This window comes from Denticeps clupeoides, chromosome 1 (genome assembly GCF_900700375.1).
Source record: "Denticeps clupeoides chromosome 1, fDenClu1.1, whole genome shotgun sequence".
NCBI classification, from domain to species: Eukaryota; Metazoa; Chordata; class Actinopteri; order Clupeiformes; family Denticipitidae; genus Denticeps; species Denticeps clupeoides.
Genome location: NC_041707.1, coordinates 37,834,332 through 37,956,360, shown reverse-complemented (window position 1 = coordinate 37,956,360; position 122,029 = coordinate 37,834,332). Strand labels below are relative to the sequence as shown.

The window sequence follows — 122,029 nt, the reverse complement described above, 5'->3', positions numbered from 1 at the left end:
TATGTACAGCGATTACTTTTATTTTATATACATATTAATATTTTCTGTCTGTCTGAAAAGCTGCAATAAATGACTTATTCAGTTAAAAAAACTTTATATAATATGTTTGTGTGGTTTATATACATTAATACAGTTGTGAAAACAATTCAAGATCAATTTGAGCTTTATTGTCATTTCATCTACATACATATTAGAACAGGGGTCAGCGACCTTTAACAGTGAAAGAGCCATTTGGACCCGGTTTCCACCAAAGAGAAAGCACCAGGATAACACAGCATATATTATTAAAAAAAAACTAAGCTAGAGAAATTTTATTCATGAAAATAAAATATTTTGCATAGATTGCACGTGTGCAGATGGTTGGGGGGGTGAACGCTTCCAAAACAGCGTTTTCTTGTAGGTCAGTGTTTTACCCACTAGGTTATTGGCTATTGCATCTGTGTAAATAAGTGCACAATTGTTAGTTCAAGGTTACTTATTTTTAATTAACAAGATAATGGTTTGATAGCTTGAGATTATTAAAGAGCATTTGCAAGCAGAAATTGATCAACATTTGATCAGATTCGCAATCACACCTTTACACACAAATATTTCTGTTGGGTCAGATTTCATATTCGTATGCATTAGCAGTAAGGGCCTGAGTTGCAGCCTCTGTCGGTCACACTTTAAGAATATTGGTGACCAGACCAACACGGAATGGACTGATGATCTGGGACAAATCAATTGTTTGAAATATTGGGGAATGCCCACTGAAAGATTTATTTATGCTAATTAACAGAAGTGGGACAAAGTCATTGCTTTTCAAGTCACAAGTAAGTCTCAAGTCTTTGCCCTCAAGTCCCAAGTCAAGTGCCAAGTCAAGACAGGCAAGTGTCGAGTCAAGTCCAAAGTCAAGACTGATAAGTCTCAAGTCAAGTCCTAAGTCCTGCAGTTTGAGTTTCAAGTCCTTTCAAGTCTTTTCAACCGCACAATAATAATATATTTTCACCGATCGTGTATGCTTTTAAAATCTATTGTTTTATTAAAACAAGTGCAATTGAAACTGCAGAAATAAATAGTGCTAACATTGCACTATTAACTTCATTTTTAACATTTAACTCATATTTTTTAAGAATATTCTTCATTTTAAACCACTGCTTTACAGAATAAACGCATCTGAAAAAACAAGTGCAACTGTAATTATTTGAACAAAAAGTGCTAACATTGTATTTCCATGACATATTGCATTTCAATTAGTTCCACAGCAGTTTGTCCTGTCCTGTAACAAATACATGAACATATCAGACTTAACCGCGGGAAGTGGAAAATAAGATGTACTTGTGTTTACCAACTGTTTATTCAGTTAAATAGCTGCATCCATGTTACCACGTCACGTTTGATGTGGTAATTTCACAGTTCGAAGGCTCGTTCTCACCCCCTACAGTGCAATTCGGCTAGGTCTACATCCGCGCTAAAATATCAAGGTGAAAGTCATCATAGTGTAGCGGTTCTTCTTCTGTGTTGTGTAACTTTTTGATTTAGTTTCTTGAACCACAAATGATGAGCTGACACCCAAGAGATTTTCTGTGCAAAGTGTATTCTGTACAAAAAGCAAGATCGCGTCAGAACATCGCGTCTTTCTGCACCTCTCTACAATATACAGTATTAAAAGAACATAAAAAAAAATATTCACAAAATAACACACATGCAAAATATTCCTAATATGTACATAAATTAAAATGAAAGAAATAACTTTTTGCACACAAACCCCACGCACCTCTCACACCTCTTAGGGGCAGTGGTGGCCTAGTGGTTAAGGAAGCGGCCCCGTAATCAGAAGGTTGCTGGTTCGAATCCCGATCTGCCAAGGTACCACTGAGGTGCCACTGAGCAAAGCTCCCCGGGCGCCTGTCATGGCTGCCCACTGCTCACTCAGGGTGATGGGTTAAATGCAGAGGACAAATTTCACTGTGTTCACCGTGTGCTGTGCTGCTGTGTATCACGTGTGACAATCACTTCACTTTCACAACTCCCGCCATGTGTCCAAGAGACCTGAACCAGGTCTCAAAAACAAAATAAGTCTTTAGAAAATAAGAACATAAAAGACACAAGAAAGAAGAAATATACTTATAAATCTAACCATTTAACTCCGGCACAATAGCTTGCGTAGTATAGACCCAGCTCCCAACCCAACTTTGTGAATAGATTAACGGCGATATTTTTTTATCGCCCGATAAGAGTCTCACGTTAACGCAGCACGTTTTTATCGCCCGATAAGAGTCTCACACAGCACGTTAACGCCGATAACGGCCCACCACTAATATGTATGTATTGTATGTCTTTGTTGGTGGCTAAAATACACGTTGCTGCTGACCGCCGTCTACTGTGTGCGATACTGTACATTGGCTAATGTTATGTATAAGTACCTCATCCTACCAGGTTTTAAAAAATCACTTTAATAAGTGTATGAATTAAGGGAGTGAACTCGCAGTGGACAGATTACCAGTTTGCGACGTTAACAGCGAGTTTACAGCCTCACTGATTTAACTACACAGCAAAGAAAAGTTAGCAAATAAGTGTTAGCATTCACTCAGAACTTAGCGTTCTTTGTGCAACTTCAAATGTCGAACAAAGTTGGAAGTTGTTACATCTCCGTCTGTAATCTTCGACCCGCATGTTTTGCATACTGCTATTTGTTTTTTGTTGACCACCTCGTAGTTTTTATATCCGAACGAATCTATCTTTGGTATCATTTTGTCTAACTGGCGCATTATTTGAGAGTTCCACTGCATTGGTTGTCCTGTAATTTGATTGGATGGATGCTGTTGGCTCAAAACAACGTGGATCTAATTTGATTGGATGTCTTGCCGACAGCAAATACGCGCACAGACGCACATATACACAGACATTGAAAGATACAGAGCGTTCGGTAATAACATACGTTTTAATATTTGGGTTTTCTGGGAAACAGCAAGTCTTGTCAAGTCAAAAGGCTCAAGTCCAAGTGAAGTCACGAGTCAATGATGTTAAAGTCCAAGTAGAGTTGCAAGTCTCTTTACATTTTGTCAAGTCGAGTCTAAAGTCATCAAATTAATGACTCAAGTCTGACTCGAGTCCAAGTCATGTGACTCGAGTCCACACCTCTGCTAATTAATATTGTTTTTAAGGGCCATGTTGAGGTTGAGCAATGTGCGCTGCACTCACGGGATCACGATGGCTAAATTCAATATTAAAGAAGCTTGCTGCTCTTCTTGATGGTTATTTTCAGACTTTGTCTTTTTTCTGGAGAAGATTTACACTTTTTAAACGATTTTAAGCAAGATTGAAAAAAATTAGACATTCACAATTATTAGCTCCCTGGCCATTAGTAGTCAATAGTGAACCCTTTCTGAGCCACAACTGACATCTGTTAGACTAGTTCTTTACTAGGTTGGCCCATTCTTTCATTGCAAATTGTTCTAGCTGATCCAAATTGCTTGGTTTCCTGCATGGACATTCACTTTGAAATGTCACAGACTCTCAATAGGATTAAGGTCTGGGCTCTGTATGGACCACTCCAGGGTCTTGGTTTTGGTGTCCTTCATCAACCGTTGGACTAATTTCTGTAAAACACCCCCACAGCATATTGCTTCCACCACCACGTTTAACTGTGGGAACTGTGTTCCTCCCTTTCTTTGCCAAACATAAGCAACATCCATGTGCCCAAACAGTTCCAGTTTCAAATGGTCACAGGCAAACCTCAGTCGGGCCCTAATATACCGCTCTTTGAGTAAAGGAGTTCTTCTGGTCAGGTCAGCAACAATCTTCTTGGCAGATGTCCGGTGCTCCTGGTTTTTGTGGTGTTTCTGTTCTGTGTGTGTTGTGTTTGCAGGATGCCTGGTGGCTGCAAATTGAGCCGACCTGTTCCTGCTGTGGGCAGCCAGAATAAAAGGGGCCTCAGTTTCCTTTTTCGGGGCTGTGCTTGCTGTGCCATCCACCCCGCCCGGTTTCCCCTGCGCTTCCACTAGGAGGCGACGCAACTTGTTGTGTTGACCTGCTTCGGTGTTTGAAGATCCGGTGTTTCCGGTGTTGGTTTGTGTTTGGGGATTTTATTTGGGGCGTGTTTTGAAGAGTAAACCCGGGGGGAGCTTTGCGGTTTGTCTTCTGACTGACCGGGAACCTTTAATTGGTAACACTCTTTGAAGAAGAGAAGGTTTATTTAGGGAGGTCGTGTTAGGCAGGTTTAGGGATCAGTTCCCACACGTTGTTGCGGTGGTGGAAAAAGTGCACGTTTCGCTCCGTTCGCAGTCTTATCTTTTTTGCAAATTGCCGAAAACGACGCAATTGAGTTAACGAGCAAAGATAAAAAGTTGAAGGACTCTCTGTTTAAAGCCGTAGAACGGGGTTTACTGGGAATTAATGTCATTGCAGTGCAGACCAAGGGTCAAATGTCTTCGGAATCTGCAGCCGGTAGCGTCTCTGAAATGGAATTAAAGATGCGCAAGTTTTTTTTTCGGGAATGTCAGATGCAATATGAAGCAGCCAAGTGGAGATCTGAGTTTCAAGTTCGTAAACTAGAAATCAAATTCGAGGTAAAACGGCTGGAGTGTGAGGAAAGCGAGAGGGAGCGGAACCGGGAATATGAAAGTCAGCGTGAAAGGGAAGAGCGGGACTTTGTTTTAAAGAAGTTACAATTAGAATTGTCAGCTAGAAAAGACGCCGTGGTTTCGGCGGTTGTAGGTGTTTCCCCCGTCTCTGTTTCACCTGTGTCTCCTCCTCACGTCCCTCCTGTTGACCCGACTTCTTCTGATCCAGGGCATCATGATTTTCGTTGTGATACGGTGCACACAGTGAAATTTGTCCTCTGTATTTAATCATCACCCTGAGTGAGCAGTGGGCAGCCATGACAGGCGTCCGGGGAGCAGTGTGTGGGGACGGTGCTTTGCTCAGTGGCACCTCGATGGCACCTTGGAGGATTGGGATTTGAACCGGCACCCTAAACTTGGCGAAGTGTGAGTTTGCTAAAGCAACTGTGAGTTACTTAGGTAAACAAGTTGGTCAGGGACAAGTTCGTCCCCTTGCAGCAAAAGTAGTAGCCATCTCTGACTTTCCCGTACCAACCACTCAGCGAGAGCTGCGTAGGTTCCTTGGTATGATTGGGTATTACCGTAGTTTCTGTAAAAACTTCTCTGATGTTGTGTTGCCACTGACTAATCTGCTCCACAAAAACTCTGCCTTTGTTTGGTCCGCAGATCGCCAGAAGGCATTTGAACATTCCAAAGCATTGCTTTGTAGTTCTCTAGTTCTTGCTGCTCCAAACTTTCACCTTCCATTCATTTTGGAGGTAGATGCAGGTGCTACTGGAGCGGGTGCTGTACTCTTACAGGAAGATGCAAATGGATTTGATCACCCTGTTTGTTATTTTTCTAAGATGTTCTTGAAGCATCAACTCAGTTACAGTACAGTTGAGAAGGAAGCCTTGGCGTTGTTGCTGTCATTGCAACATTTTTAAGTTTATGTTGGGTCAACTTCCATTCCTGTTGTAGTATTTGCAGATCATTGTCTTCCTCACCAGAATGAAAAACACTAATCACCGTCTTATGCGCTGGTCCTTATATCTACAAGGGTTTAATCTGGAGATCAGGTACAAAAGGGGCTCTGAGCCTTGTCACGCTCCTACCAATAAATGTTTTTTTTGTGATCAACAGTAAATGTTGGTTTTTAGTGGTGGGGGTGTTACGTCCTGGTTTTTGTGGTGTGTTTCTGTCGTGTGTGTGTTGTGTTTGCATGATGCCTGGTGGTTGCAAATTGAGCCGTCCTGTTCCTGCTATGAACAGCCAGAATAAAAGGGGCCTCAGTTTCCTTTTTCGGGGCTGCGCTTGCCGTGACATCCACCCCGCCCGCCTTCCTAGCATTTCCCGATTGCATCACTTCCGGTTTCCCCTGCACTTCCACTAGGAGGCGACGCAACTTGTTGTGTTGACCTGCTTTTCTTTTTTCCCATTTTGTTTGTGTTTATTCATTGTAATTCGTTTTGTATGTATTTCTTTTTTATTTATATATTTATTTGTTAACATTTAAATTTATCATTTTTATCAATTTATTTGTCTTTGTCTTTTCTTTTGTTATGGGCCAGACCCCTAGACCGGCTCCTCTCCAAAGGTCTCTTTCTCTTACTGCAATGGCCAGAATTTGCCTCCTTGTACTTGCCGACTATGCAACGTACAGCAGTTTTATACACTGTGAATGGCTTGGAGATGGCGGTGTAGCCTTCAGCCTTAGCATGAACCTCTACTGTCTTATTTCTGAGCTCCAGACTGATTTCCTTTGTCTTTGGCATGTTGAGTAACAGTCGTCCCTCTCGTGTGTTCACGTGTCCTGTTCCTTGGGAGTCTTTTTATGCTGAAAGTTGTTAGTAAGCCAGTCGACTGGTCTGGTTTCAAAGCTGATTGCTTCATTGCTGTAAGTGTCTTTTGACAGCAAAAATTCACATGATGCTAATATTTCAACCACCCCGTTTTTTACTGAAAAAGTTCCATAATTCCTGGGGGTTAATCATTTTTTTACTCTAATTACATAGTTTTCCTTGCTGACGTGACTAATTGATACACTTGACTAATTGAAGTGCTCTGCTCTCCGTGTATCTGTATCCCTCCATCGAAAAGGTTTTGCAAGTGACATGTTTCCATGACTACACGAGAAAACCAGAATCCAGACCTAATCACTCTAAATATGATTCAAAAAGGCTGATAAAACTGTACAAAACACCTGAACATCTTCATCAATTTCCTTTATTCTAAAAAAAAAAAAAAAACATTTCAACAAAACAAGAAAGAAAGAAAAAATACAAGCAGTTCCAGTCTGACATGTAAACAAGTCCCACATGGAACCAGATCGCCGGGGACCAGCAGGGCGGCGCCGTCAGCTTCTCTGTTGCTCTGTGCGAGCATGAGAGGTCAAGTATTTGGGGTGGTTTAGTGCTCAGTCAGTAAGAACTACAGTAAATCTACTTACTCTCACTAGGCCTACACCTATCTTACTAACATACTAAAGAGGAGTCCGGTGAGGTCCGACGCCGACAGAACACGTATATCATCCACTCGGACCCAGAAAGGTGTTTCCACGTGCGCTGTTCGGTTTCCATGGTAATAAGTGATGGTGCAGCAGCTCCAGCTACGGTATTCCTACGGTCCAGTGTGTGCTTTGAGGGTTTTGGTTGCCTTGAGGAAATTTTGGTTACAGTTTGGTCTCTTCAGTCCTTCGCCTTGGCGCAGCAGGTAGTGCTGTGATGTTTACCTGATTCCCGGTTGCTCGAGAAACAGCTCGCTAGAACGGGGACGTGTGGGGACGGTGTTTTGGGCCTGGACTCCAGAATCACAACCATTCTCAGCAATAAAATATTCATTTACTCAAAATGAGGGACCAGTACATACTAGAAAAGCAAGATTAACATGAGACTCTGCTTCTACTTATGCATCGATTAGTCTTTCCAGATGATGTCACTTGGTGCTTAAATCTCAGAATCACTACTTTTTCATGATCCTGCTTTTAATTTATGAGCAATCGCTTCTAAAATGACTGTATAATGACTAGTTCAGGGAACCACCACTGTACATCTATACATATAATTAGTGATTTGTAAAGGTATTTATTTGTATTTCCTTATTCTGGTGGTCGGTGGATGATGTTTGTGATGTAAGCAGGTTTATACACTTTTTGTGATTTGAACGGAACATTTTATCTTTTGTCCAGACCTACGTCTGCATGAAAAATCCTCCCTGTTCCTTTAAAACGAGGAGCGGTGACATGAATCTGGCCTGAGGTTATTTTTTCACTTTCTTTTTACTAGAAACCAAACTTCAGCTCTACACACGGAAGCGCTTGCTCTCGTCTCAGTGAATTATTCCAACTTTCCATCTTTCTCTTTTCCAGCAGGATAAACTGTAATTTGAAGCATCTGACGTGACATTCAGAGCTCAGGTGAGTTGAGCAGGACGTGTTGTTCTTGCTGTGGGGAGGAAACGGCTTCGAAAAGCGCGCTGATACTTGAATCGTGTCAAGACTTTTCAGACTTTGTAAAGATTCGCGTCTTGCCATAAAGAACAACAGCAAGTGTAAAAGTTCCATATTTACATAAATACGGTGTTGAGTGGATTTTTAATTTTTAATTTAAATGTGATTTTTAGGGACTGCCAGTAAAGTGCATGTCATTTTCGTATCTGTCAGCAGGACACAACAAATAAATAAGTAGAATCTCCTGTAACAATAACTGCCCTCTCTTTACAGATGTAAGTAAAATCATCTATTAATTCTCACATAGACACAGACACAATATAATTGGGTCTGTCAGAAAGACAGACCATTTATTATTGTGCTGAGAATGGCAAAAAAGAACATGTCTTACGTTAAAGACCGCCACGCGAAGACCGTCAAACGTAAAGAAACAACGGAGTTGTCAGTCCGAAGGCAGTACCACATTAAAGAATTCCCATTTTACAAATTCCATGCCCGCAGCTGTGACCAATGCCCGGACAGACCCATCAAAATTTCCCCTGGAATTTTGGCTTCTAGTTCAGTTTAATGTTACATTGATTTAATTTGTGTTGATTTATTCTTTAATCTGATCTAAAACAGATTTGAAAGAATTTCTTCTGTAGACCTGCAGACATGGCTTCCTCCAGCAGTTTCCTGTCTGAAGAGCAGCTCCAGTGCTCCATCTGTCTTGACGTGTTCACTGATCCAGTCTCTACATCATGTGGACACAACTTCTGCATGGGCTGTATAAAGGAGTACTGGGACAACTGTAGTCAAACCCAGTGTCCTGTGTGTAAACAGCTGTTCCCTAAAAGACCAGAACTTTGCATCAACACTTTTATATCTGAATTGGCACGTGAATTCAAAAAGAAATACTCCAGTATCTCAAAACGTCCAGATTTTGCTCTTGGGTCATGTGACGCCTGCACCGATCGGGCCGTCAAATCATGTCTGGACTGTGGACTTTCCTTCTGTAAAACTCACCTGGAGCCTCACATGGTGACACCAAAGCTGAAGAAACACAAACTGATGGACCCTGTGGAGAACCTGGAGGACTATATATGTAAGAAACACGAGAGACCCCTGCAGTTCTTCTGTAGAGACGACCAGACGTGTGTGTGTCAGTTCTGTACTGAATCAAACCACAAAGATCACAACACTGTTCCTGTAGAGGAGGAGTGTGGAAAGAAGAAGGTGAGATCTTTTAAAAAATGATTCATTTTTTAAACTTGTTTATCTGAAACCCATCATTTGTTCTACCTCAACACTGATGTCGACAACTTTATTCACAGTCCCATCTGATGAAGACGCAGATGAAAATGCAGCAGAAGATCCAGGACAGACTGAGGAAGATTCAGGAGATTAAAGATCAAGTAGCGGTCAGGAAGGTGAGGATAGTCGGTCATGATGATGTTTCACCATGTATCAGTTCTGGTTTATATCAGGGTCTACAGCAGGGTTCTTCACCTCACGATTTCCCAGCCTTCTTCTACGTGTGAGTGAGGTGTGAAGCTTCTGTGTCCAATCAGAGTCAGTAACTACCTGGAAGAAGTGTAAACAAGGCCTACATTTGGATTCGAGGTCCAGACTTGAAGAACCCTGGTCTGCAGGATGGAGATGTCAGTACAATAATGTAAACATTAACGACTTCCTGTGTCTGGAGTTTTGTGTTGTTTTCAGACAGAAGAGTTTTACAAAATTCTGTGGTTTTGATGCTCCTCTGGATCAGTGAGAGACGCGAGCCGCTGTTCCTGTTCCTTTCATGTCTTTGTGTTCATCTTGTAGCTCAGGTTCTACTCTTAGACCATCAGTAGCGTATTGTTCTAATCTCTCTACCAGCTTGAAACCAAATTAAACGGTCAAATCATTTCAAATCAGTAGTAAAACACGTTTATTAGAACATCATGTCCCCACCACAATGTGGAGATATAATTACATTTTCAAACGTTCTTCATGGTCCAGTTTATGATGTCATGTCCTGGTGCCTGTTCCACCAGGTGGCGCCACATTGTCTACCTGTCTGAGTGCTAATTCCGGTGTCTCCATTGTGTCCAGTCCATGTTGCTCATCTGTCTTGGTTTGTGTCTTAGAGAAGTTTGACCCTCAAGCCTGTTTATATTTTTACTGCTGAATAAGTTTCTAAAATGAAAATACTTCATCTGAGCTGTGAAGAACACAACAAACTTCTTGTCTTATAGAAAAGCACAGAGGAGGAGATCTCAGCCAGTGTGGAGATCTTCACTGCTCTGCTGCGCTCCATTGAGAGAAGCCAGGCTGAGCTGCTAGAGGTGATGGAGGAGGAGCAGAGAGCTGCAGAGAGGCAGGCTGAAGGGCTGGTTAAAGATCTGCAGCAGGAGATCACAGAGCTCCAGAGGAGGAACAGTGAGCTGGAGAAGATCTCACACACTGAGGATCACCTCCACCTCCTACAGGTCAGTATCTCTCTCTCTGCTACATCACAGGACAACACTCCCCATGCTGAGGGGTTTCTCCTCTCTCCTGCTCTACTGTAGATCTACCCAACACTGTGCAGACCTCCACACACCAAGAACTGGGCTGATGTCAGCATCCATCCTCCTCTGAGTGTGGAGACAATGATCCGATCTGTATCTGAACTGGAGACGTCATTCAGGAAGCAGATGGAGAAGTTCACAGCGTTACGTGAGTAATGATCAGACTGAATTTATGGTCCTCAGGTGTGGCACGTCACTCCCCAGCCGACCGAACTACATGTGAAGCGTCTGTAGAGAGTTTTTGAGGAACAGCTCAGACGTGTTGTGTGTTGGTAGATGATTGACGTGACTGTTTCTCTTCTTCTGTAGATGTTTAGATAGAAATGCTCTGAGACCCACGGAATTATGTAAATGTAAAGTAAAGTGTAGTGATTGTCACTTGTGATACACAGCAGCACAGCACACGATGCACACAGTGAAATTTGTCCTCTGCATTTAACCCATCACCCTGAGTGAGCAGTGGGCAGCCATGACAGGCGCCCGGGGAGCAGTGTGTGGGGACGGTGCTTTACTCAGTGACACCTCAGTGGCACCTTGGCGGATCGGGATTCGAACCGGCTACCTTCTGATTATGGGGCCGAATTCCTTAACCGCTAGGCCACCACTGCTCCTATGCAGGACAACAAGCCGCGATTGAGGGTTCCGGCCTAAGCAACAATCATAAAGTAATTACATACAGTCACAGTGTCTCAGATTTATTAATAAAATATGTAATTACTTAGTTTTATATGGAATAGAATGCAGAAGTCATGAGAGAAGCAGCGCAGGCTGCAGACTTTACGGTGGTCCGCAGCTCGTACTGGCGGCTTAGCGGGTGAGAATCTGGTTCACCGTAACAAGGCGACCGGGGAGCAGTGTGTGTGGACTGTATTTCGAACCGGCAACCTTCCGGTTAGGGGTCTGTTTCCTTATTCGCTATTCCAATCACTGCCCTCTATACCGTATTCAAATCGTAATCAAACAGCCACATTCGCTCATAAGTTTTGGTCGTGTCCCTCGCTTCATAGTTTCTGGAAGGCAATAATTTCAGTTCTTACTGAGGTTTTACAAACTCCTTTAGATGCCTCTGGTGTAACTGAAATTTTTGGGGTCAGGATCTTTCCCTCAATCTTAGCTCGAGGAATACCGTAGCATTCGCCACTCGTATAGCAAGAAGACTGGTGCTACTAAAAATGGAAGAATTGCCCCCCTCCAACCGTTCCACAGTGGATTTGGTATGATGTGCAATTTCACAATAGATAAAACTGGGTACAGTATAAGAGGATGCTCTTCAAAGTTTTATAGCACCCGGCAGCCATTTTTTAACTTTGTTAAAAGGAGGGAACCTGAAAATTAGTTTTGTAAAAGTTATTCAGAATCCATCTTATGAGCCGTTATTGTGTTGCTATTGTGGTTTTTGTTCTGTACTAAAGCCTGGGAGGGAAGGGGGGGTATTTCTCTGTTCTAAATTACTGATTCGAATTATAAAAAAAAAACATGAGTGGCATCTGGTTTTGAAGGAATGAAGTGGGACCTGAAAAGTCCAACATACTGGAACCAGTTAAAAGAGACACCAGTGAGGGAAATTTAAACCAGTCTGTCCCACTGGGATTCGAGTAAAATGATGAACATCATTAGTGTTTCACAGTTCAACTTTCTGTTCTTAATCTGGGATAAACTGATATTAAATATGATTTTTGTTTCCACAGAACTGAACAAAGTCAGACGTCATGCAGGTATTTATTTTATGTCTTTTCAATCATCAACTTCAACAAGGTTTTTCAGAAAATCTGCTTTGTTTCTTTTAAACTATCAGCACTCGTCCATATTTATAATCTACAGCCAGTAAATGTCAATTCCCACTTTAATCTTAATTCTCTTCATTCACTACAGTGGACGTGACTCTGGATCCTGATTCAGCTCATCCCAACCTCATCCTGTCTGCTGATGGGAAACAAGTGAGACATGGAGACAAACGACAGAATCTCCCTGATAATCCAGAGAGGTTTAGTTATTTTGTCTGTGCCCTGGGAAAGGAGGGTTTCTCCTCAGGGAGATTTTACTATGAGGTGGGGGTCGGGGGGAAGCCTCAGTGGGATTTAGGAGTCGCCAGAGAGTCGATTAACAGGAAAGAATTTACATTGAGTCCAGAGGATGGAAACTGGACTGTGATTCTCAGGAATGGAAATGAGTATAAAGCTTATGCTGGTCCTCCAGTCCTCCTCTCTCTGAGTAAGAAGCCCCAGAAGGTGGGGGTGTTTGTGGATTATGAGGAGGGTCTGGTCTCCTTTTATGATGTGGAGAACAGCTCTCATATTTACTCTTTTATTTGTCAGACCTTCTATGAGAAACTCTATCCGTACTTCTGCCCTTGTCTTAATGATGGAGGTGAAAACTCAGCACCACTCATCATCTCTCCTGCTGAGCATCATGTGCTGCAGGAATAAAATATATTTTTTTGTTTATGGGGAATATTTCCTTTCTTTAGATTAAGTGTCTGACATGTTGCAGGTTGGCATTTAATGTGAATGATATAAATTATGAATATACTATGCTGATATGTATTTCTTTTCTGAAGACCTGTATTTTATTGTATTTGGTCTATTTTCTGTATTTTTATGGTTTAAAACTGTATGGTGAACTCTGAACCCTGACTGGGGAGAAGGAGAGAGAGTGAGTGGTGGCGGGCAGATGGTTAGTTTAAACTCGCTAATAAGGGAGAGAAACGTACACGTTTTATCTACATTTAGGCTTTAGAAGTGGAGTCCAACTGATATAAATTTAGCGGACTGGTAACTACATTATTAGTGTCGTGTATGTTGAAGCGACTGACCAGGTTCTGGTCTCACTGCTCCCAACCATCAGAATCAGGCCTGCAGCGTGGTTTTGGGAGTTTTATTTCATCACATGCCGTGTTAGGGGTTAAACCATTGCTGCAAAAATTAAGGGATCGTGCACAGAGTGTTCAGCAGTAGTGGCGATATTCCCTCACCTCATCGTTCAAGGCTGAGGTCAGAAAACGTGAACATGCTTTTCACCTTCTTGCACTTTCACTTGAACTGATTTGTGAACGCTCCCAAAACAGCATTTTTGTTGTAGGTCAGTGTTTTACCCACTAGGCTATTGGCTATTGCAGCTGTGTAAAGGTTCAAGGTTACTTCTTTTCTATTTAACAAGATAATGGTTTGATAGCTTGAGATTATTAAACAGCATTTGCAAGCAGAAATTAAATGATGTCATCAGATTCACAATCACACGTACACACAAATATTTCTGTTGGGTCAGATTTCATATTTGTATGCATTAGCAGTAAGGGCCTGAGTGGCAGCCTCCGTCAGTCACACTTTAAGAATATTGGTGGCCAGACCAATAAGGAATGGACTGATGATCTGGGACAAATCAATTGTTTGAAATACTGGGGAATGCCCCCTGAAAGATTTATCTGTGCTAATTAATATTGTTTTTTAGAGTCATGTTGAGGTTGAGCAATGTGTGCTGCACCCACGGGACCACGACTGCTGAATTCAATATTAAAGAAGCTTGCTGTTCTTCTTGATGGTTATTTTCAGACTTTGTCTTTTTTCTGGAGAATATTTAGACTTAGGCCCACACCCCCTTTAGAAAGGTGTTTCTGCCTGGTTTCGAACCAAGAACCTTTTGTGTTACACAAAAGCTTTTAAGCAATAATTTAAAAAATGAGACATTCACAGTTATTAGCTCCCTGGCCATTAGTAGTTAATAGTGAACCCTTTCTGAGCCACAACTGACATCTCTTAGACTAGTTCTTTACTAGGTTGGCCCATTCTTTCATTGCAAATTGTTCTAGCTGATCCAAATTGCTTGGTTTCCTGCATGGACATTCACTTTGAAAACCCACCACAGATTCTCAATAGGATTAAGTTCTGGGCTCAGTATGGACCACTCCAGGGTCTTGGTTTTGCTATCCTTGAGGAACTGTTGGACTAATTTCTCTAAAACAGCCCTAATGTACCGCTCTTTAAGTAAAGGAGTTCTTCTGGGACGATGGCGCTGAAGCCCACCATGCTGAAGATCCCTCACAACTGTGTTCATTGAAACATTCTCTCTAGATGAGGCCAGGTCAGTGTAACCCGTTGTCCCTGGACCTGTCTCTTCCAAGTACAGGGTGGTAGTAGCCTGGTGGGTAAAACACTCGCCTATGAACCAGAAGACCCAGGTTCAAATCCCACTTACTACCATTGTGTCCCTGAGCAAGACACTTAACCCTGAGTGTCTCCAGGGGGGGACTGTCCCTGTAACTACTGATTGTAAGTCGCTCTGGATAAGGTAAATGCCGTAAAGGTGGGAAAGGGTCTGACCGGAACACGTATACGCACTCACCCAGAACCAAAAAGCAGGAGATATAAAAAAAAAGGATATTATAGAAGCAAATAAAATGCACACAAAAGAAAAAAAAATCACAAAATACCAGAGGTTGCATGTTTTGGTGAAATGCAACTGACATACCCGGTTACATCAGCAACAATCTTCATGGCAGATGTCCGGTGCTCCTTGCTGACATCTCTGACTATTTTCCTCTCCAAAGGTCTCAAAATCGCCAGAATTTGCCTCCTTGTACTTGGCGACTATGCAACGTACAGCAGTTTTATACACTGTGAATGGCTTGGAGATGGCGATGTAGCCTTCACCCTTAGCATGAACCTCTACTATCTTATTTCTGAGCTCCAGACTGATTTCCTTTGTCTTTGGCATGTTGAGTAACAGTCGTCCCTCTCGTGTGTTCACGTGTCCTGTTCCTTTTATGCTGAAAGTTGTTAGTAAGCCAGTCGACTGGTCTGGTTTTATAGTTGATTGCTTCATTGCTGTAAGTGTGTTTTGACAGCAAAAAAAATAAAAAATCACATAATGCTAATATTTTGTCCAGCCCATTTACTGTATTTGATATAAAGTTAGGTAAAATTTATTTTTAATTACAAAATGTACCAAAAGCTACTAAATAGCACTGGTGAATGTTTGATTATATCAAGTTTCATCAATGCTGCAAACATTTAGAACAAGTTTAGGAAAAAGTTCCATAATTCCTGGGGGGTTAATAATTTTTTACCTCAACTCTAATTACATATTGTTCCTTGCTGACGTGACTAATTGATACACTTGACCAATTGAAGTGCTCTGCTCTCCGGGTATCTGTATCCCTCCAACGAAAAGGATTTGCAAGTGACATGTTTCCATGACTACGCGTCCAGACCTAATCTGTCTAAATATGATTCAAAAAAGCTGATAAAACTGTAAAAAGTACAAAACACCAGAACATCTTGATCAATTTCCTTTATTCTAAAAATAAAAAAAACATTTCAACAAAACAAGAAAGAAACCATACAAGCAGTTCCAGTCTGACATGTAAACAAGTCCCACATGGAACCAGATCGCCGGGGACCAGCAGGGCGGCGCCGTCAGCTTCTCTGTTGCTCTGTGCGAGCATGAGAGGTCAAGTATTTGGGGTGGTTTAGTGCTCAGTCAGTAAGAACTACAGTAAATCTACTTACTCTCACTAGGCCTACACCTATCTTACTAACATACTAAAGAGGAGTCCAGTGACGTCCAACGCCAACAGAGCACGGATCCCGTCCACTCGGACCCAGAAATGCGTTTCCACGTGCGCTGTTCGGTTTCCATGGTAATAAGTGATGGTGCAGCAGCTCCAGCTACGGTATTCCTACGGTCCAGTGTGTGCTTTGAGGGTTTTGGTTGCCTTGAGGAAATTTTGGTTACAGTTTGGTCTCTTCAGTCCTTCGCCTTGGCGCAGCAGGTAGTGCTGTGATGTTTACCGGATTCCCGGTTGCCCTAGAAACAGCTCGCTATGTGTGTTTTTGGCAGACAGGTTCTCCTAGACGTGAGGACACAGTATCAGACTAGTGTTGTGCAGGCTTTTGGTGCACTGGGGACCAGTCCTTGAGGAAGATGAGGGTGACACGATGTGAGCAGAAGGAGAAAGAGAGGGATGGGAGAGGATGATTCAGAAAGAAATTCATCCATAACCTACTGCCTGAGAGAGAGAGAGAATGTGTGTTTCAGACTCTTATCCTAACCCCTCTTTTCTTCCTAAATTTCTCCTCTCCACCCTTCCCTGCCTGTCAGTGGGAGTGGGGGGGCTCCACTTTCAAACCCACCAGGGAGGGGGGCAGCTGGCCGGCCGAGGCTCCTGAGCCCAGTGAGCTCCTGAGGGCCCCCTGGTGTAGGGTGGAGGCCACGGCGGGTCGGATGAGCGGGGGCGGGGGGTGGTTGTGCGGAGTGCGGCTCTGCAGGGGCCGCGTCTGCAGCGGAGGGGGCTGCCGCAGGAGGCTGGGCGGTGCGGAGGGCGGAGTCGGGCGCAGTAGAGGCGGAGGCTGGGCGAGGGGGAGTGGGCGTCTGGGTGGAGCTGGAGTTACTTGAGGTGCTGGAGCTGGAGGACGGTGGGGGGCTGTCCGTCTGAGAGGGAGGGGAGACGCCATCCACCTTCATCTGCAGAAGAAGTCAGAGCGAGATCAGGAGCCGAATCAATCTGGGTCTCACAATACATGTGACCAACAGATCATTAATTATCTTTTGTTCATTATTTTACTTTGTATAAATCTGCCCAGTTGTAGCTGAAATATGAAGTTGTATAATGCGATAGATCCGGTGATCGACCTTGCCATTACTGAGAACCGATTTAGTCCAGAACATCCAGGGCCTATACACAACGTGTACGCACCTCCTCTTCGTCTATTACGGGTTTTCCGTTCAGCTCCTTCACCCCATCGGGGACCCCACCCTGGCCCTGAAGAACTTCCTGTTCAGCCTGCCACTCGCGCAGCACCTCCTCCAGGTTGAAGCGCCGCCGGTAACTGATGAAGAAGGAGCTCACCTGAGCCACGGTCTTGTTGCCTATCACCTCTGCTATGGCCGCCAGGTCTTTACCGTAACGCCGGATGGCTGGAAAAAGTGAACAAGCGGTCAGGAATCATTTAAAACAGAAGTCTGTCACTTGCAGATGCCCAAAAAAAAACAAAAAAAACCGAATAATTTAAATTACAATTTAGTTACTTATAAGATACCTGAAGGTTCTTGAAAAGTTCCTCTTTATTCTGAAACAACTAGGTTTTTATTTTCAGTGATTCTCGCTATACTGAACTAACTGATTCAGTCGCGGAAAACGGTCTTTCAGGATCCTTTCTGTTCTTTATATGTTTGCTGTTACACATCTTTCCACAAGGGGTCAGAATACTAAAAACACAAGAGTTGACCACTTTTCCACCACTTCAAATGTTGGTAATCAAACTAAATCACAGCAATGTCACCGTAGCAAGTACTGCAAAATGTCACTTTAATTGTGCAATAATCCATCCTTTCATTCTCCAAATGCGAGACAAACACATTAGCAATTTAGACCATGGGTTAAGAAAGGACATGCTGACCCCTAGAGGGCAAAAGGGGTACTCCAAGAAAAAAAAAAATATTCATAATGATCTTGCCATCTCATACTAACCACGTCACACACAATCTACAGATATAGTAGTATTCATTTGAATCCAAACTGATCCCGAGCCAAGATAATCTGACCCACCTTGCACAGCCAGAAGCTGCTCTTCTGTGGACCAGCGGGAGTTCATTTTAGGCGTGGGCTAGCAAGCAAAGAAATATGGATATAAGGACATGGATATAAGGCCAGTCTCCTAAAAACGAATGAATGAAGTGGGGGGAGAGAAAAAAAAAAACACACCTCATTGGGTCGCATGGCATCAACGCCTTCATCCAGGCCGTGTTTCAGACTCCCATTGATCTGCTTGAGACTTTGGACCTAAAGGAGAGGAGATATGTGGAAGTTCACGTCAGAGACTTGGCAAATACCTGTGCTGAGTGTGTTTGAGGTTGGGATTTTTTATTTATCTGGAATATCTCACACACACTACGGCTTTTCACTGCATCAATGATCAGATCATTTCAGTCATCAATTTAATCCAGAAACAGGGCCATTTGAGTGAGCTGGAGAGTACACACATCAGTGTCTAATTCAAATGTCAGCTATTTTCAACAGAATTGTACTATAAAAAAAATTATATTTTACTATAAGCAAACCAGACGAGTTGTTTTACTAAAGACATTTTAAAACCAAATGGAAAGTAAATTATAAATCTGTGCACTTTAAATTATCTTTGGCACAATTAAACATTTGGGTCAAGAAGTGAATACAGGGATGTAAAGCCACTGAATGTTTAAACAACGGACGATGCGTTTTCGCCCCATCAGCACAGCACGAGCTAAAATCCCACTTGCTACCATTGTGTCCCTGAGCAAGACACTTAACCCTGAGTGTCCATGGGGACTCTCCCTGTAACTACTGATTGTGAGTCGCTTTGGATAAGGACGTCTAGTAAATGCCGTAAATGTACATGAGGTACCTGTCTCTTGAGCGAAATGAGGTGCGTGTCCAGCTGTCGGTTGGACACCGCCCCCGAGTCGGCGGAGACTGAAACGGCAGTGATGTCGTCCTGGTCCAGGTACATGCCCTTCGGCGGACGCCGGCGCGCCCGCAGCGGGTGGTGTCGGTACTGAGCGCCCTGGTTCTCTTTCCGCATCGGACCAGAACGGACGGAACTCCTGTCCACGGTCCCTCCGGAGTTCGGCTTTGCCGACTGGATGGGAGCAGCAGAACATGCTTTCACTCAAACAGGCTCAAACACACACACACACACACACACACACACACACACACGTCTCCAGCAATAATGTACGGAGGTTTCAGAAGGCACACGACCAAAACGTGTTCAAACATGTTCGAAATGTCATCCCAGCAGCGTAGAACGAGTTACGCTGCAGACTTCAGACGCGAATATAAATACTCAACTTGCTGACGAGAGGGCACCTTACTCTGCATTCAGATCAATCTCACCTCTTTCTTGGTTTCGATCTCGAAATCGCTGTCGCTTCCAGGATCTCCCTCCTCGACTTCATCGTTACTGATTGGAGTGAAGATGAAAAGTGAAGTGAAGTGGTTGTCATTGTGAAACACTGCAGCACAGCACACGGCGACACAACGAAACGTGTCCTCTTGACCATCACCCTTGGTGAGCAGTGGGCAGCCATGACAGGCGCCCGGGGAGCAACGTGTGGGGACGGTGCTTTGCTCAGTGGCACCTAAGTGGCACTTTGGGATTCGAACCTTTTGATAACTTTTTCTTTGTTTTTTTGCATCATGTGCATTTTAATTTTTTTTTTAAATACCTGTCCTCTTTCTCCCGTTTGGTGACCAGCTTGCGAGCTTGTCGGTCCATCACACTGGTGCGAGTCCTGGTCTTCTTCCATGAGTAGTAATATCTCACCAGACTGGAGATCAGTTTATCAGGCAGCTAAGACAAACAGATGTACATTATTTACCAAAGGGTTTCTATTCATATTGATAAAATATCGGATTTTCATACCGTATTTCTACTAATGTCATAAGAGTCTTGATAAAACATGGATATCTATTTAATTCCTAAATTTAAATATTTGCACAGATTGCACACAAATAATTTATCAACTCATATCAAATGAAACCTCTTTCTACTGAATAAGGAAATTAATTATTAATAATAATAAAAAATAATAATAAAGAAACACAAAACACACAGAAGCATCTGGGATCAAAAAGGCACTTTTTTTTTTTTTTTAAACATAGAAATAGAAAATTGTTAATTACGCACATCATGGTAATTTTTTGGTCCCTTTTGCCCTTTGATAATTATTATTATTATAACGAGCTGTGTATTATTATAGATTGTTACTGTGATACTGTCCCAATTTCATTCCTTATTGTTATGGAACTATAAAATTCCAGCTGTGCCATTTTTAGGAATCTCCAGCTGGTGCCTTCGGGAACTCGTCCTTTGAGGTGGAAGTGACTGTTCAGGTAAAGTTGCAGTCGTCGCCATAGCAACACCTGCTATCAGCGCGGCCCCAGCAGAGACTCGGGCGGAGTTGGGGGAGCCGGCGTGTGCACGCCGTTTCCCGGGCAACGCTCGAGGTCCGCAGGTGAAAGCTGCTCACCATCTGCTGGATGCGGTGGAAGCTCTTGCCGTGGAAGCTGAAGGCCTGCTCGAACAGGACCTTGTCCTCCACCGTCCACTCCTCTGGGAAGGGGGTGAAGTTGGCCAGGTCGGCCAGGGACTTCTCCACGTCGTGCTTGTGCCAGAGCAGCATGCCCAGGGCCTGAAGATGGACATAGCAAAAAAAAAATTATAAAACACGCATAATTATATAGCCTAATTAATATTCAAAACTGGACCAACTGTTTTCTATTAATCCAGATTCCGCAGATCCTGATCCAGAAACTCAACGCCGTGTTGTTCCAGGGCGACCGAGGCTGCCTGATCAGGTCACCGAGTTTACCGTGATGATGAGTGGAGCCTCTCAAATTAACCCGTTAATTGCTGCCATTGATTTTGAAAAAACTTCTTTTTTTTTTTTTTAAATAATGCAGCGGCCTTATGCTTACTGTGCGCTCATGACAAACTAGTGGTCTTAATCAGACACAAACCCCACTGGGCGGCTGGTCGTTTGTGTTGGGTCAGGGTGCAAATGGAAAACTTTTTAACTTTCGGCCTCAAGCACTGCAAAGCGACGGACCCACAGTTCAGTTCACACAACGTCACCCTATTCAGAAGGGTCCCGGGTCTGTTCCCCACACTCCTCTCCGCAATAGTTCACAAATATGCATTACGGACGGGTTTTAGTTTTGAGAATTAATCAATTCAATTGACTGGCAGCCTTAATAAGCATACATAGTAGCAGTAGCCTAGTGGGGTAACACACTCGCCTATGAACCAGAAGACCCAGGTTCAAATCCCACTTACTACCATTGTGTCTCTGAGCAAGACACTTAACCCTGAGTGTCTCCAGTGGGGGACTGTCCCTGTAACTACTGATTGTAAGTCGCTCTGGACCAGTAAATGAAAATAAGTAAAAATGTCGCAACTTCTGAGTTAGCGGTACACGGCGCAACGTTACCTGCTCCATGTTGTAGCCGTGCTTCTCTTTCGCCATCAGGATGTACTCGTCCACTGAAACAGACAACAGGCGCAGCGGTCAGACACTCGGCGCGTGCGTTCGGCACGGCGGGCGGGCGGGGCAGGGTGCGCTCTCTTACACATGGCGTCAGACACCAGGCAGTTGGGCGACCAGACCAGCATGCTCTTCTTGTCCTTTTCGCTGTAGCGCGTCGGGCAGTCTGTGGACGGACACACACACACACACTTCTTAATATGGAAAAGCGAAAGTGTGCAGCACAGCACACGGCGACACGGTGAAATGAGTCCCCTGCTTTTTACCCGTCACCCTTAGTGGCAGTTCGGGATTCGAACCGGCAACCTTCCGATTACGTGGCCACTGCCACTTATGGGGGGGAAATTCGGGAATGTCGGGAACCAGAGCACACCCAAAAATCACGTCACGATCGTGACGGAGGGAGAACACGACTTTAATGCCGCAAAAATTGGCGCGATTTACTCGAACCAGAACATTTAACCGTGAAATGAATTCAAAAACACACAGTGGGGGGAGGGAGCAGCTCCACCATCTCTCCGGCGTACCTGGCTTGAAGTCCGGGATCTGTGCCTGGTAGTCCCCGCCGACTCGGATCATGCTGTCTGTGGGAGGAGACGGAGAGACGGTCAGGGAGGGTGGACGAGGACGCGGCGTGCGAGCGCGATGTTCCCGTTCATGGTTTCCATGCACAGTTGCTGGTCTAGGCCATTTAATTCAGACCACGGTCCGTGTCCCATCATGCGACGGTGGGGACAACTCCGCCACGACAGATGGTGATTTTTACTAATCAGATGCACGTTAGTGATTGTGGTTACAGCGTCACTTCCGGGTCAAAGGTCAGAGTGGGAATTGTGTAGCATGTGCTGAGCGACCGGGCCGGTCTGGGTCCAACCGGTCACCATTTTGGGGTATAAAGTATTAAAAGTCCAAATTTCTCAGTGGTCATGGCGATTAACCCAAAACGCGACAAATTCAAACGTAAAAATGATCCAATCCCGCCCCTCCACCGTTAATCAATTTTATTTTATAAAACTTCCTCATTACACAGACAAATGCCGGAGAGGATCTTCAGGCAGGGTGCTGGTGGGTCGGACACTCGCCCATGAACCAGAATAAAGTGAAGTGATTGTCACATGTGATACACAGCAGCACAGCACATGGTGCACACAGTGAAATGTGTGCTCTGCATTTAACCCATCACCCTGAGTGAGCAGTGGGCAGCCATGACAGGCGCCCGGGGAGCAGTGTGTGGGGACGGTGCTTTGCTCCGCGGCACCTCTGCGAATTGGGATTCGAACCGGCAACCTAACGGGGCCGCTTCCTTAACTGCTAGGCCACCACTGCCCCAGGTCAAGAAGACCACAGTCACGGGTTCAAAGCCCATTCATGGTTCCCATGTTGTGCCCTTGGACCACACGTTGCTGCACCAATTTGCAACGTCTCATCTATTATTCGACCTGCTTCCTGCTCAAATTAGTACCAGCATGTTTTTCCGTTTCAAACGGGACGTAAGCGTTGTGACTGAAACTTGCAACTCAAGTCAGTTGTCCTTGGCTGGGAATTAGAATTGGGAATATTTTCCCGAAGGGTCAGGACAAAAGCAGCCACATAAAAGGAAACGAACCAGAATTCGCCTGGCGGCATTAAGACATGAGCCACGGCGAGGTGGTGTAGGTGCGTGGCTACCGTGGTTGTGCTCCTCGTCGCTGCTCTCCTCGTCCGAGTGCTGGCTGTTGCCGTTGGTGACGGTCTTGGCCCGGCTCCTGGAGAGAACGCCGGACCCCGAGCGCTCCATCACCGAGGGCATGGCTGGCGGAAGAGAAGAGGGGTCGTCAAATCGGGCATAACCGTTCTTCAAAGTCCAGTTTCGCAGGGTGGCCGTATTCTACTGGGCAAAACGCGCACCTGTGAACCAGGAGACCCAGGTTCGAACCCCACTTACTACCATTGTGTCCCTGAGCAAGACACTTAACCCCGAGTGTCTCCAGGGGGGGGGACTGTCCCTGTAACTACAGATTGTAAGTCGCTCTGGATAAGGGCGTCTGGTAAATGCTGTAAATGATGGGCAAGTCGAACCAGCACACTTCGGTCCGAAAAGTTGCTCCTCCGCCGCGACCGAATTCGGAGCCTATAAACTACGCGCCACGTCGTTCACGACGGCGGGACGTCGCACACAAACCACGTCGAAACGGACGGAATTCGGTCGGGGACCGGGTGGACGCGACGCCGGAGTTCAGCCGCCTTTGTTCGGCGATCGCGTCTCCCGCACGAAGCGACGGCGCTTCTGGTACACGTATATATACATATATATAAATGTTCATAAATAAAAAGTAGAAGTGTCGCCGAACACTCGTTTCATTTATTCATTATAATTTTTTTCTTCATTTTGTGTGTGTTTTTTTTTGTTTTTTTTTTTTTTGGGGGGGGGGGGGTCGACGCGAATAATCTGGCGACGTCGCGACACCCCAACAATAGTCAAGGCTGGAGTTCCCATTGTCAGCATCCCGCCGCGCAACGCCAACTAATACAAACTAATTAAAACGCGTAAAACAACCGACCAACAACACGGTGAACCGATATTAAACCGGAGGAGGAGGATGGGGGGGCGATAGATAAATAAATGGCCGATCGACTGTGGCTCCGGGCATCACCTGCTCGTTCCGTCTTAAATCCTCTTCTTATTTTAAAAGACTTTTATTTCTCTTTCCCCCCCCCCTTTCCTCGATTCTCAGTTCCGTCCGACTCCAGGGGTTCCCGACAGGAGCCGGGGGGCTTCAGGCCACCTCGGTCTCGTTTAAAAGCAAAAACAAAAGAGAGACTCGAACCCGTGCGCTTCCGCCATCCGTTCGTTCATTCATTCATTCATTCATTCATTCATTCATCCGCGCATCCCTCCATCCTCCTTACTTTTCTCCGCCAGTCACGGTCCTCCGCGCTTTAAAGTCCGCCGCCGAGCGGCCGGGGGGGACGGCGGTTCTCCGCCGGAGACCGAACTTCACTCGCGGCTCTCGCCCCGGCGAGGTCGCCCCTGTCCCCGCGGGGCCCGAACGCGAACTTGTTCCGCCGGCCGCACGACACCGGGAGCGGGGGGCTGCCGGCACAATAAGCCGTGGCCCTGCGTGGGGTGGGGGGGGGCTTTCCGTCCGTGCGGATGCGCCGGGTGCGGCCGCAGCGCGCCCCGCGGAGGGAGATCCCGCCGCCGTCCACTGGGCTGCTCCCCAACTAACTCGCGTCGGAGAAGTAGTCCCTTCGCGGCGAGCGGAATTTGGCGGCCCGTTCCCTGGCGGACTGTGCTAAACTACCCCGGTGCCCGCCCTCGCACCCCCCACGTGTAAATGTACTTGTCCGGAGGGACAAATCAATTTTTTGGTAATAAATTACAAATGACAATAATAGCGGCAGAACTGCGCCGTTAAGTCGTCGGCCATTCAAGCGCGACTCCAGACGGGCCGCCTGCGACGGAACATCCCCAGATGTGGCAGATTTCCCGGCCACAAGCGAGCCGCTTCACCTGCCTGTTACAGCGCGGCTCGTACGCGGAACTACTTTTTCGGCGTGCGCGGAGGGATTCGTCAACTGTGCATTGCAGTTCTGCGAGGCCGTCCACACTTGCGCTGATGGGGGGGGGGGGCGGTGCAAGTCAATCCATTAAAAAAATCTATATTTAACATAAACAAGTAGGTATATATTCTCATTTTAAAGTTGTGTCACGTCAAGTAGTGTCAGGTGTATAGGGTGGTGATTTAAAAAAAAGAGAGAGAGAGATGGATCCAAAATGGTAGACAGCTCCATCCATCGTGATGTGCTAGGCCTCGCTCATGCTCCGGAAGAAGCACGCAGAGAGACATGCCACCATTTACAGTTGAGGAGTCCTCGTCAAGAAAAGAACACCTCCCTCAGTCCACCCATCCTTCGCTTTCGAAGCTCGGGCCCTGCTTCTCTCCATCACCCCCGAGTCGCCCTCCCCTCCCCTCCCCCTCCATGTGAGCTCCTCATCTCTGCCTTCTGTCTCTCCCTTCCTCCATTGATCCTGCCTCGGCCTGCCCCCCCCCCAGCTCCAGCAGTCACTCTCACTCTGGGCCTGTGGGTGTTTACAGGCCTCCCTTCCACCATTACCCAGGACAGCCTTCACACACACACACACACAAACTCTCACACACACTGCGTTGTTTGTCTCCGTTCCTGCAACGTGTCCAGGGCGAGTGTGTGAGTGGTGGTGGCCCTCCTCGGTGAGGTTTGAAAAGTGTGTGTGTGTGTGTGTGTGTGTGTGTGTTTGACGTTTGTCACGCACAAGTTGAACGTGGTGCAGCGGAGGTCCCCCTCCCCAAAATGTCATCTCCACTCGTCGAGAGACAGATTACCCGAAGACAAAGGCTTCGGGGAGGGGCTTGTCCACGGGCCATCTGCGGGCAAACGTGTGTGTGTGTGTGTGTTGGGCGGGGGTGGGGTCGGACAGACCCGCTGCTGGCGCACGTAGCCTAAAGTCCAAATCTGTGTTGCCAGGTCGGTGAAATCTGGACGACATGAGGTAAATTCTCCAGTCGGGATTCCTACCTGCAAAAAAACAGACAGATGCCAGAATAAAAGTCTACTTTCCCCCGAGCCTCTCCCGGAAAGCCAGCTTGCCTGTTTTGTTTTTTTTTTGTTTTGTTTGTCTGTTTTTTTTGCTGTTTATCCAGCCTGAGATCTGGCAACTTTAAACTGTCGAACCGGCTCTTTCTTTTGTGGATCCATTTGGATCCACAATAATTATTTTCTTCGTCAGCATTTTAAGCTATTAAAATTTGATTAATGTAATTAAATTAAAACCAAGATTCCCCAGATTCAGGGATATTTACCTGTACCTGACTTGATATCATCACAGTAAACCAACACCAGCGACTTATAGTTGGATTGGATTAGTATTATTTTTTAAATAACCGAGAGATTTGTAGCTGCCACGATGAAGTGGTTAGATTTTTAGAACCTCGCCACCCCTTGAGCCATGAGCGACTCGTTCCGATTGGCTCAAGGAACTCAACTCAAGGAATCGGTTCGTCACAACGAACGAGTCATCGTTGTTATGTCCTTTTAAAACGGGAGTAGAATATCATTTTTTATTGAAAAGGTTAATAACATCAGTGCTCTTCTTTAGGGTGTCGGTAGACATATTTAATTTAAGACAGTTACCACTGCCCCCCATAAAATAATATTGAGTACACTTTATTGTATTACATAAAGCCTTTTGGGGTAAGAAAGTGAACAACAGGACATATCACCCAAGCCATGACACTTTTATGCTACTAAACGTATAACACTATATTTATTATTGATATTTTTATTGCATGTGTTTACATTTAGTCTGACTTTATCTTGTATTATAATGTTAAGGTCATCATATATTTTCTGTACATACCACAGGTTTTTCACCTCATCACTTACATGGAAGTACGTTGTAAGTCGCTCTGGATAAGGTAAACGCATTAAATGTAAATGTAGTGGTGACAAGAGATTCACGCGATTTGATCGATTTGGGATCCGATTCACTTGAGCGACGTGAACCACCACGAGGTGGCGATCAGCGGTGGGCGTGGCATTGTGCCATTGTGCATTAAAAACCATTCATAGGCAAATCGGCGGGTTGTTTCTGCGCAGAACACAGCTGCTGTCGTTGTAATTTCGCCTTTTAGCTCATTCATTTTTTTCCCCCGAGACTATAAAGGCGGTGCTCAGCCTGGCCGTTTGGCCTGTGGCATTTCCTGAAGGAATAAATTGCGTGGTACTGAAGTTAATGATTTAAAAGGAATAATGAATTTAATGACTGGTACTGATTCATTAATTTAATGATTGGTACTGAATTATTAATTTTACGACTGGTGCTGGTTCTTGAATTTAATGACTGCTACTGAATTATGAATTTTATGACAGGTACAGTCAATCTGTTCCCAGGGTACCTTTATCATGATTTACATTTACAGCATTTATCAGGCGCGACTTCAGTACAATCAGCAGTTACAGTAGTCAGGGTTAAGTGTCCTGCTCAGCGACACAATGGTAGTAAGTGGGATTTGAACCTGGGTCCGCTGGTTCATAGGCGAGTGTGTTGCCGCCTAGGCTACTACCACCCTTGATGGCGGCGTGTTTGTTAAAAAGTCGGATCCCAACTTGAAAGATGCAGCAGCCATCGTGGCTCTGAGGTGGAGGAAGAGGAAGAGGAGGAGGAGGAGGGTGAGAGAGATGAGGAAGTGTTGGCAGCGCGCTTGACCTCAGTCGTCATGTCGTCATTTCCCCAGTAATGAAAGAGGAGGATATTAGCTGTTAATGCTGCGCGAAGCGGGAGAGGAGAGGAGAGGAGTGGAAGAAAGGAAGGAGGGAGAGCTCGAAAAAGAAAGAAAGGAAGGAAGAAAGAGAAGAGGGAGGGACAGGAGGGAGTTGAGCACCCGGGACGTAATCCTCGTGTCAGACGTTTGGCGCCAATCTGACAAGAAAAAAAAAAAAAAAAAAAAAGTATCCAACAACAACAATTCTGGATTCACGTCATAAACGCAAATGAGTTTTCGCCCCAGGCCGGACCGGGCTGTTGTTGTTTGTTAGCTGTCTGGCTAGCGCACGGTTAGCATTCGGTACCACCAAAGCCCGCTTAGCCCAGCAGCAGCAGCATCTACTGTAGACTAGCCCGGCTCGGCTAATAAACACCGGAGTGGCGCTTCTCTTCCACCGGCTCGTGTTATTGCCGCGAGATGGGGGTGAGTGTGGAAAAAAAAATACATAAATATATATTTTATTATTATTATTTTTGCACATTTTGCGGCCGCGCGCTAAGGGATGCTACACGTAAGGGGTTTTATTAATTAATGTATGATTCATTATCAGGCATATTTTGAGACTATGAATGAATGGATGGATGGATGGCGAGGAAAAGTGAGAGGGGTGTTGATAAATTCTCGGGGCGGAGGTGAGGGGGGGTCTTGAAAAAAAAAAAAAAAAAAAAAACGTGTTAAACATTAGCCACGTGCTAACGCCAGCGCGATTAAATGGCCTCGACGTTTGTTTTATTTTTTTTATTATTATTATTATTGGAGATGATTTGTTGAAGATGCCGAGAGCTCGTCCCCCTTCCCCCGAAGCGCCGCTGGCAGAGTTTACGCGAGGAGCAGCAGCAGCAGCGGCGGCGGCGGCTCTTCCAGCCACTCGGTTAGCATTTCGGCTACATCGTTCACGTCAGATGGCGAAACGTCAGCTAGTATGGACTCTCCTTGCAACCGAATATATAAATAAAATTTTTTTATATATATATATATATATATATACACACACACACACATCCCCAGTGCGTTCTTTGTTGCACCAACGTTTGCAACGTTATGTGCATTTTAAGCCAAACAAAGGCATCTGTCCGTGGCTGCCCCGATTATTTGCGCGCAGTCACGTGTTTTATGAAATTAACCCACTCCGCTTTGAAAACCGTATCGTGTAATTTTTCATTAGTGTTTCTATATCTAGCTTTATGCAAGTTGTGTATATGTGTGTATATATATATAAGTTTGCTGCTCATCACTTGCTGCACGTGCTGCAGCGCGGCGCGTCCACGTTTCATGGCGGGTCGACCGCGGGCCCTTTTCACCGCACACTTGCGCTCGTTTGTTCCGGACTTGTTGCTTTGGCGTGTCCTTTGTGCCTTCGCCCCACGCCATTTACAGCATTTATCATTTACAGCATTTATCAGACGCCCTTATCCAGAGCGACTTACAATCAGTAGTTACAGGGACAGTCCCCCCCTGGAGACACTCAGGGTTAAGTGTCTTGCTCAGGGACACGATGGTAGTAAGTGGGGTTTGAACCAGGGTCTTCTGGTTCATAGGCGAGTGTGTTACCCACTAGGCTACTACCATCCTGCCACCCTAATGCCCCCAAGAGTCTCAGCACCAGCGCGCATGTAGTTTCTGCTGCATCGCAAAGTGAACGTGAAGTGATTTGTCGATGTGAAACGCTGCAGCGCAGCACACCGTGACACAACGAAACGTGTCCTCTGCTTTCAACCATCACGCTTGAGTGGGCAGCCATGACAGGCGCCCGGGGAGCAGTGTGTGGGGACGGTGCTTTGCTCAGTGGCACCTTGGCGGCTCGGGATTCGAACCGGCAACCGATTAGGGGTCCGCTTCCTTAACCCCTAGGCCTGGAGGTTGTCTCTCTTTTTGGTGTGATTTGCGTGACGTTTATGGGCTGATGACCAACTGGCCCTCGGCAACCAAAATCGTTGTGTTTTTAATCTATTGCTCTTGCTGTGCAGAGGAAGTCCAACAGAGCCAAGGAGAAGAAGCAGCGGAGGCTGGAGGAGAGGGCGGCCATGGACGCGGTGTGTGCCAAAGTTGATGCAGCCAACAAGGTGCGAGCGCGTCAGCCGACCTTCTGATATTTCGTATTTAAGAATTTTGAAATCGGCCATCCCTCGTGGGCGAGCGAAAGGCGGGTTGGTGACGATGGCGGTGCAGCTACTGAAGTTTTGGTTTGTGTGTTTGTCCCCCATCTTCTAGCTCGAGGACCCGCTGTCTGCCTTCCCTGTATTCAAAAAATATGACCGGAATGGGTGAGGAAGTCCGTTCTAACACTTGAAACCACTTTTGCCCAGTTTTGTATGAATTTCCTCAACATGGTTCTGTAATTTTTTTTTTTTCTCCCAGACTGAACCTGCAGATTGTGTCCAAGCGAGTGTCTGCTCTCGGCTCGGAGATCACAGAGTGGGCGTATGAGCTGACCAGGGCCAACATGCAGACACTGTAAGCAAGCTGTCCACAAATATGTGTTTCTTTTTAGTAAGCCTGCACCAAAAAGGTGTTTAAGTCGTTTATGGAAGTTCACACCCACACTGCAGCATTCGACAAAAGCAGGGTTGTCCCGTGTTCTGGGTCGTTGTCCATTGACACGCAACAGTTACAAACGTATAGTTTTAGATCACACCCGACTTATTTCTTGGTGCTGTTTTATTATTATTTCACAACTTATGTTTTCACCCATTTATAATATATATATATATATATATATCGTCTTCTGTGCCACTACAGCTATGAACAGAGCGAGTGGGGCTGGAAGGAAAGAGAGAAGAGGGAGGAGCTGAAGGATGAGAGGGCGTGGTACCTTGTGGCTCTTGACGCAGACTCCGCCCCCGTCGCCTTCTCCCACTTCCGGTTTGACGTGGAGTGTGGGGATGAGGTCCTGTACTGGTAAGTGTGTGCTTGCGCTGGCCAGTCAGCGCTGGCCGCGAGCTTCCATTGAACCCGCGCTGTTCGTTGCAGTTACGAAGTGCAGCTCGAGGCCAAAGTCAGGAGGAAAGGGCTGGGTAAATTCCTCATCCAGATCCTGCAGCTGATTGCCAACAGGTAGGCGCGCACACACACACACACACACACACACACTTTTCAAATTATTATTAAATCAATACCTAGTTCTAAAGTGCAAAATGTTTTTTTTTTTGTTTTTTTTTTAACGTGTCTTAATTATTCAGCACACAGATGAAGAAAGTGATGCTGACTGTATTCAAACACAACCAGGGAGCGTACCAGTTCTTCAGAGAAGCCTTACAGTGAGTGCCTTCTTGGTCTGACATCGCTCTTGTGCCATAGTCAACCTTTTGTTATCTTATGCGTTTTTTTTTTTTTTAACACACTGTTGCCTCTCAGGTTTGAGATCGACGAGACCTCACCAAGCATGTCTGGCTGCTGTGGTGAAGACTGCACCTATGAGATTCTCAGCCGACGGACAAAATATGGCGAGGCCTCAGGCCCCTCCCATGGAGGCGGCCACTGCGGCGGCTGCTGCCATTAACAGCAGGGCTTCCTGTGTCAAGTGAAACGTGTCCCCTCGATACACCACATTACCCTCCATATCAGGTCCTCTTCGTTCAAGGAACACAAACCTTTGCTGTTCTTTTACTGTTAGCATCATCACTACTCAGCGTAGCGGTAGAGTTTGGTGTTAATGTTCTTTTAAAAGAGAGAGAAAAAAAAAAATCCATTGCATTATAACGATTTAGCCTCAGACAGGTCTCATAAATACTGCGATTGGATTCTCTGTGGCCGACCCTTTTGGTTTCGGTTTCTCAGGTCACAGGTCGGTGGCTTTCTGTATTTCCTGCTTCTGTATATAATGGACTAAAATTCTTCAGAAGGAACACAGTTCTTTCGTGGTACCTTACCTGAAACGCTCCGCCACAGCGAGTCTTAACGTTGCGCCTCTCCACAGTTCTATCAGGGTATATAAATGCTTATTTAACTAGAAGAGGTCACCTCAGTATTATGGTACGTCTGGTAACTTTTCGAGTACCGTTGCATTGTATACTACTAGAGATCCACTGAAACTAGTCTGTCTCAGGTCATTGCAACAAAAACAAATCCAAACCTATACAAGACGTTTTATAAGAGGGATTCTTGGGGATCAGAGTGTTTAATTTTCCTGACATGTTTTTGCAAAGGGTCACAATAAATGTGGGGTCCATGAACGTTTAGTTTAGGGGTATGCTTTTGTTTTGTTTTTTATTTGGAATATGAGCTTTTATTTTGTATTTTTTGGTGTGTGTTCATTGATCTCCGATCATGTTTTACCCCTTAAAGTGTATATAATCCTTTGGCCTTTTTCAACGTTATTTTCATTCACTGACCAGCTTGTACTTTGAAGAGATGGCGTTTAAACCATGGGAAAAAATGTCATGAAATGTCCAAGAGATGAGTATTGCTGTCCTGTGCGTTGTTCATAATTGCAAGGGAAGCCAGTGATTTCTGCCTTGTTAGTATTTTATTTTTTATGTTTCAAATAAAGGAAACTTGTTTGACTTGAACTTGGGCGGCTCGTTTTGTGATTTGCCTCCCCGCTTCCTGGACACCGAGCCCGGAACCAATGTTCCCGTGTCCGGGGTGGCGTCGGAGCGCCATGCGTGGCGCACCGCCACGCCGGAAGGTGCTGGTCGCCGAGGCGCACGGAATAACATTGGACGAATTTTCGCCGCCCGTCCTTTTAAAACCCAGAAAGCCGAGTTTACGCTCGGCGCGATATGAAGAATGTCGTATTACCGGTAAGACACGGGAATTGGCTTTTGTATAAATTACCCATAACTATTTTTATATAGTGTATTTGTATAGTGTACCAGTTGTGGTCATCGTAAATTTGAAGTAATGTGTGACATGCGACGTAACACCGTGTTCTCCTCGCCAGTTAAGCGGGCGGCGGTGAGGATGAGGATGAAGCTGAAGCTGAAGACCGTGTTCCTGCTCTATTTCGTGGTGTCGCTGCTGGGACTCTTTTATGCGCTAATGCAGCTGGGTGAGGCCGGGATTCACTTTATTCATTCATTCACTCTCTCACTTGTTCTTGTGACTAGTGACATGGTGCATTGCAACAGCATTAAAGTGCTTTCATCATCATCGTCACTCAGGGTGATTGGTTAAAATTTTATTTTATTTTTTTTTTTTTTAAACTCACCTCATTCATTCACTTCACAGAAGCTCGTGGCCATGATGCTTTCATCATCATTGTCACTCTCTCACTCCGTTCATTTATTCACTCACATGCTCCACTTACTCACTCTACCCACCCACTCACTTTATTCTGACATGCTTCCTTTGCCTTGTTCTTTAACTAGTTATTTAAAGTATTAGATGAAAAGTCAGTGGAGTGCTGATCATGTGATATTCTGTGATGTTGCTGTCTTTTGCAGGTCAGCACTGTGATTGCACCGACCAGCTTCTGCTGAAGGACAGAACTGTATCGCAGCTGCGGCGGGAGCTGCAGAAGCTGCAGGAAGCCTTCAGAAAGCCTTCAGAGTCGGAGAAGCTCTCCAAGAACCCCTCACTGCCCACCATTTATGTCGTCACACCCACTTATGCCAGGTATGAGTAGTGCCGACTGTTTTATTGAGTTATTGTTAGCAATATTCTGTCAGGTAGTCAATTTACATGGTTCGTCATTTCTTTAAAAAAACAGGAAAAGTCGTGGAATTTGAAAAGAGAATTTTCCAGGCTGTGAAAAGTTTTGGAATACAAACTAAACATATAAAAGTCATTGAAATCTGATTGACACATGAACATACAATGAACTATGTACAAGTAGTTGTCTGTGCTCACGTCATTGGGAAGAATGTCGTCTGGTCGGATTTATGCAGCTTTTTGACACATTTACATTTACGGCATTTACCAGACGCCCTTATCCAGAGCGACTTACAATCAGTAGTTACAGGGACAGTCCCCCCCTGGAGACAATCAGGGTTAAGTGTTCTGCTCAGGGACACAATGGTAGTAAGCGGGATTTGAACCTGGGTCTTCTGGTTCGTAGGCGAGTGCGTTACCCACTAGAATATGGAAGCAACCTGCCATGTTAATTTGGTTCTGGATATGAGAACCGTGTTCCCCTGCTGCCTCTTCCCCAGACTGGTGCAGAAAGCGGAACTCACGCGGCTCTCGCTGACGCTGCTCCACGTGCCCCGGCTCCACTGGATTGTGGTGGAGGACTCGCCGCAGCCCACACCGCTGGTCAGGGACCTCCTGGCTGTGTCGGGCCTGGCCTACACGCACCTGCACGTGCCGACGCCCAAAGACATGAAGCTCCAGGAGAAGGACCCCACCTGGCTGAAGCCGCGCGGGGTGGAGCAGCGGAACGAGGCCATGCGGTGGCTCAGGGAGATGGCGGCGGCTGCCGCGGTCGAGCAGGCGGTGGTGTACTTCGCCGACGACGACAACACTTACAGCCTGAAGGTCTTTGAGGAGGTGCGTAATGCCGTGTAAATGGTTAGTTTAATTTTAATACCAACACATGAGACGCCCTTAACCAGAGCAACTTCCAAACAGTAGTTACAGGGACAGTCCCTTCTGGAGACACTCAGGGTTAAGTGTCTTACTCAGGGACACAACGGTTGTAAGTGGGGTTTGAACCTGGGTCCTCTGGTTACACACTCGCCTACACACTCCTACCACTCAAAATTGAAGTGAGGGAAAGTGATTACTTTTCACAGTGGCACCTTGGCGGTTCGGTACTCGAACCGGCAACCTTCCGATTACGGGGCCGTTTCCATACGGGGCCGTCCCCTATCGTGAAAATTTCACTTTGTAAGATTATTACAACGGTTATATTCAGATTTATGAATATATACGTAATAAGCAGCATACGCTTATGAATTATGGTGGCCTAGTGGTTAAGATCCCCACACGCTGCTCCCCGGGCGCCTGTCATGGCTGCCCACTGCTCACCAAAGGGTGATGGTTAAAAGCAGAGGACATTTCTTTGTGTCACCGTGTGCTGTTTTGCAGTGTTTCACAACGACAACCACTTCACTTCATGAAGACGTTTTAATTAGAGAAGAAACCTCCCACATCAGCCATCCCACACTGTGGCGCTTACTGCTGCACCTCTTATCTTATCTCCTCACTGTCTTAACGTCTCTTGGTTTCTTTCTCCAGATGCGCTTCACCCAGCGCGTGTCCGTGTGGCCGGTGGGCCTGGTCGGGGGAATGCGGTACGAGGGCCCGGTGGTGGAGAACGGAAAGGTGGTCCGATTCCACACGGGCTGGAGGCCCAGCCGGCCCTTCCCCATCGACATGGCCGGCTTTGCGGTGTCCTTGCGCTTGGTGGTGGCCCATCCGGGCGCTCGGTTTGACAGAAGTGCACAGATTGGCTTCCTGGAGAGCAGCCTGTTGCAGGGACTGGTGACGATGAAGGAGCTGGAGCCCAAAGCTGACATGTGCACAAAGGTTCAAGTTCAATTTTTTTGATTGTCATGTACACTGTCATACACGGTATGATATGCAGTGAAATGCTTTTAGCGACTGCTGCAGACCACAGTATTGCAAATATTGCAAGTATACAGTGAACCCATATGCAAATATAGCAAACATAACCAAATATTACACTTTTATGTCTTTAACCTAAAACATAAAATATGTGTAACAGGTAGGTGTATGAAGGTGTATAAGTAGGTGGAGTCAAAGTATAAGGTGACAAAGTATAACAAGGTAAATGTGCAAGGTAAAAAGAGCTAAAAATGTAATTAAAAGTTTGTGCAAGGATTTCTAGGGGAATTGAGTCCAGAAGTGAACGTGCTGTCTTCCCAACAAGGCTGGAAAGACGTCCCCCCGAAGCACTTATAGAATATTGCCATTATTGTATTATTTGTGCACAGATACTGGTGTGGCACACGCGCACCGAGAAGCCCAAGATAAAGAGGGAAGAGATCATGCAGAAACAGGGTATGGGCTCCGACCTCAACGTGGAGGTGTGACGCTCCCTCGCTGGAACCCTCCGCCGGCGGGCCCACCCGGGGAGTCGCCGCCCGCTCCTCGCCCAGACAAACACGCCACGCCCCGGGGGCGTGAAACCGAGAGAGCCGTGAAGACCTCCTGCACAATCTACTGTTTACTGTTACTCTGAAGCGGCCAAGCGGGATTGGACGCGGTTGAAACTGCTGTAAAATGGCCGCGTACATTTGGTCAATGCAAATATTTATGACTGTATATCTAGAACGGGTGTGTGTTTGTGTCTCGTCTCATTAATAAGGAATGTGTATTTTGGATGTAGATTGGTCATTTTTTTGTATGTGCCTCGTTTTTAATTTATAGCCAAATTGTGACGAAGAAGGAGTGGCACGGTGACGTCAGCATGTAATGGTTTTCCCGCCGCAAGGTGGAGCCTGCACCTGACCTTTTTTCGTCCTGTCGTGGTCATTGAGGGCACCCGACGCCCTGAGCGTAGATAAGAGGTGGTGTGAGGAAGTCCAAAGTTCTGTGCCACAACGCAGCGTTGGATTAACAGCATTAACTGATACTGAAAATAAAGGGAGTTTGTGCCAGCCTTGAGAAGGTTTTCCTCCTTTCTGGGAATCTGTTGCGATGGCTGTTGTATTTGTTCTACAATTCAGAACAGACGGTTCCTCGTGGCTTTATAAGGCCGGGTTGACGAAGGTCGGGTTCGTGCGGGAGGATGAGCTCGAGGTGACTGTGCTTCACCGGCCGGCCGCTGGCTGGTGGGGTCGGGTCGCCTGGCAAGGGGGAGGGGACAAAAAAACAGATGTGCGCCCGCTCGAAGCACGTGGCATGACTCACAAAACCACATCCCTACCGTCTGCAGCCACAGCTTCCTCCAAACACACACGTAGCGACACGCAGAGCCGTAAAAATGCTGCCAGCCCAAAGGAAAATGGTTACCGTGCTGCCGGTCCGCTTCTACCATGTTCAGGCATGTACGCAGGAGGCGAAACTCAAAATAAACTGGATGGTGTGGTCATTTCTTAGAGAGCAAATACGGTACACTCGTATTTTTCCCCTCATCATCTTTATTATTGTTATGATCATTTATATATATATATATATATATATATATGTATGAATGTATATGTATATATGTGTGTGTGTATATATATATATGTGTGTGTGTATGTATGTATATATGTGTGTGTGTGTATATATATATATATATATATGAGCAGCTCCTTCAGAAGCAGGCTGACTGCGTCAACCATTTGTGATTCAGGGGTGAAGGTGTGATTCAGAAGGTCCTTCCTTCCAACCAGCTGAGATCATGCACAGAGACTAACAAATACACATCGTATCTAATAAAACAAAATGTATTAATGTATGTGCACTATGTGTATATACCCACTCTGTACATATATACATGTGTATATACATTTTTATATACACACACACACACATCTTTAATACACTCAACCATATTTATATTTCCAGATTATTTATTTGTATTAGTGTACTTTTCATACCATACTCTTGGTATAATTTTTGTGGAATATTTGTTAGGGATACGGTCCACGATAATGTTGTGCCATGACGTCTTTGTAGGGACGGTGTCTCGGTTCCAGGAAATCAGGACGTTCTACCTACCTGCAAACGTCTGCAGCTGAAACGACCTTTTGCTTGTGACCTCAAAACCCTGACCAACCAGTTGACCAAGCAAAAGGTATAAAAGTTTAAATTTAAAGTGAAGTGATTGTCACATGTGATATGTCACATGTGACTCGGAGTGAACCAGCCTCAGGTGATCCCCATTGGTGCTTCTACCCACTCAGAATGTTCTATAAAGTACTTGAGCACATTTCCAAGTACTTTAATGTCCCCCATCAATCTCTTTCTGACCTTCTCCTTGAACTATGGCCTAGTGGTCAAGGAAGCGGCCCCGTAATCAGAAGGTTGCCGGTTCGGATCCGGATACGAGGCGAGCTTGAATTTACATTTACGGCATTTATCAGACGCAACTTACAATCAGAGCACCTTACAACCAGTAGTGACAATGGAAGTAAGTAAGGTCTTAACAATGGAAGTAAGTATTGCTCTTTGTGTACAGTGTGGTCTTGTGTAAATGTTTGCCTGTTGTCTTATGTCCTGGTCAGGTCCTGTATTGGTGTGTGCGCGGGCATGTTCTTTGTAATAAACCCCGTCTGTGCCCAGTTGGGCGAACGCGTCCATTCCTGCACCCAGTTGCCATGATACAGTGGTGGCCTAGCGTTTACGGAAGCGACCCCGCAATCAGAAGGTTGCCGATCCGCCAAGGTGCCACTGAGCAAAGCGTCGTCCCCACACACTGCTCCCCGGGCGCCTGTCATGGCTGCCCGCTGCTCACCAAGGGTGACGGTATAAAGCAGAGGACACATTTTGTTGTGTCACCGTGTGCTGTGCTGCAGTGTTTCACAACGACAACCACTTCCCTTTCACTACTGTGACTTTTTGACCTCCTGATTCATAGGCGTGTGTGTTACCCACTAGGTGACTACCACCCTTGTGAGACTCTCGCCGTTGGTTGTGTTGGAGGCCATGAGATGTTCAGTTCTCCTCAATCTCAGTCATGTTCCTTCTTGTGGTGGAAACCTGTGATGGGGCAAGCAAAACTCCACCCGCTTAAGTGTCGACATCCCAAACCCCGACACTAAGCTGAGATCCAAAAAACATGAGGATTCCGGTCGAAGACTTCCTTGTCTCCCTTCTGGTTTCTCGCCGAAGGTCATTGTTCATCGTTTGAACGGCGTTCGTATTTCCACAATCGTCGGCGTGCCTGCGATGGGGAATAACAATCTGCTAACGGGGGTCTTATTAGCAGACCAGACGCGATAGCTGGAGCACGCCTCCGTGTTGATACCGTAGCTATGCGAGGCGTCCAGGGTTGCTCAAGCCCCGGCGTTCACGTCGCCGCCAACGACGGCCCTCCCCGCGCGGCTTATCTGACAGAGAGAGGCTGCTTTGGCGACGACAGGTCCAGGCAGGGCCTGGAGAGCAGGGCGTGTGTTTCAGAGCGGCGGCAACTCATAGCCGACTCACGGCGGCACGCGCGGTCAGAGACGCGAAGGAGCTGGCACACCCGCACATCAGGTACGTCCGCCCGCCGTCCAACTGGACGAAGGGATGATAGACCGAATCTTAGACAAAGAGTTCAGAGATTTAGCTCATTTCACTGTAACTGAGTAATCCGTTTAAATTGCAAAATTTAAAGACATCTGTCCATTGTCCATTGTCTCCTTGTTTTCAGTCCATTTAGACTGTGGGTCATTTTGCCCATTCATGGATTAATCTTAGTTTTTTTGTTGGGGAAACCTCATTGGTCTAGGACTAGGCTTAATTCATCAACAGGAGACTAAACCTACATCTGCACCTACATCGAGAAGATTTATTGACAGTGTAGATTTTTTTCTTTCATACTTGTTGCTTGGACTCATTCATAGTTTCATTTGGCACCAACCCCAGGTCCAGCAGTACAGACCGTAGTCAAAGTCGAGTCAAAACGTTTTTGTCTCCTTATCTGGGGGGAGGGGAGTCTGTGTTTGCTGAAGACACGCCATTCAGACTAGACACGTAAGATACACATATCTTCAATAAACACACAGCGTGAACTTTAAACGATGTGGAGCCAATGACGTAACCAAAAGATGTGATAAAAGAAGAATGGCAGAGAGCGGTTTAGTCTTTTGGAGGTTGGACATCATGTTTTCACCATCGTTTCAGGGTAAAACGTAGGGACACCATGACTATCGGAAAGAGTTCCAAGAAGGTCAAGCTTCCCCGAACCCCTTCATTTCTGGACAGGAGCGGTGGATTCTATGGTCGTCTTGATGAGACAGAGGCAGTAGGTCTGGAGGGGAGCAAAGCTGAGCCTACACCCCTACCAGCATGGGAGGTGAAAGAGGAGCACGGAGTGTTTGACTTCAACCAGGGCATGATGGAGGACGATGGCGCCACCCTGCTGACAAGGAAACCGAGCCGCCGCAGTGGTCGCTGGAGCAGGAGGAGCTCCAAGAGGTCCACAGTCTCTCAGGAGAAGGAGTACCAGAGCGCAGGAAGAGACATGGAGACCCCTGCCTGCCTGGATGGAAGTCTAGTCCCGACTCAAAGCAAAGGAGTTTCATCGGCTCAGGGACCAGAGCCCACGGTGGTCCACTTCTCAATCACTGAGGAGGCTGATGACCAAGTGCTCATCCGTGGAAGGAAATGGGAGTCGGTGGAAGAAAAGAAGAAAAGAAAAGATGGAAAGACAGGCACAGGAGAAGGGCTGGAGGTTGAGAAGAGAAACACGTTAAAGAACTACCGAAAGGTGAGTCAAGCGCAGTTTAAATTGGAGGAATTTCTGGATTTCTATCATATTTTGAATGGCAGAAATTGAATTGCAGTGACAGAATGAGTAGAATTCCGGAATGTTCTTGAATTCTGTGTTGAACTGCTGTTTGCATATTTAATGAGCAAAACAAGCAAGACTATTACAACATGTATAGCAAGACACTCAAATAATGACACACGTTACTTTTCCATGGTGCCCCGCAGTCCATAGGACCTTCCCAGTGGTCCTCAAGGACATTTGTGGTCATGGAAATCTGGAGGATATTTTCAGTGTTTTCCACCGCTAGGTCCGGCAGGTAGACTGGCCGAGAGAGACTGTCTCCACTCCTGACGGTTGACCTTGACTCCGGGGACTTTCTCCAGTTTTTTTTATTTGTTAAAAGGGATAATGACCCGCTGCCCGTTTATCTGCATTCTCCAGGCCCCTTTCCGCTGGAGAGGCACATGCTTTTCCTATCTGATCTCCGGACCGGCAGCACACAACCGGCAACATTCCTCCACTTGTCCTTACATAACAGGGGGGGGGTGTTCTCTCTGTACCATGTTTTATTTATTATGTTGACAAAAACCAGACGAGTGATGTCTTGTGACTGACTCATGGTTGACTGCATGTCCTGGTCTCTTATGTCCCCTAGGCACTGGATCGGGCTTTCAGACGGGGGTGGGAAACCTTCATCACCAACCTGTACAGCGTGACACTCACACCGGTGACATCAGCAGAGACGTCATCATCTGCAAAATCTAGACAGATTCACAACTCTGCACTGGTGGACTACAGATAAACCACGCAGCAGACCGTTTCATGCAGACAAGATCTACTGATCTTTTTATCGGATGTGTAGAAAGTACAACTATTTCTATAGCCTTTCGACCTCAATCAATGATATGGGAACGTGGTGGGAATTGTTGAGATTTTTTTTTTATATCCCGAATACAGTGGATCCTTTTTTAGGAAGGTTTCATCTTTTGAAACCTGAGATGGGGTCAAATGGGAACGTTGTCTTTTGTTTCTTTTTTTTTTTTTTTTAGTTTGGACATGGGTTGGCACTTGCATGTGAGGACTTAATGACATTGTGCCAATTGAATCTGGGACATTTTCCAAGTATTATGAAATGAGCTGATACCAGACGGCAGCCGTGTGTCTGAACCAAGGGAACAAAATGGTAATGAGGACAAAGTGGCTCTGGGTTCAGCTCATTCGAGTGCTTGTGTACCACTAAATTTCTTCATTATAAATCAATTTTTGAAAACATTTCTAGGTCCTGTTATCACTTGTTATCATATTTTGGTTACTTCAAGTCAAACTTGTACAATCACAATGGTTATCATATCGCCTAGTACTTGAAAATGTCACTTTTACCATAACGGGATATTATTATTTCTTTGAGATGATGTGCGGCTCACTCACTTTTTAATTTATTTGTTACTTTGTGAACTATATTTAAACTGTCAGACATACAGTCTTAATGTTGGTATTTTTGCTAATAAACGTTTAGTCTGGCCTCGTGCTTGCTGTTGCCATGGCTACGTGTGTCTTTGCGTTACCGTTACTGTTACAAAAGTCCATAAAAATGAACACGCATATTATTCAGTAACGTTGTAACTGAAACATTTTCCCTTTTTTTTGTGCCGGCATTAATGAAGAAGGAAGTGGCATCTTTATAGCGTTTAACTCTCGCCATTTTTCTGCGATTAATCGAATAATCAAATAATTGGAGTTCAGACCAGGTTAAAAAAAATTATATTTACATTTATCAGACACCCTTATCCAGAGCGCCTTGCAATCAGTAGATACAGGGACAGTCCCCCCCTTGAGACACTCAGGGTTAAGTGTCTTGCTCAGGGACACAATGGTTGTAAGTGGGGTTTGAACCTGGGTCTTCTGGTTCATAGGCGAGTGTTTTACTATAACCCTATATTGTGAGAGGAGATACACCCATGTCATGTCTACAACCATCACCAAAACTGTCAGCACTGCTAATATGCCTAATCACAATTAATTATTACCATTATTATTAGTAGTAGTATTACTATTAGGCTTGATTGGTTACCCGTATGTTACATGAGGGTTCTTCCCTCCATCACACAAAGTCCCGCTGAGGGACATTACTTCTCCATATCTACATCATCACAAGTGATCTTCATATCACCACCTTCTGTCATCATTTACAACAAATCGGCACCGAAGGACATTCCTGCTGAAGGACTGAGCTCTGGAGACGAGATGAGCTTGGAGAGGAAGTGGAGATGCCCAGACTGTGAATGGTGAAAGCAGACCAGCGTTTGACCCCTTGCATAACTCCACTGCCCCTCATGTCATCTGGGGTGCAGATGATGTTGACTCCACCACAACAATACCTGGCAGCGTCCCAAGGTGACGCAGGCCCGGCTGCCTTCCCTGCTTCTGAAGCCAGATGTGACAGCGGAGAGGGTTTGACCCTCTGACTGCTGTTGACTCATCTGGCTGCTTACAAGGAGGCGGCGGCAGCGAGTGTTGACTTCTGATGGCTCCAGGGGAGGGCCAGGAAGACGAGGACTCCATTCAAACATCCAGAACCAAACTGAGAATAATCCAATCTCTGTCACCAGGCAGGATGTGGTTAGAATGTCAGCATGCTTACGGAGCTAGTTAGACTGTTATTTGGTAATTTATTAAATTTTATTTGTTATACTGATAGACCTGATAAGATATATCAATATTATATTTGGTTTTATATAAAGATAAAGAAAATGTATGTTTAAATAAATTTTCAGGTTCATTGGTTGAGTTTCCTTCCTTGTACACATATCTAAAAATGTGCTTTTGTGAGTTATGTCCTTTCCTTTTTTTCCATGACCTGTGACCTTCATCATTCATCTGAAGGAGACCACACGTGTCCACTGTCTAGAACTAAACAGACTAGGGTGCAATGCTGTCTCATCTTTTAATAGGGTGGGCTGATGCCTAGTGGGTAAAATCTTAAATTGTGAAATGATTGTCATTGTGATACACAGCAGCACAGCACACGTTGAAATGTGTCCTCTGCTTTTAACCATCACCCTTGGTGAGCAGTGGGCAGCCATGACAGGCGCCCGGGGAGCAGTTTGTGTGGACGGTGCTTTGCTCTGTGGCACTTCAGTGGATCGAGATTTCAACCGGCAACCGGCCCCAAAACACTCGCCTATGAACCAGAAGACCCAGGTTCAAATCCCACTTACTACCATTATGTTCCTGAGCAAGACACTTAACCCCGTGTGTCTCCAGGGGGACTGTCCCTGTAACTACCGATTGTAAGGTGCTCTGGATAAGGGCGTCTGGTAAATGCTGTAAATGTAAATCCCAGCGTTGCAGCGACATCTACTGGACCGAACCAGTACAAGCAGGAACCGTACGCAACTCAGCAATCAACGCGGATGAATCGTTAAAGCTTTACGATGCAGGCACGACCTATTAAAGTGGCCAGTAGTAGCCTAAGGAAAAAAAAAATTAAAAAGCAGAAAGAGTGGACTGGTGCAACGTGCCGAGTCGCGACGCGTTCCGGGAGACGCGGAAGTGGGCGGTGCTTCCGGCGCTGACGTGAATAAAAGGCGCCGCAGCGCGTAGCACGTTCTCTCACTTCGTCCCGCGCTCTCGGAAAGGTGAGTGTCCGCAATATTTTCTCCTATTTTTCTTCTTTTCTTTAATTTGTAGCTTAATTGCGGCGTATCGTTTTAGAGGTTGTACACGCAGCTTGCCTTAATGTCCGCTTTGAACGTTCGAGGTTTTTTTTTTTTTTTTTTTTAAATGCCCAGAGCGTCCGGCGTGCGTGCGTCTCGAGTGTCGATTTCAATCTCGTTCCATCCCGCCTCTGGGTCTTGTAAATATGCGAGTTTAACGCGTTTTCTGCCTCGCCGGCGCGCCTGCGACGTGCTTTTCGTTCCCATTTCGTGTTCCACGCGTGGTCGCTCTGTGATGATGACTCGTTTCACAGACCTGTACTGAGTCTCGCTGATTGCACACGAAGCTTCTGACGAGCGACTTTCACGCGTGATATTATAAGCAAACGGGACTTTTTTTTTTTTATATATATATATAGACGCGTTTCTGCATGTCTTCAAATTGTAATCTATTTTTTATTTATTTTTTTGTCCTGCAGGTTTTGCCTTTTGCAGCTGCTACAGGTAACTATTGTTCTTGCTGGCAGTGTGACCTTCGGTCGTCGCAGAATCCATGTCGAACCTTCCCTCTAGTCCATGAAGTTTTAAAGTTCCGTGTTAAATTCTTACAGATGTGTGGGGGGAAAAAAATTAATCGCGTTAATCCTGAAGTCGACGTGGATTCTGTGGCTCCTCTAGACCTGCGTTCCTCTCGGCCCTGTTCCTGGACCCTGCCCCCCTTCTAGGTTCTCCTCCGGGGGAGGGCCCGTCGAGGAACGCAGCTCTAGTCTTGTGCAGAGCCGCTACTGTGACGAGTTTTTCCAGAACTCTCTCTTCCTGAATGTTCGTTGAAGACCTGCCTGGACTGAGTAGTCTTAACCTCATGCAGATGACCGTGAATTTAATGTGTCGTGTTTTAACCCGTGTCTTCAACCATTTAGTTGCAGTTCTCCTCCAGGCGAAGGCCCTGATTCCGGCGGTACGTTTACATGTTTGCTAGGATCTTGTTTGTTCCTGAAGTGATGAGCCTCAAGTAGACAAGCATATATCTGATTTACAGTGATGCTTACTTGAATCTGATCCTTACTACTCAAATCTAATTTTTTTTTTATATATATATATATATATTTTTTTTTTGGTATGTTTGTTCTAGCTTTGACCCTGAGATCTTTCCCTTGTAGGTTAATTGTGATGGCGAGCTCTTATCGAGATACTTCTGGGAAGACTCTGTTCAGATCTAGCGTTCAGGTTATTATTTATATATATATTTTTCTCTTGTAATTTTGGTCGTAACCTGTGTAAATTGGATACTGTGGATACTTAAAATGCATTAATAGTTTTTGTTCTTTAACAGGACCACCCCCCGTGACCTATTTGAACCTGCGCCCGCTTGATTTGTTTTTGGTAAGTTTGTGTTCGGTACGGTCCGACTTCCGTAATGTCTGAAAGGATGAACCGGGTTTTACCCGTTTACTCTTCTGGACGACATGTTGTCTCATGGCATTCAAGTCACCAAAGCACTGATCAGGTGGCCTGGAGGACTTGCACTAAAGTTTTTTTTTGTAGCTTTGACTAATATATTATTTTTTATAAAGGTGGAGGAACGCACACTCATCCCGCTGATGGTGAGTAAACGGTTTAATTAACTCGCGTCTTTTTCTTCTCTGTGATGAAGATACTTAGCTCACTTTGAATCCATGTGAAAAGTACAGAACATCTGAGAGATCAGAGCGTTGTTTGGAACGTTCTTGTTTGGTTTCATTTTTACTGAACTTGACTTCCTCCTTTTTTTTAGCGGCAGCCCTCCCTCCAGGGGTTTGTTTTGGTACCAGGAACATGTTCTGGAGGCAAGTATAGTCAAGCATCATCGATTTATTTTAAATGTCCACAGTCCTTGTGATGTAGTTTGCACACGTCCAACGCCCTGTGCCTGCGCCAGAACCTGTGAAGGTGAACCCACTGGTGTTGCCAGGGTGTCGTGGGGATGACCTGTTGGGGCTTCCAACCGTCTGATTGGACGCAACATACGAAATCCTGTGGTTTGATTTTGGTAGTTTTGTAACTTGTGGGTGTTTTTTGCAGGGTTGACAGTGTGAGGAGGAGGATGAAGATGATTTCCTCCATGCATGTAAGTTGTGGCCGCGGGCTTTCAGGAGCTAGTTGTCAGTCTGGCACGTGATGATTTTCATTATGGAATCTCGTTCGTCTGAACTCCTGTTGAGACAAATTTAAATCTGATGCTTGCGGGGAAGTTTTTATTTTTTTAAATTTTTTGTTCCCTGCCCTGCTGTGTCGTTAATGCTGATTTTTCTCTCTCCTCCCCTTGTTTCCAGATGTTTTTGTTTGCTTTCATCTCACCGGACCTTCTGCAAGTGAGGTATGGATCTAATATCCTTGTTTTTCATAATTGTTCCAAAAAAGCTGAGTAACAAATGATGATCGTATTACCGCCCCAGTCTGATCTCTGTGACTGATTGGTATTCCTGATTTTGTCGTGAGGAGCTGTGAGGGTGCAAGTGGTGCAGACCTCTATTTTATTTTCCCATTTTCCCCTCTTGCAGTTCAGATGAACAGTTCTGCAGCTTTAGACCACTAGGTGCCTGACCCGGTTTGCAGAATTCTTCTTCCATCTTCTCCTGTTTTTATTGTGAAGGTGAGCCTGTCGTTTTACTGTGTAGCCTGGAATTGATGAACAATGATGATTGTCTTACCGCCCCAGTCTGATTTTATTCTGACTGATTGGTATGATCTGATTTTTAGTGATGTTGTTTTATTTTTATTTATTTTTAAATATGCATGTATTTTGACCCTCTCCCTTCTGTCTGTTGTAGGTTTAAAGTGAGACGCTTCATTACACAGTGGATTTTTTTTTTTTTTTTATAAATTGGTGAAATAAAAGCCTTCTGTGCAAACAAGCCGGTTTCCAATTTTAATTTGTACAAATTATAAATCCATTTTGTATAAATGGTGTGCATGACTGCATATTAGGGCTGCATAAGGCTGCAATTGTCTAGCCTTATGAAATGTAATCCCCTGTGGTCTAGTTTGGAGCATACAGCGGTTTGTACAGCCCCAAGCAGCACAGGGTCTCCATTGAGCCAAATCAAGTCATGTGACCAAACAAGTCACATCCAGTGAGCTCACAAACTTTGAGCGAATGAGTGTTGCCGATTCAATCCATGTACTAATCCTTTAAATCGCAGCATTTTGCGTTCATGTAATGGCACAGACTGACATCGCGATTAATTGTGCAGCTATACAGCATCTAAACTGCAAATTTATTGGTGGGAGGAATTGCACAGTGTGGTTTTATTTTGAGTGGTGGTTTGTCAAATGGCAGGAAATGGTGGAATAAAAGTATGACAACTGTACACAACTTTTATTTCAATTTTATAAATACAACAGCTGATTTGACTGGGGTGGGGGGGGTGTGAAGAGAAATGAGTCTCCTAGTCTGCAGTAAATATGCGAGCAGCAATATCGTCCAGCAGCCAGTCCACACCGGACAGCAGGTTCTCGCCGGTGATAGCGCTGCATCCCATGATGCACCAGTGGTGGGTCTGTATGTCGTCCAATCCCAACGCCTGCGAAACAGTCCAGTTAAACTCGAGAGGAGTGTCAATAAGCACGAGCAGGCAATGGCCTTTAATGAGCAAGATCTCACCTCCTTGATGGCATCTTTAGACAAGGCTCCCGGAAGGTCCTGCTTGTTGGCGAAGACGAGCAGAGTGGCTCCAGCCAGCCTCTGTGGTAGAGGACAGTTGATTTAATCGCCTGCTACCCCTATTTCTAATGGTTCACGATGGTTCCCGTTGGACACGCGTTACTAACTCGAGTCATCCCGATTAATGCGGAATAACTTTTGTTATAAATGACACTTTAAAAAATATTATTGATCTTACAAAATACCAAAATACACCCATGTTACACCTCTTCTCACCTCTCTCCACTGGCTCCCGGTAGCTGCTCACATTGAGTTCAAATCCTTGATGCTGCCTACAGGGCTGTAAATGGAACTGCGCCCTCCTACATCAACACAATACTACCTAGCTACACTCCTACACGCTCTCTCAGATCGGCAAACGAAAGGAGACTAAAAATTCCTTCTTCACAGGGTCTCCGATTCCAATCATCTCTGTTCTCCGTTGTTGTCCCTGGCTGGTGGAACAACCTGCCCTCCTCCACACGACTAGCCGAGACTATCACCACTTTTAAGAAGCAGGTGAAAACCCTCTTGTTCAAAAAATATTACAGACAAATCTAACACTTACACACGCACATGCGTACACATTGCACAAACAATACAAAAATGTATAAATGCATTATAATTTTTCTTCGTCTAGCACCTAACAATCTCTGAGCATGCTCTTCACTGACAAGTCTGAGCCTTATCAGGGCTCTTAGTTTGTAAAGTCAATACTCTATAGAAATCGAACGAGAATTGCTGGTGTCTTCCTCTTGTAAGTCGCTTTGGATAAAAGCGTCTGCTAAATAAAGTAAAGTAAAGACAAGACCTCAGAGATTCTGGAAATGATCCGAGATTAATATTCACAGATGCTGCCTGTCTGAATGCATCTTAATATCCATATTGTGCATACTGCTGACAGTCAATAATAAAAGATTCGCATTAGGAATAACGTTGCCTCCCGGGTAAGCTAGAAAGTAGGCCGACACCGCAGTGGTGGGATAGCGGGGAAGGAAGTGGACTCGTAACTGAAGGGCTGCAGGTTCAAGGCACTGTCCTTGAAACACTGCTCCCCAGGCGCCTTTCATGGCCACCTACTGCTCACGAAGGCTTATGCAGGGTTAAATACACCATGTGCCGTGCTTTTCACCATCATAATGCCAGTACTTATGAGGTTCTAGAAGATTCCTGCATGGTGGGGCAGTGGTGCGGTTAAGGAAGCGGCGCTGTAATAAGAAAGTGAAGTAAAGAGTGAAGTGATTGTCATCGTGAAACACGGCAGCACAGCGCACACAATGAAGGTTGCTGGTTCGAATCCCGATCCGCCAAGGTGCCACTGAGCAAAGCACCGTCCCCACACACTGCTCCCCGGCCGTCTGTCATGGCCGCCCACCGCTCACAGAGGGTGATGGTTAAAAGCAGAGGACACATTTCGTTTTGTCACCGTGTGCTGTGCTGCAGTGTTTCACAACAACAATCACTTCACTTTCACATCCAGTACCTCCTCCAGTAAGAGTGCACTGAGCTCCTGCCTGCAGTCCTCCAGCCGGAGTCGGTCTGCACTGTCCACAACCCACACCAGGCCGTCGGTGCTCTCGAAGTAGTTCCTCCAGTACGAGCGCAGGGACTTCTGGCCTCCGACGTCCCAGATGTTCAGCTTGAACCTTGAAGACAGAGAGGGGGACCCCCATTAGATCAGGCTCCAGAATGCATCGTTAACAATTATTCATTTTCATTGCTGAGCTTCATATCTGCTACACTTAAAGGTCCCCTGACATTAATCTTTTTTTTTTCGCGTTTATATTTTCTTTATATGTCCCCTAATTCTGTATCTGAAGTTTCTTTCTGAAATTTAGCCGGGGAATTAGTCACTTCAATGAGTTTTTACAGTCCCACAATGACATTTTCCCAGGACGCTCTATTTCGGTGTCTGTAGCTTTAAATGCTAATGAGGAGGAGAGCGGCCTATAGAAGTTCAGGGGGCATTCGCTGAAATGACATCATCAACACCATTCACCAACCGCAATGTTTGGTGCAGACAGGAAGTCGTACGTTGTTTAATGAACCCAATTAAATGAACCCACTGGTTCTACAGAGTCTCGCATGTTTTAGGTGAGGGGTGTGAAAAGGCATGAGAAACGGGAGGTAACCTTTCCCCTTATGACGTCATAAGGGGACAAATTCCAGGTACGACCATCTGAGCTGCTGAATGCAGAAGCAGAATGACCAAAACAATCTTTCCACCTATCGCCATTTCTAGCCACTGCAGGACCATAGACAGGCCAGGGGAACTCGTATTAATGTTAAATCATCTCACGAAGTCAACTTTTCGCGTCAGGGGACCTTTAACCAGTGTAATATTTGAAAACGACTCGTGCAACTCACCCCCTGTGCTCCAGCGTCTTTATGTTAAACCCCAGCGTTGGGGAGATGGTGCTCACGTCCTCGCCGTTGAACTTCTTCAGGATGGTGGTTTTCCCCGCATTGTCCAGCCCGCTGCGGCCCGGCGAGTTAAGGCGTTCAGGCGCAACGTCTGGAGAGCAGACCGGCCACGTGGGCAACAATCGATAATCAATAACCGACGATCGCCGAGAAAGGATACAGCATGAGCAGCCGCATCTCGCGCTCCTTCTGCTTCATCTTCTTCAATATCGTCAGCAACCCCATACCGTTTTTTTATTACCCGCCCGCTCATGCAGATTGTTCACGAACGACTGAAAATAATATTCAATATTATTATCCAGGGGAACCGTGATCTCCACACCTGCTTTCGGCGTCACCAGGAAGTCCGCGATGTTGTCCCGCCTTCTCCAAGCCGCGATTGGTCAATTGCGGCCACGTGATAGCAGTTTCAAAACTTAATTGGACAAAACTAACGCCGATCAAAACAAAACCCAAGCATTTCATTGGAAGATTGGCAGAAGGCGTGGTTTCTTGCTGCCAACGTTCCGAAGAAGGACGATCGCAGGACTGTTTTGAATATAGCGCCTCCACGCGGACACTTTACTCGCGTCTTCAGTTATTCCTACCCTACAACATGGATTAGTTACGAACATTTGTTTGTGTAGAGATTGCACAAATAGCGAGTTTGCATTTAAGATGTCTTATTAATGAACAATTTTTAAAGAGAAGGAGTTACATGAAAGTGATTAATTGTCACATGTGACACAGCACAGCACACAGTGAAATGTGTCCTCTGCTTTCAACCCATCGCCCTTGGTGAACAGTGGGCAGCCATGACAGGCGCCTGGGGAGCAGTGTGTGGGGACGGTGTTTTGCTCAGTTGCACCTCAGTGGCACCTTAGCGGCCTTCTGTTTACGGGGCCGGTTCCTTAACCGCTAGGTCACCGCTGCCACCGGCGCTAATGTTAAACATTTTTAAGAACACAAGGATCTGAGGACATGGAGGGCGTGCATTTCTCTCGTTTTGATAAAAAAAAAAAAAAACTTGATTCTTTCACCTCACCAGCCACCAGTAGATCAAGAAACATCATTCTGAGAAGACTCGTAATTCACAAGAATGGAGAAATGTTCTGTGGACTACTCAGGCTCAGCAGAATCGCTATGTTCTTCCCGCTTCTTCTGGGCGTTTCAGCATCGTCCGTTTCATCATTTCAATGAATTTTCACTCCTTCCCCTTTTCCATCGTTAGCAGCCTCCATCTTCACTTGTTGGGTGTTTCTTCTGCTCCACCGGTTTTCCTTCTTCTTCAATGTGTGATTTTATTTTTCATTCCCACATTCTCAGTGTACTTTTTTTCAACCAACCTTTATCCCACCCTCTGTTTTCCTCTCCATCTTCTCTCACGCTCTGCCTTTTTTTAGCGTTACTGTAATAATACCTAGTAGTCTTTATTCTCCAACATAACCATTTTCACTTCCTCTACAGCAATTACGTCCCTCTTGCCATATCCATGCTTAATTTTGTGATATATTGCTGCTATTATGATGTTAATTTATACCGGATTAATAAAATCTTTTGTTTATCTGACCTGGATGATGATGATGGGTGTGCATCTTCATGTGTTCAGGATGGAGAAAGCAGGATGAGCTATGACATTAACCAGTGGCTAATAAGACATTTTATTCATCGGTGTTTTGTTTTATTTTTTTTTTCTTTGTCGCCAATTTATTTTTAAATGTAATTTTCAAAGATTGAATCAATTTTGTAGCTAATTCTCACTGGTAATGACTGCACTGCATCTTATTTGTACAAGTGCCGATGACATTGTTGGTCGACCTCAGAGCTGGGTACACGCCCTTCACAAAGTGTGGTTTTAGTATGAATCTGCCTTTATTCTAATAATCGTTTTTCTAATCTGGGGTCTACTGTACTACAGACATCCACCCAAAACCACAAAAACATAAAGGCTGTTATATTTCAAGTTCACATTCAAGTTGAGCTTTATTGTCATTTCAGCTACATACATGTTAGACGGCACATATTGAAACGAATCAACGTTTCTCCGGAACCCGGTGCTGCATGTAACATTTAGACAACGTTACGCACTGACATAGAGTCCACGTGTGCGACAGACAAATCGGCAACATAAAGTGCAAAAACATGGGACACAGGCTGCCAGTCAAATTAAAATTTGACCAAAAAAAACAACATTAAACTAGTAAAACGAATAATAAATGTGCAAAGTAAAAATAGTGCAAATACTTCTGTGCAAAAATAGACATGGTAATAAGAGACACTATGTTCTAAGCATAGAAGAGGTAGTGTGTGTGTGTGTGTGTGTGTGTGTGTGTGTGTCAGTCCCTGAGTGTTCAGGTGTCTGATGGCCTGTGGGATGATGCTGTTGCACAGTCTGGCAGTGAGGGCCCGAATGCTTCGGTACCTTTTTCCGGATGGTAGGTGGGTGAAGAGTGCATGTGAGGGGTGTGTAGGGTCCTTCACGATGCTGGTGGCTTTCCGGATGCAGCGTGTGTTGTAAATGTAAGTTATGGAGGGAAGAGAGTCTCCGATGATCTTCTCAGCTGTCCTCACTATCCGCTGTAGGTCCGATACGCTGCACTTCCCAAACCATACTTTGAATACTTCACCACAAATGCAATGAATTCCACTTTTCATTACATAAAATATTGAATTTGAAAAGTATGTAGTGAGAAGAGCTTGAAGTTATTTCAGGGAATTCATAGCTGCGAATTTGCATCAACTTGTTGGGCCTAATCAACAACAGTGACCGGATAATAAATAACCCTACCTTTCGCAATGCTTTGGTTGGCTTTTTACGCATCTGCAGAATATAAAATGTAACTTAAAAATCAACAGTGTCTCGTGCTTTGATTCTGTGTTCTTCATACTGCCTTGTAACAGTCATCTGGAGACGGTGCGTCCCTATTGGCCTGCCAATCCGGCATTTACCGAGCAGGTACCCGCTGAAGTACGATAAAGCAGGCTTCAAAAAAAGCAAGAACCGTCATTTATAACGTTAAAGCGGATTCAGCTCCTTTTTCCTGACTGGTCATTTTGACACCATCATTCTGTTCTTCCTTTTCTTCTTGTTTGCTTTCGTCTGTCCCTCCAGGCTCTGCTTTATGTCCTTCTGCCTTTTCTGTAAAAATCCTTGCTCTGCTTTTTTGTCGCCACTCCTGGCGGTTTCCCGTAAATGCGGTTTACAGTTGTGAGGGGAATTCCTCCCCACCGTCCAGGTAGAACACGCCCAACCAGATCTAAGACGAGCCAGCCAGATAATCCAGTCTGCTTCCACCTTTGGTTCCTGCAGTATGAACTCCATGTTCATCATCAGAACGGAGATAAAGACCTCAATACATGGAGAACCCGTGCTTACTCTGCCAAAGGTTACAAGGGTACTATGATGTTCACACATGGACTAGGCATGTTCAGATGCACAATCATGAGGAAAAGTAGGAAAACCTGGACCGGAGTACCAGGGGCAGTTCGGGTCATGGCTATTTCAGGGTGAAGCAGGCCTTTCCCAGCATGCCTGGGAGTTTTATTTGAAACATTGACACTAACATAACTCCACATGTGTTCATTCATAGTTTTGATGCCTTCAGTGAGAATCTACCAATGTAAATGGTCATGAAAATAAATAAAACACATTGAATGAGAAAGTGTCCAAACTTTTGGCCTGTACTGTAGGTAAACGCATGACACAACTGGATGGATTATTTGACAAATTCCAGGACAAAAGATGTTTGCCACTTACATCACTTTGACCTCAAACGTTCCATTTGCTGTGGTCACTTTGTGGTCACTTTCTCATGTTTTGTACTTTGCCATTCGAGCGCCATTCTTTCTTCTTTCATTCACTCGCTCATCTGTCCTCCTGCTCCAACTCCAGGTTACACAGACATGGCCTCGCAACGGGATTTTATGCCACGGTTTTCCATAAAGACTCATTTATAATTTAACCCTAAACATGCAGACGAAGCCTGATCTCAAGATGCTAGTGCTCAATGCTGGACACATCAGGACCAAGGTCCAAAAGTATTACATGAGCAGGACCTTTCTTTTCCCCGCATGAAATACTCAATCGTCTGTTGCTGTTTGGTGACACATGGATGGCGCAAGTTAGGACATGACAGGTCACCGCAGGGCCTGAACAGAGGCGACTCATCCAGATGGTTAGTAAGCGTGGATTTCGACATGATGCCGACAGTCATCCTCTCAATTAATTAGGCCGAGAGGATTCGTATCTCTAAAGACATACAGGACATCTAACAGGACACACAAGACATACTAGTGCAACCATACCAATGTACAATATGTATCTTGATACAGTTACTCCAAATGACTGTATAAATGCTAAATTTGGGCAATTATTTCTTAGGAGTCTCTCCGCTGTGAAACCTTTTAAAAAACATAGTAAGTTGCATTACATGAAGTGTCAGTACCATGTAAAGTTTTGTAGGCTGTGCACGTGATGCACGAAAAGAGAAAGAAAGGCTTATCCTGTTACTGTGTGTTAAATAGTCATACAGCACTGTATACAAGACAGTATTTCATATGGGCCTATTCTCCTCCTTCTTGACCTGAGGTGCAGGATTCGACACTGTTAGTGATGAAATCCTCCTTTCATGTCTCTTGGCCACAGGGATTTCTGGCTTTGGCTTTTAGTAGCGGGCCATGCCTGGCCTATATAAATCATCACATGGTGTCCCTCAGGGCTCAGTCCCTGGCTCCGAATATTCAGAGACATCGCTTCAATTTCCACTGCCACATGGTTGATATCTGTGTATCTTAGAAAGGGTGGTAGTAGCCTAGTGGGTAACACACTCGCCTGTGTACCAGAAGAGCCAGGTTCAAATCCCACTTACTGCATTGTGTCCCTGAGCAAGACACTTAACCCCAAGTGTCTCCCTGTAACTACAGATTGTACAGATCGCTCTGGACGTCTGATAAATGCTGTAAATGTAGTACACACTCCCCTACAGATCATTGGCCTAACTGTAAACTCTGTACAGAAGCTACCGTACAGTTGGATCTTACCAACATCACCCTATTCTTAAAAAAAAAAAAAAAAATTCACTGGTCATCCGTCCCATCAATTCAGAGCCTTGACTTTCAAGGCTACGTGACCTTCTGGCTCTCTGTTGCGCCTCAAGAAACCAAGAAACAGGAGTTAGTATATTTGGGAAAAAAAAAACATATTTTGTATTTTAAACCGAACATTTAATATTGGGCTGAAAATGTAGTAGGGCTAAAGGTCTGGCTCAGGGCCAAAGGCAGTACAGTAAAAACCTCTTATAGTATAATAAAAAAGCTAATGGCTGATCTGGTAGGTGTGAAAGGTCGGAAAAAATCCCCCAAAATAAGTTCGGGCCGTTTGGTGAACATTCACATCCTAAAGGATTTAAAAAAAAAAAAAAAGAGAAAGTTCGCTGCGCTGGCTTCTCCCGTGAAAAAAGCGGGTAATTCAGTCCGCCCTGGCAACCCGCCCAAAATTCCCGAGCCCGTGGGCGCGTTCGGGAAGCCGACTTAAAAAAGAAGGAAGGAGAGAAAGAGAGAAAGACGTCTGCCGCGCATTCGGCCCGTTTAAAGTAATCCGAAACCGAAAGTAAAAACGAAGCCCTTTATTAAGCGCCGCCATGCCGGAGCCGCCGAGAGAACCTCGGAGCCTCGGCCATGCCAGCTCTCTGTATGGACAGCAAGCCTGGGGAGAGCCTCGCCTCACCGGCCTCCTCGCATTGGGTACATATACTCGACTTGTTAAAAAAAAAAAAAAATGACTAAAAATTGAAAACTGAAAAGTGTATTGACTCTTTATAATGTTCATTTTATTCTTGGAATGTTATTATAGTTATAATTTTTTTTTTTTTTTTAAAGTAATGTGAATTTCATTTGTGAGTGGCTGGAACCGGAGCTGTGGCCGGCAATGCCCTGTTCCTGCTGTAATGAGAATCTGATCCGGTCCGTTTCCCCGAGCAGGCCAGAGACGGGTCAGACGCGGCCACCAGGCCCCGGTGCAAGGAGAAGAACAGGGACGCGGCGAGGAAGAGCAGGAGGAAGCAGACTGAGAGGGCAGATCTCCTGCACGAGGTGTGTGGCCTTCAAAGATTTCTGAGAAGCGTCGTCCCAGCATCATTCTCTGAGCTGGCAGGCATCTGTGGAATTTATCGACCCTGTCCGTATAATATCAGACCAAAGTGGTCAATTTAGGCTACAAGCTTTTCCCCCTCTCTTTCAAACCAACACTTTAAAACCACATCTGCTTATGCTGGTCCTGCTTTCACTTTCTCTAACAGTGGTGTCTACACGCTCCTTTACGGTGTACTGCTTGCACAAACTTTTAATTTTTGCACGAGTTTTTTACTTTGACTCCACCTATTTGCACACCTTCACCCTACCTGTTACACATATTTCATGTTTTAGGTTAAAGACATAAAAGTGTAATATTTGGTTATGTTTGCCATATTTGCATATTGGTTCATTGTCTACTTGCAATATTTGCAATACTCTGGTCTGTAGCAGTCGCCAAAAGCATTTCACTGCATATCATACCGTGTATGACTATGTATGTGACAAATAAACTTTTGTGGAGTTTATAAAGTAAGCAGAATTAGAAGATGAGCTGATCGGCAAAAGATATAGATTTAATGATCACGCTTCTATCCAGTATTTTAAAGAATGGAAAGAAATAGCATGCAACGCACCAAACAGTTTACCTCCCATTTACCAAAATTCCCATTGAGCGTCCCAAGTGTCAAGTATCTTGCTTTTTTTTTTCCATTTACACATGTGGAATAAAACATTCCTCCTGGGGACCTCTCACACGCAACGTAGAGTCACATGCAATGGCTAAAACAGAGTGTTACCTAACTAAGAAAATAAAAAAGTGTCCTATTTATTCCAGTGCTGCTAACCTTCGAGGTGAATTACATTAAAATGTCAGTAAATTCATTGAAGCTATTTCTGCCCAGCCAACAACTGCCTGCATTCACACATGCAGAATGAAACAGGCATTTATGGGGACCTTTTACACACAACCGTAGAATATCGAGCGAAGCAAATTACCATCCTGTTTCCACTAAAAAAATTACTATGCTCTCAATATATAATTCATGTTAACGTCAAAATAGATATATTAAGTAATTCACACTTACTTGTCATTGCTATAAAAACTCTAATTAAATTTAAATTCTTTACAAAAAAAGAACAGTGAAGGCTATGAATTTACCTGTTGAGGAGTGCAATTTGTTCCAGTAGTATCATTCATCTGACTCTCTAACAAAGCGGAAGGATGGGAGCACTCCACTGTCATGGATTTGTACTTATGGTTATCTGCAAACAACAAAAAAAAACATATTATGAAATATTGAATGTGAACAAAGAATGAATTGGCTGCTTATGCAGAGTTTTAAAAAATTGTAGCGGAGTTGCTACAAAATTCATCAGACAGGTAAAGTAGTTATTGTGTATCAAGGTGATCGTGTGTTTGGGGAGACCCGCTGGATGAAAAGAAGAGCGAAAATAAATACAGCAGGCACTTTAAACACTAGATTTACTAAATTCCCTGGACTTCACACCTACTGGCATCCCGCTGAGCTCCATTACCTCTCTTGCACCTGGAATTAAAATTTACAGCATTTACCAGACGCCCTTATCCAGAGTTACTTACAGTCAGTAGTTACAGGGACAGCCCCCCCCCCTGGAGCAACTTAGTGTTAAGTGTCTTGCTCAGGGATGAAATGGTAGTAAGTGGGATTTGAACCTGGGTCTTCTGGTAACAATTACAGACTGGTAACAATTACAGACCAGTTTCCCTCCTCTCATTTCTATCCAAAATCCTTGGGCTCAGCATGGCAGTGGTTTGCTTCCTACATTGATGAGCGATCTTACCAAGTGACTTGGAAAGGATCCACCTCTACCTCACATAGACTCTCCACTGGTGTCCCTCAAGGCTCGGTGCTAGGTCCTCTCCTTTTCTCCCTCTACACGAGATCACTTGGTGAGGTCATTTCCTCACATGGATTATCCTACCACTGCTATGCTGACGACACACAACTCCTCTTCTCCTTTCCTCCCTCTGATCTACATGCTGCTTCCAAAATCTCTGCATGTCTAACCGACATCTCGTCTTGGATGGCAGCCCATCACCTCCAACTCAATCCCACCAAAACTGAACTAATATTCATTCCAGCAGATTTTTCACCACATCAGGATCTTGCTATTTAACTAGACAACTCGCAGCTCTCTCCTTCTGCAACAGCCCGCAACCTTGGGGTAACAATAGACAACCAACTCTCTTTCTCAACTCACATCAGCAATCTTTCCCGCTCATGTAGATTCCTTCTCTACAATATCAGACGAATCCGCCCTTATCTGTCCACCCAGGCCACCCAGATACTGGTTCAGTCCTTAGTAATCTCACGACTGGACTACTGTAACTCCCTTCTAGCTGGTCTACCACTATGTACTATCCGACCTCTACAACTAATACAAAATGCAGCAGCACGACTGATCTTCAACCTTCCCAAATTCTCCCACACCGCCCCTCTGCTACGTTCCCTCCACTGGCTCCCAGTAGCTGCACGCATCAGGTTCAAAATACTGATGCTGGCCTACAAAGCCAAACATGGAGCAGCACCATCCTACCTCACAGCCCTTATTACACCTCGCACTGCACCTCGTATACTCCGAGCCTCCAGTACTGCTCGCATGGTCCCTCCATCTCTGAAGGTAAAAGGAAAACATTCATCTAGACTCTTCTCCGTCTTGGCCCCTCGGTGGTGGAATGAACTTCCCCTCGAGGTCAGAACAGCTCAGTCACTGAGCACCTTCAAACAGCAGCTCAAGACCTTCCTCTTTAAAGAATATTTAGATTAAATTGTAATTTTCTTGTTGTCGAACTTTGTGTACAGAATCTACAACAGAGTGAATAAAATAGATGTATTCATAGTTGGGGTCCTAGTGAACCGGAATTGATCTCTTCATTGATGGTAACTTCAAAGCACGTTGTAAGTCGCTCTGGATAAGGGCGTCTGCCAAATGCCGTAAATGTAAATGTTCATAGCCGAGTGTGTTACCCACAAGGCTACCACCACCCTAACTGAATTAACATGAAACCAGACAGTTTCTGTCTTTAGTCTGTGAGCTTGGAGAGTATGTGGAAATTGTGAGTGTTGCGGTCCGGACCTTGTGAAGGTGGGGAAATGAGTGTGTGTATAGCCGCACGATTAATCTAATCGCAATCATAATCGTGATGTCAGTCTGTGCGATTACATGACTCAAAAAGATGCGATTTAAATGATTAGTACATGGATCGGCAACATATCACTCATTCTCTCAAAGTTTACAGGTTACAGGTGAAAGATAATCTTATGTGACAGCAACTCACAGGGGGTATCCAAAAGAAGAAATTCAGAAGAACTTCACTTTTAATGGAACATTTTAAATTACCAAAAATAAAACATGCATTCCCCTAACAAATGCTGGCAATGAAAAGTGATTTTTAGAAAATTAAAAGGAAACATCTCTTCTACGGAGGGATTTGCCGATTCTTAGACATGCCTTACCAGAACGATGGCTTTGTTGGTGTCTTTTCATGCAGTGGGAAATATCTTGTCTTCTTATGCTTCTATGGAAGATGTAGTTAATTAAGTTAATTATTGCACCCTTGATATATCCTTGCTTACTTATTTACTAGACTTGTTCCCCTTTTTGTTACATTGATTCCACATTTTTTACATTATTTAAAAATTTTACATTTAGGACCTAGACAGGGACACAATGGAAGTAAAGTGGGATTTGAACCGGGGTCTTCTGGTTCATAGGCAAGTGTGTTCCCCACTAGGCTACTACCAACATGCAATTTCATTACATCGCCTACTTTCACGCTGTTACGTCCCCGGTCTAGGGTCAGGGACATAACAAATGGGACATATGAGTATAAACTCCAAAACGACGCAACAACACTTAATGCTAATCTTTTATTACAAACAAAGACATTTAAACAACAACAGAAACACAAAACAGGTCTGGGCAGTCTAAGTCTTATCTTCTCGTCCTAATCCTTCACTTCACCAACAACATTCTTCTCTACCAACAACAGTCTATCTTCACCAACAAAGTCCTCTCTTCCTCAAACACTCTCCTCCTCTTTTCACCAACTCTCTCTTCTTCACCAAAGCAGCCACCATTTTGAATCCTCTCCCTGATTACAGCCCACCAATCACGGCAGGAAGTGGGAGGAGTCCAATCATGGCTGATGAGGAGCCACCCTGCAACATTACAGAGACAGAAAGAGAGAGACACACACAAACACAACGGAAAACACCCATAGTCTGCCACGGGACGTCACACCCCCACCACCAAAAATCAACGTACTATGTTGATTCACCCAAAAAAAAAACTAAAAGGCCCGTGACAAGGCGTCAGCCAAAACGTTGTCAGTCCCACGTTTGTACTTAATTTCTAAATTGAACCCGTGCAAAACCAAGGACCAGCGCATAATACGCTGATTTGTGTTTTTCATCCGAGATAAAAACACCAGGGGATTGTGGTCAGTAAAAACGAAAACAGGTTGTGCGGTAGACCCAATGTATACTTCGAAATGTTGCAATGATAAACTCAGTGCTAGCGCCTCCTTTTCAATGGTGCTGTAGTTCATTTGATGTTTTAAGAACTTTTTTGAGAAGCAAATGGGATGATCAACTCCATCCGCATCTTCCTGTAACAGCACAGCCCCAGCTCCAACAGCACTGGCATCCACCTCCAGTTTGAAAGGGCGCTGGAAGTCAGGAGCAGCCAGAACAGGGGTACTGCAAAGAAGGGTTTTCACAGACATAAAAGCATTCTGGCATTCATTGTTCCAACTAAACTGTACTCTGCCTCGCAGCAGTTCAGTCAACGGACACACTACCTCCGAAAAGTTTTTACAAAAAGCCCGGTAGTATCCAGCCATTCCCAAAAATCGGCGCAGTTCCCTTTTCGATGTGGGAACTGGGAAGGCAAGAATGGCCTGAATCTTAGCCATCACAGGTTTTACCTGGCCTTGACCCACCTCTTTACCTAGGTAAGTCACAGTGGCTTTGCCGAACTCACACTTCGCCAAGTTCAAAGTCAGCGATGCATCCTGCAGCCGCTTGAACACAGCTGTCAGAGTGTGGATATGTTCGGTCCAAGTGGACGAATAGACAGTAATGTCATCTAAATAAGCGTCGCAGTTTTTAATTCCACAAAGCACTTTAGCCATTAGACGCTGAAAAGTCGCTGGTGCATTACGTAACCAAAAAGGCATAACCGTATATTCTAAGAAATTATCCGGTGTGACGAAAGCAGAAATTTCAGACGCTCGGGGAGTCAACGGAACTTGCCAGTAACCACGAAGCAAGTCTAATTTACTGACAATACGAGCCGAACCAACCCTATCAACACAATCTTCCATTCGGGGCAATGGAAATGAATCGGGTCTAGTTACTGCATTTACTTTTCTGTAATCAGTACAGAAACGAACTGTACCATCAGGCTTAGGTACTAACAGACAGGGACTACTCCATGGACTACAGCTTGGCACGGAGAATCCATGTTCCAACAAATAATCAACCTCAGACTGCATTACCGTACGCTTAGTGGGATTTAGTCTGTACGGGTGCTGTCTGATTGATGTTGGTGAACATGCCCCAATGTCATGCTTTAATACTGTAGTACATGACGGAACATCACCAAATAATATCTTATATGTCATAACCTGCTCCCGTTCGTTAAGAGGCAAATGTGACAGATGTGCATCTAAGTTTTGTAAGATCACACTGTTGTGTAATCTGGGCGAAGACACAGGAACATTTCCTAGATATAACCCATCCTCCTCGGGAGAATATGCATCCAGCAGGGGCATAGAAGCCACGGATAACACAGCAGCTCCTTTACCTGGTGGATCTACATTGTCCTGTGTTGCATCACTGTCTCTCATAAAGTATTTCTTGAGCATGTTCACATGACATACACGCATTTTACGTTTACGGTCAGGAGTGCGAACAACGTAATCAGTGTCACTTAACTGGGACTCCACCACATAAGGACCTGAGAATTTTGCTTGGAGAGCAGACCCCATTAGTGGTAATAAAACCAGAACTCTGTCACCCGGCTGAAAAGATCGAGAGACTGCTTTCTGATCATATCGGGCTTTCATAGACCCTTGTGCATGTTGTAAGGAAGCTCGAGCAGTGGCACAAGCATTATGAAGCCGTTCCCGAAAGGAACTGACATGATCCAGCACATTAGTCTCTGTCAATGGTTCAGCTACCCAGGCTTCTTTAAGAAGCTTGAGTGGACCATGCACGGTGTGACCGAATACAAGGTCAGCAGGACTGAATCCCAAAGACTCCTGAACAGTTTCACGAATGGCAAACAACAATAGTGGGAGACCCTCATCCCACTCTTTAGCCGAAGCTAAGCAATAAGTACGGAGCATGGACTTCAGAGTTTGGTGACTCCAATGCTCCTTGTGACTGAGGATGGTAAGCACTTGATACCAGATGCTTTATTTGTAATTCCTCCAAAACTTGCTTAAAAAGGCGAGACAGGAAATTCGAACCTTGGTCCGTTTGGACCAATTTTGGAAGTCCAAAAGTAGAAAAGAACGTCACTAAGGCTCTCACTATATTCTTAGCCTTTAGTGAGCGTAACGGAACTGCTTCCGGGAAACGTGTGGCACTACACATTATCGTCAGCAAGTATTTAAAACCTGTTTTGGTATGAGGAAGTGGACCAACACAATCTAAAATTATCTTCGAAAATGGTTCGGTGAGGACAGGCACAGGACAGAGTAGCGCGGGTGGAATTGACTGGTTCGGTTTACCAGCCAATTGACAAACGTGACACGATCGACAATATTGAGCAACATCGGATTTCAACCCAGGCCAAAAGAAATGGCGCAAAATCCTGTTATATGTTTTTGTTACTCCTAAGTGTCCAGACATCACGTTGTCATGCCCTAAACACAGCACCTGAGACCGAAATTTAAGAGGAATCACCACTTGATATACTGAATTCCAACCTACGTCATCAGCAGTTGGAGGAGTCCACTTCCTCATCAAGATCCCTTTATCCCAGAAAAAGGCTACCGAATTTGCAGTTATGTTGGCCTTGTCAACAACAGCCGAACGACACTGCGTTAAAGTAGAGTCTTTTCGCTGCTCCTGGGATATAAGCGTTTTACTTACAGGCAGCGACATTGTTTCATCATCATGGACATTAAGAGTGCGCGTCCGCGGCGCTCCCTCTACCACTCCGCCGTCTGATGGCGCTGCACGGGAGACCAGAGGGTCAGAAACAGCCATAAACGTATCACACAGCTCATCCGTACTCTGCCGGCGTGCCTGCGCTCGGGTGACTGCACAAGCAGGGAAAACTGACTCAGAATCCAGCACCACTGAAGAGGGTGGAACCGCAGGGTTATCAATGACCTCCGGAAGGGGAAGAACTTTCCCTCCAGCCAAATCGTTCCCAAGAATAAAATCGATTCCCTGCATAGGCAGTTCGGGGCGCACTGCGACTTTGCACGAACCTGAAAATAAAGCACAGTGCAGGTTTTGAACGTGCAGTGGCACTTTAACGATGCCTAATTCAATACCCCGCACCAGTACATAAGAGCCACAGAACGTGTCATCAGAAAAGGGCCAGACATTCGCTAAAACAAAAGACTGCGCAGCACCGGTGTCTCGTAAAATGCGCACTGGCACTGCACTACTGGTTCCAGCAGCTGCGGAAACTGTACCAGCAAGCACAAAAGGTTCATAGACAGGATCAACCATAGTGGGGACACTCACAGCAGACTGAACAAACCCAACCCCTTTTGGTGAGGATTTAGGAGGTGAACTGTGCTTCTTTAAGAGTTTTGGGCATTTAGCGATGAGGTGGCCGGTCTCGTGACAATAAAAACATGCGCGACCATCACTAAAGGAAACGGGCGAAGATCGAAATACGTTCCGATCCCGTCGGAAACTCACATCCCGATCTGGTTTTCTTGAGACTGAATAAAACACAACTTTATGAGTAAGCACGAATTCATCTGCGCAGACGGCTGCCTGCGCCAGCGTGGACACCTTCTGGTCGTTCAGATGAGTGGCAACAGCTTCCGGGACGCAGTTTTTAAATTCCTCCAAAAGGATTAATTCACGAAGCTGTTCCCACGTACTGACCTTACTGGAAACACACCACCGGTTAAACAAAGCTTCTTTCTCTCTGGCAAACTCCACATGCGTAAGTTGCTCACCCTTCCTAGACTTCCGGAATCTTTGACGGTACGCTTCCGGGACAAGTTCGTACGCGTTCAGAATTGAAGTCTTTACCACATCATAGTCAGAGCTCTGCTGCAAAGAAAGTGAAGAGTAAACTTCCTGAGCCTTGCCCACAAGAACACATTGCAGTAGCAGCGTCCAAACAACTTTAGGCCACTGTAAAGTTGTTGCTACTCGTTCAAAGTGACTAAAATATTTTTCGACCTCGTCCTCAGAAAATGGAGGCACCAGTCTAATATGTTGGCTGACATCGAAAACAGGGGTTTGCGACTCGACAGACAGGACAGACTTGGAAGCTAATTCAAGTTCGAGACGCTTTAATTCTAGGTCTCGTTCTTGACGTTCACGCTCAAACTGGCGTTCGCGATCACGTTCTTCCAACTCCATTTGCTTAAGGTGCAACTGGCGTTCGCGATCATGTTCTTCCAGTTCCAATTGCTTGAGTTGTAGCTGATGCGCTAGCTCCTTTTCACGCAGCCCACGAGCTTCTCGGTCAGCCCGCAGTTTTGCTGCTTCAAGCTGCATCTGCTTCTCTTGCAGTGACATTTCCTTTAACCGAATTTCACTAGAGAAACTCTCGCCGGACTTTTCCAAGCCCTCAGCAGAAAGTGGACTACCAGATTTAACACATGGTACCCCCTTTTCCACCAACCCGACTTTTAACGCTGTTACTAATAAGTCTTTCAACTTTCTATCGGCGCTGGCAATGGGTATGCCATAAAAGTCAGCTACACCCAATAGCTGCTCCTTGGTTAACTCTGCTAACATCTCATCGGAAGGGAACTCAACAAAACCCTCAAAACCTGTTGCCATAGTGACCTGTAATTCTAATCTCACAACAAAATATAAATTGAATTACTTGGTGAACCCACCAAAACAAAGAGAAACTACACAGACCCAACTACAGCTCACTGGGATGTATACCAGAGTCAGTCTGCTCCTGTGGGATTCTAGGAACTCCAGCTCCTAATCTACCTAACCAGCCAGCTACCTAAGATCTAGCTAGTCTTCAGGGAAGTTACCAGTTTTAGGCACCTTTAAACGCAAGCTCGCAACATTTCCAGTCTCTGACTGAGACAGAAATGCTCGACGCGTACCTCCCCCTGGATTTTTCCCCAAAAACAATAAACCAAAACAACAAACAAACATAACAAACAGCGTCCGTTGGAAGGACCCGCTCAAGGCAGAACCCAGCTGGACAGCTCTACCTATCCAGAGTTCACCAGAAAACCCACATAAACAGAAAAAACTCAAACTCACCCAGATGAGAACAGTTGCCAAGGTCCACAGCCTACACAATATCCTACCTACGCGATAGGAAATCCCGGACGAGCCCCCAAAATTTGTTACGTCCCCGGTCTAGGGTCAGGGACATAACAAATGGGACAAATGAGTATAAACTCCAAAACGACGCAACAACACTTAATGCTAATCTTTTATTACAAACAAAGACATTTAAACAACAACAGAAACACAAAACAGGTCTGGGCAGTCTAAGTCTTATCTTCTCGTCCTAATCCTTCACTTCACCAACAACATTCTTCTCTACCAACAACAGTCTATCTTCACCAACAAAGTCCTCTCTTCCTCAAACACTCTCCTCCTCTTTTCACCAACTCTCTCTTCTTCACCAAAGCAGCCACCATTTTGAATCCTCTCCCTGATTACAGCCCACCAATCACGGCAGGAAGTGGGAGGAGTCCAATCATGGCTGATGAGGAGCCACCCTGCAACATTACAGAGACAGAAAGAGAGAGACACACACAAACACAACGGAAAACACCCATAGTCTGCCACGGGACGTCACACACGCCGAAATGCGAACTTGCTGCGAACAGTAACTTAGTTGAGGTAGACAACGGTATTAAAAGACGGGACACGCCGCTGTCTGGAAAAGACATGAAAACACGTTGTAAGTCGCTCTGGACACACCTTCTCATTCAGTGTGTTTTCTTTATTTTCATGACCATTTACGTTGGTAGATTCTGAAGGCATCAGAACTATGAATGAACATATTCATTTGTACTTAACAAAAAAGTTTCTTTGCTCTGATTACTGGTTTGCACACTCTTGGCATTCTCTCGATGAGCTTCAAGAGGTCGTCACCTGAAATGCTTCTCCAACAGTCTTGAAGGAGTTCCTAGAGGTGTTTAGCACTTGTTGGGGTCCAGCTCACCCCAAACCATCTCGATTGGGTTCAGGTCGCTGAATATCAATGTCACCAAAACCGGTAAATCTAAATCCCCTTCATCCTCACAGGAGCTGCAGTTCCTGGAACGTTCCAACGCCGCGCTCGAGGCGGAGATCGCCAGCCTCAGAACGGAGAGCCAGCGCTACACGGCGGCCCTGCAGGACCACGAGCCCCGGTGCACACGGCTGGGCCGGACCGGACCATCGGGCCAGACGACCTCTACGACGACGAACAATACGGCTTCATTCGCCGAAGCCACTCTAGACCATGCTGTGAACTTTGACCCCGCCACCATCCCCAGCCAACCCTTGCCGCCCCATTGTGACGACGCTCTGAGTGAACTTTCCATCTCTGAACTGCTGGACTGGACGTTGTGCCACGATGGTTTCTAATAGTTATTTATTCTCCGTGTCGGTTTTGGAAATGCTGCTTTGAGGCCTCGACTATGTGGAGTGAGGAGCTCTGCAGACAACAGCTGAATCTTTATCCGGCTGGCGTCTCTTCGACAAATTAAAGTGTTCCAGCGCCTTTGTTCCTGTAGCATTCTGTATTTCAGATATCGTTGTGAACTGTTCCAACGCTGCTGATGAAATAGCCCAGCGTTCCTCGAATGGAAATAAACCCGTAAGCGTCACTCGGACGAGTTGTCCAGGTCTTGCATTGTGTTGCTGGGGTGGGGTGGGCTCGGTGTAAAAACGTAACCGTGATTTGGGTGTAGATTAGAAAACCTCCAATGAACCGTTCGCCTCTGCCCACCCAGCCTGTGTTTCCTTCCGGTTCCGAATGGAATCTTTGCAGTCAAGTATGATGCACGGAAACCGTTGCACAACACTGTCCAGACGGCAGAAGGACACACGGGTACAGAAAAAAAAAGGTTCCTGCACTGACCAGAACAGAACTGGTTCGATGTTGGTGGAAAGGGGGCGAAAGAGAAGAAGACAGGAGCACAACTGGCTATGTTTTTTTTTTTTTAATAGTAAAGTATTTTTATAGTAAAATGATTATATGCATTTGATTAAAATGAAATCTGCTTCTGCCGTCTCTTGTTGCTCAGTGGTACACTTTTATTAGGATTTTTTTTTTATTATTATTATACACACATACCTTCCCGAACAACACAAACTTTATGGACATACAAATCTTCAGATTCAGATTCATCTGTTTTCACTGTAGGGCATACCACAAAAATGCTGTGCACGCATAACCGGGTTATATGTAGTAAAAGATCTCTAGCACATCTCATACCGCATATATATACACACACACACACACACACACACATATATATAAAAGTAGTAAAAATATCGCTGTTAATCTATTCACAAAGTTGGGTTGGGAGCTGGGTCTATACTACGCAAGCTATTGTGCCGGAGTTAAATGGTTACACTAGATTTATAAGTATATTTCTTCTTTCTTGTGTCTTTTATTTTCTTATTTCCTAAAGACCTTTATTTTTTATTTTGTATACCTAGCGCGGATGTATACCTGCACTGTAGGGGTCGAGAACGAGTCTTCAAACTGTGAAATTACTAGAGCTGTAATACTCGGATCCTTTTTAGGATACGGCTCCCTCTGAGTCACTCACTAAACTGATCCGGGTGTGTGAGTCACTTGAGTCACTTGAGTCAGTACGCACCCGGATCAGAGAGCGGGTTAGCGCTCCTGGCGGTTAACTTCCTCTACAACCGGACTCATGGAGTTAACAATTTAGACATGGTGTAGTTAGGACTCAAAGGATTCGATTCAATGGAGACCTCAGATTCGTGACTCATGAGTCATTTAAAGGATCCGGGCAATTAACCCGGGTGAGTCATGAATCACACAGCTCTAGAAATTACCACATCAGGTGTCGTGGAAACATGGATGCAGCTATGAAGCCGCCGGGTTTGCTTCAGGGAAAATATATCTTTAAGATTAATCTAGATTAATTTAGATTGCTATAGATTAATCTAGATTAATTCCAAGATTACAGTGAGATTAATCTAGATTAAGAAAATTAATCTATGCCCACCTCTTAATATATACACATAATAACACATACAGTACAGGCAAAACGTTTTGACACACCTTCTCATTCAATGTGTTTTCTTTATTTTGTGTTTTCTACCATTTACATTGGTAGATTCTGACTGAAGGCATCAAAACTATGAATGAACACATGTGGAGTTATGTACTTAACAAAAAGTGGAGATATGGCCTCCACAGTCACCGGACCTGAACCCCATCCAGATGGTTTGGGGTGATCTGGACCAACAAGTGCTAAACACCTCTGGGAACTCCTTCAAGACTTTTGGAGAACCATTTCAGGTGACGACCTCTTGAAGCTCATCGAGAGAATGCCAAGAGTGTGCAAAGCAGTAATCAGAGCAAAGAAACTAGAATATAAAACATGTTTTCAGTTATTTCACCTTTTTTTAAGTACTGAATTCCACATGTGTTCATTCATAGTTACATATACATCACATATATCACATAGATGATATATAGACCATGTTCACCAAACATTAGTTTCCAAAAAGTGAATAAAGGGGTTCTAACAATAAAAGTTAACAAAGCAACAACTCCTTTGTTCATAGTTGAGTCCAATGTGCTTCTACACTTTGCAATTGCAGTGCATTTGTCCTCCTGGCTTGCAGAAGTCCCAAGTCAGTGAGTGGTGATTTTCTGAGTCACGACAAGGTCTGCATGATGTATTCATCATGCAGACCTTGTCGTGACTCAGAAAATTCTTCAGACTCAGAAACTTCTGCAGAGCCTGGCATGCAGAGGGACTTTGCCTCCAACAATGCGGCTCCTGCATTCCACCTAATTCTGCCAAACTCTGCATTCCCAGAAGAAAAAGGATTAGGGCTGCCTCCTCCTCCTCACACTACACATGTACACCAGGGACATTCGGATGGATACCTGTGACGTAGCTTGTTTGGCATCAGCCATTTATTCTGTAGCATCTTATATTTGGTATTGACTGATTGAGTCAAAACCTTAAAGCAAGCTATTTCCCAATCGGCTTCCTAAAAAATCTTTTACGTCAAGTTTCCATGCCTCCAGTTTTTTTTTTTTTATGAGAACTATTTAAAATAATACTACAGAGATCACCCAACAAGACCCGTTTTTTATCCACTTCACCTCGTCTTTTATTGCTGTGGCTGATCAGCGTAATTTTCCGCCTGACGGTTTTACAGACCGGGCTGCGTTCTCCGGGCGCGATCTGGCAACATTTACCGGGTTACGGTATCACGGCGCCGCTGCGGTTCACGACGGGCACGAAACGAGCTTAGGCGGCCGCTGGTCATCCGGACACCACGAGTCCTGTCCCAGCCGTCGGCTTATTCCCCACGCCGCTTTATTTCCAGATCAGCGGGAATAAAGAGAAGACGATGGACGAGGGTTGCCAGATCCGTTCAGAGAAACAAGCAGAGAAAGAACGAATTTAGTGGTGAAAGGCAAAGGCCAAAACAAACCGCTAGTCTTTAAGGTACACCCGCACTCGTGAATGTTTCACTTGAAAGGCTGAACAATATGTGTGCAACTCCGAATGTACCCCATACCCCCAAAAAGAGGGATGGAGCCATAGGAAAACTACATAACAAACCAACTGCGTACTTTAAAGGCTAAAAAAATAGTAAATAACGTGGTGTTACCAGCTCTACGGGAAATGTCCAAATTCTTAACAATTGACAATGAACTTAAACTACCCCACGTATGCAGAGGTTAAAACATGACTGACTATACCATTAGTTATACCTCTTTACACGCATAAATAGGCATATATATACACAAACACACACACACAGGTATATATAGTGGTGAGTGAAAATAATGGTCCAAATAAACTGACCCAAATGTCGCTTATAAATTGCAAACATGGCAACACAGACGGGCAAGCTCCTGCCCTGTACGATTCCACTTTTGCAGACATTTCATCTTAAGCGCTCTAGGCGTAGCCCCCATGACCAGACTTAAACTGTAATAATAGTTTTCCCTCTTTACATTTTCTGCTACTTCGATTCGTGCGAATATCGTTCCCTCCTCACGTTTCCTGCGTGAAAGGGCGCCACCCTGGCAACCCGCCGTGTGTAGCCTACATCTCCCTGCGCCAAACCTGCGCGCACCAGATGCGGAGACGGCGACCGGGATCAAGCGACGAACCGGGCTCGGGTCCGACACTGCGGAGGCTCTCCGCTGCCGGGAAGATGAATCCGCCACCCCCGCCCTGCGCGGACGCTCGGTTCGCGGCGACCGCGGAGTAAAAGAAAGGAGGGGACGGACGCGCATCTGCGAGATTCTGGGCCGGCGGGGGGAGAGAGAGAGACAGAAACATCTGGCGCAATTTATTTATTTTTGCTCCCCTGGACGGGAAATTAACGCGTCCGGACGCCGATCGTCTCCGTAAACCGCCCATGCTTGTAAAAATATAAATAAGAGACCGAATATGGCCCGATGACTTATTGATGACGCGAATGTGGCAAAAGCTCCATTCTAGTAGCAGGTACATGTCCCCCCCCCCTCTTTGTTCCTGAGATGCGCGTTTTTATAAAGCCGAGGGCCGAGCGGCACTGAGGACCGGAACCAGCGACACCCCGGCGATGGAGACCCCCGCCAAGCTGCCCCCGTCCAGCCCCTCCTCGCCCACCGCGGGCTTCTCGGTGCCCAGCGCGGAGAAGGTGGACGGCTTCCCGCGCCGCTCCATGCGCCGCGCCCGCCAGCGGCGCTCCCACAGCTCCTCGCAGTTCCGCTACCAGAGCTCCCAGGTGGAGCTGACCGCGCTGCCCCTGCTCAAAGGTAGGTCGCTCCTTCCGGTCCAGGAGGAGGTGAGGAGCAAGGATCCTTCCGGTCCAGGAGGAGGAGGAGGTGAGGAGCACGGCTCCTTCTAGTACAGGAGGAGATGAGGAGGAGGAGGTGAGGAGCAAGGATCCTTCTAGTACAGGAGGAGATGAGGAGGAGGAGGTGAGGAGCAAGGCTCCTTCCAGTCCAGGAGGAGGTGAGGAGGAGGTGAGGAGCAAGGATCCTTCCGGTCCAGGAGGAGGGGGAGGTGAGGAGCACGGCTCCTTCTAGTACAGGAGGAGATGAGGAGGAGGAGGTGAGGAGCAAGGATCCTTCTAGTACAGGAGGAGATGAGGAGGAGGAGGAGGAGGAGGAGGTGAGGAGCATGGCTCCTTCTAGTACAGGAGGAGATGAGGAGGAGGAGGTGAGGAGTAAGGATCCTTCTAGTACAGGAGGAGATGAGGAGGAGGAGGTGAGGAGGACAGCTCCTTCTAGTACAGGAGGATGTGAGGAGGAGGTGAGGAGCAAGGCTCCTTCCAGTCCAGGAGGAGGTGAGGAGGAGGAGGAGGAGGTGAGGAGCAAGGCTCCTTCCAGTCCAGGAGGAGGTGAGGAGGAGGAGGAGGAGGTGAGGAGCAAGGATCCTTCCAGTCCAGGAGGAGGTGAGGAGCACGGCTAATTGGCTCAGTAACTGATTGATTGGCTGGTCTCCATCTAATTTCAGGCCCATTAGGAAATGGTCCAGGTTCGATTTCTCCTCGTTTTTACCTTCTCGTATCCAGATAGCTGCTGTTCCCTAAATAGACATTTCGTATGATAGGACGTGGCGAACTCACAAAAGCCCGAAGGGTCAGCCTGGCTGGTTGCCATTCGCCGGAGACGGCCCACCAGGCTGCTGAGACGGGCACGACGCCTCGGAATGGGCGTCTAAAGTGCAGAATGCCGGGTTTGGGGACGAGGCGTGTCTTCACATCTGAAGCAATGCGGCTAAAGGTCGCAGACGCTGCACGGACTTGCATGTGAAGCGTTGAAGATGGATACGAAATGGAGAGAGAGATTTCTTTTCGTCCATATTTTCGTCCAAGTTCAGTTGCGTTATTAAATGCGTTATTGCATTAAATACAAAATCACGATCTCCTCCACCTTCTGTTGTCGGAAGGTTATAGAAACGTGTCTGAACTGCGCCATAGTTGGCGCGTTGCTTTGCATCGACTTTCTTCGCGGAAAACATATTTGTGACATTCGCTACATTTGATTTGCACCGGCGCCTTGCACTGTTGTCATAGAACCGTAAAATCTGTACGTTTACGGCATTTGCTGTGCGGCCTTATCCAGAGCACCTTAAAATCAGTAGTTACTGGGACAGTAGTGTCTTGCTCAGGGACACGATGGCAGTGGTGGCCTAGTTGGACAGTGGTGGCCTAGCGGTTAAGGAAGCGGCCCCGTAATCGGAAGGTTGCCGGTCTGCCGAGGTGCCACCGAGGTGCCACTGAGCAAAGCACCGTCCCCACACACTGCTCCCCGGCCGCCTGTCATGGCCGCCCACCGCTCACCCACTGCAGAGGACAAATTTCACTGTGTGCACCGGTGTGCTGTGCTGCTGTGTATCACAAGTGACAGTCACTTCACTTTCACTAAGTGGGGTGCATCTCACGTTATCCACCCTGGTAGCTAAAGGCCATCCAACGGAGCAAAAACACCAGGAACACAACCGTCCTCAAGCCTTCGGCGTGACAAATAGGTCAGATTTTTACTTCAGTCCCGTCCCGTTTGTGAAGTGACATTTTCACACTCGTTTCAATGGCAAATGTCGACAGCTTAAGAGAAGCCGCTTTTGTCCCTTCTTGCTGGCCCCATCAGAAATTGGCAGGACACCCTCCCAAGACGCTGTCCCGCCAGCGGCTGACCTGCCAATTTCCCAAGCACATCTGGGCCCCGGTCCAGTCCCGTGTCCCATCGCGATCAGCTCTGAAACGCACAAACGTCTAATTTACGAGTACGACGTGCCATTCGATGTCACAAAATGCGCGCGTGACGTACAGGATTTTCCGTATTTGCTATCTGTTTTATTACAACAGCTTGGCCTGTAAAAAGGCCCCGTACCCAGATTACCGTAGAGTGTCTAGTTTGGCGAGCTCGTCGTTGGTCAAAAATACGATCGTGCATTCTTTAACTTGACATGCGGAAGATATGTCGCGCCGCGACGCGATCGGACTCCAGCTACGCCATCGACGAACAGCGTAATACGGTGGAATTATGTCTTGTGGCATATTTGTGTCAAGGTGGTAGGAGCCTAGGCTGTAACACATTCGCCTATGAACCGGAAGACCCAGGTTCAAATCCCACTTACTACCATTGTGTCCCTGAGCAAGACACTTAACCCTAAGTTGCTTCAGGGGGGGGACTGTCCCTGTAACTACTGATTGTAAGTCGCTCTGGATAAGGACGTCTGGTAAATGCCGTAAATGTAAATGCACATTTTGGGTGCGTGTAAGAAATGAGAGTTGAGAGTCATTTCAAAAATGTCAAAATTTTCCCCGTAGATGTTCTCACTAAACCAACGTGATGAGTCAAATGTGGCCGGAACATATTAAGCAGTTGCTTTTTTATCCTTCGTGTGTCTTGCACATTTGACCTTTAACCTTCGTAGCGTTCAGAAGAACTTGTCACATTTTTGGGTTCCGCCATTGTCCTGGAGCTGTCTCTTTAACGGCGAGATTACGTCGGTCTAAAGCAATTCGCAGCACTTAAGAGCGCCAGCACCTTCCCCCCCAACAGTCATTACCCATAATGCAAAAGGGCAAACGCTGCCCACAGCCTGCAGAGCGGCCCGTGCCAGTCAGCGGTTTGCATTCATTGCGCTAAGAGGCTGTCCGCGTAATTCCCGGTTCCCCTGCGGCCTCCGGCAAACCGCGTCCAAATTGTCCCGAGTCAGGTGCTCGTGGCTGCAAATAGGCTTCCGGCTGCGTGAAGGTAGTCATGCGCCCCGGCGTCCGCAGATAAGAGAGAGCGGGGAGCGGCCCGCGTTTAAACCGGCAGAATGCCGACGAATGAGTCCCACATGGTCTGAGTCCAGCTGTCCCCGTAGGGCAGGGTTCTGCAGGGCCGGGCACGGCTGCTTTTCCAGCCTCAGTGACCAATCAGGATTACATTTACATTTACAGCATTTACCAGACACCCTTATCCAGAGCAACTTACAATCAGTAGTGACAGGGACAGTCCCCCCGCGGAGACACTCAGGGTTAAGTGTCTTGCTCAGGGACACAATGGTAGTAAGTGGGATTTGAACCTGGGTCTTCTGGTTCATAGGCGAGTGTGTTACCCACTAGGCTACTACCAGCCTTATCAACGATCATCAGCGACATGGAGAACTGATCCAGAGCTGAAGAGCTCATGCAGCAGGACTTTTTAGTGAGCAGCTGTAGGGGATTTTGGAGCATCTACACCACCATTGTTTTTTCACGGTGGAATGCGGTTTCCTTCTCGTTTCACCTATACATGCGCCAGAATGGAACCTCGGGCCCATTGGGAAGGACGGGGCGTGCGCGGCGTTTGTGACTTTCCCCTGCCACGCCGTTTTTGGGAAGTGGCCTGGCCACCCTGAGCCTTTTAAAAAGACCCTCTGCGCCCCGCTCTCCTTCGAGGCCCCTCCGGAATCAAATATCCTGACTTGTAGACATGTAGACATGCGCCGGGACACGTTTATTCCCACAAAACGGCCCTCACACTAACGCAACGCGAGGATCCAATTTATTTCCCGAATTAGTCAAAAGAATCTTTTTTCATCTCTTCGGATTCGGCCGGTGGTCCTTGTGCTGGACCACTAACGACCACAATTGCGTCCTGCGTCTTCCCCGTGCACCGTCTGGAGGTAGAAGTGTGAGCTGGAGCGAGTGTTGCCTCTTTTGAGTCATCGCTGCGGTTAGTACATGCAGGCATTTTCTGGAAACCGCGAAGTCGAATTGGCCACGTAACGGGATTGACGATCAATACCAAAACCAGGGACTATTTTTAAACTCGCCTTATGCTTGGGTTCGGACGGATTAGTAGATAGGCCGGCCTTCCATCCAGGACAACCGTCCCACAGTCCCGCGGAAAAATCCACGGAACGTAGTTATCGGCGCGGCTCCAGTCCAGACACGTCTGATTTGAAACGTACGGCATTCGCCAGATGCCGGGCTGGGTTAAAAATAGGGCGACTCCCCACCCGAACGGGCTAACCGTTATTTAACGAGTCTCTCTCTCTCTCTCTCTCTCTCTCCTCCCTGACAACCTCCGGGAGAGGAGACGGGGGAGCGGTACCCAGAGAGGAGAGAGGGAGGAGGGGCAAACAGAGGAGGTGATGTCATTCTCCCCCTCCTTGTTTATTCCACGGTAGACACCAACCAACCTAATCCTTCCCGACCTTCCGTGTTTCTCTTTTCAATTCTTCAGATGAGCGGTGTTCTGCATTTCAGACGCGTCCTCTTTGCCATTTTTCAGTCCTCACCTCTCTCTGCCTCTCCCTGGGCAATTCATCTCGTCCTCGTCCTTGATCCTCTGGCTAGGTCATGCTCCCTAACACTTACACACACACACACACGCGGCGAGAGACGGTCTCTCCATCCCTCCACCTGCCTCGTACAGATGCATCAATGGGAGCCCGGCTGGGAGACCGAGTGATCAGTGCGCGGATGCGGGTGGGGGGAGCTTGTTGTTAGGTAAAGACCCGCATGCACAGTCCTATTAGGGTTGAACCATGTCTACATGCCGCTTATTGCTTGACTCTCATTGTCTTTGCCGCCAACTCCTTGTGTCTTTGCCGCCAATTTCCACAACTATTTAATGGCTTTTGGCACCAACACAGAGAAATAAAAGTCAAGCCCTCGGTGTTCATTTATGTCCGCATAGGTGTTTTATTACCGCAGGACTATTAAAGCGATGACACAGGAGACGGAGAGCCGAACACCAATAAAAAACGACTAACCATGTAAGACGGGTCCTAAGTAGAATGGTGTAGTACAGACATTAGTGTTTTATTTGATTTCTTTTATCATACCCGTACAGCTGGTTTCACTATATTTTTATCATATATATTTTTTATAATCCTTAATAATTTAATTTCATTATATTTTGGACCATCTGTCCAAAAGTTATCACAATTAAAATGGGAACAATCTTTAAATGCATTGTTATAATATATGAAAGAAATAAATCAAACTGAACGGTAGAACTGGACCTTAATAATTATCTGTATAATAAAATAAAAATATGTACTAATAAAACCCAATTTTTTAAGGCCGGTCCAGCCTAATTAGATAAAAGCAATTATCAAGATCAAGCCCCCGGGTGGTAGTAGCCTAGTGGGTAAGACACTTGTCTATGAACCAGAAGACCCAGGTTCAAATCCCACTTACTACCATTGTGTCCCTGAGCAAGACACTTAACCCTAAGTTGCTCCAGGGGGGGACTGTCCCTGTAACTACTGATTGTAAGTCACTCTGTACAAGGGCGTCTGATAAATCCTGTAAATGTAATGTAAATGTAAGATATATAATCATTACTGCTAACACACACAGAAGACACAAATATCTTAATATTTAACTTCTGCAATGAGAAATGTTTCCCTCTATGATCCATCTCTTGCTAAACATCATCATCCACTCAGCAGTCGGACATTCTGAGCAGAAAATCAACATGAAGTGTAGTTGGAATGGCTGGAAAAGAGATTCAGCGTGTTGCTCTGAGAACAGAATATGAAAAAAGAATCCATTTATTTCACCCCCAGGTGCTTTCGTTCGAATCTGCCAGTGTGTAAGTGTGTGTGTGCGCGTTGCTGCACACCTGACTGCACACCGAGCCTCATGACCTATTTGACCCGAGGCGGGAGAAGTGCTGATTGTGTGACTTTTTATGTCTTTGTGGGTGCTTGTGTGTTGACTACCTCTCCTTCTCCCTCTCACCCCGCCAGACACGCCGGTGGCGGAGCTGCATGACCTGTTCTGCAAGAAGCTGCAGCAGTGCTGCGTTCTCTTCGACTTCCTGGACTGCGTGGCCGACCTCAAGGGCAAGGAGATCAAACGGGCCGCCCTCAACGAGCTGGTGGAGAGCCTGGCCACCAGCCGGGGGGTTCTTATCGAGCCCATCTACCCTGAGATCATCAAGATGGTGAGGGAGGAAAAAGGAACGTTCCGATGAGGGGGAACAGACGTGTAGAACTAAGGGAGCTTTTCCCAAAAAGTTCCTCCATCTTTCAGTTGCACGGGGCCAAATTCCAACGGCACCAGATATGATGTAATTGACGAAAAAGCGTGGCAGAATATCAACTTTGCCAACGTTGAAGCGAAGCAAATTTTAATTAACTTATATTTCCAGAATGAATTTCTCTTTTCTGTTTTTCCGTGTGGATGGCAAAGCAGCTTTTTTTTTGTGAAAAATGGTGACATATTAACCCGACCTACAATCTTACCTGTACCCCCAAACACTTCATACACACAACGTCGGATAGCACAGTCGTGGTTGTGCTGCATTTAGCAACTAAATCCTCTCCACTGTGCATATTCCTAATGAAAAGACGAGGCTGGAGAACAACGATGTGTTTAACTCACCCCGGAGGAGAACTAGACGCAAAACAAGGAGAGCACTTTGGGGTCGAGAACGGGTAATTACAGCGCCACTTAACTCGCTTCCGTGGACTCATTCCCGAAATTCCGTTTTAGAGAAAAGCATTCTCTTGTGGATGGGGCCTTGAATTTACAGGAATCAAGCACGGAACAGGAATTATGAACCTATTATTTTCCCTGAACCCCAATTCTCATGTTTATATATCCCTCTCAACAACAGAATGTCTCTTCCTCCTTCTCACAGATCTCAGTGAATATCTTCCGCACCCTTCCTCCCAGTGAAAACCCGGAGTTTGACCCGGAGGAAGACGAGCCAACGTTGGAGGCTTCCTGGCCACACCTACAGGTACAGGAGACACATACAGTCCAGGCCAAAAGTTTGGACACACCTGTTTTCTTTATTTTCATGACCATTTACGTTGGTAGATTCTCACTGAAGGCATCAAAACTATGAATGAACACATGTGGAGTTATGTACTTACCAAAAAAAGGTGAAATTACTGAAAACATGTTTTATATTCTAGTTTCTTTGCTCTGATTCCTGCTTTGCACACTCTTGGCATTCTCTCGATGAGCTTCAAGAGGTCGTCACCTGAAATGGTTCTCCGACAGTCTTGAAGGAGTTCCCAGAGGTGTTTAGCACCTGTTGGTCCAGCTCACCTCAAACCATCTCGACTGGGTTCAGGTCCGGTGACTGTGGAGGTCAGATCTCCACTTTTTGTTAAGTACATAACTCCACATGTGTTCATTCATAGTTTTGATGCCTTCAGTGAGAATCTACCAACGTAAATGGTCACAAAAATAAAGAAAATACATAGAATGAGAAGGTGTGTCCAAACTTTAGGCCTGTATTGTACATGAACCTGAAGTTCTAGAAATGGACAAACTTGTCCATGTTTTATGTTGCGGTGGCACGTGAGCTTGAACATTAGTTTATTGTGTTGGGTTTTTAGGAGAATTTTCATTTTGCCAGTGTTTGTTTTGGGGTGTGACCTCTCTGACCTGTGTTGTATCTCCAGCTGGTGTACGAATTCTTTCTGCGCTTCCTGGAGAGCGCCGACTTTCAGCCCTCCATGGCCAAGCGCTACGTTGACCAGAAGTTTGTCCTCCAGGTAAAGCCTTGACTTCCAACACACCCGAACAAACCATTCTTAAAATGAACGCTTCCATCTATTCCATCCATTCCATCCATTCCACCTAGCACATGTGTGGGTGTCTTTCTGTTTTTTTCCTTCAGAAATGCCACGCCTCAGACACGCTGTTTTTTTGATTATCTTGTGGGTTGTTGTGGGTTTGACTTCTAGACGGACAGGCGAAACGGTGGCTTTTAAGAGGGAACAGATTCAGAACTGTGTGTGATGTTTTTCTGCAGAAATACCACCTACTTTCAACTCAAAGTAGCTAACGCCTGTGTGAAAAGCAGCAACATTTTGCTAATTAGCGCGTTAGCATCACGTTTACAGTAGCTTAAAGCTATGCTAATATATGCTAAATAAAAAAAATAGCGAATGGTTTGTACAAGAAGACGCAGTGGTTCCAAATGGTTGTTGCTGTGCAAATGTTATGAGTTACAGGACATATGACATTTGTGTGAAAAATGTGTCCAATTCATCACATGAGTTTTTGGTTAGTTAGTCTGTTGAAAACAAGTGGCTAATTATTGTTAGCTTCTAATGGTAGCTGATTTGTAGCTAATTTAAGATTTCCGGAACTACACAGAATAGAGATATATTTATTAAGGAATTTAATGACACAGTCCGACTATATGTAAATACTACATCAATTATGATGGTGTGTGTGTGTGTGTGTGTGTGTGTGTGTGTATGCAGCTGCTGGAGCTGTTTGACAGCGAGGACCCCAGGGAGAGGGAGTATCTGAAGACCATCCTGCACCGTGTCTACGGGAAGCTGCTCGGCCTCAGAGCGTACATTCGCAAACAGATCAACAACATCTTCCTCAGGTCACCATCGCCGACCATGCCGTCACCTCCACCTATCCGTTCTCAGAGAGAGAGACTACAGGCCAATTGTTCATGTGACCTTGCCACCCCGCCAACATCTCACTGACACGTCACTGACATGTCACTGTTGTGCTTAGAAGTGACGTACGGTGTCGTGTGTACATTGTGAGGTGGAACTAATGAAAAGTGTATATAGGTTAGCTGCTCGTTGTTGTTACGGTGCCTTCTTTTCCTATATGCTTTCTGTGCTCCTTACCGCAGGTTCATCTATGAAACTGAGCACTTCAACGGCGTTGCCGAGCTGCTGGAGATTCTGGGCAGGTACGCCTCAGACACGCTGTACTTCTGATTGTCTGTTGTTGTGGGTTTGACTTCTATACGGACAGGCGAAGCGGTGGCTTTTAAGAGGGAACAGATGCCGTTTGGAACAAATGCGGCACTTGTGTAGAACAGTGATGTGTTGTGAGGCATGTGGGTACCCGGCAGCTTTCCAGTTTTATCAGAAAATGATACAGAAATCCCCAAATCAGACAAAAACTTGCACTGCAGTCTCCTCTCTGTGTTAAATTTGAACGTTATTACGATGAAATACTATTGAAAACAATATTTTCTTTACTTTACACCAGGACCATTAGGGATCGTGCTAAGATTATTCCGTGGCACGATTGAAAGTCGTTTTTAGTTTTTTCTCCTCAGACCTTTTCTGGATTCATGTCACGCCCGCAACAAACCTCATGAGTGTGGGCCTGGCACTAAAATAAGGTGAATATAAAACAAGGGCACCGAAGCAGCATTAGTTCCAACGTTTCCCGATGGAATCGTATCGCCGCCGCTCTCGTACCTCGGCCGTCCTGCTGTCTCCTCAGCGTTAATGGCTACGGAGACGCCCATTTTATCCGACACGGCCGGAGTGTCCTCTGGGAGCGTTGCTGGCATATCTGCGGTGACACACCAGTGCGGTTTGTGTCACTCCGTCCTGGCCGTCACAGACAACAGGCCGTCTTTAGATCGAGCCACAGGAGCAGCGCGGTGACAGCCTTGTGCCGGGCAGGGAAGGAAAAACACGGTAGAGAGAGGGGCGGGGGATAAAGAGGGGGCTTTGGAGAGTCGGTGAGTCAGCCCCGGGGATGAGTCTCCGCGTCGAGGTATTTATAGGGCCGCCCACACTTTCCCCACTGCCACACGCGGAGAGGGCCGATGCGCATAATCGGGGTCCGTCGGTGCAGACCCCTCCGCATGCCGACCCCTCACAGACGGCTGGAGAAAGAGCAGACAGGAATACCCGGAGGGAGGTGGAATTTCAGAAGAGGGGATAAAGGACAGATAGAGAGGGAGAGAGAGAGAGAGAGAGAGAGTGAGCCGGAAGGAGGTGTGCAGGAGGCTGGCGCAAGGGGGTGGAGGAGGAGATAAGCAGATGAAAGGGAACCCGCGAATGGAGCCTGCTGATTCTAATCCTGTGTGTTGCATCTCTCTCTCTCAACTCTCCTCCCACTCTTTTTTTTTATTTTTATTTTTTTGCTCACTTCCTCTCTTCCTTCCGCTTTTCTTCCAACTCCTTGCGCTCTTCTGTTTCTCGACCAATTTCCACCCTCCGCCCGTCCTCCCTCTCCCATTCTTTCACCCATCGCCTTGTTAAAATCATCTGTCCGTACCATTCTCTTCTCTCCAGCATCATAAACGGATTTGCGCTGCCTCTGAAGTCTGAGCATAAGCAGTTTCTGGTCCGAGTCCTGATCCCGCTCCACACGGCCAAATCTCTCTCTGTCTTTCATGCACAGGTCAGTTGAATAAATAGATTCACACACACACACACACACACACACACACACACACAAACACTACACTAAAACGCTGGGTGTTGGGTTTATTTTGGCCACAAATAATATGGTAAATTCCAGTTACGCCATATATGGCCACCAGGTGGCGTATGAGATTGCACCTCCACACATTCAAATTCCTTTTTTTTTTTTGTGTGTGTGCGTGTGTGAGTGTGCATGCACAAGTACTTGTGCACTTTGGCTCGGTTCTTTCATTTGTGTGTGATGCTTAGCGTTTGCCTAGAAAGCGTGTGTTTATTTGTCTGATTCTGAAGGCATCAGCCTGCCCTACATTCCTGTCTGTCCCGCTTCTACCCTCATTCAGAGATCTCCGTCACAGCGGCTCACTGTGCCCACGCTCAGTAAGGGCACCCCAGATCTATGAGGGAAAGCCTTTGCTCGCCCAGCCCATTTATACACCTTGACGTTGAGTATGGCGGCTTTTTTTTGGTTTCACAACCTGTGGCATTTTAAAGGGCAAGGGTCGAAGGTAAGAAATAAAATCTGATCTAAAGGGGTCTTCATCATGTTAGGTCCTTCTAATATTGGTACTCTAAAGCACATCCTTAATGATGACATGACCCTAAAGGGCGTCCACAGGGTGCTGTTGTCAGTGCATCCACTACAAATACATTCCTAATTTCTTATATCTGTAGGGTGGACAGTGCTCCCAAATGCCCCCGTTCAGTCCACCAGTGCCTGTGTAGTTGTATAAGGTACAACAAGAAAGCCCATTTTTGTTGCTTGTTGCGAGACATTGGCAATTAAATTATGAAGACATTCAGCAAATCACGCGATCGGTAGATTGTTGCATGCAGTGTTGCATGCAGGGCGAGCGTATGGTCAGCAAACAGCACAAGCCCAGGATGTAGAGCTTACTAGTCCTGTCCTAGTTCAACAAATCTCCCTCACATGATTTTTTGGGGTCAGGCTACATTTTGGGACTAGTTCCAAAACACAAACCATTAATGGGACAAAACCATCGATACCAGCTGATCACAGATGTCATTTTTCAGCTGAATGTCAATTTTTTAAAAAACTAAACCAAAGAACTCAATATGTAGTTGGTCTTGCTCATTAGAAATTAGAGCTGTTGATTGATTAAAATTCTAAAACTAATTGATCTCAAGATTTAATCACGATTAATCACAATTACAGGACTGACATTGCTAATGAATATGTTGCATTTTATTATTAGAAACTCTAATATGCATTTTTATAGTCAAATAATTGGCTTAACTAACTTAACATAATGCATTAATGCTATGGCATGGTTGCTGTGGTTTCTGTTTGCCAACGAATTTCTGAATCAAACAGCAGCTAATGCGTTTGTTATCCTGCAGCTTTATTTCGCACCAGTGGAGATTAGTCCGACAGTCTCCCAGGTGACATTCTTGCGGTTCAGTTCTTACATCATCTACCGGCGCTGCCATTGGCTGCTCTCCATAAAGCAACCCTGAGCAGCGCAGCCGTAAGGGGCGCTATTTAACCTGCGCTCCGGCCTGATCTCACCACCGAGGATGGCTTCCTCCCAGAAAACCCCATGCTCCACTCAGCCCAAGCACTGCACATCTCCCAACCTGCGGAGAAATTGAACAGGAAGCGAGCGCGAAGGGTTGAAGTCTGTTTAATCTCAGTCTCCCCTCAAGGGACAGCCAGAAAAGCTGTGACATCAGATCTTCCGAGGTAAACACAGGCGCCCAAGGTGTCACCACAGTAACGGCTCGCCATGGCAACGAGCCTGGGTGGAGGGGCATCCGTGGTAACACAGAGTATACAAATGTACACATGCGCTCAGCGCTTGCAAACACACACACACACGCCATAACTTAAGATTTCCTTAAGGAACAAAATGTCCTTTTCCGTTTCTTAGACCATAATCCCGAGGGATCAAGGGCTCGGGGAGCCATTGTGTTGAAGCTCTCCCGGGAATGCTCCCGTTGGGAAAAAGATAATCCCCCCTGAGATGCTGAATGAAAGACAGGATGAGCGAAAGTTGTAAATTGTACCCTGAATGGTAGTGAAAAGGATGATGGATTGATGAAGGAGCTATTCAGAGAGAATAGGAGGATGGAGGGATGGAAATATAGTGTAGAAAGAGACATGGTGATCCAAAAGTACCTTACCCTTTAATTCTGCTTCTGACAAAGGCACCTTGTTGGGCCGTGGGCACCTCTGTAATGTTACATTTACTGTATATTGATTCGGTCTTTTCTTATGTGACTGGTCACTAAGAGACTTTGGTGCAGGTATTTGTCAATGACAAGGCCTTTCTGGGGATGTAAACGAACCAGTGACACTGCAAACAGTCATTGGACGGTTAGACCTTCTCTGCCGGTCCAGGACGGGGTTTGATCTGCCACACCATGACCAATGTTGACTAAATGCTTGTCAGTTGCTTTCACTTTAACCATCTGAACCGGCAGTTGGGTATTATAGTGTTTGTGTGTTGTCTCTTGCAGCTGGCGTATTGCGTGGTGCAGTTCATGGAGAAGGATGCCACAGTTACAGAATACGTGAGTATACTACTTGCTACCAAATTCCGTTTTGAACTGAAGAACCAGAACAGCAGTGTTTGACAACATACACAATCAATGTACTTGAAATAAAATAAAATGGTAAAATATTACTCCAGTACAAATACAAAAAGTAGGGTTTCAGGAGCTTAGTGGCTAACACACTTCAAGATTCAAGATTTTTTATTTGTCACATGCATTGTTATAGCAGTACAGTGAAATGCATCCTGAACTGCTCTGTTTTGACTGTCCATAGTTATGGTTACAGTTATAGAATTAAATCAAATAGAATAAAGGAGGAAATAAATAAATATTCATAAAAAGGTTCATTTAAAAAATGGCTCACTTGGCTATGAACCAGATGACTTCAGAGTCACAGGTTCAAACCCCACTTACTTCCAATGTGTCCCTGAGCAAGATGTTTAACCCTCAGGGTCTCCAGGGGGACTGTCCGTGCAACTACTGATTGTAAGGCGCTCTGTAAAAGGGCGTCTGATAAATTCCGTAAATGTATATTTATGTTACGTTTTTGTTGTTTCAACAAAACATTTTGGGTGAAAAGACTGTCACTCATTGTAAAAGAAATGTCACTGTACAACAATCGTTCAACAAAAGATTCAATTTAAGATTTAAGTTTATGATTAACAAAAATGTCATGGTGGCAAAGCAGGGCAGGTTAAAAATGGACGCAAAATTGATTTAATACAAAACAAGGCACGGACAGAGACCGGACGAGGACATGACATTAGAGGCATACATTTATACATGAGCAGAGATACACACAATCAGGAAATCAGGGAGACAACATTGACAAGTGGGATACAAGTGGGACAGGCATGACCTCAATCCACCTCTGTCTGCCAACTCCTGTCATCATCCTGGAGCCCCAAGTAGACAGACCCCCAGGCATGGAACTGTGGTGCAGGCATCCACGACCGCACGATTGACGGAATCCAGCTGGACATGGAGCCGGACCTTGACGGGGACATTTTAGGTGAAAAGACCAAGAACAGGGAAATGTCGAGCTGAGCAGCCAAAATACAAAACTGGGGAGAAGTTTGAGGTGAAGTTGGCTGTGTCCACATAACGGTTTGCTATGTTCTGGACCGCATTGACGGGTGAGGATGTGGGCTGCAGTTTCTGGTCGACTGGGAGGGCTAAGTCCTGGGTGTTCCTGGGTGCCTCGGAGGGACATCCTCGACCCCATGCTTGTCTAAAAGTTCTTTGACTCCCATCCAGATGTGTCTGGACCTTCGAGTGCCGGTCGTAGAGGCTGGTGAGGGGCACACAAACCCCCCTGAAGAAGCGAGCTACCCCAGGAACAGCGAAGAAGACAAAATAAAAACAACGGCGTGATTTCCTGGCGGCTTTCCTGATATCGACCCTGTTTTCCCCGGATTTTGACCCCACTCATCCCGAGCGCCGCTTTTAACAGATGGATAAACCGGAGAAGACGTGAGCCCGTGCCCTGTTTTCTTCTCTCTGCATCTCCATCCCTCCCTCCTGAATGGACTGAAATCATGGTACGAACTCTCTCACGCCCTCTTCACAGAGACGCCTGGCGCCTCCCCCACCATGGCAAGCCGTGCCGGATACAGGTCCGCCAGCTCTCGCAGCGACGTGAGTCAGCTCACATCACCGAAACACTGGACCCAAGGGGTTCCCAAGGGAGGCGGATGCGCCCTCATTCCCAGATGTGACAAAAAGTTGAAATTAGACACAGGTCCACAGATGAGTTTACCTTCACTGTGACAATTCCCTATTCTAGGAACTAGTATTTGAATTTCTGGTAATTCCCTTCCGACAGCATGTACGGAGAGCATCCTTAAAGGATGAAATGGTGAACCGTGACTGGGTCGAAGGTCTGACACCTTGCCAACAATGCCATGAGTGCCAGAAACACCAAACTTCTCCGGAGGTTTGGGGGACCTCTGTATCTCCTGTCACAAACTGCATCCTCTCTCCCGTCACTCTGGTAAAGTCTCTCTGATCTCTGATGGAGATTCTGTTCTCATCTGCTGCTTTGAGCTACCAGTCACCATCACCTGGCCCTACAGCAACCTTCAACAGTGTAAATGATTGGACCCTGGCACAATGTCTCCACTTCCCTGCAACCAGTACGACACTTTACGGGCTCGAGTTTTGCATGGCCCTTCATCCCATACTTTATTTTTACTTGGCAGACGCCTTTATCCAAAGCGACTTATAAGAGGAAGACGGCAGCAATTCACATTCGGTTTCTATAGATTTTGAGTTACAAAACTAAGAGCCCTGATAAGGCCCAACTTGTCAGGAAAAGAACATGCTGGGGAACTAAGTGCTAGACAAAAAATTTAATTTTATGCAGCGTGTGTGCATGTGCGTGTGTAAGTCTGAAATACTTTTTGAACAAGTTGGTTTTCAACTGCTTCTTAAAGAATCCCCCTGGCCACTTTGTTGTGCCTAGTGTAAAGATTGCTCTTCAGGCATGCAAAACAATTGGTTTCAATGGATTTCAATGGCTTTAACCGAGAGCACAGGACGTAGTGCTATATAAAATATTTAATAACCTACAATTGAACTGAATTGATTGGATTCTTAGAGCAACACACTGTTATCGATTCCTGATCCAGTTATTTGAATTGTTATTTGCATTTACATTTACAGCATTTATCAGACGCCCTTATCCAGAGCGACTTACAATCAGTATTTACAGGGACAGTCCCCCTGGAGCAACTTAGGGTTAAGTGGCTTGCTCAGGGACACAGTGGTGGTTAGTGGGATTCGAACACGGGTCTTCTGGTTCATAGGCGAGTGTGTTACCCACTGGGCTACTACCACCCTATTTGATTTTCTCCTGACACACTTTACCACCTGGTACGAATTCGAGAGGGGGATGATGATTGGAAAATGGGATTTATCACCCCCAGTGACTACTGTGAATATTTATTCTCAAACAGTCCTGCCGTGTTTTAAGCATTTGTTAATGATGTCCTCTGGGAGTTCCTAGACCATTTTGTCTATCTTGATAACAACCCTATCTTCTCTCCGGACATCCCCTCTCACATTCGTCAAGTGCTTGGAGAGTACTGGAGAAATGCTCTTTCACACTAACCATTCCTCCTTCCTTGGTTTCACTCTCACCGCTGAGGGGTTGACTGACCAACACCATCAAGCAATTACAGCGTTTCTTTCGCTTCACAAACGTCTATCGACGCTTCATTCGAAATGACAACATCTGACTTTCTGACTTCCCTCTTGAATGGCAAACTCACTCAGCTGCACTGGACCCCTGCAGCTCAAGCCGACTTACAACGTGCTTCCATGTTACCATCAATGAAGTGGTCAGTTCTGATTCACTAGAACCCCCAACCATGAATACAATCATTTTATTCACTCTGTTGCAGTTTCTATACATAAGTCAGACAATAAGAAGGTTACAAGTTCATGTAAATATTCTCTAAAGAGGAAGGTCTTGATTTGAAAGTGCTCAGTGACTGAGCTGTTCTGACCTCAAGGGGAAGTGCATTCCACCAATGAGGGGCAAAGACAGAGAAGTCTAGATGAATGTCTTCCTCGTGCCTTCAGAGATGGAGGGACGGTGCTTTCCCAGCGAATCAACCACGACCACAAACTTCATCCCGTCACCTTCGCCCCCAGTGCTTGTACTTATTTTTCAGATTTCCTTTCCAAAATAGTGGTAGACAATGACAAGCTGATTCTAGTCGGATACTTTAATGTTCAAATAAGTTGGATGATCCCTTAACCAGAGCCTTTACGCCCATTCTTGACTCATTTGGTGTCTCCCAAAGTGTGGTAGGCTCTTCCCATAACTGTGGACATAACTCTGTTTCTAAGTGTTGGCGTTGTAACTGAAAGCCCGATTGGGCACCCTCATGTGCCAGTTTTCTCAGACCACTTCTTAATCACACTTAATATGAACTTCGTATCCTGCGCTTCAAGAACCTGTGAGCAGCGCATCTTCTCTAATTCCAGAATGTTCAGAATTCTTTGTTGAGAATTTATCTTCCCGTAACCTTGTTGCTTTTATGTAAGAAACACATAAGAAGGCTCCATGGTATAACAACCCTACCTGTCAACTGAAGCAGGACAAACGCAGATTGGAATGAAAATGGCATAGCTCAAAACTGGAAGGACATCCTTTATTAATTATCAAAAAGCTCTTTCCTCTTCTAAGATGGACTATACTTCTGAGGACTTAACTGATCACTCTGTAGCTACGCTTGATGTCTTTTCACTGATTACACTTTCTGAACTATTTTCCTTAATCTTCTCAGCTAAGCCATCAACCAGTAGCTCCTGCAATACAACAGCTGCTTTAGGTGATTTACTTTTGCGCTTAACCATCCTTCCATTTTTGTACAAGATCTTCTAAAACAACTTTTTTGAACACAAATGACATATTAGTCTGGCTGTAGACAAATCCATTCTACAGAAACTGCCTTACTGAGAGTATTAAATTATCTTCTGACCTATATTCTGACCTAATCTCTGTGCTAGTTAGACATTAGTGCAGCTTTTGACACCATGGACCATAACATTATATTAAATCGGCTTGAAAATTTAGTTGGAATATGTGGGTGATGTAACGCGAACCGGGACCAGAACGAGAGAGGCGTGTAGGAGGAAACGAGAGACCTCAGTGCGGTGGGACGCAGGGAGGCAGGTAAGTTCCTCCGCGTTAATCTGCGAACGTGGACGGCGCGAGCCGCAACACCACACTGATGTTGTCGTTCGCGTATTAAGACACAAGACAGGGCAGGACAGGGTGACAGGAAGGAGTTCGGGTATCGGGAGAACAGAGAGGACAGGTACGGTCTTACTGGGAGCGGGTTTTCGGAGCCGAGTTGAATGGCGTGCGTCATTCAATGACTGAGCAATTGGCAGCTGCTCTCCAGCCTATTATATAGGAGTCACGTTACCTCGTTTCCGTGTTACTCCCGGTCACATGATGGGATCATGTGACAGTACCCCCCCCTCCAGGGCCGACCCCCGACGGCCCCGGAGTGGCGGCGGTACGCTGCCGGTACTCAGCCACCAGAGACGGGTCCAGGATGAAACGACTCGGGATCCAAGACCGTTCTTCTTGTCCATAGCCGGTCCAATGCACCAGGTACTGGACCCCCCGACCTCTGCGGCGCGAGGCAATGATGCGCTCCACAGTGTAGGCGGGTCCCCCGTCGACGATGCGTGGCGGTGGCGGATCCGGAGCAGGAGGATGAAGCGAGGATCGGACAAAGGGTTTGAGTTTACTGACATGGAAGACTGGATGGACACGGATGGCAGGAGGGAGTTGGAGACGGTATGTGAGGGGGTTGATCCGACTGAGGATCCGGAATGGTCCGATGTATCGAGGGGACAGCTTGTGTGACTCAGTCCTGAGACGTAGGTCTTTGGTGGACAGCCACACCCTCTGTCCCACTCGGAAGTGCAGTCTACGAGGGTGCCGGCGATCGTGCTGGGTGGACATCCTTCGGGAGGCGATGAGGAGGGCCGACCGCGCCAATTTCCAGGCCTTTCGACAACCGCGGATCATCTGACGGGCCGAGGGGACCCCACCTGCAGGCACCTGGTGCGTGAAGATGGGGGGCTGATATCCATGGCAGATCTCAAAGGGACTATGGCCGGTGGCGGAGGAGATTTGCAGGTTGTGGGCCAGCTCCGCCCACAGGAGAAACCCGGGCCAAGTGCGTTGGTGTTCGGACGCGAAGCATCGCAGGTATCCTCCCAGCTGTTGGTTGGCCCTCTCCACCTGACCGTTGGTCTGGGGATGGTAGCCAGAGGCTGCAGGTGGATCCGATAAGGCGACAAAACGCCTTCCACACAGCTGAGACGAATTGGGGTCCCCGATCAGAGACGATGTCTTGGGGGAACCCATGGAGGCGGACCACGTGTTGAAGCACGAGGTCAGCGGTTGTGGCAGAGGACGGTAGGCCGGGCAGGGCGACCAAGTGGACCGCTTTGGAGAAACGATCCACTATGGTCAGGATGGTGGTCATACCACTAGCTTCAGGGAGGCCGGTGATGAAGTCCAAGGCGAGGTGGGTCCAGGGGCGATGAGGAGGAAGAACGGGTTCGGGGTCAGAGGATGGTGAGTCTGGGGCGTGTTGACGGGACAGGGCATCGGCTTTCTGGTTTTTGGAGCCGGGACGGTAGGAGAGTTGGAAGTCGAACTGTTCAAAGAATAGTGCCCACCTCGCCTGGCGGGGATTGAGCTGTTTGGTGGTTTTGATAGAGATTAGGTTTTGGTGATCGGTCCAGAGCAGAAAGGGGGTGTCACTGCCTTGCAGCCAGTGCCGCCACTCCTCGAGGGCCCACCTGACTGCCAGCAGCTCACGGTCCCCCACCCCGTATCGCTGCTGTGCAGGGGTGAACTTCCGCGAGAAGAAGCAACACGGGTGCAATTTCCGGTCCGGACCGCGTTGAGAGAGGACGGCGCCAGCACCCACCTCTGACGCGTCCACTTCTACAACAAACGGAAGGGTAGGGTCTGGGTGTTGAAGAATGGGGGCGGTGGTGAAATGATGACACAAGGATTTAAATGCTTGAATGGCCTCCGGGGTTAGGCGAAGCGGACCTGGTGACGGTTTGGTGAGAGCAGTGAGGGGTGCTGCGACCGTACTGTAGCCACGGATGAAGCGACGATAGAAATTTGCAAACCCAAGAAACCGTTGCAGTTGCTTCAGCGTCGTGGGTAGGGGCCACGACGCCACTGCTTCTAGCTTCTTGGGCTCCATGGCCACACCCTGGGACGAGATGGTAAAACCCAGGAACGTGGTGGAGCGCTGGTGGAAGGCGCATTTTTCCAGCTTACAGTACAGTCGGTGGGCGAGCAATCTCTTTAGTACTGCCCTCACGTGTTGAATATGGGATTCTAGAGTGGGTGAATAAATGAGTACGTCGTCCAGGTAGGCATACACCCACCGTCCCAGCATGTCCTGGAGAGTATCATTTATGAACTGCTGGAAGACGGCGGGTGCGTTGCATAGACCGAATGGAATTACTAGGGATTCAAAATGACCAGTGGGGGTGATGAAGGCGGTTTTCCACTCGTCGCCCTCCCGGATACGAATCAGGTTGTAGGCAGACCGGAGATCCAGCTTCGTGAAATACTTGGCTCCCGAGAGGGCGTCCAGGGCGGTGTTGGTGAGGGGTAACGGTGTTCGATTTTTGATGGTGATTTTATTGAGTCCCCGATAGTCCACGCACGGTCGCAGACCACCATCCTTCTTGGTCACGAAGAAGAACCCTGCCGCGGCCGGGGAGGTCGAGGGGCGGATGGTGCCGTTTTGAAGCGCCTCTGCCACAACCGCTCCATGGCCAATTGCTCTGCCTTGGAGAGGGAGTAGAGATGTCCTTTCGGAGGAGTGGTTCCTGGCAGCAGATCAATGGCCATGTCGCCTGGTCGATGGGGAGGCAGCTGGGCGGCTTTGGCTGAACTGAAGACGGTGGCTAGGTCATGGTAACAGGAGGGAATGTTGTCTAACACTGGAGGACTCGGTTCTGGGTTCGTGGAGACAGACGAGGAGGGTTGTGGCAGAAGGCAATGGTGATGGCAGTGCGCTCCCCACTCCAACACCATGCCTGACGACCAGGAGAGATGGGGTTCATGTAGGGACAACCAGGGGAACCCGAGGAGGAGTGGTGAGGTGATGATCTTGGTCACCAGAAATTGGATTTTCTCCACATGGGAGTCCAGCCGGAGTTGCAGAGGGACCGTACGGTGAATGATGGGTCCTGCGGAGATAGGATGACCATCCACGGAGGTTATTGTGAGAGGACTTGGGAGGAGTTCCAGGGGAATGTGATGTTGTCGGATGAAGGAGTGGTCTATGAAATTTCCAGCCGCCCCGGAGTCCACAAAGGCTGTGGTGGAGATGCTTCGCTGATTACATTCCAGGACGGCCGGGAGAGTGAGTCGGGAGGTCGGTGGCATCAGATGTGGAGGAAGGGGCCTAGATGGCCGTGCCGTGCTGATCTGCTGGGTGTCCCGTCTCCCCGGACGAATAGGGCAGGTCAGGCGGATGTGTGAGGGGGAAGCGCAGTATGCACACAAACCCTCCCGAAAACGCCGTTGCTTCTCTTCAGGCGTGAGGGTTGTCCGTCCCAGCTGCATGGGTTCCCCCCTATGGTCTGGAGGAGTGACGGTGGGCTGAGGTGGTGATATCGGAGGTCGAGGGGTCTGATGCAGGGTCGGAGTGGGGGCCGCAGTTTTCGGGAGAGCCAGCAGATGGCGATCAATCCGCATTGCGAGTTGTATGAGGGCCTCATATGTTGCTGGCATCTCCCGACTGACCATCTCACCCCGAATTCGTGGGGCCAGTCCCTCATAGTACATCATCCGGAGGGCGTGGTCGCCCAGCGGAGTCTTTGCAGCCAGGGTCCGGAATCTGGCGGTAAACTGGCTGACCGATGAGGTACCCTGGCGCAGATGGTAAAGCTGTGACGCGACGTCTTCCACGCCGTCCGGATGACAGAAGGTGAGTTTTAATTCCTCCACGAATTCGGCATACGAGAGGGACGCAGAACTGGGGGAACTAATTCGCGCAGCCGCCCACTCTGCGGCGGAACCACCGAGCCGGGTTAGGAGTAAGGCGATTCGGGACCGGGCACTGGGGTAGCGGCTAGGCTGTAGCTCGAAAATCAACGAGAGAGCGGTGAGGAGCACCTCGCCGCTCCCCTCGGTCCCGTTCCAGCGCTCCGGGAGCGGCAAACTGGGTTCGGGAACCGCGGGGGGGCGAGGGCTCTGCGCCACGCTCGCCGCTTCATGGTCTCGGTGTGCGGCGGTCACTTCCTGAACGCGCTGCCGCAGTAAGCGAACCTCCTGCGACAGACTTCCAAAAAGATTCTCCTGCCGCGCTATCCGATCGCACAAAGCAGCGAGTTGTGAAGCGCGTAATTCGGGCTCAGTCATTCTGTAACGCGAACCGGGACCAGAACGAGAGAGACGTGTAGGAGGAAACTAGAGACCTCAGTGCGGTGGGACGCAGGGAGGCAGGTAAGTTCCTCCGCGTTAATCTGCGAACGTGGACGGCGCGAGCCGCAACACCACACTGATGTTGTCGTTCGCGTATTAAGACACAAGACAGGGCAGGACAGGGTGACAGGAAGGAGTTCGGGTATCGGGAGAACAGAGAGGACAGGTACGGTCTTACTGGGAGCGGGTTTTCGGAGCCGAGTCGAATGGCGTGCATCATTCAATGACTGAGCAATTGGCAGCTGCTCTCCAGCCTATTATATAGGAGTCACGTTACCTCGTTTCCGTGTTACTCCCGGTCACATGATGGGATCATGTGACAGGTGAGCCATCTCCTGGTTTAAATACCATACCTACAGGACTGAGCATAACCCAGAGTGAAATATGGGGTTCCAGAGAGTTCAGTACTGGGCCCTTTGTTGTTTTCATTGTACATATACATAGAATACTTTCATTATTATGCAGGTGACACCCAAGTTTATCTCTGTCAAGCCGGAGGAAGTTCACCGTCTTTCTTAGGTGGAAAATTGTATAAAGGACCTCAGAGACTGGATGACGCGCAACTTACTTATGTTCAACTCAGTTAAGGCTGACGTTTTGGTGATCAGTCCTATTGGTACAAGACATGGATTAACAATATATAGATTGGAGTGTGCTGGTTCTGTAGTGCCACTGAGCAAAGCACCGTCGCCACACACTGCTCTCCGGGCCCCTTTCGTGGCTGCCCACTGCTCACCAAGGGTGATGGGTTAAAGGCAGAGGACACATTTTGTTGTGCTGTGCTGTAGTGTTTCACAATGACAATGACAATAACTTCACTTTCATATTCCAGAACGACGTACTTCGACCTGAGATATTTTGCTAGGGTTAGGAAGTTAATCTCCATCTCTGATGCATAGAAAGTACATGCACTTATAACATCTGGACTGGACTACTGTAATGCTGTTTTTTCTGGCTTCCCTGCCGTTTACCTGAATAAGCTTGTACAAAACTCTGCAGCCAGGGTTCTTACACAGACAGGACGGTATGAACTCATTACTCCGGTATAGTCTTCTCTTCATCGGCTTCCAGTTAAGTACTGTATTGAATTTAAGATTCTGCTTTTCACACATAATGCATGGTGATGCTCCAGTATATTTTAGGAGAAGGCCTACTTGCTGTCCCCAGAGCGCGCAAAGTCAGTGCTGGATATGGAGCATTTGCTTACGGAGCCACAAATCTTTATAACAACATATTCCAAGGAATATTCAGGAATCAGACACTGTCTCAATATCTCAATCTAGACTAAAATCCTAGGGTTATACAATCCGACTTTACTAAACCTGCAGTAGTCCGAAATTTGCTGCGCCAGAAATTTTCAGTTCTCTGATCACTTATAGTCAGTCATATTAGCTTACTTATTACTAACACAGCCTCCTCTTTTCTTTATGCCTCACCATGTGGATGGTAAATGTCTTCTGGAGGCTATCCTGTGGTGAAGTGGCATTGCTGACCCTCGTGGATTTCCCTGCTAGGCCCGTATCACCTGGACCTTAAAAGCTATCTGCTGATCCCTCATGATAGTCATTGACCGAAACTCTAAAATGTTACCCCACCTCATAATGCACAACTGGTGTGCAATAACCTCTCTATGCCATATTTCCTGGATAAATCTCATTAAACATGCCAGGGTAATCCAGTGCTGACCAAAGGAGGATTGGTGAGCCTTGGTTCCTCTCAAGGTTTCCTCCTTTTTCAGGGAGTTTTTCCTTGCCACTGTTGCCTTTGGCTTACTCACTTGTGACCTTGAGCGCTGTTCTATTGTCTATTCTATTGTGGCGAGCGCTTCAACATTCCAACTAAACCATGAGACTAAATGCTTTGATTCGGGTCTACCGATGCCCTCTGATGTCAAGAAGTTGGGGCAATTTTGGTTAGTGCGCCTTATAAACCCAAATAAAATAAACACATACATAGACCAGGGGAATGGGAACCTGTTTATCCATTTTTAAACAGACTACATAGTCTAGTTTAGGTTTTAAAAGTGAAAATTCAAGATACATAATAAAATCAGTAATACGTACGGTAACTTTTCTAGTACTTTGCTAATACCAACACTGCCGGCTTTTCCTACGGAGGCGCCTACGGTCGTTCAGTGTGTGTAGGAAAGTGCTGACCATGTTCTACCACTCTGTAGTAGAGTGTGGTGTTCTTTGCAACAGTGTGCTGGGGCTGTGTGGTGATGAAGAAGCTGATCAAAAAGGCTGCGTCTGTCCTGGGTGTCAAGACAGGAGAGCCTGGCGTGGGTGTCTGAGTGGAGAATGCTTGAAAAGCAACCCCTCTCACGCCATGCACGCCTCCCTGATGGACCATACGACAGCAAAAGACTCATCGCCTCTAAATGCAGAACCTCCTTCTTATCCATGGCAATAAGACTGGACAGCTGTAGGTGATCTTCTCAGGATCTATGGGACTGGGCAATTATTATACCCACGGTACTGAATGTTCAGTCCTCAGAACATGCTGCTGCCTCTCTCTCTATTTACAGCACAACACTGTCAAAATCACTTTATCTATGTCTATAGTCACCTGTCATAGCTTTTTATTATTTATTTCTTTGTTAGTTATTTTTTTCTTTGAGATTATATTTTTATTTGCACTATTACTATTACTTTCTGTTCTTATTTCCTAATATTGCATTGAGCATGCTTTCAGGACAAAAGAATTTATCTTATGTCCACCACTGCTGACAGTAGTGTGAATCAGTACAGAGTACGAGTATGCGGTTTTACACCATCTCTAATTTAAGCCTCCTTGATAGTAATGGTACTTGTTCTTTAATGTGTTCTTTAATGTTTCTTTTTTTTACTCAATTCTAACAACAGATAATTCGAGGACTGCTGAAATTCTGGCCCAAGACGTGCACCCAGAAAGAGGTGAGATTCTGATGTGTGTGTAGTTGTGTGTGTACCCTTGGTTTACGTGTGCTACTATTTCATTTGTTATTCATTTCATAAGTCTATCTTATTTTCGGTCTTTATCTATATGCAGTCGACTGCACCTTAAATTTCGTTGTTCTTCAGAAGTGACAACGACAATAAAGATTTATTATATTATGTCTTGTCTTGGTGTTCAGGATCCTGTTGTTTGTGTGTGTTAATTTGTTTACTCTGTGCTAAGGTGATGTTCCTGGGGGAGATTGAGGAGATCCTGGATGTTATCGAGCCATCTCAGTTTGTCCGTGTGCAGGATTCACTCTTTAAACAGATCGCTGCGTGCATCTCCAGCCCTCACTTCCAGGTGTGACCGACACCCACCACCTGACGTTGCAGATTACCCTGTTTACTACTCTTATGCTTCTGTGTTACTCTCTTGATCCTCTTCCAATCCTCCATCTCCCAGGTTGCAGAGCGGGCTCTGTACTTCTGGAATAATGAGTACATTTTGAGTCTGATCGAGGAGAACTGCCATGTCATCCTTCCGCTGGTCTTTGGGACCCTCTACAGAGTATCCAAGGAACACTGGAACCAGTCAGTGGCTATTTTTTTTTCCCATTAACCTTTTTTTCCCTAAGTTTCACCAGGCATTATCAGCTAACCTTCGTTTGTTTTTTAGGACAATTGTGTCTCTCATTTACAATGTCCTGAAGACCTTCATGGAGATGAACAGCAAGCTCTTTGATGACCTCACTGCCTCTTACAAACTTGAAAAACAGAAGTGAGTTTTCATACTCTACACAGTTGCATCAGTATATGCTGTATATACTTATTGAAGGGGAACCGTTTTTTGTCTGAGCAAAGCAGTTGAAAAAAACGCTGTAGGACAGGTAAGCGAGGTAGACTGCAGCAATGGTTTTCAAGTAAGTGGGACATCCATTCCTGAAGTCCGGCATGCCTTCTTTATCAGCTCTTTGTCTGAGAGATTCAGCCACATGGAAAAATGGAACCCCTTCCACTAGTCATCTGTGGAAGCTCTGGAGAAAAAGATGAGAAGATTTCTATGAAGGTGCCTTGTTTTACCAAGTAGATAAAGCTGTGCTGCTCTGTATGGGACCACCAACACCCTACAGCTCATGTGATCAAAGTTGAAGAATATTTGTGAATATTTGGGTCCCTAAGGAGCTCTCCTAATACACAGAAGACAAGACATTCTTTAGTCCTTCCTAAAGAATTTAGACATGTCACACAGGGTGGTGACACATCTTCTGAGATAGGACTACCTATCCAACACCTATGGGTCCACACCGCACAAGTTGTTTCAAAAACATGATGTTCCCAGTAAGGTAGAGGTCCTACTATATTATTACAACAATTTCCATGTGAAAGTAACTTCAGGGGCTGCTGCTGGTGAAAGGAAAGTTAGGCAGAAATACCTGGTTAATGTCTGAAGAACAAGAAACATGATGAAAAAGCTGAAGAATGAAAAGCACCACTGAAAGAACCACGTCAGATAGTTCTCTTCACTTAACCTATTGCTCTGAACTGCAACAAAGCTTCAGGTGGGTTTCAGACACCATGGTCAGACTCTGCATGGCATTGTTGTACTTACTGATCAGAGATCAGTGGTATAGTACTGGTATAGTCAGTGAGAGGTCAGCCATTGGCTAGTTCTAGTTGCAGATGTGTTTCAGATAATTTAGTGAAGTGAACATCAACCGGATATACTGGTCATTCAGGAAGGTCAGTTTACCTTAAAGACTAGTCTAAAACATGTTATCAGCTATTAGAAAAAATTCTGCTGCAGGGGTTTTCCAGATTTTTTTCTTCTGGTTATATCATTAAAGAATTTTATTTACAACATTTAAATAAGGCATAAATCATATTAATAACTTAGCAAAATGGCTCAGTCATAAAAAACAAAAGAAACGTGCTCTAAGTACTTATCGTGCCGGGTAATGTAGTGCGGGTAATGGAGAAGAGCACTCGAGGAGGAAAAAGCAGCCTGCAATGAGCTCCAAACACGCTTACGGAAAGAAACAGATGCACTGACTCGGGTCAAACGTGCACTGGACGTTGAAAAGATGATAAGCGCAGCTGAAATAGCAGCATTTCACATACAGATCAAATGTATCGAGCGGGAGAACAGGGCACTTGTTCTAGCAAGACGCCGCAGGCAAAGGGAGGTGATGGAAATGAAAAGGATAGAAGAATAAGTAGAAGCCATGATAGAGGAGGCAATTGAGACAATTGAGTCAATGGCGGCAGCTGAGGCAATCAAAATGAGTGAGGAAAAGGTGAGAAGAAGGAGCAGGGATGAATGGCATATAGACCTGCCCTCAAATAATTCCCTGGCGCTGGAGACACTGTACCTTCAGAACTACTTAACTGCTCGAGAACAAGGAAATTTTGATCCTGAGGAAATGTCACTGTCAACATCTTGGGACTTTATTCATTATCCAACAGTAAATTGGGAAGAAGAGTACCCGGCATGAAAAGGAATGGTTTTTATTGAAGTGTCAGCCATGTCAACTCAAGGCCAACAGTTGCTGATAATGTAGTTGGTGATACAATAACCATCATAGAAACCAGTATCGCGTTAATTGGCCAAGTATGTGAAAACATACCAGTAATTTGATTCCGGCCGATGGCGTCTCAGTATAAAGAACAACGACACTATACAAGATAGTATTTAGTAAAGCTCTTATATACAGGAAAATACAAGGATTGCAACAAAACAAGGATTACACAAAGCGCAGTTGCAATGTTGGTGGGGGTTATTGTTTCTGGGCAGGTGAATGTCCATCTCTAACCCTACGGTAAAAGTTAATAAGCTCGTCCGCCAGGTACTCACGAAGCTTTCAGCTTCTCAGAGTAGCTTCTTTGAGCCACTTTGGCAGTTTGTAGTTCTACGTCATGACATTTTAGTCTCGTTTTAGTAATTAAAGCAAGGATTATTGTTACTTTATATACTCTACATCCACTCTACATAGACACGGAAGACCCGGTAATCGACCAGATGGGACAAATAGTGCATAAAAATTATAACGTGATTAAACGAGAGGAAATATTTTAATGTTTTAAAGTATAGTGTTTTTTTTCTAAACCATATTTAGACTTGTCCTTGTTCGTCAACAAAATTGCATGATGAATTTCATTATAGTTATCGTCACATGAGCAGCACCAAAAAAAAAACTACGGAAAAAAACCGAACGAAACCGGCATGTGTTTACTGTTCTCTCTCCCCTTCTCCCGTCAGAGAGCTGAAGCGCGAGCGCGAGCGGCTGGAATTGTGGCGGGGCCTGGAGGAGCAGCAGCAGCGTCGCCTGCAGAGTCTGGGGGAGGCCAGCAGGAACCAGAAGAACCTGCAGGACAGAGAGAGTCCTGCGCCGAGTCAGGCGGAGAGCAGTGCAGACAACAGCACTTAAAAGAGCGTCGCTCGTGCAAGCACGCCTGCCCACACACACACATACACTTCCTGCCCCTCAAAACAGACCTTCCTGTCCTTTACTATGCTCAAGGTGCATTGTCCTACCTTACTTATCGGGAGCATATGGACAATCCACGGGTTCAAGTTCACAATTCTAACGCCTGCCTTTATGAGGTATCACGTCAAACTCTGGTGCTGGGGGACAGAATAAGTGGCCGGAAATGTGTTCGTTTTTCCACGTCCCTAGAACACTGGTAAGAGTTTGTATGAATCCACACGCAAATTTAACACTTTACAGATTTAGTGAAATCACTTTGACTCCGCCTCTTCCCAGGTAACAAGACCACATGGGCGGTACACCAGACACCAGACAGGTGGCCCATATCAGCCCCATCTTAATATGAACCCAAGAGCCAAAGTAGTGATATGACATGATATGGTGATAATAACGCAGCAGCACAGTGAGAGGTAGTGAGAGATTAAAGTGCAAAATGGTACCTGTGTACCATCCATATGGGCTTGTTAACTGGGAAGGGGCGGAGTCACTTTCATATAACACTGAATTGTGTTTTATAAACTATTAAGTGTTACATTTTGTGTGGATTCATATAAACAGAATGCTCAATGGACATGAACATTTATGTCCTCTCTCTCTCCCTCAACCTTCCTCTCTCTTGTCTCCGTCTGCCACTCTGTCCTTTTGTCACTATCGAATCAGCCGTCCCAAAATGTAATTCACTCAAACTTCACACGCCATCCTTCAAACGGTAGTTTCTAGAAACCGGTTCTAGCTCGGGATTCCGTTGGATGCCTCAACTCTGAACCCGACCAATGAACTTTGAGAACTCTCCCGAAACGATGAGACATGAAGAATGATCCAGTGATTCTGTACAAGTAATAATGATAATGTTCTACTCCTTCTTATTCTATAACTGCTCCTGGTATTTTATATATACATATATTAATATATATAAATATTAATATTATATTCATGTCTGATTATAGTGTTTTTGGGGGTAACCTAGTGTAGCACCACTTAAACTCAACAGAAGTATGCTGCTAGACGAAACTTGTTCTGATGTGACAATACTTCTCTTCTTGTCTGTTATTCTTTTCTCTTCTGGGGTAAAAAGCAAGTCCAAACCATGTCGTTTTAGCAATATTCTCATCAGTTTGGATTCTTGTGTGCCTTGGATAGAGGGATGGTGTGTGTGTGGGGGGGGGGGGGGGCAACGTTGGTTCCATCCACACACAAAACCCCCATCCCAGGGTACGGTTCTATCTTTTGTACTTTTGTGCACATTTGTTTTGAAGATTCCTTTTTTTACGACCTTGTTTTTTTATATGTGTACCGTTGTTGCTATGATTATTTATTATTTATGCTAATTATATGTACCTTGTTTTTGGAGCTGTGACTTTATTAAGGAGACCTGGTTATGAGGCAGGAAAGACTGTGTGTGGCTGTGAGTGTGTGTGGGTGGGTGTGTGTGTGTTAGGAGAGCGAACAGCACGGCTTTTAAATCCGAATGTAACGCTTTTTTTTTTTTTCTTTTTCAAAAGTGTCGCTGTTGGTCACAAGCCTCCAAACCATCAGCACGTAACTTAATTCATATCTTTATTTTCTAATGTGTAAATTTGCCTACTACGAATATTTCTTCTGCCGGACCGTCGGAAATAATTCCACAATTCCTAGAATGTTCCAGAACCAGTACAAGGAAAGACTCAGTAGTAGAATTAGGGAAGGCAATAATATGGAATTAAGAAAATAATATATATATATGTGTGTGTGTGTGTGTGTGTGTGTGTAGCATCACTTAAACCTTCAATTGCACTGTCCTCTTGGTCGATGTTTTGTGTTAAACATAGCAATGTATTTTTGGGGACCAATGGCTTCGGGATCTGTATGAATGTATAAAAGCTGGGCTAATAATGGAGATGTGTGCTAAATAACTTAACAATGGCAAATACGCTGGTGTTACGAGACTCTTTTTAAACAATACACACACAGATACACAAAAACACACTCACTCATACACACTACACAGACATAACACACTCTTTAAGAGTTTTGCAGTGAGAAAAAAAAATACTGATCACAACTGCTGTGCAAAAACACTCTTCATTTTTACTCTACTGAAGTTTCTATCTGTTGTTTTAGCTGTAATTATGGGTGACACGAAAATGGAGATTTTATCTTACAAAAAAAATAAGGAAAATAATAAAAAACAACCGAGGAATATGAATCTCTAGCTTGTATTGTTCTTTTGAATGATCACAGCTGTCGTGCTGAGCCCGTTTTTCCGGGTCGTACCCACTTAATGAGATTTTTTTAAAAATCATTTTTATAATTGCCATGATGTCAGAGTGTCTGACCGTTAAAACAAGGCTAAATACAACAACAGGCACTTTTCCCAGTCCACTTGTCCCAGCAAGACGCAGAGGAGCTGGACCTCACCAGCAGTGAGGATCAAACAGGTAGGATCAAACCAGCATGTTCTCTTCAGCATGAACATGTGGAATCTAGGATGGCGGTAGCCTAGTGGGTAAGACAACCAACTACGAACCAGAAGACCACAAAGTCACACTTGGCGCCACCGTGTCCCCTGAGTGTCTCCAGGGGGACCGTCCACGTAGCTCGCTTTGTCATAAATGTCGGTTTACTTTTGTGGCATTTATCAGACGGCCTTTATCCAGAGCGGCTTACTAACAGTAGTGACGGGGACGGGTTAAGACACCCAGGGTAAAGTGTCCTGCTCAGGGACACGAGGTGTGAATGTGTAAGACAGCAGGCCTCTACCAGCGTGTTGTAAATGTTTTTTATATTAATTCAAATTTGTAACATAAAAAAAAAAAACGAGAATAACAAGTTATTTTATTCACTAATATCTTTAGGGATTGGGTAAAATCATTACAATTATTAAGTTTTTTACGGAATCAGGAAAAGTGTTCAATGTGTTTTCTTTATTTTCGTGACCATTTACGTTGGTAGATTCTCACTGAAGGCACTACTTAACAAAAAAGGTACTTAACAAAAAAAGGTGAAATAACTGAAAACATGTTTTATATTCTAGTTTCTTTGCTCTGATTACTGCTTTGTGAGGTTCAAGAGGTCGTCACCTGAAATGCTTCTCCAACAGTCTTGAAGGAGTTCCCAGAGGTGTTTAGCACTTGTTGGTCCAGCTCACCCCAAACCATCTGGATTGGGTTCAGGTCCGGTGACTGTGGAGGTCAGGTCTCCACTTTTTGTTAAGTACAGAACTCCACATGTGTTCATTCATAGTTTTGATGCCTTCAGTGAGAATCTACCAACGTAAATGGTCATTAGTTGAAATGGAAGTTGTCGAAATTCTGTCGTCCGGCAGACCGTAATTTTGAACGGTAATTCTCAGTGATTCTCATGAAAGGGTCTTGATTCTGCAGAAGCCACCAACTGCGCTGTATGATGCTGTATTATATGTGTTCATTTATATGGACCTCACCATCGTCAGTGTAGGTGAAATGTCAAGTTCATATTTGCCACTTACTGCGGCGTCTTATAACTTAGATTGGCAGCAGAGGGCGCTACAAAAGAATATTGCTCACTTCTCCTTCGTGGCCGGGATGCAGAGGCCTGCTGGGGTCGGTGGCAGACATGGGAGGTAATCAACACCGGTCGTACGGATTAAGATTCCTTCCAGTATAACATCCTAACGGAAATCTGATGTTCACAGTCTCAACATAGTCTCTCTCTCTCTCACACACACACACACACACACACACATTTACAGCATTTATCATACAGTCATCCAGAGCGACTTACAATCAGTAGTTACAGGGACAGTCTCCCCTGGAGACACTCAGGGACACAATGGTAGTAAGTGGGATTTGAACCTGGGTCTTCTGGTTCATAGGCGAGTGTGTTACCCACTAGGCTACTACCACCCTATCTTTATGGTGTTGTTGTTGTTGTCGTCTCAAATTGCTAGAAGCCCCTTCCAGAACCTCCGTACATCCAGCGCCACCATCGAGTCTGCACCTACAGCCGTGCCCGCCACCACACCACCCGCCTGCCAGGCTGCGGCCCCACTACCCACCACTACCCACAAACCCTGCGGTGCGCCTGTGCCACACAGAGTGCGAGACCTTCTGATCGGTGGAAAAAATTCATGGAGCCTGTGCTGAAGTAACGGTGGTCAAACGCTTCAAATGTACTAATTCTTTATTCGACGTGCGCTGAGGACGACACATCGAATAAACCCAAAAACAATACTTTAACGGAGGATTGTGGTTTCAGAAATCGGTGGAGTTTGCAGTGAATTTCAATTGTTTGATTTTTGACACGTGAAATGAAAATGCTCTCAGTGCAGAAAATATAATTTTTTCTTTTTATTCAAACACTTGCTCAAGTGGCAATATATATATACACACACACACACACACACACACACACACTAGATTTAATGGTCTAATGTACATACCAAATATGTGTGTGTGTGTGTGTGTGTGTGTGTGTGTGTGTGTGTGTATATATATATATATATATACACATTTGGTATGTACATTAGATCATTAAATCGCCTTAATCTTGACAGCAATTTATTTATTTTTTGTTTTCTGTACATTTACCCTCACACGGCAATCACACTCATTTTCTTGTCTTCCGCTTGTCTCTTGTCTCTCTTGTCATGTCAGTGCAGACAATCACAGCGTCCTTCTTCTCTGTCCTACACACTGCGCCGACTGAGGCGTCCCTCCTCTGCACCGTGTGACGCTGCCACGACGCCTCAGTAGCGTGACTTGCGGCACATGTCACAGCGGCAGGCCCGCGCCGTCAGAATCTCGATGTCGTCGTGGCGACGGCCCCGCGGGCAGTCCAGACGCACTTTCACCTGTCAACAGGAAATCCACTCTCACGATTCTACTAATACACTTTATACTGTGTTATTATCAAAATGTATGCATTCATCGTTCAAATGAATAAACAACGTTAACGCAGCTGAGGACGGGCGTGTCCAATTGTTCTTTAAAATGCAATAGACCCCACAGGTTGGCCAATGGGTTGCAAACATGGATTTGATTGGCTGGTGCTTTGAGCTGTGCTGGGAAAGACTGACGGTCACCAGACCAGATAATATTATTACTAAAGGACAGGCTTTGACTAGACTGACTGCATTGACTAACATCAATGAAATCAGCGCCGTTTGCGTCCACGATGCGGGTCGCTTGTGGAAAGAAACTGGGCTGATTTGCCTGGAAAACGTGTTATTTTTAATAGATTAGAAAGGGTGGTAGTAGCCTAGTGGGTTCGGAGGTTCAAACCCCACTTACTACCAATTTGTCCCCGGGCAAGACACTTAACCCTGAGGGTCTCCTGGGGAGGGACTGTCCCTGTAACTACTTAATTTTATAAGTGGTCAGAAACTTGTAAATAACTCATGAAAGAATAAAGTTACATTAAAACCAAGCACCCCATTGTTTTTCCTGTGAAATTACCAATAGATTTGATGTGTCACATGACCTCTTCCTATTGAAAAAAAATAAAGTTGGATCCAATGGACGACTTCAAAATGGCCACTATTGTCACCACCCATCTTGAAAAGTTTGCCCCCTCACATATACTAATGTGCCACAAACAGGACATTAATGTCACCGACCATTCCCATTTTATTAAGGTGGATCCATATGAACGGCCCACCCTGTAGATTATTATGCACTGGAACTGTACGGCGCCGCGTTCCGGTACCTTGGCGTCTTTGCTGATGGTGCAGCAGCGGGAGGCCGAGGTGACGTTGTGTGTGAAGTTGGAGGCGAGGAGCACGGAGTACCGCGAGGGGAAGGCGCTGGACTCGCAGTAGCCCACGCAGGCGAACGCCACATGGGTCCCGCGACACGTCCCCCTCCTGTCGCTGCGGATGGTGACGTTGAAGGCTGTTGAGGGACAGAACGAGTGCTGGTGGGTGGGGGTGTGACTGTAGCTGGAGATTTAAACTGGTGCAACAGAAATTTGCTGTGGCTCCTGTGGGCATTATGCCGTCATGGTCACCACAGGCCCTTTTAAGGGTGGCTTCTCATCCTGTGTTTATTCCACTTAACCAGGGGGGTCGAAGACAGCTCCCATTTCTGTAATGCAGTAGTGTTAAGCACGGTAGTAGCCTAGCGGGTCATACACTCCCCAATAAACCAGAAGACCCAGGTTCAAATCCCACTTAGTACCATTGTGTCCCTGAGCAAGACACTTAACCCTGAGTGTCTCCAGGGAGGGACTGTCCCTGTAACTACTGATTGTAAGTAGCTCTGGATGTAAATGTAAATTAGTATGCTTTACCTGAGTTTGATTAAAATGAGATATTTGGACATTCCAGAGAAACTCACGGTAAAGGTGGCAGCCGGGACTCAGCACTTCGTAGCTCCAACTGAAAGGCCTCTGCTGCACCAGCACCATCAGTGGGAGCAGCATCACCACCATCAGGTCAGGGGTCACACTCCGGGGCATGAGTGCAGCAGTCTGTAGAGGGGGGGGGGTCACAGTGGCATAAACTACGGCATGGCAGCAGCGCCGGCTCTGAGAAAATTCTAAACGCGTTTCTTCCTGCTATACTGTGAAAAAAAAAACACCTTCTTTTCAGTGGTAAATACATTAAATGGATGCATCACATGGTAGATAACATTTACATTTTACATTTACCAGTCGCCTCATCCAGAGCAACTTACAATCAGTAGTTACAGGGACAGTCTCCCTCTGGAGACACTCAGGGTTAAGTGTCTTGCTCAAGGACACAATGGTAGTAAGTGGGGTTTGAACCTGGGTCTTCTGGTTCATAGGTGAGTGTGTTGCCCACTAGGCTACTAACACCCCAAGAATGGCTAAGTAAATCGAGATTAATGTGCTTAATTATTTTCATCTGAAAATATGCTCATTTCAGGCAACGGGTATAATTAACAGGGGAAAAAAATGAAGATTCAGAAACTGCGTAGGATGGTAGCAGAATTAGTGGGTAAAACACTCGCCTATGAACCAGAAGACCCAGGTTCAAACCCCACTTACTACCATAATGTCCCTGAGCAAGACACTTAACCCTGAGTGTCTCCAGGGGGGGACTGTCCCTGTAACTACTGATTGTAAGTCGCTCTAAATTGCACTTAGAACACCGCCTTTGTGTCATAATTCCCGACACAGTTCACCGCAGTCTGAATGCACTTATGAATATAAGGTTATTGAGACCTTTGCACCCCCCAAAATTTTGTTTTGTTCAGTCACCTTAAAACAATCTACATAACCGACTGCATTAAACATGCAAGCAGATCCATCTGTGGAAAAAAGACATATTTTCTTTTCCCAAAAGAAATAAAACTGCAACAGAGGCTGCCGAATGTGAAATGCCTCTGGCCATTATTATTATTTTTATCATTATTTTTTTTTTACCTGTGGCTTGTGCGTCGTCGGGGATCCGGGCGTGCACAGGTGAGTCCGTGTGGACAGGTGTGTGTACTGCAGCGTCTGTCCCCCCACACATGGTTATATGCGGCGCAGGTAGTTCCTCCCCCACGCTCGGGAGACTCCTCCTTTCCTGTACTGCTCCCAGCGTGGCTTCGTCTCTTGTCTTCAGCTGCTGCTTGTCCGGGGGTCTGGTTGACAGGCGGGGAAGGGAAATTTTTTTTTTTATGTATATATATATATTTTTTTGTTATGACCATTTATGTCCGACACCACAATAGACTGCGTTTCCGTGGCAATAAATTTAATTACGTGTGTGTTTGTCCCGCGCTGGGTCTGCGGTGTGTTAAGAGTCCCAGAGATTCATCCCTGTCCCCCATCTCCTATTGTCCTGTTATTTGGAGACTAGGTCCGAGGACGTTTTGGGACAAAGCCAGTAATGTGGTTTTAGTTTTCGTTGCCTCCTTCGTTGTTCCGTATCTAACATACACTTGGGATGGTCGGATTTGGCGGTTTAATAGTTTTGTAAGTGCCACTTTGCTGCCAATTACATTCCATCTTCAAATGGAACTATTAAGCATTATTAAAACATAAAGCAAGTTTGCTCTCCTCCCTCATGACTAAGTACATCCCAATTGTAACCACACACACACACTATAACTTCTCCCTGATATTCACCTTTTATGATGTCATCGGATGTGGAATTGCCCCCAAACACAGACGTACCCCCGTCTGAACGCCCCCTGCGGCAGACCAATTAGGGACTCGGGTCATAAACCAAAATGTTATCGGCAAGGAAGACAAACGTCTCCATAGAAGCCATGTCATTCCGCTGCCATTAAGTGATTCGGTCCGGTGTTATGGCGCCTTAGACGTTAAAAGAGACGGCGAGGGAGGAGGACGGGAAGACGCCCTCCTTCGGGCCGGGGCTCGAGGGGCCCTCCGCTGGCGTCACGGTGCCCAGAATGGCCAGATGGACGTGGAAGGGGAGGAATGAGTATGAATTCTGTTATCGTTACTCCAGGCTTTTCAAGGGTTTCCCGGGGAACAGAAATTGTAAACACGGGCCCAGTGCTGTGAGACACGTCCCCTTGAGTCATAGCCCCGAGTTAGACAAGCCTACTTCTGCTTTAGTCCCCTGTTTCAGGTACTGTCAGTGAAAGAGAGATAGAGTCACGTGGTGTGAAGGTGTGAGCTCAACACGTCTAGAAAGGTCCATCAAACTGCCTTACTCATTATTAAGACAGGAAAAAGACACACACACACACACACACACACACACACACACACACACACACTCGTGTTTTGACTGACATAACAGGTGGGATTTCCATGTTCATGGTTTTGGGGCACAAATGTCTTTTAATTTTTTTGTCAATTCATTCATTTACGTTTGATAGTTCAAAATGTTTCAAACAAAAAGGCATTTTAAGCAACACAACTGTCTACACAACTGGATTTGCAAGTAAGACATACGATCGAGATGAAAATGCACCGGAAAGGTATAGGAAGGGATCCTCTTCAGCGTTTTCCGAACAAGAGCGAGACGGGAAACACAGCCCTGGTGAGAAATGTGGGAAATCATTACATTTACATTTATTTTACAGCATTTACCAGACGCCCTTATCCAGAGTGACTTACAATCTGTAGTTACAGGGACAGTCCCCCCCCTGAAGCAACTTAGGGTTAAGTGTCTTGCTCAGGGACACAATGGTAGTAAGTGGGATTCGAACCCGGGTCTTCTGGTTCATAGGCGAGTGTGTTACCCGCTAGGCTACTAACACCAGTTGCCCCAGTCCTGTCCTAATGGAGCAGAGAATTGGTTTCTGTAGTGCGTCAACTGGGCAGACTGGCGGCCTAGCGGTTAAGGAAGGTTCGAATCCCGGTCCACCGAGGCGCCACTGAGCAAAGCACCGTCCCCACACACTGCTCCCTGGGCGCCTGTCACGGCTGCCCACTGCTCACCAAGGGTGATGAGTTAAAAGCAGAGGACACAGTTCACCGTGTCACCGTGTGCTGTGCTGCAGTGTCTCACAATGGCAATCGCTTCACTTTCACTTTGAATGAACGCTTCCCAAATATCATATCGAAATGCGTTTCATTTTGAAGGAACTACAATAACGTAGAACTGCGAACGCCAACAGTCATTTAAGAACCCATATATCCACCCAGACGAAATAAAAGCGACAGTTCTTTAACAGTTCTTAAGAATTAATGAAGAAAAAGAAGAATTTCAAACATAGATCGCATTGGTTATTACATTATTAGTTGATGGTTTTGAAATGAAGAATGTCATCGAGCAACAGGGTGATGACTGCAGAAGATTTGTCTTGACTTTCATGGTCTTCATGTTCTGTCCCCTCTGTCCATTGCACCTTTATATTAGTCTGAAACGTGATGCACATATTTTTTTTTTCGCCTTCGTAGCCTGTCACTTGTACAAAGACCCTCTCACCTGGCCAAGCGAGCGAGAGCTCTGGGGGTTTCGTCCGCTTGGATCTGAGGAGCTGCAAAGTTATCATGGTGTTAACAGCAGCGGTAAAATGGCACAAATTTACAGCTATGGGGTAACGTTGAACATATTTCAGATTGACAGATTACAATTTAAGGGATATTCTACATATCCCGGACTACACTGGCATAAATATTATTTGGTAAAAATTGTCATCCACATCCGGACCCACAAATTGAATACTGCATTGTTACAGAAGTAAATGTGTAAAGCCTGATGTGGACTAAAATACGGATTTAATTTGAATTGTAGGTTTGTCTCCTGAAATAAAAAAAACACTTCAAACTCCAGTTAATCAAAGTGGCCTACAAAAACGAATTCCTTGTCATCCGTATTCATGGAAGGCTGAGTGTGTTGTAGGTGTGCTTTGAGGCTGGGCTCTCAGTTTCAGGTGTTTAGAGGTTAATAAACGTGCAGGATCTGGCTTTGAGCTGGTCAGAGCGCCGCTCTGGTTCATTACGTGGCCAGAGAGATGAAGTTTATTGCTCAAAGGCCGATCCTTCATATTTCAGGAATCTTAATGGAGATTATTCCCAAATTACTTTGGATAAACAGGTCCAGATTAAAATGATGAGTCCAAAATATCTTAATATCTTTTAACATGAAATCTAAAAATACAATAAGGCTTTAAAAGATACCAGAATTGGTCAGTTACCCACTTAAAATTATTAATTGAAAGATATTATTCTAAAGATATCACATCATGTTAGATTTTTGTATGTCACATGTGACATGATATACCAAATGTAATATATACAGTACAGGCCAAAAGTTTGGACACACCTTCCCATTCAATGTGTTGTCTTTATTTTCATGACCATTTACGTTGGTAGATTCTCACTGAAGGCATCAAAACTACGAATGAACACATGTGGAGTTCTGTACTTAACAAAAAAAGGTGAAATAACTGAAAACATGTTTTATATTCTAGTTTCTTTGCTCTGATTACTGCTTTGAACACTCTTGGCATTCTCTCGATAGGCTTCAAGAGGTCGTCACCTGAAATGCTTCTCCAACAGTCTTGAAGGAGTTCCCAGAGGTGTTTAGTACTTGTTGGCCCCTTTGCCTTCACTCTGCGGTCCAGCTCACCCCAAACGGTCCAGTTACTGTGGAGGTCAGGTCTCCACTTTTTATTAAGTGCATAACTCCACATGTGTTCATTCATAGTTTTGATGCCTTCAGTGAGAATCTACCAACGTAAATGGTCATGAAAATAAAGAAAACACATTGGTATGTCTAAACGTTTGGCCTGGACTGTATGTGTGGTATGTGTGTTTTTTGCCTTTATTCGTCCTACCCGTGCTCTTTAACTCATTCTGACCGTCTTCATGGGCCTAATAGAGACAGAGGGAATTTTCACATTTCTCATGGCAGTGAAACTGCAAGCCTTAAAAAGAAAATAATCCAAAACATATCAAATAATGTCCAACAATAACAGTGAGAAAGAAAAAAAAAGAGTGAGACAAAGAGCCAGTGAGACACCGGCGTGACCAGCACCCACCTTAACACGTTTCAGACACCCGTCTGATTTTTTATTTTTATCGCACTCTATAATTAACATAATCACACCAGTTATTTTTGCCTCAGCGCGCTCATGCGCTGCTTTCTGCGAGCCCTGCAGCTGCGATACAGCGTGGTTCTGCACAAAGCCTTACCCTCGTGCCACGGAGCATATCTTCTGCCCCATCAGGCCGGCCTGGAGAGTCCCTGACGGAAAAAACCCACCAAAAAAAACAACGTGTTATAATTGTATTGATCTTGACTCACCTAAACTATTTGGTTATTAAATCATTTGTCAGTTTACACACTCTTGCCAGTATGAATGGAGACAGTGAAAATGTGAGAAGAGAAAATTTGACACATCCCGTTTCAGTCGCCTTTTACGCCACATTTAATTCGCAAACAGAAAAGCCGGCAACATCCAGAGCCCGAGGGCCACTTCACACAATCAACCGTTCTCAGGCGCTTTCTTCACAACAGCCTGGTCTTTTCCCAGAGGGGCGACCGCTCCGGTGCGATCTTCGGAGGCCTTCTTCGGCACCGTTCCTGCGTTTCTGCTGGCTTCCGCCTGAGGGAAGGCTGTGATGATGTGATGTTCTCGACTGACTGACAGGCTGATTGAGACGGCGCCCGCTGGGGTTGCATAACCAGCGAGAGAGAGAGAGAGAGAGAGAGAGAGAGAGAGATGGACAGTCGGCACGTCCTTGCAGACCTCTCTCCCCCTCCAACGTACGTTATTACAGCCATCCTGTGTAATCCATTTGAAGGTGTTTATTCTGCCATGTAATAATGAGCGACGTCACGGTGCAGAACAATGTCGCCAAGGATCGATTACACGGTGGCTTTCAGGGACTGTGAATAACAATCAGTAACAGTTCACACAGGCACAATAAAAAAAAACAAAAAAAACAATCACACGGTCCATGGAACCAGAACGTGAGCACGAGGAACCCCGGTGCAGTGGGACGCAAGGAGGCAGGTAAGTTCTACTACAATTTAGTACGGGACAGGACGAGAGGAAGGAGTTCAGGAGAGAGGATACGTTAAGGATAAGTTCCTGGAACCGGGACGGTAAGATAGATGGAAGTCGAATTGTTTGAAGGGCCCACCAAGTTGTTTGGACGCTTTGATAGTGGTGAGATTTTGATGATCGGTCCAGACTAGAAAGGGGGTGTGTCACAGCTTTGTAGCCAGTGTCGCCACTCCTCGTGTGCCCAGCAGAACTGCGAAGATAGAAATTCGCAAACCCAAGAAACCGCTGCAGCTGTTTAAGTGTCGTGGGTAGAGGCCACGATGCCACTGCTTCCAGCTTCTTGGGCTCCATGGCCACACCCTGGGGCGAGATGGTAAAACCCAGGAACGTGGTGGAGTGCTGGTGGAAGGTGCATTTTTCCAACTTACAGTACAGCAGTCTCTTCAGGACTGCTCTCACATGTTGGATGTGGGATTCCAAGGTGAGTAGATGAGGACATCATCCAGGTAAGCATACACCCACCGTCCCAGCATGTCCAAGAGAGCATCGTTAATGAACTGCTGAAAGACGGTGAGTGCATTGCACAGTCCAAAGGGAATAACTAATGACTTGAAGTGACCAGTGGGGGTGATAAATGCTGTCTTCCACTCGTCGCCCTCTCGGACGCTGATGAGGTTGTAGGCCGAGCGTAGATCCAGCTTTGTGAAAAACTTGGCCCCTGAGAGGGCATCGAGGGCGGTGTTATAAGGGGCAATGGTGTCTGTTTTTTTATGGTGATTTTGTTGAGGCCACGATAGTCCACTCAGGGTCTCAGACCACTATCCTTCTTGGAAACAAAGAAGAACCCTGCCGCGGCAGGTGAGGTCGATGGGCGGATGGTGCCGTTCTGAAGCGCCCCGGCCACAAACTGCTCCATGGTCAATTGCTCTGCTTTAGAGAGAGAGTAGAGATGGCCTCTAGGTGGAGTGGTTCCCAGTAGCAGGTCAATGGCCATGTCGCCTGGCCGATGGGGTGGCAGCTGGGCAGCTTTGGATGGACTGAAGACAGCGGCTAGATCGTGGTAACAGGGAGGAATGTTATCTAAAACAGGATGGGTTGATTCTGGATTCGAGGTGGAAGGGCTGAGGGCAGAAGGAAGTGGCGATGGCAATGCCCTCCCCACTCCAACACCACGCCTGATGACCAGGAGCGATGAGGTTCGTGGAGAGACAACCAGGAGAACCCGAGGAGGAGTGGTGAGGTGATGATTGTGGTAATATAAAAAAATTTATTTTTTCGACGTGGGAGTCGATCCGGAGTTGGAGAGCAACCGTACGGTGAGTGATGGGTCCCGAGGAAACGGGTCGACTGTCCACGGAGGTGATAGTGAGTGGAGATGCGAGAGGTTCCATGGGAATGTGATGTGCTCTAACGAATGAGTGGTCTATGAAGTTTCCAGCCGCCACGAAATCCACAAGGATTTCGCACTCCCAGTCGTCCATTCCAAGCCCTGCCGAAACCCCCGCTGTTTCTCTTCATTGGTGAGGGTTGCGTATGAGACAGGACGAGAGGAAGGAGTTCAGGAGAGAGGATAAGATAAGGTCAGGAATGGTCTTCCTCTTCAAAGAAGGAGTGGAGCCAAGTCTCGTTGACTTATGTCAATCAATGACTGAGCGGCTGGCAGTGGCCATCTTGCCAATTTATAGGAGTCACGTTACCTCGTTTCCGTGTTGTTCCCAGTCACATGGATGGAATCATGTGACACACGCATTTAACAGCCTATTCCGAGCAAAACAAAAGTACCCATTACTGTTCTTTAGAGGTGTGAGCCTTCACTGGTCTCACAATTAGATTCGATTCTGATTATTTATTGATTCGATTACGAAGTCAAAGGTTTGCGCAAACAGCGAGTTAAGCTCAAGGTGGCGCACTAGCGGGGCAGTGGTGGCCTAGCTGTTAAGGAAGCGTTGCCGGTTTGAATCCCGATCCGCCACGGTGCCACTGAGCAAAGCACCGTCCCCACGCACTGCTCCCCGGGCGCCTGTCATGGCTGCCCAGAGCTCACCAAGGGTGATGGGTTTCACTGTGTGCACCCTGTGCTGTGCATCACAAATGACAATCACTTCAGTTCACGCCTGCTGTTGGGCCCAGTGCACAAAAACAGGCATAGTTTTCAAAACTCCCGGTAAGACGATAATATTGTAGATCTCTGGAAAGAGAGACTGGTAAGATCAGCTTTTCCTCCATTCCCGCTTCGCGTGTGTGTTTCGATGTGGAGGAGTGAACCCTAGAACACTTGGTTCTATTGGTCAAGGCACGCAGCGGTTAATCAGACCGCCACAGTCAGTACCGGCACAACATTTTAACGAGAATTTTTATACCGCCGCTGGAAAAATGACCAAGCAACGCCACTAGTGTTAACACCACTAGCGTTTATTAGTGGAGACAAATATAATGTAAAATTTACAGATTTTTCTCTATTATTTGTTTGGGGAATCTTAATGTATGAAAAATACAGAATATACCTATCAAATAAACTGAAAACTGGGGTGGCAGTTTAAAAATATCTTGCAAAAAACATTTTGCATTTATTAAGAAACATCTCCGTCACCCTATCTCCTAATTCTGGATCAGCTGGTCTGGTTGACCGCTAGAGGCCGTCTCACGATTCGATTCAATTATCATGTCAGTGATTTGATTCGATTTGATACCTTGATGCATCATGATGCATACCATAAATTTTTCTACATTACCTCACGTCACTATGATGTAATTGATTATGTTCAGAATCGATACAGAATTGTCCACGTCCGCATCACGATGCATCGATTCGCCTCTATTGTAGAATTGACCTGCAAAAGTTTTACGCCGCAGTAACCATAACACACTCGGTATGGGTGGTAGTAGCCTAGTGGGTAACACACTCGCCTATGAACCAGAAGACCCAGGTTCAAATCCCACTTACTACCATTGTGTCCCTGAGCAAACACTGAGTGTCTCCAGGTGGGGACTGTCCCTGTAACTACTGATTGTAAGTCACTCTGGATAAGGTCGTCTGATAAATGGTGTAAATGTAACTGTATTAATGAAGCTTACACTCACACACATTCAGTAACACAACACCGCACACTCAACACCCACCCGTGGCAGAACTGTTGTGAGTCGGAATCAGTGTGGTTCTGGTTCTGGCGGCGTTGGGCTAGGACGCCACCGTGTGGCTCTCTTGTTTCACTGCGTTTGCTTTGCCAGCCCCAGCTCGAGGAACACTGGGAATGTCGTGATCCTGGATCTGTCACCCGAGGGTCACAATCATGCGTGTCCTAGCAGACAGAAACAGATTTAATGTGAAAGAGAGGACCACGGGTGACCTTTCTGACGTTCATCGTGTCACCGACAAAACCAAGAAAAGAGACTCACTTTTGAATCCGTAACTTCTCTGTTCATAGAACCTACATCAAAATTGACACAAAAGATGACGAGCATTGCTCCTTTCTTCAGAGAACAATCACAGCGCATACTGCGGAACCGACCTGTGCGCCTGTGTCTCTGGTGGCATGTCTCCACGTACAGTGTTATGATGAAAGGATACGCAGACAGCTTCAGTCCGTCCAGCTCGAAGTTTAGCTTGGCCGCGCTCTCCCACTTGCTTTTGTCTGTTGATAAATCAGACAACGCGGATCCCTGATCCACAAGCGAACAAGTATAATCCTGTAATAAACTACTGAAATGTCGTCCAGGATTACAGTGTTTGAAGAATACTGTTCTGCAATATTCTACATTGCAGGACAGTTCTCTACTATCGTGGTTTGTTTATAACTTAGGACAAAAAATCCCTCAAATTACAATTCAAATAATAGAACAGTATAGATTGGAACAATCTGGCAATTACCTTCAGCTAAAAGTACCGTTTTGCCTTGTGGTAAAATTGAACGTCATGTGAAGGGAGCGAATATGGAATGAAAACGGTAATAATTTGAAATTACTAGTGACAGCCAGCTCAAACTTACAGGGGCAAATGCAGAAATGTTTAGTGACGAAAGGTTGAAGGTCGTCCAGGTAGGTCAGCACGATACGAACAGCAACCTGTGAGACGGTACAAATCCATAAATAAAATCCGTCCGACATCTTGCTGTCACATTTGGGCGTTCACCTCTAACTCCTGGTTGACAATTTCCCGGTCAATCGTCTCTTCTCCGCTGTGGGACGACACGGAGAGTTAAAAATCCCTTAACAACTGTGCACATTATTATATCATAATGTAGGGGAAACGGAAGAAACAAAGACTTATTTGCCTGCTGTTGGCCCCTTGTCTGATTTTAAACTTGAAAATGTTGAGGCCAGCATGAAAGAACCTGGTCTCCGGGACTGGGAATGTGAACGCCTGGATGGGCATTCTGGTTCTGACACAGAGGAAAATGAAGAGAAAAAGACAACGTTAATAAGTAATGCGTCTTATGTCATGGCGTTTCAATATAAAGGTGTGACTTATTAGCATTGTTTACTAAGGACAAGAGAAGAATAAAAGCATCATAATTATATCTCATAGTGGCAAACCTAAAACGCATTCGTGGCTAACTTAAGTTCCCTTTGTGTAAACATTACTCGTTATTCAGTTTTGTCCTTTATAATAGTAGTAAAATTAATAACATACGTCACCGAAAGGGATCTTCAACGTCCCTGGTATCATAAAACAGTCAGCGTTCCCGCCCTTCAACCTCATTGGCTAAGAGGACTTCCGGTCCCGCCTGTTGCCACGGTGACGCCGGCGAAGCTGTCACGTGGTCGGGGGCAGGACGCACGAGGCAGTCGAAAACAGTCCCCTAACATCCGCGTTTGGAAAAGTAAGTTAAAATGTGACTAAAATGTCACTCTGTGTTTACATATTTCCTTGTATTAAATCTTGGTGGAACGCAGATGGTTGCGTATTGGCGCTGCTGTGTGTATAATATATCAGCATAATATACAGATTTCTGGTCATTTCTGCTCTGTTACGTTCGTTCGGGTATCAGTTTTGTCAGCTGTCACATCCCACGTGATCACTTTATTTAGATATATTATGATGGCCCGACGATATGAATACATGATAACACACAAACTACAGATCCCATAATGCAGTGCTTTAGTTGCCTTGTCGAACGCGATCTTTACACTTCAGCTGAAACTGTAAAGCAGTTTCCACGTCGACGGCAGATGGATTGTGAAGCAGCTCGAAATTCTTTTTTTCGAGCTCAGTGCGTAGGGCGCTCAGTTAGTCAGCAACGTGCGCACGGCATTACGGGACCTGTAGTTTGCGCATTAAAGGACCGCTCCTTCTGAAACAAACAAGGAGTAGAGTGTGCTATCAGAGTGGGAGTGCCACCGACCCTCTGTGTTGTTCCAGATCTCCAGATGACCGACGCACTCCATTCAGTTCGTCTGAACACGGGCTCGCCGATGCCCCTGCTGGGCCTGGGCACGTTTCGTTTGCGCGGCCCTGAAGAAACACAGAGGACTGTGGATGCCGCCCTAACTGCCGGATACCGGTCCTTTGACACTGCAGCCGTGTACCGCAACGAGGCGGAGATCGGGCAGGCCCTGCGGGAGCTGCTGCCCAGGCACGGGCTAACGCGGGCCGACGTGTTCATCACCAGTAAGCTTGGGCCCCGGGACCATGGCTCCAGGGCCAGGGACGCTTGCCAGCGCAGCCTGGAGGAGCTGGGGTTGGACTACATCGATCTGTACCTCATCCACTGGCCTGGCACTCAGGCCCTCCCTGTGGAGGACGGGCGAAACCCTGCTAATCGAGCACAGAGCTGGGCGGTCCTGGAAGAGTTCTACCGCAGCGGAAGGTTCCGGGCCATAGGTGTGTCCAACTACACAGCGGAGCATCTGCGGCAGCTTCTGGGAGCTTGCGAGGTCCCCCCGGCGGTCCTTCAGGTGGAGTTCCACCCCAAGCTGGCACAGAGGGAGCTGAGGGCAGCGTGCGCCCAGGCGGACGTGTGCTTCCAAGCCTACTCGTCTCTTGGCACGGGGCTGCTGCTTTCAGACCCTGTGGTGCTGGAGGTGGCGCGGCGGTGCGGTCGGACGCCGGCCCAGGTGCTGCTGCGGTGGGCTGTGCAGCAAGGGGTCCCGGTGTTGCCCAAGTCGTGCCACCCCAGCAGGGTGCAGGAGAACAGCCAGCTGTTTGACTTTGAGCTGAGTGAGGAGGACATGGCCAGACTGTCCAGCTTGGACTGTGGGGAGAAGTTCTGCTGGAACCCCTCAAGTGTTGCATGAATATTATTTACAGCAGTCTATGTCAGTGGTGTCAAACTCACGGCCACATCCCACGAGATCACTTTATATAAATCTCTTATTATGGCCCGTCAACATGACGCGCTGATAAAACACAGACTACATATCCCATAATGCAGTGCTTCAGTTGCCTCGCTGAACACCATGGTTACTACGCAGCTGAATCTGTACAGGAGTAGTTTACACATCTAAATTCCTTTCTCGTGCTTCAGAGTCACTAGAACGCCGTGGCATTTGCATTTACACTTGCATTTCAGTGCAAAGTGGGCACTGCATTATGGGATATGTAGTCTGTTTTATCACCAGTCCATAATAATAGATCTATATAAAGTGATCCATGTGCTGAGGTGGATGACAACAATTTTCACAATATTTTATAGGGTATCATGAAAATTTCATATACACACGATTACTTACAAAAATGCTATTAATAAGCATAAGACTATTCTGTTCTTATACTATTTTTTTGTTCAACCTCCTTTAATGACTGCGATTGTATTACTTTGACCCGATCTGATGTGTCATGATGGTCGTTTAAACAAAACTCATTGTCGTCCTTATTATTAAAGTGATTTATTGTGCTGACTTGTAGTGGTAATTGAGAAACCATTTTTTTAAACTGGTCTTTCCCTTCACAAAACACAGGGGCAGAAAAAAAAAATTCAACAATGTGTCATACAAACATCATATAGAAGCAACCAGTTTCAAGTAATGCGTGAGACGTGTGCAAACAGGTCTAGCCCACGGCACGACACACCCACTCGTCCACCAATCTCGCTACAACACATACAGAGGGGTTAAGGTTGGGCTTCTGGATCTTGCAGTACTGACCCAGGAAGATAAAGTGGTAGTATTACAAGCAGAGTAATCGTGGGCCTGTTCATGGCTCAGATAGTAGTGCTTTTCACAATCAGATCAAAGTTCAAACACAAATCAGATCTTTACCTGCATGCCCACAGGTAGACTGCAACTACAAGGCCTAAATATGTACTGCAGAGCACAGTCCAGTTTCTCTTTTTTTATGCTTAGCCAGTGTGCTACCAGTTTCTCAATCCACAAATATAGATCGCAAAAAACATATTCCACGCTCAGATTAAAAAAAAAAAAAAAAAATTATTTGTTACCAATGGGACACTTCTATTGCCAGACCCTATTCCCCGTAATCACAATTCTGTTCCTTCAGGGATGAAAGCCAATTTCATACAACATAAAATGGATTAAAATGCATTCACGTATTAATATTTCGTTCGGTCGGAGACTCTCCAGTTGCCCAACGGGGACCAGGCCGAGTCCTCGACAACAGCATTCCCTCTGTCTTTCAACAGATTGCTGGCTTATTACAAATACTCTACAAATCTGGTGCGTATAAAATTGAATTGTTAAAATAGGGAAGGAGTGCATTCTGGGAAATATTAACAGATTTGTTCAAAAATTTGTTCCTGCCAGATGCAGTTATAATAATAAAATAATAAAAAAAGACAGACAGACAGACAGAACAAAATGGCAGCGCCCGATGTCATTCTTATCCTTCAGTTAACTGCAGTGCAATGAGCCGCCTTCTGCTTGCATCAGGGGATCGTGTCATTCATCAAGGCAGAGTTGTGACCATGGCACGGTCTGGCTATGTGGCACAGTATTCATCTTCAGCAGATATGAGGACCCCCAGGGGGGGTCTTTAAAAGGCACGCCTACACCTGGGGACACTTTCCTTTCCAAACCCCTTTTGGGCATCTTCTCTCCGTCTGCCCCCGACTGCGCCCTCCGCTCGCTCCCGCCCGTCTCTCACTTGGCCGTGCGTGCCCCGGTTGCCTTGAGGCCGCTGTTCGCCTCCCCCTCGGACTCTTTGTGGCTCCAGAGAATTCCGAGCCAGCTGGAGGAGGTTCGCATCTGCTTGGCAGTTCCGGCGCTGAGGACCCTCTTCATCTGCAACGTCACACCATTTTTATTTCATTTCGGTGTCCTTAAAGGGACGCAGTCCAATAACTATCGTGTCTATTAGCAATATCAGCCTGTTGAAGAAAAGAACTTCTATTTTCACGCCTACACGTGGACATTTGTGGCCAAACTATCCTGAAAGTGAAGTGATTGTCACTTGTGATACACAGCAGCACAGCACACGGTGCACACAGTGAAATTTGTCCTCTGCATTTAACCCATCACCCTTGGGTTAAATGCATGTGGCTCACCAAGGCCACATTTCACTGTGTGCACCGTGACAACTGAACACTTCCACTCTCAATTTTTTGGCCGATTTGCAAAGAGTAACCAAGAGAAAGGCAGAAATATTGCAACATAAAACAGTTGTACTTCAAATATGTTTTTGAAAAAGTACGATGAATACATTTAATTTTTATGCAATGTCATGTACCATAAATGTTGCATTGCCAGGTTCATTCACTCTATGATTTCCTCAACTCAAGTGGGTTCTGTTATTGTATTCATATAACATTTTATCGTATTCTATTCTGAAATAGTCCATCTTACTTACGCGGCGGAATCGTCCTTACCCCTTTGTCCAGTAAGACATCAAACTCGTCACTCATCCTCCTGAGCTGCTGACCGTACTTCCTGGCGGCCCACAGGGCAGGGGGAGCCGAGTGGGATCGAGACCGAAAAGGTCCGCTGTCGGCAGCCAGGAGCTCGTCCTCCGTAGATCCAAACTCCTGGAAGTCGGCCTCGCTCTTGCACGGGGCGTTGTTCTCGGAGTAAACCCTCTGCCTCTTCTTTTCTACAAAAGATCAGCGAGGAGCTAAAAAAAAAACGATTCGCAGATCGGGGTTTATACGCGATGATGGATGAAAACGAGCTACGCAATCTTCCAGTTTGATCCTGTTCAATATGAACCACACACACACTTTTAAGCTACAGGTGAAGATGTCATCTTGCTCCATGCTCAAGAATAGTGTTCTGTGGTAAAACACGAGCAACACAATCATTTCTGAAACTGCAAATAGGATAAGATCTGGCAACGCGACATGCGGTAGAAATGTGGACTTTTCTTTTATTCCCGTCTCCTTAAAGCAGTAGGAGGAACGAGAGGTCCACCGTGCGAGATGCTCATGCCATCCGGCCCAGTTACGTGAAGCTGTCCTGCGAGCGGCGTGACGCCGGTACCTGGACACGGTCGTGTTTCCAACGGGAACCTACCTGGGAGGTCAACTCTGGGCACTTCGGACGACCGGGAGCCCCGTGAGGCATCTGGCCGCTTCGTGTCTCCCACATCCGAGTCCGAGCCACTGTCTGAAATGAACATGTGGGCCATGGTGGCATCTAAAAAGACAAATCGAACGACCTGAAAACAACAATAAAGTTACAACATAAAATAATAGAAATGTTACTTTTTTTTGGTCAATGTGGCCTCTTAAGCGTGTCGTCACTGGCTAATTGCAAAACTAATGAAGTAAATACGTTTCATTTGGACCCAATCTGTTGATGAAGGGGCCAAAACCCACAAAGCATCGACTTGCTGTATTTATGCCAAGTGAATTAATAAATAAGTGGGGCTTTTAATTGGCACGAAAGATGGCGGGTGGTAACATGTCAATACACGAACCGTGAGTGTGTGTTTGTGCGTGTTCAGCAATAAGGCGAACAGTTCGACTACCAGCTACTTCCTGCTCTTCCGACGGCCGCCGAAAAACGACGCAACAGAAGCCGGAGCGGCGGGTTCGCGGCTCATTTACGGACAGAACGCGCCGACCGCCGACCGGAACTTTCTAAAGCGGCGTCGGGGCTCGACAAGGGACGACCCGGCATCTTACCTGGCGTTCACGACCACGTCACCCAAATGCAACTTTATTTCTTTCCTCTGTTTTGTTCGATCGCGTCGCCTTTTCGTCGAGGTCGCTCCCCGCGCGGCCGCAGTTGTCGCCGAAGATCCGTTCACAGCTGCGGACCGGCGGTGGGAGGGGCTTCGTGTTTTAAAAAGTGGGCGGAGTCGAATCGTCTGGGCGTGTCTAACGTGGACGTCGACCCACCGACAGACAGACGCGCGAAATACCGTCTTCCCGGGGACACGAACGGTCGGACGATGATGAATGTTCGTGCGGGACAGCCGAGTTGTCGCGTCATGACGGTGGAACATGGTTTGAAATTGTATTACACCGCGCACATTTAAAA

General features: G+C 46.0%; 11 protein-coding genes, 2 long non-coding RNA genes and 5 other non-coding genes across 20 annotated transcripts; 14 read left to right on the top strand and 4 right to left on the bottom strand.

Annotated features, from left to right (window-relative positions):
* The first annotated feature begins 7,808 nt into the window (after positions 1-7,808).
* LOC114776768 (E3 ubiquitin-protein ligase TRIM39-like) lies at positions 7,809-15,259 on the top strand. 2 transcript variants are annotated; one of them, XM_028966885.1, is made up of 7 exons: positions 7,809-7,938; positions 8,593-9,186; positions 9,285-9,380; positions 10,191-10,424; positions 10,506-10,653; positions 12,194-12,220; positions 12,378-15,258. In XM_028966885.1, exons 2-7 carry the CDS (start codon positions 8,626-8,628, stop codon positions 12,929-12,931), a joined length of 1,620 nt encoding a protein of 539 aa, XP_028822718.1. In that variant the 5' UTR covers positions 7,809-7,938; positions 8,593-8,625; the 3' UTR covers positions 12,932-15,258. The 2 variants fall into 2 exon arrangements, with proteins under 2 accessions (XP_028822718.1, XP_028822727.1); XM_028966894.1 differs by lacking the exon at positions 7,809-7,938 and adding an exon at positions 8,011-8,246 and having other exon boundaries at positions 12,378-15,259.
* Positions 15,260-15,774: 515 nt separating this feature from the next.
* rcor2 (REST corepressor 2) lies at positions 15,775-24,663 on the bottom strand. Its single transcript, XM_028966831.1, is given in 14 exon segments — positions 15,775-16,861; positions 16,863-16,964; positions 17,197-17,417; positions 18,049-18,106; positions 18,205-18,282; positions 18,884-19,117; positions 19,375-19,441; positions 19,707-19,831; positions 20,511-20,672; positions 21,471-21,523; positions 21,610-21,690; positions 22,052-22,108; positions 23,193-23,315; positions 24,414-24,663. Coding segments are annotated over 13 exon segments (1,623 nt in total). The 5' UTR covers positions 23,314-23,315; positions 24,414-24,663; the 3' UTR covers positions 15,775-16,597.
* Positions 24,664-27,746: 3,083 nt separating this feature from the next.
* naa40 (N-alpha-acetyltransferase 40, NatD catalytic subunit) lies at positions 27,747-32,316 on the top strand. Of its 2 annotated transcripts, none has more exons than XM_028975146.1 (8): positions 27,747-28,231; positions 29,776-29,871; positions 30,020-30,072; positions 30,167-30,262; positions 30,548-30,706; positions 30,779-30,862; positions 30,988-31,065; positions 31,163-32,316. In XM_028975146.1, exons 1-8 carry the CDS (start codon positions 28,226-28,228, stop codon positions 31,305-31,307), a joined length of 717 nt encoding a protein of 238 aa, XP_028830979.1. In that variant the 5' UTR covers positions 27,747-28,225; the 3' UTR covers positions 31,308-32,316. The 2 variants fall into 2 exon arrangements, with proteins under 2 accessions (XP_028830979.1, XP_028830987.1); XM_028975154.1 differs by lacking the exon at positions 27,747-28,231 and adding an exon at positions 28,452-28,679.
* Positions 32,317-32,422: 106 nt separating this feature from the next.
* b3gat3 (beta-1,3-glucuronyltransferase 3 (glucuronosyltransferase I)) lies at positions 32,423-36,511 on the top strand. The gene is made up of 6 exons (XM_028975132.1): positions 32,423-32,550; positions 32,691-32,798; positions 33,193-33,364; positions 33,901-34,237; positions 34,928-35,218; positions 35,647-36,511. Exons 2-6 carry the CDS (start codon positions 32,711-32,713, stop codon positions 35,743-35,745), a joined length of 987 nt encoding a protein of 328 aa, XP_028830965.1. The 5' UTR covers positions 32,423-32,550; positions 32,691-32,710; the 3' UTR covers positions 35,746-36,511.
* Positions 36,512-38,580: 2,069 nt separating this feature from the next.
* LOC114798459 (uncharacterized) lies at positions 38,581-41,586 on the top strand. Its single transcript, XM_028994199.1, has 3 exons — positions 38,581-38,839; positions 39,470-40,055; positions 40,714-41,586. The coding sequence occupies exons 2-3, from the start codon at positions 39,489-39,491 to the stop codon at positions 40,858-40,860; spliced, it is 714 nt and encodes a 237-aa protein (XP_028850032.1). The 5' UTR covers positions 38,581-38,839; positions 39,470-39,488; the 3' UTR covers positions 40,861-41,586.
* Positions 41,587-43,631: 2,045 nt separating this feature from the next.
* LOC114797217 (uncharacterized) lies at positions 43,632-45,541 on the top strand. Its single transcript, XR_003750823.1, has 7 exons — positions 43,632-43,696; positions 44,194-44,218; positions 44,635-44,672; positions 44,875-44,941; positions 45,048-45,097; positions 45,289-45,318; positions 45,489-45,541. It is a non-coding gene; the product is annotated as an uncharacterized LOC114797217 (long non-coding RNA).
* LOC114802911 (small nucleolar RNA SNORD29) lies at positions 45,355-45,419 on the top strand. Its single transcript, XR_003751824.1, has one exon. It is a non-coding gene; the product is annotated as a small nucleolar RNA SNORD29 (small nucleolar RNA).
* Positions 45,542-45,584: 43 nt separating the features above from the next.
* LOC114802939 (small nucleolar RNA SNORD22) lies at positions 45,585-45,712 on the top strand. The gene has a single exon (XR_003751833.1). It is a non-coding gene; the product is annotated as a small nucleolar RNA SNORD22 (small nucleolar RNA).
* Positions 45,713-45,770: 58 nt separating this feature from the next.
* LOC114797219 (uncharacterized) lies at positions 45,771-46,557 on the top strand. The gene is made up of 4 exons (XR_003750824.1): positions 45,771-45,821; positions 46,027-46,070; positions 46,255-46,346; positions 46,525-46,557. It is a non-coding gene; the product is annotated as an uncharacterized LOC114797219 (long non-coding RNA).
* On the top strand, positions 45,865-45,936 carry LOC114802917 (small nucleolar RNA SNORD30). The gene has a single exon (XR_003751825.1). It is a non-coding gene; the product is annotated as a small nucleolar RNA SNORD30 (small nucleolar RNA).
* On the top strand, positions 46,119-46,186 carry LOC114802924 (small nucleolar RNA SNORD31). Its single transcript, XR_003751826.1, has one exon. It is a non-coding gene; the product is annotated as a small nucleolar RNA SNORD31 (small nucleolar RNA).
* LOC114802929 (small nucleolar RNA SNORD31) lies at positions 46,382-46,452 on the top strand. The gene has a single exon (XR_003751830.1). It is a non-coding gene; the product is annotated as a small nucleolar RNA SNORD31 (small nucleolar RNA).
* Positions 46,558-47,053: 496 nt separating the features above from the next.
* Positions 47,054-50,174, bottom strand: arl2 (ADP-ribosylation factor-like 2). The gene is made up of 5 exons (XM_028984240.1): positions 49,981-50,174; positions 49,764-49,874; positions 48,880-49,042; positions 47,358-47,438; positions 47,054-47,277 (listed from the first exon to the last, which is right to left on the bottom strand). Exons 1-5 carry the CDS (start codon positions 50,043-50,045, stop codon positions 47,143-47,145), a joined length of 555 nt encoding a protein of 184 aa, XP_028840073.1. The 5' UTR covers positions 50,046-50,174; the 3' UTR covers positions 47,054-47,142.
* Positions 50,175-55,350: 5,176 nt separating this feature from the next.
* Positions 55,351-66,909, top strand: batf2 (basic leucine zipper ATF-like transcription factor 2). Its single transcript, XM_028967157.1, has 3 exons — positions 55,351-55,541; positions 55,779-55,889; positions 66,350-66,909. The coding sequence occupies exons 1-3, from the start codon at positions 55,476-55,478 to the stop codon at positions 66,671-66,673; spliced, it is 501 nt and encodes a 166-aa protein (XP_028822990.1). The 5' UTR covers positions 55,351-55,475; the 3' UTR covers positions 66,674-66,909.
* Positions 66,910-70,303: 3,394 nt separating this feature from the next.
* Positions 70,304-101,502, top strand: ppp2r5b (protein phosphatase 2, regulatory subunit B', beta). Its single transcript, XM_028967126.1, has 13 exons — positions 70,304-71,063; positions 76,993-77,189; positions 77,889-77,990; positions 78,664-78,756; positions 79,474-79,604; positions 79,866-79,925; positions 81,274-81,382; positions 83,884-83,937; positions 95,779-95,829; positions 96,074-96,193; positions 96,296-96,423; positions 96,509-96,610; positions 99,089-101,502. Exons 1-13 carry the CDS (start codon positions 70,868-70,870, stop codon positions 99,255-99,257), a joined length of 1,512 nt encoding a protein of 503 aa, XP_028822959.1. The 5' UTR covers positions 70,304-70,867; the 3' UTR covers positions 99,258-101,502.
* Positions 101,503-103,793: 2,291 nt separating this feature from the next.
* Positions 103,794-107,529, bottom strand: gpha2 (glycoprotein hormone subunit alpha 2). The gene is made up of 5 exons (XM_028994675.1): positions 106,986-107,529; positions 106,662-106,864; positions 105,611-105,743; positions 104,982-105,166; positions 103,794-104,127 (listed from the first exon to the last, which is right to left on the bottom strand). The coding sequence occupies exons 3-5, from the start codon at positions 105,729-105,731 to the stop codon at positions 104,023-104,025; spliced, it is 411 nt and encodes a 136-aa protein (XP_028850508.1). The 5' UTR covers positions 105,732-105,743; positions 106,662-106,864; positions 106,986-107,529; the 3' UTR covers positions 103,794-104,022.
* Positions 107,530-108,924: 1,395 nt separating this feature from the next.
* Positions 108,925-116,303, bottom strand: majin (membrane anchored junction protein). The gene is made up of 10 exons (XM_028964959.1): positions 116,289-116,303; positions 115,930-116,031; positions 115,788-115,833; positions 115,645-115,720; positions 115,168-115,290; positions 115,055-115,086; positions 114,779-114,957; positions 110,841-110,892; positions 110,483-110,519; positions 108,925-109,180 (listed from the first exon to the last, which is right to left on the bottom strand). The coding sequence occupies exons 2-10, from the start codon at positions 116,028-116,030 to the stop codon at positions 109,125-109,127; spliced, it is 702 nt and encodes a 233-aa protein (XP_028820792.1). The 5' UTR covers position 116,031; positions 116,289-116,303; the 3' UTR covers positions 108,925-109,124.
* Positions 116,304-116,428: 125 nt separating this feature from the next.
* LOC114771310 (glyoxal reductase) lies at positions 116,429-118,488 on the top strand. The gene is made up of 2 exons (XM_028964946.1): positions 116,429-116,478; positions 117,018-118,488. The coding sequence occupies exon 2, from the start codon at positions 117,026-117,028 to the stop codon at positions 117,890-117,892; it is 867 nt and encodes a 288-aa protein (XP_028820779.1). The 5' UTR covers positions 116,429-116,478; positions 117,018-117,025; the 3' UTR covers positions 117,893-118,488.
* The last annotated feature ends 3,541 nt before the right edge of the window (positions 118,489-122,029 follow it).

Bases quoted from the DNA above. Each gene is read 5' to 3' on its own strand.
- ppp2r5b (XM_028967126.1), top strand. From the start codon at position 70,868: ATGGAGACCCCCGCCAAGCTGCCCCCGTCCAGCCCCTCCTCGCCCACC. The intron at 79,926-81,273 runs GTACGCCTCAGA...TCTTCTCTCCAG, and splicing joins CTGCTGGAGATTCTGGGCAG to CATCATAAACGGATTTGCGC. The intron at 96,424-96,508 runs GTCAGTGGCTAT...TTTGTTTTTTAG, and splicing joins TCCAAGGAACACTGGAACCA to GACAATTGTGTCTCTCATTT.
- naa40 (XM_028975146.1), top strand. The intron at 30,707-30,778 runs GTAAGTGTGTGC...TGTTCGTTGCAG, and splicing joins GGGGATGAGGTCCTGTACTG to TTACGAAGTGCAGCTCGAGG. The intron at 30,863-30,987 runs GTAGGCGCGCAC...TTAATTATTCAG, and splicing joins CTGCAGCTGATTGCCAACAG to CACACAGATGAAGAAAGTGA.
- batf2 (XM_028967157.1), top strand. From the start codon at position 55,476: ATGCCAGCTCTCTGTATGGACAGCAAGCCTGGGGAGAGCCTCGCCTCA. The intron at 55,542-55,778 runs GTACATATACTC...TTCCCCGAGCAG, and splicing joins CACCGGCCTCCTCGCATTGG to GCCAGAGACGGGTCAGACGC. The intron at 55,890-66,349 runs GTGTGTGGCCTT...TCATCCTCACAG, and splicing joins GGGCAGATCTCCTGCACGAG to GAGCTGCAGTTCCTGGAACG.
- gpha2 (XM_028994675.1), bottom strand. From the start codon at position 105,731: ATGCCCCGGAGTGTGACCCCTGACCTGATGGTGGTGATGCTGCTCCCA. The intron at 105,167-105,610 runs GTGAGTTTCTCT...GTCCCTCAACAG, and splicing joins TCCCGGCTGCCACCTTTACC to CCTTCAACGTCACCATCCGC. The intron at 104,128-104,981 runs GTACCGGAACGC...TCCTGTTGACAG, and splicing joins CCATCAGCAAAGACGCCAAG to GTGAAAGTGCGTCTGGACTG.
- b3gat3 (XM_028975132.1), top strand. From the start codon at position 32,711: ATGAGGATGAAGCTGAAGCTGAAGACCGTGTTCCTGCTCTATTTCGTG. The intron at 32,799-33,192 runs GTGAGGCCGGGA...TGTCTTTTGCAG, and splicing joins TTATGCGCTAATGCAGCTGG to GTCAGCACTGTGATTGCACC. The intron at 33,365-33,900 runs GTATGAGTAGTG...CCTCTTCCCCAG, and splicing joins GTCACACCCACTTATGCCAG to ACTGGTGCAGAAAGCGGAAC.
- arl2 (XM_028984240.1), bottom strand. From the start codon at position 50,045: ATGGGGTTGCTGACGATATTGAAGAAGATGAAGCAGAAGGAGCGCGAG. The intron at 49,875-49,980 runs GTATCCTTTCTC...GCCGGGCCGCAG, and splicing joins GAGATGCGGCTGCTCATGCT to CGGGCTGGACAATGCGGGGA. The intron at 49,043-49,763 runs GTGAGTTGCACG...TCTGTCTTCAAG, and splicing joins AAGACGCTGGAGCACAGGGG to GTTCAAGCTGAACATCTGGG.
- majin (XM_028964959.1), bottom strand. From the start codon at position 116,030: ATGCCCATCCAGGCGTTCACATTCCCAGTCCCGGAGACCAGGTTCTTT. The intron at 115,721-115,787 runs GTGAACGCCCAA...ACCGTCTCACAG, and splicing joins TTGTCAACCAGGAGTTAGAG to GTTGCTGTTCGTATCGTGCT. The intron at 109,181-110,482 runs GTAGGACGAATA...ATAACTTTGCAG, and splicing joins GAATGAGTTAAAGAGCACGG to CTCCTCAGATCCAAGCGGAC.
- LOC114798459 (XM_028994199.1), top strand. From the start codon at position 39,489: ATGACTATCGGAAAGAGTTCCAAGAAGGTCAAGCTTCCCCGAACCCCT. The intron at 40,056-40,713 runs GTGAGTCAAGCG...TATGTCCCCTAG, and splicing joins CGTTAAAGAACTACCGAAAG to GCACTGGATCGGGCTTTCAG.
- LOC114771310 (XM_028964946.1), top strand. From the start codon at position 117,026: ATGACCGACGCACTCCATTCAGTTCGTCTGAACACGGGCTCGCCGATG.
- LOC114776768 (XM_028966894.1), top strand. From the start codon at position 8,626: ATGGCTTCCTCCAGCAGTTTCCTGTCTGAAGAGCAGCTCCAGTGCTCC. The intron at 10,425-10,505 runs GTCAGTATCTCT...GCTCTACTGTAG, and splicing joins ATCACCTCCACCTCCTACAG to ATCTACCCAACACTGTGCAG. The intron at 10,654-12,193 runs GTGAGTAATGAT...TTGTTTCCACAG, and splicing joins GGAGAAGTTCACAGCGTTAC to AACTGAACAAAGTCAGACGT.